General features: G+C 35.0%; 2 protein-coding genes across 6 annotated transcripts in view; one reads left to right on the top strand and one right to left on the bottom strand.

Annotated features, from left to right (window-relative positions):
- The window catches only part of LOC144448251 (uncharacterized), a 19001-nt gene extending 7311 nt beyond the window's left edge, over positions 1–11690 (bottom strand). The window contains exons 1-8 of one of the 3 annotated variants that reach the window (XM_078138425.1): positions 11580–11690; positions 8503–8862; positions 7227–7571; positions 3954–4037; positions 3440–3612; positions 2847–2915; positions 1913–1975; positions 926–1202 (exon numbers count right to left, since the gene is read on the bottom strand). In XM_078138425.1, the coding sequence (XP_077994551.1) occupies positions 926–1202; positions 1913–1975; positions 2847–2915; positions 3440–3612; positions 3954–4037; positions 7227–7571; positions 8503–8862; positions 11580–11640 (1432 nt within the window). In that variant the 5' untranslated portion in view covers positions 11641–11690. Of the gene's footprint in view, positions 1–925; positions 1203–1912; positions 1976–2846; positions 2916–3439; positions 3613–3953; positions 4038–7226; positions 7572–8502; positions 9022–11579 lie in introns of those variants that run through there. The other 2 variants (XM_078138424.1, XM_078138426.1) reach the window with 2 other exon arrangements.
- Positions 11691–14445: 2755 nt separating this feature from the next.
- On the top strand, positions 14446–80955 carry LOC144448277 (uncharacterized). Of its 3 annotated transcripts, none has more exons than XM_078138461.1 (11): positions 14446–14803; positions 70664–70787; positions 71577–71708; positions 72254–72442; positions 73243–73581; positions 74002–74129; positions 74569–74713; positions 77934–78002; positions 78625–78666; positions 78800–78957; positions 79356–80955. In XM_078138461.1, exons 2-11 carry the CDS (start codon positions 70673–70675, stop codon positions 79491–79493), a joined length of 1455 nt encoding a protein of 484 aa, XP_077994587.1. In that variant the 5' UTR covers positions 14446–14803; positions 70664–70672; the 3' UTR covers positions 79494–80955. The 3 variants fall into 3 exon arrangements, with proteins under 3 accessions (XP_077994587.1, XP_077994585.1, XP_077994586.1); XM_078138459.1 differs by having other exon boundaries at positions 70661–70787; XM_078138460.1 differs by lacking the exon at positions 14446–14803 and adding an exon at positions 46822–46934 and having other exon boundaries at positions 70661–70787.
- Positions 80956–105000: the final 24045 nt, after the last annotated feature.

Genomic DNA, 105000 nt, shown 5'->3' with positions numbered 1-105000 from the left:
TTTCCATTGGTGACAGCCTCTGTTTGAAAACAAATATTTCAACAGATGAGGGTCATTTTTAAGAGAGAGGAGCTTAAGGTGGGGCCACTTTTTAGTACGATGGGATCGGGGGAGTGACACATTCCATGCAACAGCACAGGCCTGATTTTCAACGGTCCTCCCCATGTAATTATTGAATGCTTCCTTACAACGTAACTCATGCTATGTTAAAGGCCTACTCCAGATAAGGGTTTCAATCTAGGTCACTGTGGAACACAAATGTCTCGTACAACTATTAAAATAGTGGGACCAAACATAACCCTATCTGTTAATCATGATTTCAATGAAAATATAGCACTAATGTGAGGCACTAGGGTTTAAATATTTAGTTTCACCTCTGTTAACAAATTAAGGCTACATCATAGAAAATAAGTCTTCAGTCTTCGCAGAAGTCAGCCCACCCCCCCCCCCCACCCCCAGTATAAGTGACCCCGGAGGGTAAAGTTTGAGTCAAAGGTCAAAGTCAAAAAACAAATTACCTAACAACTAATTTACAGACATATAATTTCGCCAATTCGGAGAAAAATTTCCGCTCAATATTTAAATCGATGCGTGCTCAAGGCCCGTAGTAGATGGGTCGAAACGTCGCATTCGTTTTAAATTTACCGTTCTAAAATAACCCTATTGCACCGTCCTAAAAAGAACGTTTACAGCTGTTGAGAAAATATATTGGTAGACACGTGAATGGAGTCTCTATGCACTCTATGCAGTAAACCACGATTGTTCACTGCAAATATGAAAGTGACTATTGTTACTGATATGCCAATTGGGATTAGTTTAGGAGATATATCCAACAAGTAGAATAGTATCAAACGATGCTATGACAAATCCAGAAGCACATTGCCAAGTTCACCTCTGTTTTTATCTTATTAGTTGATTACCTCACCTTTGAGAAATTTGACAGCCACTTCTTTATTACCACTGCAGTCAACAGAGTCAATTAACTCAGCCAATTTGACTTCACCGAATTCTCCACTACCAAGAACATTTGTCTTAAAGATTAATCTTGTTGGGCTAATTTCCCATTGGTCTCTTTCTAACAGTAACTGTCTTGCTTTGTCGATTGAGTCAACGCTATTCACTTTCGTGATACCAGTATTTAGTGAATTGTTGTTTTCAATATCATGTTCTTGATTTTCATTCAAGGCCTTTGTTTCAGAGCTCTGGATATTATTAAAGGAAAACTCAAGTCAGACTTTTACATTTATACTGATTACTGCTAACATTAACAACTCGCATTTGATTCTGAGTCATAAGATAACGCCTTGTTAACTCTGAATTTCAACTGTAATGTTCTGCTGCACTTATAATGTCGTACGTTTTATTTGGGATTTCCTACTAGGGTGTACAGGAAAGCCCCTTGTGGTGACATTACCTTCAAATATAAAGGTCCCAAGCTGAAGAGATAAGGGTAAGATGATGTCACTATTGGAGGTTTTCCTTTAAATCGTATTGTTTTCCCCAAACGGTCGAACGCATGTAAAATGCAGTAGGACAAAATTAGAAGATTTCAAGTAATTTAAGTTAATCATTATGGTGTTTTCTTGCCATCAAAAATCGTGTAATATGATAAAGCAATAATCAATACACCACTCATACTACATATTTCATCGCAATAAAATAGCTTAACATGTACGCTTTCTTCGTTTTCGCGTGAAAATATTACCTTGTTGGCAGTGTTTTATTGCTAATTTCAAATTCATAGCTTTGAATAACATTTTCTCGGCAGCTGACTAATGGCATTGACCAAATGCTTGTTCAATACATTGTGTCTACTTCAAATTAGCAACTATGCTTCTAAATATAAGGAGCCGAACTTATATTATCGTTTTGGTATTGATAATATTTTAGATTTTAATTTTTGTCACATTACATTGATATGTTCAACAAGCTGTTGCTGTTCGGGAGTTCTTTTTTCGTCGACCACGTTTTCTCTCTGAAACAAAAAGTATTACATTGCTTATGATGAGAATTATTAATTGAAATTGTTCCTAACGTTATTTGACTGTTTTATTTGTTTGCACCGTTGACCAATTGATTTAGAAATTAAACATATCCATCTGTCTACTACCACTGCTTTGATAAGAAATGGCAAATACCAACGATTACTCTATATATTTCGCTCCACTTTAGTACTTTAATACGTTGTGAAATATTCTTAAATAACGCCAAGCCTCATGTTAAAATTCAAACATACATGAAGTTGTTTTGTGTGTTATATAACCGTGCTTGATTCTTCACTCATGACCACGAGGAACACTCCCTTATACTCTTTAAGGTACAATAAAGTTTGTTTCTGATAACATGTCTTCAGGAAACATGGTACGAAGGTCGGGATATAATTTTGTTTTCTTCTATTTTTTTGTTGACCAGTTGTGAAATCGCTTCGACCCTAAGGCAAAATACTTGTTGGTTAAGAGGTTAATGTTAGACAACAAAATGTGAAGTAGAATAACACAGTATGCAAATTCAATGTATAGTTTAAAATGACCTGTCGTCCGTCTCTGGAGTAGAATTTTTAAAAGCAACAAATTTACTGAATAATAACGTGACATGAAACCTTAAACAAAAACATGGCCTAAATTCTTACAATTTAATTCTTTTGTGAATACATATGAATACATAATACACTTACATGAAAATGGAAGAAAGTTCCACCTTTTTGAATGGTTAGAAATTGTTTAGGGTCGGCAGCTTGAACTGGGTTTGTATCGGAAATACACATTCTTGTATTTGGCCCAAGTTTCGATATTGAGTTCCCTGAAGCATCGACACAAATATTGACAATTCAACTAAAAATACCTTACCGATTCAGTGACCCCTGTCTCTGGTCTATCCTGTGCCTTTTCAGGAATCTTTAATTGTTTTCGTTTGACCTAAGGGATGAATAATATTAACACGTTACACACAAATTAACATTTATGTCCTACAGGTGCAAAAACGAACAAAATTGTCTATTTAACACTGAATGAAAATTCTTCACGGTTTTGCTCCTAGATATCCTGGGGATTGCTAACGGAGCTAGAACAAGCCGTACCTTATGCTGGAACACAAGCAAGGCAAGTGGGGGGGGGATTTATTTACATCAACCACATGGTAATAGTTTGGTATGGTGATAGGTCATTCTCAATTTGTGATCAACGCTTGTGGAATGCTCAAGCTGTACCAACCTATCTTTACAACAATACTTTGTCTCTTTTTATTTTTTACAGGATTTATGAACTGTACGTTACATGTTAATGCTGTGTATGGCACATTACGATATTACACAGAATGCTGGATTGCGCTAGTATATACGAAACGTCAGATCAGATAAGATCTGATTGGTTAGACGGCATTTGCAAAAATATGTTTTGCAAAACGTCAACACTTTCTTTTCAACATAAACTTGTATACTCACTCGTTTTCTCCTTTTCCATGTAACCACGACGATTGCACATAGGACCACAATGCCAAGTATAATAACGATAATCAATGGCATCCAAATAGGCAGTGTTGTAGTTTGTTTATGTTCACCTTCTGTTGCGTACCAATCAACCGATTGTGATGTGGTGTGCTTTGATAACGTAGGATCTACAGTACAGAACAAGTAAAGGTTAGAACTTGTCTTAGCAAAAGTGATTGCTGCAGCAAGTGCCTGTTATATAGTATCTCATAACATTTATTTATTGAAATACGACACATTTTAAAACACATATTATTAGCGTTTGGAATTGTTAAACTGGAATTTTCAAGGACAATAACATCCATATTGTTTCCATGAGGTAAAGTGAGTGTAAAAATTCAGTGTCAATACTAGCAAATGTTGAAAAAATGTCTGTGTACACAAAACCTGATGTTCTCAAGCTATGATAGTGATCAATGCCAGATTAAGAATAATGAGGTAAAATGAAGCCTCCATAAACGTTGTTTACCTATAGTTGGTGTTTTCACTGGAAGTTCGTTTATGAATCCTGCAAACAACACTTGAACTGCATCGTCACTCTTCATTGTAGGATCTGGAAAACAAAACAAAAAACACATACATGTTACTTTATGTAATAAATACGCAAGTATTCCTTCATTATTACTTGATTAATGCACATTATTTTCTAAAACAGATAATGTGCTTTTTAAATCAATTATTTTCGGGCCTGACAAGCATTTTGAAATACGCGTCAAACATTGCGTCATTATCTGGTATATTATGCATTTTCTGCTTGTGTTGTGAACGTGCTTCGCATTCAGAACTGAAGCATTCCCACTGCAAAGTAAATGATTATTATAGGTTGATAATTGAATGGATGACCCATTTTATTTGTCACTTTAGATTGCATGCGGTCTGGAGGTCAGAATACATCAAGTACTCTTCTGTAAGTTGAGATACACACGGAATATGTTGTAATTAAATGCTCAAAACTCCTACTTTCATATAAACCGACTGTAGTTTCCGACGAAAATATACCAATTTGACGACACATATGGACTGCATTTGTAAATAAAGGCGTGAGGGCAGTGTACCAACCTGTACTCGTGACCAGAGTGTGGCGACCAACGGTATAAGGTGACTCGCAGATGATAAGGTGAAAGGTCGTACATTTGTTTACAAACCAACAAGTTTGTCCAGACCGAGGACTATATACCACATCGACGTATACTTGTTTGATTACCGTGTCACCTTTGCGGATAATTTGACTTTGTAAATCGTTATTGAAGTGAAATACCCAAGGAAATGATAACAATTAGAATGTTACCGGGTGTATTGAACCATACGCTGAAAAATGTGTGGGTGTGTAATTTGGAAATGCTGGACGTGCGAGTCGCCTGTCAGAGTATACACAGACAACACGGACTGAAAGGTAAGCCTGCGTACTAGTCTCAATGGTGTATTGCATGTAAACCGTAATTCCTTTCAACATGTAGCTTACATGAACGAAGGCCATGCAAATGGGTTGATAAGGCCAGGGTAAGAATTGACGGTGGAGGTGGGGTTGGGAGGAAATTCTTTGGTCAAACAATGTTTCGCAACTCCCTTTAACGCTCTCGTCGCCCCCCTCCCCGGAAAATGAATGAAATGAAATGAAATGAAAATGAACCCAAACATGTTCGTAGCCCTCCCCTACCCAACAAACATACATACATTGGTGTTGATGAGAGAGAGAGAGAGAGAGAGAGAGAGAGAGAGAGAGAGAGAGAGAGAGAGACAGACAGACAGACAGACAGACAGACAGACAGACAGACAGACAGACAGAGACAGAGATTGACAGACAGACAGACATACATACAGACAGACAGACAGGCAGGCAGGCAGACAGGCTTCATCCAATAAATCAGGTAATGGGTCGTAACTCGGAGTTTCGACAGACAGTAATGCAGACAGAGTTAAGGAGACGAGACAGACTGACAGACGGGCAGATAAACAGGCAGACAGACAGAAGGACGGTCGGACAGACAGACAGAAAGACATACAGACAGACAAGCAGGCAGGTAGGCAGGCAGACATACATACATACATACATACATACATACATACATACATACATACATACAGACATAGACATATTGATTGACTGAATGATAGGCAGATAGACATATGTACAGGCAGACAAACAGACAGACAGACGATCAGGCAGGCAGACATACAGAGGCACGGAAATTATAGAATGGAAATATTTTGAATTCCCATTTATTTCAATACGTGCTGGTTTATGGGAACATTTGAACAGTTATTTGCTGGACAACAGACTGTGACTATAAATAGGTTGTTCCATTTGGTGCCAGTGATGTATTGATATCTAACCGACAATACCCTGTGTCACTGACCGGGTGATATATCGCTTTAATAGTTGGAGTTGAAGGGTCGTGTCATAGAATTGTACTATTCAGTGAACACTTCACTTATTTCTTACACTGAGTTCTAATTAATATGCAGTCACCATGGCAACTTTATAATGTACGACTTCCGAGAAGCAACAATTCACTGAAAGCTTTCCACTTGAGCTAGCGTGTACGAGTAGGGGGCGACAAACAACATGTTGAATTATATAGTGTTCGGCGAAACACAGCTATTTACAGAACCACGGTGCAAAGCACAAAGCAATTCCTCCATTTTGTTAGTAAGCCTACACTAACACAAATGTGAGGTGTGATTTCTGTAGAACACTAATATTAAATTACATATGCATGTTCACCCATTTACTTACGAGAGAGACAGAGAGAAAGACACACATTTACGACCGAGTCACATATCGCTTTAAGCTGGAGTTGAAAGGGTCATGTCATATACAATCACAATACTATTGAGTGGAACGCTTGACATATTACTTATACTGGGCACTAATTCATATGCAGTCACCATGCCAATTTTCTTAGGTACGACTTCCGAGAAGCAACAAAATGAAAGCCCCAGTCGAGCTAGCGTGCACAAAGAGGACAAACAACATATTGGGTATTCGGCGAAACACCGCTATTTATAGAACCACGGTGCAAAAACAACAATACGATTCTGCCATTTTGTTAGCATGTCTACAGGAACAAAACTTGTGAAAAGTGATTTCTTCTGTAGAATTACTAAGTTGAACATGCATGTTCACCCATTTACTTATGTTATTTTAGACATATTATTTGCAACGAATTCTTAGCAACTTTATTTGTAACTGTTGATCGCTTTATCCTCTAATACATGTTACATACACCATCATGGTTTTTCCCACGACATAAAACTAGCCAAGTTTTCGTATAAATATCACACAGATTCCCTTGAACTACTTTAGTAATTAGCATGTATGTTTGACTTAACAAAGCGATGAATAGCTGAATTGTTTTCACCCATATCTAGATAAAACTGATGAACGTTTCAATCCATTTTCCAGACATGCCCTAACACACTTGTATGACGAAATCCTTTCAATTGTAGCTCTGAACCTGTCTCGAGCTGTGCTCAAGCTACCTACCAACAACCAGTTTCTTTATTGAGCACAGGTGTACTCTTTCACTTCCTGATGTTTAATTGTAAACAAATTATCGATAAGGACAAGGCTGGCTGGTCCACTACACATATGACATACAATAATTTTACATTTCAAAATTGAAATCGATATTTCAACAGTAAAAACAGACAAAAAAAATGAAGAAGATGCAGTAGCCTACAGTAGCTTTTTTTGCAGCTGAGGTCTGATGGAAAACAGGATTGTTCACAAGTAACGTACCGATATTTTTGGAGACGTCAACATCGATATAAAAATAGTTGTCTTCATAAATACCGTGGTAGATGTTGGACACCCTACACGAGTAGTTCCCTTTGTGGTTTGATTCTAAACTTTGTATCCTAAGCCAACTAGTAGTGTTGAATAATTTTCCTTCAGACGTATTATTAGTTTTGATCGAAATGCCTTCGTAGTCTTTAATATCTTCTCCGTTTTTGCACCAAGCTATGTCCGCCATCGGTCTGCTAAGTGAGGCGGTACAGCGGAGAGTCAGATGCGATCCAGATGGAAACACCGTACCGTTTTGAGAATCCTCAGTCAACAGTCTCAGCTTGGAGGTGAAAGGCACTTCAAGAAAAAAAAATAGAAGCAAATTTGTCATAAGAATTTTATAGCTGAACTGGGAAAAAAAACACCGGGATGCAGGTTCTTACCTAATATGATACGAGAAACTAGATAGTATAACTAAGTTTGCATGCATCAATACCATAGTGCTCTTGATCACATATCTACTTCTCATTGCAAATAGATTGAACGCCTAAATTCTTTAACTCAAATTCTACTTAACTGTCGCCTTGAAATAGTTCACTGTAAAAGCGTCATGTGATAGATCTCCCTATATTGTTAGTGACAAATTTAGACATGTGTGGAAGACTGTCGACACATTGCAGACGATTCAGACAGTCTGATATGTCACTAATCATGTATATGATAGGGAGGCTAGACTTAATTACTCCTGACCTTAACTTTACCCTAACAGTCATTAACTCCCTAACTTATTAAACAGTGAAATGTGAATTTATCTTTACATTGTTACTGTCTAAAATCTGTCAAGTTGTACTAGCTGTCACTGGAGTATCATTTGTTTGATTAGACGACCATCAATATGTTCAGTGAAAAATGTTAGTATGCGTGTCAATTAGTGGTCTTATTTATCTATAAGGTGTACAGTAACTTGGGTATTGCGTTGTGGCACTGATTTTAGGTGCGGACCCACATATCAAATTGATGGCTTCATTGTACATGTGCGAACGACTAGATATGTTTAACCACAGGTAATTCAATACTGTTCATCGTGTGAGGTAGTATGAGTCATATAAACAAATTAAAGAAAGTTGTTACAAAAGTTTTAGTTTCAGTTAGTACAGCTGTAACCATAAACCTGATACATTTACCAACGATTTTGCCACCATCAACTTCAATACCCAGGGTGAAACTGTATTTATAAGAATCAGAAACACAATATTTATTTGAAAGAGGAAGGAAAACTACTCCTTACCATGAATGTTCAGTTGGACGTTGTAACGTTCCTGTTGTTTTTCATCGGTTCTGTTGTCAGGCTGAAACAGAACCACGCAACTGTATATACCGTCATCTGGCAGCTGTGCATCCTGAATTGTCAGCACTGAAAGTAATGGGATCTTGTACTTGTTATCATCGATGACGTTGGGTATCTCTCCTGGTTTCACTTTAGCAATGAAGGCATCGGTCTCAGTTGTCCATCTTACTGAGTTCACAACGCTCTTTGTTTGCTGGAGTATGTGTTGTATTGGGCAACTCAGTTCGACGGCTTGTGTTAATTCTACTGTAACACTAACACTGTCTGGCGGCCGAATGCTTGCGCTGACGTAAGTAATGACTGGAAAAGAGAGACAAAGAGAAAATACGTACGGGTAAATAACGGAATGCAGTTCATGACTCATGACTCGTGACTGTGGACATGTGGTTCGATCTAAATAAAAGCCGAAGTGTGTACATGAGGCGCCTTCTATTTGGTTGTTACGTTTACTGTCGTTTTTCTTTGTGAGCGTCAGTTACAAACATCTGACACAATACTGTATGTTTTCTCACACACAATCGCATGCTTACGATTAACCAATCACAATCCGTCTTACAGTGATAAAATTCAGCGTTCGAAAGTGAAAGAGAACCACCAAATAATAATTATAACATCGTTTTATGTGCTCTAGATCTGTGCTCGAACTCCTTTCGAACAGAGCGCTATGAAATATTGTGTCTTTCTGTACTGTGTTCTGTTTTCCTGTTATGGGGATGGGTTTGTTACAATGGTTTAATAGGGGGCCCGTTCTGGTCACAATTATGTAGAAATAATAAAACTACTGCTGTAATTAATATTATGTATTCCCCAAATTATTTCAATGTGCTAGAATTAGTTTAATGTAGTCTAGAATTAATTTATAATGGCTGCGATTAATATTATGAACTCCTTGAATTAATTGAATGTGTTTTCAATTAATTTCATGTAGACTAGAATCAATTTTTATATTAACCGCAATTAATTTTATGTATTCGTTGAATTAGATTTTATGGTTGCTGCAATTAGTATTATGTATTCCTTGAATTAATTAAATATGTTTTCGATTAATTTTATGTACCAGTCTTAATTTTATGTAGTCTAAGACTACAATTGTATGGATGACTTACAATAGAAAAGGGGTTCGGAAAACAGCAGTAATGGAAAAGACAATACAAGCAAGCAGTACTAGTACACTGGGAACTCTGTTCTTTATATGCACGCGCACTCCAACTTGTAACTGAATCTTACATCACACAAGAATGCACGCGCACTCCAACTTGTAACTGAAATTTACATCACACAAGAAATTTGATTTGATCGTCTGCCTTATCGTCGGGCTGCGTGCTGATTGGTTGACTATGTATGACGTATGACTATATAATGAGTTCATCAGAAACGGCGACAATGTTAACAACAACAACGTATAGCACAAAATATGAATCAATAAATGTAATTCACGACAAATTGATTCTAGACTACATTAAACTAATTCTAGCACATTGAAATGATTTGGGAATACATAATATTAATTACAGCAGTAGTTTTATTATTTCTAGATAATTGTGACCATAACGGGCCCCCATAGTTTATTGTAGCAGGGCTTGATACCCGTTAATTAAAAACGAAATATTATAATAATATGTAAACTCTTCAGGACATGCATTTTTATTGGGTATATACTTTCGACTGCAAAACATCGTAGTTTATTACTTGTTCGTATTTTGAGGTGTGTTATACGCTTGTCAGTTTTCTGATATAGTTTCAAAAGTGACTAAACAAGTGGTGTTTTCTGGTGTTATTTGAATGTTTACGGTTGCATGTTCGTTGACGTTATACTTGTAATCTTAAAGCGTATGCTTGGGATATTTGTGAGTATCATAATAAGTGCCCCCCCCCCCCGAACAAAACAACAAGTATAAAAACGTCAACGATTACCTGGGAAATATATGTCTCAATAAATCTATAGCAAAGACTTACATCATGATAATGCTAATATCGAGACATGTTTTGACAAATTGCTATATAGTGAAGGGTGAGGTCGAGAATATTAATTTTGTGGTTTGTTGTCCCGTTACTAGCTACGGTTCGCATTCTACTATTCAACTGAATAACCCAAATGGCACTGTACATTTGTTGTTATGATGAGTGATTTAAAAAAAAAATTAGGAGAACCTAGAGAAACAAAAAAAATCAAATTAGTTGTGTAGTAAACAAAAAAAAAACAAATAAATAAACAAGTATTGTTATAAACACGAACTTTCACCTTGTACTTAAAAAGATATTTTTTGAAGCAGAAAAACAAAATAAAATTATGTATTAATTAAAATTCTAAATTAAAACCCCATTTCTCAAACATATAGACAAGTTAACAAACGGTGAGTTCAAATATAGAAAAAGGAACAAGGAAACGAATATTGTATTAACATGACGTCAGAAACTTCTAAAGGGGCAAAGTTTCTAATATTATGATTTGTGTGGTGATTGTTCATATATACTGAAATATATTATGCTATTGAATGTATGGAGACATGTTAAGTCACGCTCAGTTTCTTGTAGATATCTATCCATGTTAGTAAAATCACATTGTTTGATGACAAAACTTTTAGTCATCATATACAGTACCTTCGAAAGAGTCCATTGTTCTAAATTTTCAGTTATATTTCAACTTGTTAAACTACATATCTTGTGGTGTGTTGACTTGGATACGTATCAGCACAAGCCTAATACATATCATAATGTACACCGTCATATATAGTTGAACGATGACCCTTGTGTCAAACTGTGCTACCAGAAACAGGACGATCCCGAGTTTACGCACATGATGTCAAAGCCTATGAGTACCGCGTTATCCTGAGACCAAATCAAGTTCAGAGCAGCTCCTGGGGAGAAGTCCTATTTTGTATCAAAAAGTCTGGACATTTTCATAACTGTTTTCGCGCCATTCGGTTCCTGATGTTATAGTGCAACAATGACGCTTCAAAGACAAAATTGAAGTTCACAAATTGTTATACATATAATTGACAGAGTGAAATACTTACCATCTACCCTGAGGTTTGACAGGGCAAACCATACAATTATTGTGGTCCAGTACTGTTTCATTTTGTGTATTATCCCTGCAGCGCTTTTGCTGAATATAAGACACACAGACACATACATGCGCCGTATAACGTCATGTTTCTGGGAAATCGAACCAGCTATAATTAACTGGGAATTTCCAATAACTAAATAATTCCGATTGGGCCTAACGTAATATATATTTGCCATAGTCTAACGAATAATGTCGGGCGATGCCATTAACATTCATTTTGAATAATGAAGAAACCTTAAATGGGTTGTTTCAAAATTAGGCTTTCAGTGTACTACATAAACGTATACATGTCACGTGACGTGTTAGGGCGACATACACCGAAATCTAAACTGGCAGGTACTTAGTATTAACTAGAAACACATCGACTAATGCATAAGGTCGCATACAGGAGTTGAATCATATATAGACAGGACCTCATCACATTTGTTGAAAAAGTTACTCTGAATATATCTCTTTCATTCTTTCGTCCGAATTTAAATTAAAAAGTGGGTCGTTTGAACAGTCCTTACTTCCACCAATTAAACTGCTTCATGGAAATATAAAGAAATGAGACAGGCAACCGTCACGTTCATATACTCCGGTTTCAAGGTCGACCATCATCTAAATTGAAATGTCAAATAGAAAACCAACATGGTATGAACCCTTTCTCTTCATACTATTACAATTGATCGCATGTCATTTCGGCGAAAGTACGCATCACACCAACACCCACACCATTGTGTCCATTGCTTGGGAGGCATAATAACATCACACAGTGGTTTGTGGATTAATGAAAAGAAGGGTCATAGGTCAACCTGTCTGTGTCTGAAGAAAAACACAGAAATCACTTGGTGACCTTTTACCAGTGACGTATTCAGTTACTATTAAGGTAAAATGACATTCATACAGGAACTGTAACTTTACTATGTTTTAGTGTTGTTTTTCTTTCATGTTGAGATATTTACGGCTTGGGTGGGGGTGGGGGGTCTGTGAAGAAATGGGGGCATGACAAAAAATGAGGGTTCAAAGAGAGGCATGACAATTCTGATGGTCTGAAATGGGGAGGGGGCGAGATATGTTGCTAAATTAAACCTCAGTAATGGTCGTTTGACGAGTAAATTACAAAAATTATCGCGGCTTCGACGCGATACGTTCACAAGCCTAAATTAGTTGCGTGACAGCAATGCGAATACATTTGTGTATGCCTTTCTCTATCTGTTTGTTTGTCTGTCTGTATTTCTGTCTGTCTGTCTGTCTGTCTGTCTGTCTGTCTGTCTGTCTGTCTGTATCTCTCCCTAGTGTGTCTCTCTCCCCTCTGTCTATGTATGTGTCTGCCTCTCTATCTCTCGGGAGACTTTTTATGAACATTCAGACCTCAGAAGCAGTCGTTTACCTTGTAGTTTACAAAATTGTATACTTCATTTACCTACCATATATTTAGTCAGGCAAAGTAAAGTCCACATATATTTCTAAAGAAATCTATCACACTTTTTTCTTAATCTATTGTCAATGTGAAAATGTGGGAAAAAAAATATACTATGGATTATTGCAATTTCTGTTCGATAAGGTTTTTTTTTTTTTTTTTTTTTTTATCTTTGAGTATTTTTTATTGAAAGAAAACAATAGTTTTGCCAAGGAATGATAAGAGTGAATAATTTAGTATTGGCTACCGGGGCCAGCATACATTTCTGACTCGGTGACAAACAAATGATCAAAAGCTCAATATTGAAACTGAAGTATATGAAACGAAAATGCCAAGCAACAAAATCTCACACATGCATTTCGCTTTCCGTTCAATTTTGCTTAAAAGAAAAAATTAACAGGAAAACATGGTTTTTAACTGTTTGGGTCAATTTTGAAATTGTGACGATATATTGAAGTTCACTGGTCGGCAGAGATTTCTATGTTTTTTTCTTCAGAGATCACGCACTATCAGACGAATACATACGATGACACAATATTTAAATGAAGTCCTGCGGTCACAATAACGATATGCATGTCATGTAGTGACATATCATTAATCAGCGAAGTGATTGCGTTGTTTTTAATGTACATTTAGTTAGTTAGTTAGTTAGTTAGTTAGTTAGTTAGTTAATGGTTACTGAGTTACTTCGTTTTTGAATGGAGGGAGTTGTAGATATGAATTTGTTTTTATCATACCAGTACCATACCAGTGCAGTCAAAAATGTATTCAACACGTAACCCTGTAGGTGACCTTTTACCCACGACGTATTCAGTTACATTGTCATTGAGGGTTGAGGAGCTGATCATTTCACAGTCAAACAAGGACTATACATTTACGTTTTTTGAGGTTGTGTCCTTTTCATTTTGAGATCTCTCTTTAATACAATGTTCAAGTCAATAAACCACTATATTCACGTCGTTCCGATGATACTAGTGACCACATGAGTTTATGAATGGTCATCACAACAAATGAACTAAAATATAGGTAGCTCGGTCTGTTGAACAGCTCTATTTTTTTTCTGGCAAAACTCAGAAGTAAGCGTGACTAGATTTTCATTGTGATACCTTTAAGGCTTATCATCTTTCTCTGTGATTTATTCCCATGTGGATAAAAGGAATTCGACAATGACATCACAAATAAATAAACAACAATAGCAACAACAACAACAACAACAACAACAACAACAACAACAACAGAGACTTGGTTTATTAAACCTCACGACAAGACTATACACAATTACTACTAAGACACTTTTGCGAAATACTCTATGACGTATATCAATATTACTTAACAGTGACGTAGTTTACGCAAACTGTGACCTTGGTGAATATATCACATGACCTGATCATAACAATATCACTCTTCACTCAAAGACTATACTGTATCAAAACGTCTCGCTTGAGGGAAAGGTATTCTGGCGACATATTACATACAACGACGCATTTTAGATTTATTTCTTAAACCCCACAACCAGATGATACACAAAGACTATCCAACCATGTTACATTTAAATATCCAATGACGACTGAGTACCACAACAGAATGTATATGTGTGACATGTGAATGTCACGTGATATACTCGTAGCAAATCAACGTACGTCGATTCGCTATCGACGTACTATTTCTAGAACAACGTGCATATGTGTGCTGTGCACTCTCCATTCAAAGACGCTATCAAACATATCTCGTTTAGGGGAAACTATTTTGTCGACATACGAACCGTTCTTTTGGTAAGTACGCTGAATATATTCAAATCTTTTATCAAGTAATGTACTTTAAAGTCAGCAGAAGTGCCAGACTTTGAAGAAGGAGTGTATTTATCGAGATATGATAGCCCGGAAACTAAATGGGCTACCGACGGCGCGCCGTCTGCTTCATATCGGTATTTAAATTTTTTTTTAAATTACCGCATTGACTTTTGAGTTACACAAATCATCCTAGAGAATTACAGAATGTCAACTGAATCCTAAATCATCAAATTCTGCTAAAGCATTCATTGGTATGTCGACATAATATAATCAGATAAGTTAGCAGGTATTTGTGTATGAATGAAGGAGATGTCTCGGGTTCAGTCAACACGCCCTTTCTTGACACTCAACAGGTTGCCTTTAACGGACCTATAGCATACAGATAGGGCCACAGCGATAGCTATCTGAATTGCCACTTCACATACAAAGCTTTCGTGAGATATGTTGTAAGTCTATTATCCATACTTTTGACAATATGTCTACACGATGTTCTCATCACATGTTGACCCGGTCAATCTTTTGAGTTGTTCATACATTTATGTCACCAATGACATATTAACTTCCATCATTTGCTGACCCACGCGACATACTATACAGTTCCTCCATTCATAACCTGTATTATTACAGTAGGCAACCCCCATAAAAGTACTGAAATCGTTCCTAAGACGTCCGATCGCGGTATAACATTTTCTTTTTACATTACATCATGTTATTTTGAATTAAAACTGGAGTCTCCAAAGAGAACATACAGTGATTCATGCATCGGTACATATCATAACAAAATAATTTAGATTGAACGCAATTCATGGCTTAAGATCGCCCGATTACCCCTATACAACACCCTGGTCCAAATATTTAATAGTAATCTATACAAAAGTCTGGGTTCAGTTACCTATTTAATAGCGTACACCATGGCCAGTTGTATCTACCTGCAACGACCTGCCATGTCAGACCACAGTGATTAACAAAGGAAGTGAACGACTTGGTAGGTGTAATGGGGTTGAATGAAACGTGTTTCCTTATTAAGACATGAGAGTTTCCGGTTAAGAAATGTCACTGGTGTGCTGTAATTTATAAAGAAAAACGTACCAAATTTACAAATATTAGCGATATGCGTAATCATAATTATGATATGCCACATTTCCATGACTGTTGCGATTTTTTTAAATTTCACATGTCTCCCCCCCCCCACACACACACAGAGAGACTCGCACCCATACGTCAAGGAATATTACAATATTATTATTACCTGATATAATGATAGAAGTTGCAACGTGACAAAACAAACTATTATGCATTCATAGTGGCTGCAATGTATAATATGCTTCCCAGGGAGCTGAAGTACAAACTGTTGCCGTACCACTATAGATCCGGGTCAGGGCTAATAATTGTAGAAGCAATCAAATTTACCTAATAATTCATAAGTGATGTGCCATTTTGGAATATTTTGTTAAAACAGGCCTTACTCGAAATGCATATTTTGAATTTCAAATTAAATTGATTTAACACGGAAGTATGATCAACAAGAAATTAAAGTTACATTAGAATTTTAAGTTTCCTTTTTACAAATAAGATAAAATGAAATTTAAAAAAAAAAATTCAATAAAACAATTAAACCAAACGTTAAAGCGAAACAAAACAAAATGAAATAAATCTCAATAAAATAAAATAAAATAAAATAAAATAAAATAAAATAAAATAAAATAAAATCAATCAAATCTGAGATCTTTTACAATGGCAATGCTTTGCTGTAACACCTGTTTTCAGAATTTCAGCAAAATGTGCAATTTTTTAAATATCTGGAATGTAGTGTATGATGTTACTCAATTGGAAATAGTCTATAAAAGTCAATAGGTACCTCTATGGGATATATGTACACTCCACTCTGTTCACTACATGGTAATAGGTTGGCCTATATTTCCTATATTTATTTATTTATAAGTGATTGTTGTAATCACTATGGTGGCATGACATATTTCCATTGTATAGCCCGAGTATTGATTACAATCACTTCCCATCTTCTCCTTATCCGAAACAGATTTTGTCGGTTACTTTCATGCAAAATACACATTGTATTATAGACGGTGATATTACATGGAGTCAAAGAAACAACAAGACGAAGGTTATTTATTGGTAGGACTATTTCTATGCCATCTTAAGAGTACCTTTAAAGAAAAAAAAGAGAGAAATGTTCAAACAGTCTCAATTCTGTGGATTTGCACAAAACCCGTGCCATTTAGATTAACTAGGGGTCATACAGACTCCCCAGATTTCTTTTCTACTCTACCAGTCAACTGTTGGATACAAACAAGTCCATAGCTCTCTGGGACGGTTTATCTACTCCGTGTATTAGCGAACTACGGCATCTGAACAAGTCAGTCAGACATTGACATAAACATTCGTGTCTACAACTACCGTATCTGCTTTACGAACCTGTGTGTTGCATGCTGTGTGGTCAATGGTCGATAGAGGCAGTACGCGCGTTGTCGAGTTTGCAGACATGAGAGTTGCCAGTAACGCATGTGACTGGTAAACAACGCCTGTGTCTGGTTTAATACATATTCGGGTTTACGCCTGCGCATTTTGCACACGTTACAATTTGTTTGTGTATATAGTTATTCACATCATGCACATGTGTCACTTGTACTTCACGTGCAGTGCTAGTGCTCCTTCAAGTCACAGAATTGTCTGTGTTCCAGTCTAGATGTATACATCGCGAGAGCGTAGTGCAAGTGCGAACCAGAGGTGCGAACTTTCACGGTAAGTTGACCCCTGTTCTTTCATCGACAAAAATGTACATGTGTCACTATTATTAGAAAAACTATGCGTGTGTCTGGATCACAACAACTTGTAATTGTGTGCTAATAAGTATACACTATTCCATGATGGCAATATTCTACTCTATTTCGACCGTAATACAAAACAATCAATATTGGCAGCTGAATATTCCGGAGCAATCGCCGGCAACGATAACTTTGAATATTGTATATACCCAAATAACGTCATTATTTTGTATGATCATCATAGATAGCATTCTTGAATAGAATCTTAGCTCACGTCACAAGGGACTGATTCTCCATTGTCAGAAACGTTTCCCGTAATACCAAGCAGGACATGCAGTTTAGAAAGTAGTGTGTTTGTCGCTAGTATAGACCCATCCCTATGCATTGTCTCACTCTGAGTTGTAACACATAAACACAGATAAAGATAAGATAACGAGGTGTAACATTTATTATGCGTACATGATTATGAATGCATCTTTATGCTCAAAATACAATGTACAAAGCAATTGACACAAGTACAATTAACATTCTGTGGGTTTAAAATGGGCCATATAATGAGTTTTGAATAAACACAGCTGTTGGAATGAACGATGTTTTGAAGAGAACCATGCAAGATTGTGTATACATAGACAGTTTTCTGAGCTTTCCTAGTGACTAGCATGAAGTTTAACAACAGACATTGATACTGGTAGTAGTACTGTATTCTCAGCTGTGTCTACAGTCAGTCAATCTTTACATGCATGGTAAAGCATACAAAAATAACGTGCAGAAATAAAATGATTAAAATATATTCTTTTAACCAACTGATGGAGCACTGTTTACATCGACTAGAAAGTTTCCAAGAGGAAGTCTATCATCTGAGGTCAAAATATGCAGAAACTGAATGAAAATTTGAATTATCTAATGAAAAAGAAGAAGAATAAGTGCCTTTCTTTAATTTGTATAATGAGAATAAAGCATGAAATGATGAAATTCATCTTCTACCGCATAATTTGACAAAATTTAAAGATTCTTTCATCATGTACAGGAATCTTAGGAGTACACCATCTCCCCAACTCAATATAAATATTATAATCCAAAATTCTAAATTTAGTCACTAGTCTTCTACCAACTGGATTTTTAATTTGCAGAAGATGTTTCTCAAAACCAAAAGCTGTTTTAAATAATCTAAATGTTCTCATTTTGTTTTTATTAGTACTTTTTTCTTCTAATGTCATTATGTAATTCCCTGTACCATGATTACAAAATTCTAGACATAAGTCATAAAATTATGATGAACCTTCCTAGTATAATTAAACCTGCAAAGATTTGACCACACACTGTCTCATTATATTTAACAAGTAAGTTTCTAATAATAAAATATAAATACCCCATGTTGAATAACACATAGAACAAATGTAGGCTGCTCACAATAAATTGTCCATCGACAATTAATCTATACCAATACTTTAACAGAAGTTTAATTACAGTGAAATTAGTGGGGAAATGACCTAATTCTCCAACAATACCACATCTTGATATCTTATAAGAAACCCAAAGTAGAAATCTATAAAAAGAAAAAAAAAACATCAACAAGAATCTGAAAATTTCTCAATTTCATAACCCCAAACTTCACATCTGTAAGTCACAATAGCAACAATTAAACAATCAAAGAGATCTAAAGCCACATCAATAGAAATACTCTAGTTAGAAGAAATAGTTATACATGAACTTAAGAGAGCTCTCGTGGATTTAAACTTCAAGTTATTGAGGTTTTGTTTAAATTTACTGTTAGAAGAAATAATGATACCAAGAAAACAGTATTCTCTTAGGCTTACATTGTCGAGAGTAAAATTATAAAAAATAAAATTTGGATTTCCTGTATTTACATATGACCTTGATTTCTTAATGTTGATTATTATTTTCTACTTTGTACAAAATAATGTAATTTAAATAAACAACTTTGCAACTCAACTTTAATTTCTAGTGGTAGAGACTCATCAGCATATAAAAGACAATTCAGAGACACACTTGTAAGTTTCACAGGGCTATCATTCTTGACAAAACAAGCTCTTTCCAAACTGGTGGATTCTAAATCAACTCTTTCCTTGTTTTTGACCTTCCTTTACCAATCTTAGACTAAAGTACTAAAATTTATTACAAAAATGTTCGCAATTTTCGTTTTAAACATGTACAAATGTAACTACATTTTTGTATGAGGCCAGACACCAGAGTTATACCTAGCCTTACAAACTATGCTCTATTCCAAATTCATTCATGCTACAACAACACTGTCACTGTTTCTCACCTACTTCTATCCATCTTAGTCTAAACTATTAAAATTTATTAGAAAAATGTCCGCCATTTTGATTTTTAGCATGTAACTAGGAGACCAGACACCAGAGTTACCTAACCTTACAAACTATGCTCCTTTCCAAATTGAATCATGCTACAACAACAGTCACTGTTTCTCACCTACTTCTACCCATCTTAGACTAAACTACTAAAATTTATTAGAAAAATGTCAGCCATTTTAATTTTTAGCATGTAACTAGGAGACCAGACACCAGAGTTACCTAACCTTACAAACTATGCTCCTTTCCAAATTGAATCATGCTACAATAACACTGTCACTGTTTCTCACCTACTTCTATCCATCTTAGACTAAACTACTAAAATTTATTAGAAAAATGTCAGCCATTTTGATTTTTAGCATGTAACTAGGAGACCAGACACCAGAGTTACCTAGCCTTACAAACTATACTCCTTTCCAAATTGAATCATGCTACAATAACACTGTCACTGTTTTTCATGTATTTCTATCCATCTTAGACTAAACTACTAAAATTTATTAGAAAAATGTCCGCCATTTTGATTTTTAGCATGTAACTAGGAGACCAGACACCAGAGTTACCTAACCTTACAAACTATACTCCTTTCCAAATTGAATAATGCTACAATAACACTGTCACTGTTTTTCACCTATTTCTATCCATCTTAGACTAAACTACTAAAATTTGTTAGAAAAATGTCAGCCATTTTGATTTTTAGCATGTAACTAGGAGACCAGACACCAGAGTTACCTAACCTTACAAACTATACTCTTTTCCAAATTCATTCATGCTACAATAACACTGTCACTGTTTTTTACCTATTTCTATCCATCTTAGACTAAACTACTAAAATTTATTAGAAAAATGTCCGCCATTTTGATTTTTAGCATGTAACTAGGAGACCAGACACCAGAGTTACCTAACCTTACAAACTATGCTCCTTTCCAAATTGAATCATGCTACAACAACACTGTCACTGTTTCTCACCTACTTCTATCCATCTTAGACTAAACTACTAAAATTTATTAGAAAAATGTCCGCCATTTTGATTTTTAGCATGTAACTAGGAGACCAGACACCAGAGTTACCTAACCTTACAAACTATACTCCTTTCCAAATTGAATCATGCTACAACAACACTGTCACTGTTTCTCACCTACTTCTATCCATCTTAGACTAAACTACTAAAATTTATTAGAAAAATGTCCGCCATTTTGATTTTTAGCATGTAACTAGGAGACCAGACACCAGAGTTACCTAACCTTACAAACTATACTCCTTTCCAAATTGAATCATGCTACAACAACACTGTCACTGTTTCTCACCTACTTCTATCCATCTTAGACTAAACTACTAAAATTTATTAGAAAAATGTCAGCCATTTTGATTTTTAGCATGTAACTAGGAGACCAGACACCAGAGTTACCTAACCTTACAAACTATACTCCTTTCCAAATTCATTCATGCTACAATAACACTGTCACTGTTTTTCACCTATTTCTATCCATCTTAGACTAAACTACTAAAATTTGTTAGAAAAATGTCAGCCATTTTGATTTTTAGCATGTAACTAGGAGACCAGACACCAGAGTTACCTAACCTTACAAACTATACTCCTTTCCAAATTCATTCATGCTACAATAACACTGTCACTGTTTTTCACCTATTTCTATCCATCTTAGACTAAACTACTAAAATTTGTTAGAAAAATGTCAGCCATTTTGATTTTTAGCATGTAACTAGGAGACCAGACACCAGAGTTACCTAGCCTTACAAACTATACTCTTTTCCAAATTCATTCATGCTACAATAACACTGTCACTGTTTTTTACCTATTTCTATCCATCTTAGACTAAACTACTAAAATTTATTAGAAAAATGTCCGCCATTTTGATTTTTAGCATGTAACTAGGAGACCAGACACCAGAGTTACCTAACCTTACAAACTATACTCCTTTCCAAATTGAATCATGCTACAATAACACTGTCACTGTTTTTCACCTATTTCTATCCATCTTAGACTAAACTACTAAAATTTGTTAGAAAAATGTCAGCCATTTTGATTTTTAGCATGTAACTAGGAGACCAGACACCAGAGTTACCTAGCCTTACAAACTATACTCTTTTCCAAATTCATTCATGCTACAATAACACTGTCACTGTTTTTTACCTATTTCTATCCATCTTAGACTAAACTACTAAAATTTATTAGAAAAATGTCCGCCATTTTGATTTTTAGCATGTAACTAGGAGACCAGACACCAGAGTTACCTAACCTTACAAACTATACTCCTTTCCAAATTGAATCATGCTACAATAACACTGTCACTGTTTTTCACCTATTTCTATCCATCTTAGACTAAACTACTAAAATTTATTAGAAAAATGTCCGCCATTTTGATTTTTAGCATGTAACTAGGAGACCAGACACCAGAGTTACCTAACCTTACAAACTATACTCCTTTCCAAATTCATTCATGCTACAATAACACTGTCACTGTTTTTCACCTATTTCTATCCATCTTAGACTAAACTACTAAAATTTGTTAGAAAAATGTCAGCCATTTTGATTTTTAGCATGTAACTAGGAGACCAGACACCAGAGTTACCTAGCCTTACAAACTATACTCTTTTCCAAATTCATTCATGCTACAATAACACTGTCACTGTTTTTTACCTATTTCTATCCATCTTAGACTAAACTACTAAAATTTATTAGAAAAATGTCCGCCATTTTGATTTTTAGCATGTAACTAGGAGACCAGACACCAGAGTTACCTAACCTTACAAACTATACTCCTTTCCAAATTGAATCATGCTACAATAACACTGTCACTGTTTTTCACCTATTTCTATCCATCTTAGACTAAACTACTAAAATTTGTTAGAAAAATGTCAGCCATTTTGATTTTTAGCATGTAACTAGGAGACCAGACACCAGAGTTACCTAGCCTTACAAACTATACTCTTTTCCAAATTCATTCATGCTACAATAACACTGTCACTGTTTTTTACCTATTTCTATCCATCTTAGACTAAACTACTAAAATTTATTAGAAAAATGTCCGCCATTTTGATTTTTAGCATGTAACTAGGAGACCAGACACCAGAGTTACCTAACCTTACAAACTATACTCCTTTCCAAATTGAATCATGCTACAATAACACTGTCACTGTTTTTCACCTATTTCTATCCATCTTAGACTAAACTACTAAAATTTATTAGAAAAATGTCCGCCATTTTGATTTTTAGCATGTAACTAGGAGACCAGACACCAGAGTTACCTAACCTTACAAACTATACTCCTTTCCAAATTGAATCATGCTACAACAACACTGTCACTGTTTCTCACCTACTTCTATCCATCTTCGACTAAACTACTAAAATTTATTAGAAAAATGTCAGCCATTTTGATTTTTAGCATGTAACTAGGAGACCAGACACCAGAGTTACCTAACCTTACAAACTATGCTCCTTTCCAAATTGAATCATGCTACAACAACACTGTCACTGTTTTTCACCTACTTCTATCCATCTTAGACTAAACTACTAAAATTTATTAGAAAAATGTCAGCCATTTTGATTTTTAGCATGTAACTAGGAGACCAGACACCAGAGTTACCTAACCTTACAAACTATGCTCCTTTCCAAATTGAATCATGCTACAACAACACTGTCACTGTTTCTCACCTACTTCTATCCATCTTAGACTAAACTACTAAAATTTATTAGAAAAATGTCCGCCATTTTGATTTTTAGCATGTAACTAGGAGACCAGACACCAGAGTTACCTAACCTTACAAACTATACTCCTTTCCAAATTGAATCATGCTACAACAACACTGTCACTGTTTCTCACCTACTTCTATCCATCTTAGACTAAACTACTAAAATTTATTAGAAAAATGTCAGCCATTTTGATTTTTAGCATGTAACTAGGAGACCAGACACCAGAGTTACCTAACCTTACAAACTATACTCCTTTCCAAATTGAATCATGCTACAATAACACTGTCACTGTTTTTCACCTATTTCTATCCATCTTAGACTAAACTACTAAAATTTATTAGAAAAATGTCCGCCATTTTGATTTTTAGCATGTAACTAGGAGACCAGACACCAGAGTTACCTAACCTTACAAACTATACTCCTTTCCAAATTGAATCATGCTACAACAACACTGTCACTGTTTCTCACCTACTTCTATCCATCTTCGACTAAACTACTAAAATTTATTAGAAAAATGTCAGCCATTTTGATTTTTAGCATGTAACTAGGAGACCAGACACCAGAGTTACCTAACCTTACAAACTATGCTCCTTTCCAAATTGAATCATGCTACAACAACACTGTCACTGTTTTTCACCTACTTCTATCCATCTTAGACTAAACTACTAAAATTTATTAGAAAAATGTCAGCCATTTTGATTTTTAGCATGTAACTAGGAGACCAGACACCAGAGTTACCTAACCTTACAAACTATGCTCCTTTCCAAATTGAATCATGCTACAACAACACTGTCACTGTTTCTCACCTACTTCTATCCATCTTAGACTAAACTACTAAAATTTATTAGAAAAATGTCCGCCATTTTGATTTTTAGCATGTAACTAGGAGACCAGACACCAGAGTTACCTAACCTTACAAACTATACTCCTTTCCAAATTGAATCATGCTACAACAACACTGTCACTGTTTCTCACCTACTTCTATCCATCTTAGACTAAACTACTAAAATTTATTAGAAAAATGTCAGCCATTTTGATTTTTAGCATGTAACTAGGAGACCAGACACCAGAGTTACCTAACCTTACAAACTATACTCCTTTCCAAATTGAATCATGCTACAATAACACTGTCACTGTTTCTCACCTACTTCTATCCATCTTAGACTAAACTACTAAAATTTATTAGAAAAATGTCAGCCATTTTGATTTTTAGCATGTAACTAGGAGACCAGACACCAGAGTTACCTAACCTTACAAACTATACTCCTTTCCAAATTGAATCATGCTACAACAACACTGTCACTGTTTCTCACCTACTTCTATCCATCTTAGACTAAACTACTAAAATTTATTAGAAAAATGTCCGCCATTTTGATTTTTAGCATGTAACTAGGAGACCAGACACCAGAGTTACCTAACCTTACAAACTATACTCCTTTCCAAATTGAATCATGCTACAATAACACTGTCACTGTTTCTCACCTACTTCTATCCATCTTAGACTAAACTACTAAAATTTATTAGAAAAATGTCAGCCATTTTGATTTTTAGCATGTAACTAGGAGACCAGACACCAGAGTTACCTAACCTTACAAACTATGCTCCTTTCCAAATTGAATCATGCTACAACAACACTGTCACTGTTTCTCACCTACTTCTATCCATCTTAGACTAAACTACTAAAATTTATTAGAAAAATGTCCGCCATTTTGATTTTTAGCATGTAACTAGGAGACCAGACACCAGAGTTACCTAACCTTACAAACTATACTCCTTTCCAAATTGAATCATGCTACAACAACACTGTCACTGTTTCTCACCTACTTCTATCCATCTTAGACTAAACTACTAAAATTTATTAGAAAAATGTCAGCCATTTTGATTTTTAGCATGTAACTAGGAGACCAGACACCAGAGTTACCTAACCTTACAAACTATACTCCTTTCCAAATTCATTCATGCTACAATAACACTGTCACTGTTTTTCACCTATTTCTATCCATCTTAGACTAAACTACTAAAATTTGTTAGAAAAATGTCAGCCATTTTGATTTTTAGCATGTAACTAGGAGACCAGACACCAGAGTTACCTAGCCTTACAAACTATACTCTTTTCCAAATTCATTCATGCTACAATAACACTGTCACTGTTTTTTACCTATTTCTATCCATCTTAGACTAAACTACTAAAATTTATTAGAAAAATGTCCGCCATTTTGATTTTTAGCATGTAACTAGGAGACCAGACACCAGAGTTACCTAACCTTACAAACTATACTCCTTTCCAAATTGAATCATGCTACAATAACACTGTCACTGTTTTTCACCTATTTCTATCCATCTTAGACTAAACTACTAAAATTTATTAGAAAAATGTCCGCCATTTTGATTTTTAGCATGTAACTAGGAGACCAGACACCAGAGTTACATAACCTTACAAACTATACTCCTTTCCAAATTCATTCATGCTACAATAACACTGTCACTGTTTTTCACCTATTTCTATCCATCTTAGACTAAACTACGAAAATTTATTAGAAAAATGTCAGCCATTTTGATTTTTAGCATGTAACTAGGAGACCAGACACCAGAGTTACCTAGCCTTACAAACTATACTCTTTTCCAAATTCATTCATGCTACAATAACACTGTCACTGTTTTTTACCTATTTCTATCCATCTTAGACTAAACTACTAAAATTTATTAGAAAAATGTCCGCCATTTTGATTTTTAGCATGTAACTAGGAGACCAGACACCAGAGTTACCTAACCTTACAAACTATACTCCTTTCCAAATTGAATCATGCTACAATAACACTGTCACTGTTTTTCACCTATTTCTATCCATCTTAGACTAAACTACTAAAATTTGTTAGAAAATTGTCAGCCATTTTGATTTTTAGCATGTAACTAGGAGACCAGACACCAGAGTTACCTAGCCTTACAAACTATACTCTTTTCCAAATTGATTCATGCTACAACAACACTGTCACTGTTTTTCACCTACTTCTACCCATCTTAGATTAAACTACTAAAATTAATAAGAAAAATGTCAGCCATTTTGATTTTTAGCATGTACATGTAACTGAGACCGGACACCAGAGTTACATGTACCTAGCCTTGCAAACTTTGCTCTTTTCCAAATCTCATTTAACAGAAACATAACTAGCAAAAGAAATCATGATCAAATACTACACCAATACTTTGACCATAAATATTTGCAAGTTTTAGAGTTGAACAATAAATGTATTAATCCTTTGTTAACTTTCTTATCTCTTACAGGTTTGTTACACAGTACATAACAGATGTCCTATTCAAAGAAGCTGTTGTTTTGCTCGTCTCTAAGAGAAAAAAAATAACTTCAGACTCTATGTGTAGTAAAACAGAAATTTAGATCTTAAATCAATTAGTTGTGCACAAGGACATGAGCTCTATTTTGAACATTTTTAATACAATTGAAATGAAGAGTGTGTGTGTGTGTGTGTGTGTGTGTGTGTGTGTGTAAACAACTTAGTCGAAAACTGCAGTCCGATTTCTTTGATACTTGGTGGTCATGTTATATTGGATGTCTAGTAGTGAAATTGTTCAAATGAAAATGATCACATCAGATATATGGGTTTTGGGTCAAAAATGTGATTTTTGTCAAAGAATTTAAACTACAAAACTACTGGGCAGATTGGCCTGAAATTTGGTGGGAACATTCTCAGGGGTGTGTAAATTAAGATTTGTTCATGACATGATGTTTCCATGTGTAATATGCAAAGTAGGGCTTTTTGGTTAAAAACCTACAATTCCAAAACTACTCAGTAGATTGGGCTGAACTTTTAACAGGGATGTATCTGCCGGTGTATAGATGAAGAAATATTAAGCATATAATGATCTCATCAGTAACATCCAAATTAGGAGTAAACATGTAAATTGGTCAAAAGTTTATATCTCAAAAAGTACTTGGTCAGGGAAACTGAAATTTGGTGAGATGGTTCTAGAAGTGTTGTTCTGCAGATTTCCTTTAGAATAGTTTGACACAATTGGCCCTAGCAACCATGACCATGGCCTTAGCAACAACCAAATGGCAGTATATTTTGGTTAAATAAGAACACCATCTGGTAGGCAGTTAGTAAACATTCAAAAAATGTATGCAAATATCCCTAGCAACAGTGGCCCCGCCCATGGCAACAGCCCAATAATCACATATGTGACAAACATAACATGGTTGGATAGGCAACTGGATAGTCATTCAACAAATGAACACCTATTTTTAGAATGGACTAGCATATGGATAACTATTTTTAAAAACTACAGTTGTGCTACATCGCCATTGGCAGTATTTTGGAAAACAATAGTTGTGCTACAATGCCATTTTATATTTCTTTTTTTCTAAATATTTTTTTTCATATCTGAGGTAGTTATGTTTTTCATTGTTCTCCATATGCTCTCTGTTTTTGGTTTCTTCTCATCAGATGTACAGTCATTACATTTTGGAAGAAAAGTTTTATATTGTCTTTTTAAATTGATGTCAGTTTGTGCATCCACCAATTCTTGCGAGACTTCATAATTTTTGTGATGTTACAATTTTTTTCTTGAACTTGTTAATAAAAAGGTTAGGGTCGGCAGTGAAAAACTAGGCAGGGTCAGATAACCGGAATCAAACAATTATTTTTTTTATTGCTTTAAGAATTATTCAGAACATGATGATTCCATTATTGATATGCAAATTATGGCTAAAATGTGTCTTTTTGGTAAAATAATCTTTAATTCCAAAAGTAATGAGCTGGAAATTAATTTGAATGGCTCTTGGGGTATATAGATGAAGAAGTGTTAAGCATATGATGATCTCATCAGTGACATGAAAATTAGGTATAAAAATGTGAACTTTGTTTAATCTTGTCTCTTGGCTCTCTTCGTTGGTGTAAACACACATGTGTTTTTGTAATTTGTACTTCAAGCACTTGTTAAATGAGAATGTTAAAAGACACAATCTTTTGTCATTAGAAAAATTTTGGATATTGCAAAGAGATATAGTCATATAACTTAAATCATGGATAATATTAATAAGTAATAAAATGTAACACCAGTGTGGACTTCTATATATCTGACAATTTTACATGTTATACACAGAGTGAAGCTAGCATGTAAGTGGTGAATGATTTCATTTTATTTGATTCAGTTTTATTTTTTGTTGTTGAATGAGACTGATTTTAGGGAGCGATCAGATTTTACGCTGACTTTTTGTTCACCCCACCCCTGCTGACAAATAAAAAAACACTGCCCCCCCCCCACATCTGTTGACAAGAAATATTCTTGTTCTTTCTTGCAATATATAAAGCTCTTTAGGCAGGAACCCTATGAGAAGTATGATTGTCTGTTCATAGCTGTGCAAAATATTCATGGTTTTAGTAACCAAAAGTTCTAGGATATCTCTTACATTGAGTGAACTATTATCATTATAGATTAATTCAGCTAATTATAAAGTACATTATTAGAAATGAAATTAACATAATTGTAAACCTAGGGGTTTCAGTAAGTTTCAAAGTAGGGAGAGAACTTGAAAAAGTGTCGGGAGAAGTGCATGCTATGCCAATGCGTGCATGCTATACAAGTGGGAGGGGGTGTCCCCCTCCCATGGTAAGATCTTTTGAAAAATGAACACCTTTTGGAGGCCATTTAGAGCACCATTCATAAGTAAAACACAACTTAGTTATATCATAAAAGTATCACTAATTTTAGGGTTTCAAAAGTTTAAATCATTTCAAGTCATATTGACACAAATGATAATGAAAAAAAGATCAAGTACAAAGTATAGTATAGTTTGTTTTATTTATTTACTTGCCCTATGTGGGCTTACCAAGTGAACATTTTGTTCAATACAAATACATCCACTGGGCTTATAATAGTGTATGGTACTATACTATAAACTATACAAGACTATATACTATGCTATGCTATATACTATATACTATATTATACTATACTATATACTGTACTATACAATATACTGTACAATACTATACTATAATATTCTATACCTATACTATATTATATAGTATATAGTCTAGTATGGTAGTCTAGTATAGTATAGTAGAGTATAGTAATGTATACTATATGGTATATAGTCGTGTAGTATAGTAGAGTATAGTATATGGTATATAGTATAGTGTAGTATAGTAGAGTATAGTATATGGTGTATAGTAGAGTATAGTATATTATATGGTATATAGCATAGTATAGTATAGTATCGTATATAGTCAAGTATAGTATATAGTATAATATAGTATATTATATAATATAGTATAGTATATGGTGTATAGCATGATAGCATAGTATAATATAATATAGTATAGTGTGGTATAATATAGTAGAGTAGAGTATATGGAATATAGTATAGTGTAGTGTAGTGTAATATAGTATAGTATTAAATCAAGTATAGTATAGTATATCATATAGTATGGTATATAGTAAATTATAGTGTATAGTATAGTATAGTATATGATATATAGTATAGTATACTCTACTATATAGTATAGTATACTATATACCAGACTATACTATATACTGTACTATATAGTATACTATACTATATTATACTATACTATATAGTATACTATACTATACTGCATGTATATACTAAACTATACTATACTAAACTATACTATACTATACTGTACTATATACCAGACTATAATGCTATATTGCTATAATGCTATGTACTGTACTATATATTAAACTATACTATATACTATGTATTTTATTATGCTATATACTATATACTATACTTTACTATTCTGCACTATACTATACTGTACTATACTATATACTATACTATACTATAATATACTACACTGTACTGTACAATGTACTATACTATATTATACTATACTATACTATGCTATGCTATATACCATAAACTATACTATTTTATACTATACTATATACTAGACTATGCTATATACTGTACTATATACTATACTATATTATACTGTATACTATACTATACTATACTATACTATACTATTCTATACTACTAGTATACTATATACTATACTATATACCATACTACATAGTATAGTATACTATATACTGTACAATACTATACTATATTATTCGATACCTATACTATAATATATAGTACATATTATATATAGTCTAGTATAGTACATTATATAGTATAATATATAGTATAGTATACTGGTAGTATAGTATAGTACATAGTATAGTATAGTAGAGTATATGTTATTTTGTGTAGTATAGTATAGTACATAGTATACAAATAGTATAGAATAGTATAGTATAATATAGTAGAGTATATAGTATAGTATAGTGTAGTGTAGTATAGTATAGCATAGTATATCATATAGTATGGTATATAGTAAAGTATAGTATATGGTATATAGTATAGCATACTAGTATCATAGTATAGTATTGTATATTATAGTATATAATAGTATAGTATATTATGGTATAATATACTAGAGTATAGTAGAGTATGTGGAATATAGTATAGTGTAGTGTAGTATAGTATAGCATAGTATATCATATAGTATGGTATATAGTAAAGTATAGTATATGGTATATAGTATAGCATAGCATAGTATAGTATTGTATATTATAGTATATAATAGTATAGTATAGTATAGTATAGTATATTATGGTATAATATACTAGAGTATAGTAGAGTATGTGGAATATAGTATAGTTTAGTGTATAGTATAGCATACTATACCATACCGTACTATACTATATACTGTACAATACAATACTATAATATTATTCTATACCTATACTATCATATATAGTCTAGCATAGTATAGTATAGTAGAGTATAGTAGAGCATATGGTATATAGTATAGCATAGCAAAGTATAGTATAGTCTAGTATAGTATAGTATAATATACTAGAGTATAGTAGAGTATATGGAATATAGTGTATAGTGTATATTATAGTGTAGTGTATAGTATAGCATACTATACCATACAGTACTATATAATATACTCTACTATATACAGTACAATAATATACTATAATATTATTCTATACCTACACTATTGTATACAGTATAGAGTCTAGTATAGCATAGTATAGTATAGTATAGTATAGTGTAGTAGATTATAGTATAGTAGAATATATGGAATATAGTCTATAGTGTATATTATAGTGTAGTGTATAGTATAGCATACTATACCATACAGTACTGTATAATATACTCTACTATATACTGTACAATAATATACTATAATATTATTCTATTCCTACACTATCGTATATAGTATAGAGTCTAGTATAATCTAGTATAGTCTAGTGTAGTATAGTATAGTATAGTGTAGTAGATCATAGTATAGTAGAGTATGTGGTATATAGTATAGTATACAGTCCAGTATATTGATGGCGCAAATCGAGAGATCTGATTGATCTAGGCATCGAACTAGCGCGTCTAAACTGAGCGATAATGCACAGTTGGCACGTGTCCAAATTTTGATGTTCTCTCACTGTTCGTCTATGAACAGTATAGTCCACGCAGGGATGGGGGCACAAATGAAACCAGAAAATGTTGCGTCATATCTTGTTTCCGACAGTTTCAATATACTGGTATAATATAATAGCGATAAACCACCCCTGGGAATGGTATACCACTCGGTTTTGACCAGTGAACGAAATATATTGAGTTCACTGCTCAAAACCGAGTGGTATACCATCCCCAGGGTGTGGTTTATTGCTTAGGTATACTATAGTATAATAGAGTATAGTAGAGTATATGGTATATGGTATAGTGTCGTGTAGTATAGTATAGTATAGTATGGTATAATATACTAGTATATGGAATATAGTATAGTATAGTGTAGGTTATAGTATAGCATACTATAGCATACCTATACTATTGTATATAGTATATAGTCAAGCATAGTATCATATAAAATTAGTATAGTATAGTATAGTATAGTATAGTCAAGTATAGTATCGTATAAAATTAGTATAGTATAGTATAGTATAGTATAGTATAGTATAGGATAGTATAGGATAGTATAGTATAGTATGGTATAATATAGTAGTGTATAGTAGAGTATATTGAATATAGCATAGTGTAGTGTTGCATAGTATAGTATATAGGCAAGTGTAGTATATAGTATAATATAGTATATTATATAGTAGAGTATATAGTATAGTATAGTATAGTGTATCGTATATATTATAGCATAGGATAGTATTGTATAGTATATGGTATATTATACTATACACTGTACTATATAGTATACTACACTATATTATACTATATTATATACTATACTATACTATATACTATAGTATACTATACTATACTATATACTATAGTATACTATACTATACTATATATTATACTATGCTATATACTATATATTAAACTATACTGTACTGTACTATATACTACACTATGCTATTAACTATGTATTTAACTATGCTATATACTATATACTATAATATACTAAACTAGACTATGCTATACTATATACTATACTAGACTGTACTATATACTATACTAGACTATACTATACTAGACTATACTATGCTATGCTATACTATACTATATACTACACTACACTATACTATATACTCTACTCTAATATTCTATACTATACTATTCTATACTATACTATATACTAGACTATGCCATATACTGTACTATATACTACACTATACTATACTATTCTATACTATACTATACTATATACTACACTATACTATGCTATACTGTACTATATACTAGACTATGCTATATACTGTATACTGTACTATATATTTTAATATACTATATATGATAAACTATATTATGCTATACACTATACTATACAATATACACTGTACTATACTATACTATACTATGCTATATACTAGACTATACTATATACTATATTCTGTACTATATACTATACTATACTGTACTATGCTATACTATACTATACTATACTATATACTATACTATATTATACTATACACTATACTGTACAATATACACTGTACTATACTATACTATACTATACTATGATATATACTAGACTACGCTATATACTGTACTATATACTAGACTATACTATCTAATGTACTACATACTATGCTATACTATACTATATACTACACTGCACTATACTATATACTCTACTCTAATATACTATGCTATTCTATACTATACTATATACTAGACTATGCTATATACTGTACTATATACTACACTATACTTTACTATACTATACCATGCTATACTCTACTATATACTAAACTATGCTATATACTGTATACTGTACTATATATTATACTATACTATATACTATAAACTATATTATACTATACACTATACTATACAATGCTATATACTAGACTATGCTATATACTATATACTGTACTATATACTATACTATACTCTACTGTACTATACTCTATACTATACTATACTATATACTAGACTACACTATATACTATACTATGCTATATACTATATACTACACATTATATTATACTATACTATACTGTACTGTACTGTACTCTACTGTACTATACTATATTATACTATATTATACTGTACTATACTATACTATACTATATAGTATAGTATACAATACTGTACTATACTATATACTAGACTATACTATATTCTGTACTATATATTATACTACACTATATTATACTATACTATGCTATACTATATTATGCTATACTATACTAGACTATACTATACTATATACTATACTATACTATACTATACTATACTGTATTATGCTATACTATACTATATACTAGACTATGCTATATAATATATTCTTTACTATATACTATACTATACTATACTGTACTATACTATACTATACTATACACTAGACTGTGCTATATACTATATATTGTACTATATACTATACTATACTATACTATACTATACTATAATATACTATACTGCACTATATACTAGACTATGCTATATACTATACTATACACTACACTATACTATACTATTCTATACTATATTATACTATATACTAGACTATGCTATATACTGTACTATATACTGTACTATATACTTGTCTTTACTATATACTATACTATATACTATATACTAGACCATTCTATACTGTACTGTACTATATACTATACTATACTATACTATACTATACTATACTATACTATACTATACTAAATACTAGACTACACTATATACTATACTATGCTCTATACTATGTACCATACTATACTATACTATACTAAGCTATATACTGTACTATATAGTATACTATGCTATATCATACTATACTATACTATACTCTACTATACTATACTATTCTATACTATACTTTTCTATATACTATACTATACTATATACTATACTATACTAGACTATACTATATAATAGACTGTGCTATATACTATATATTGTACTATATACTATACTATACTATATTATACTGTACTATACTATACCATACTATATAGTATAGTATACAATACTATACTGTATTATACTATACTATACTAGACTATACTATATTCTGTACTATATATTATACTATACTATATTATACTATACTATGCTATATTATATTATGCTATGCTATACTATACTATATACTATATACTATACTATACTAGACTACACTATATACTATATTATGCTATATACTATATACTATACATTGTACTATACTATACTATACTGTACTGTACTGTACTCTACTGTACTGTACTATACTATACTATACTATATAGTATAGCATACAATACTGTACTATACTATATACTAGACTATACTATATTCTGTACTATATATTATACTATACTATATTATACTATACTATGCTATACTATATTATGCTATACTATACTAGACTATACTATACTATATACTATACTATACTATACTTTACTATATACTAGACTATGCTATATAATATATTATGTACTATATACTATACTATACTATACTGTACTATGCTATACTATACTATATACTAGACTATGTTATATAATATATTATGTACTATATACTATACTATTCTGTACTGTACTGTACTCTACTGTACTATACTATATTATACTGTACTATACTATACTATACTATACTATATAGTATAGTATACAATACTGTATTATACTATATACTAGACTAGACTATATTCTGTACTATATATTATACTATTCTATATTATACTATACTATGCTATACTATATTATGCTATGATATACTATACTAGACTATACTATACTATACTATACTGCACTATATACTAGACTATGATATATAATATATTCTGTACTATATACTATACTATACTATACTATAATATACTATACTATACTGCACTATATACTAGACTATGATATATACTGTACTATATACTACACTATACTATACTATTCTATACTATATTATACTATATACTAGACTATGTTGTATACTGTACTATATACTATACTATATACTGTACTATATACTTGTCTTTACTATATACTATATACTATATACTAGACTATTCTATAAGATACTGTACTATATACTATACTATACTATACTATACTATACTATACTATACTATACTATACTAGACTACACTATATACTATACTATGCTCTATACTATGTACCATACTATACTATACTATACTAAACTATATACTGTACTATATAGTATACTATGCTATATCATACTATACTATACTCTACTATACTATACTATACTATACTATACTTTACTATATACTATACTATACTATATACTATACTATACTATACTAGACTATACTATATACTAGACTGTGCTATATACTATATATTGTACTATATACTATACTATGCTGCGCTATATACTAGACTATGATATATAATATATTCTGTACTATATACTATACTATACTATACTATACTGCACTATATACTAGACTATGCTATATACTGGACTATATACTATACTATACTATTCTATACTATATTATACTATATACTAGACTATGCTGTATACTTTACTATATATACTATACTTTATACTGTACTATATACTTGTCTTTACTATATACTATATACTATACTATACTATATACTAGACTAGACTATACTATACTATACTATACTATACTATATACTAGACTCAGTATAAACTATACTATGCTCTATACTATGTACCATACTATACTATAGTATACTAAGCTATATACTAGACTATGCTATATACTGTACTATATACTACACTATACTATACTATACTATACTATACCATACTATACTCTACTATATACTAGACTATGCTATATACTGTATACTGTACTATATATTATACTATACTATATACTATAAACTATATTATACTATACACTATACTATACAATGCTATATACTAGACTATGTTATATACTATATTCTGTACTATATACTATACTATACTGTATTGTACTATACTATATACTATACTATACTATATACTAGACTACATTATATACTATACTATGCTATATACCATATACTATACATTGTACTATACTATATTATACTGTACTGTACTCTACTGTACTATACTATACTATATTATACTGTACTATACTAGACTAGACTAGACTATACTATATAGTATAGTATACAATACTATACTGTATTATACTATACTATGCTAGACTATACTATATTCTGTACTATATATTATACTATACTATATTATACTATACTATGCTATACTATATTATGCTATACTATACTATACTATATACTATATACTATACAATACTGTACTATACTATATACTAGACTATACTATATTCTGTACTATATATTATACTATACTATATTATACTATACTATGCTATAATATATTATGCTATACTATACTATACTATACTATACTATATACTATACAATACTATACTATACTGCACTATATACTAGACTATGCTATATAATATATTCTGTACTATATACTATACTATACTATACTATACTGTACTATGCTATACTATACTATATACTAGACTATGCTATATAATATATTCTTTACTATATACTATACTATACTATACTGTACTATACTATACTATACTATACTATACTATACTATACTATACTATACTATACTATACTATACTGCACTATATACTAGACTATGCTATATCCTGTACTATATACTATACTATACTATACTATTCTATACTATATTATACTATATACTAGACTATGCTACATACTGTACTATATACTGTACTATATACTTGTCTTTACTATATACTATACTATATACTATATTCTAGACTATTCTATACTATACTGTACTATATACTGTACTATATACTTGTCTTTACTATATACTATACTATATACTATATTCTAGACTATTCTATACTATACTGTACTATATACTATACTATACTATACTATACTATACTATATACTAGACTACACTATACACTATACTATGCTCTATACTATGTACCATACTATACTATACTATACTAAACTATATACTGTACTATATAGTATACTATACTATATCATACTATACTATACTATACTCTACTATACCATACTATACTATACTATACTTTACTATATACTATACTATACTATATACTATACTATACTATAATATACTATATACTAGACTGTGCTATATACTATATATTGTACTATATACTATACTATATTATATTATAATATTATCTCGTTTTATTTCCGCTAGATTTTTAAATTCGGAATGCTGCAATTGAGTGTTGACCTATTTGTCTTTTAAGTTTATGTTTCGCTTCTGTGCTATGATTGGTCTTTTTGGATATAATTGATTTCATATCTCATTGTCTGCTATTACGTCCCAGTGTTTAGTTATTGCATCTCGTAGATGAGATCCGTTAATATAGAGACTGTATGTTGTGTTGAAGACCAATGGGATCTCATTTGTGGGTGTCCAGCGAGATATGTCTCACACTTGCACAAAGTGTGTCATCACATGGCACCAGAAGCTACTGTATGTAGTTCCTGAAAATTGGATACTAGTCACTTTACACGTGGTATGTACACACATACTTTGCAGTCTGGCGCAATGCAGTCAGTTGTCGAAGCACTTGACTCGCCAGTTACACAAACAATCGACTATAGCATTCCAAAACCACCACCTGTGCATCTCCTAAAACTATTATGTGATTCTCACGAAAAACACATTTAAATTTAAAGGAGAATTCTACACACAAACATGCATGTGCATTGGCTCTTGGGCATCACCCGAAATAGCCGACATTCCATGAACTGGAAAGTCGCATTATTGAAATCTACACGGATAAAATATCACTCTGGACACATTTCAGGGGTGGCGTTTTCATGATATTTTGTGGCACCCAAGTTGAACTAAATAATCTGAGTGAAAAAATAAACCAAATACATCCAACTTTCAAATTTTCGTTGGAAAGCTCAGATACGGAAGTAACATATCACAATCCACAAATGTCAACGGCACCAATAACACAAAGTATTGGATATCAAAACTCATTCCAATATTTACACAGGTAATACTGCCGCCCGAACTCAGTCTTCAAAGGGTCCATTAAGGGTCAAACGATCAGATACATACGAACATGTAGTAACGAAAAAGAATTTCAAAAGAAAATTAAATTCTTCACCTGGAAACTGGCGAAAAGAGGCTATAATGAAACAGAAATAAATACTAGTAACCTGAGTCCACTATCATAATACTGGCATCTCTATTTGATGAACAATACAAGTAAACTCTGGGCAAACAAATACGGAAATACAACACTCTTCAATACTATACTACACTACACTACACTATAATGTAGTATAGTATATACTATAGTATAGTATAGTATAGTATAGTATAGTATAGTATAGTATAGTATAGTATAGTATAGTATAGTATAGTATAGTATAGTATAGTATAGTATAGTAAAGTATAGTATAGCAATGTATAGTATAGTATAGTATAGTATAGTATAGTATAGTATAGTATAGTATAGTATAGTATAGTATATAATAGTATAGTATAGTATAGTATAGTATAGTATAGTATAGTATAGTATAGTATACTAGTAGTATAGTATAGTATAGTATAGTATAGTAAAGTATAGTGTAGTATTGTATAGTATAGTATAGTATAGTATAGTATAGTATAGTATAGTATAGTATAGTATAGTATAGTATAGTATAGTATAGTATAGTATAGTATAGTAAAGTATAGTATAGTATAGTATAGTATAGTATAGTATAGTATAGTATAGTATAGTATAGTATAGTATAGTATAGGAGACCGATTTTTGAATTAGAAGACCGACACTTGAATTAGAAGACCAACACTTGAATTAGAAGACCGACACTTGAACTGGAAGACCAATTTTTGAATTAGAAAAATACGATCGGGTCGACAAAAACTCACTGACCTCCCCCCTTTGACCTCTGGCGCTGAGGGAGTCCTTGGGGGTTGTCGTCCTGACAGATCGGAAGGTTTTTTGTTTCTATTAAGGCAACTTTTAGGTTATTCATAACCTTTGAGGTAATATTTCCCAGCTTTGAAAAGCTAACGTAAATGTAAGTTTTAAATGAGTTTCCCATGTCACATAAAAATGGGCCCGTAAAATTGGTACAGGGACATTATTAATATTGCATGTATAGTATAGTCACCGGTATGTCAGAGAACTTTAGGTGGTCATACCTAGGGTATAACAGAAACTGGAATCTGATGAGATGTGGTGATTTGTAGTGTCAATAACATGACGAGTAGAACAATTTAGATTAATTTCATTTATAAACTATCTATGAAAATTGCCATTACGAAACCTTCAAGTTTGCCCCAAACTGCAATATAAGTAAAGCATTGATTGTGAAACAGCCAAGCATTTACATAACATGTTCTGTAACTAGTGTGGTAGCTAGGTAATACATGTATATGTATATGTATAGTTATGTTTGAAGTTATAAGTAATATTAAAGAATTCATGTAAGAAACAGGGACAAGACAAGGCTATATGCCATTGTAGAAAGGATTTTTTTCTTCAATCACAATTTAAAACACAATGACCACACAAAAACACAATAAAACACAATATCCACCTAAAGTTCTCTAACATACCGGTGACTTTATTATACATATATTAATGCCCCTATACTAATGTTACATGTCTATTTTATGTGATATAGGAAACTCATTTAAAACGTACATTTACGTTAGCTTTTCGAAGCTTGGAAATATTACCTCAAAGGTTATGAATAACCTAAACATTGCCTTAGTATCTCAAGCAAAAAACTCCATATCTGCCAGGGGGAAAACCCCAAGGACTTCCTCACCCCCAGAGGTCACTCATGCATTCAACCAACAATCAGATGCACCAACAACCTTTTTACTGTCATAATGGTATTAAACTTTTCTTAAATATTTTCACCCTATTCTAATTTGAGATGATATTGTCTTTTCAAGATGTGAAATGTTTGCCAAGATAGTCTAAAATTGCCTTAATCTCCAAATCTCCCCTACCAATGATACTACCATTAGATGTGCTGACCTTTATTACATGTATATAATGATGCCATTTAACTTTTTAAGAACATATTTCAACCCTTAGTGTAAGTTATAAAGAATAGTTTCTGATACTTGCTGTCTTGTAAAGCATGGATTAAGTTATTGCTTGAAGGGTCTAAATAGTGTAAATATTGGCTATAAGAGTAAAATTCCTCCAGGGCTTCTAGAGGGAGACCCCCTCAGACCCCCCCCCCGCATGAGGTGGACATATCCCAGTCTCAAGCTCTTCCGCTCTTACTGTCAAGATGCTATCAAAGTATATTTCAAAAGTATTTCAACCCTATGTAGTTGTTTTTTACATGTTGGTGTTGTCTTGTAAGGCTTGGAAATTATTGTCTGAAAGGGTCTGAATAGTCTCAAAATTGAGGGAAAAAACCTCCAGGGGTTCTAGGGGGAGACCCCCTTGGAACCTTCCTCCCCCCCCCCATGAGGTGTACACATCCCAGTCTCAAGATCTCCCCCTACCTCTTACTGTCAAGATCCTATCAAACTATATTTCAAAAATATTTCAACCTTATGTAGTTGCTTTTTACATGTTGGTGCTGTCTTGTAAAGCTTGGAAATGATTTTCTAAAAATGTCTGAATAGTCTCAATATTGACTTTTCAGAGTTAAAAACCTCCTGGGCTTCTAGGGGGAGACCCCCTAGGACCCCCCATGACAGCTGTACATATTCCCTTCTCAAAGCTTTCCCCCTACCTTTCACTGTCAAGATGCTATTAAACTCCTTTTCAAATATATTTACCCTGGGTAGTCAATAATTATAATTATGATAGTGCTATATAAAAACCCGGGATCTTATAAAGTAGATGCAAGACAGTCAAGCAGTCCACACTGAGTCACGATCAAAAAATACCTGTCACTCATGCGAATATCATATATGGGGGGGGGGGGGGTCATCATGTTTTAGAATTAAGTGATAGGGGGGTCAGCCTGTTTTGGGTTTTACAGATAGGGGGGGTCAGTGACTTTTTGTCGGCCCGATTTAAGAATCCACCGCCCCCCCCCCCCCAGGCTGGAGAAACTGACCGGTCCCTAAGAAAAGCTGAGAAGGGCTTGTTTCTAGGAATCCAATGAAAAGATGATTGAAAGAAGGAAAAGGAGAGGCAAAGAAACATGAATTCAAAGATGATTTTTTATTTATATACTTTTTTAAATCGACCGACCGACCAAAATTTTCCATGGAAAAAAACAAAAACATTTTTAAACATTAGGATCACCCCTACACACCAACCTTGGTGACACCAGGTCGAATAAATAATAGTGGGTGTCTTTGCGATTTCTTAGCTTTATAATGTTATTCATGTTTTTATCAGATAACATCTCTAGTTGATAAAGTTTTAAATCAAAACTATCGTCTTCTCTGTCTCTTTGTAGCTTACCAACTTTGAATTAATTAGTGCACAGCTAATATCCTTGATCAAACTGGTAGGCTATTTGGCAAATTACTAGTAACATATTTCCATAACCAGTGTAAATATCTACTAACTGACAAATGGTAATACACCAACCGTTAGTCGGATTGGTAGATGTCAGTTAATAGTGAACTATAAGACTTTTTAAGTTAACGTGAATGTTGGTGGCGCTATACTAATGAGAACGCATGAACGTACGTATAAAACATCTTGGTAATATAATTTTGTGTACAATGTATCTGGATGCGTAATTACCAAGTTGCGGCAAACATTAAACGCAAGACGCACATAAAGACCACCATGCAAATAAACAATAAACAGAGGATACATTGCATTTATTAATCAAACGTTAATACATGTCAACACAATATACTAGGAAATTCCCTTTCCCTGTCTATCTTTCTGTGTAAAGACTTTTTAAGTTTTACTGTTCGTCACCGTGGTCTCTGCATGGACGTACGAGTGGGGTGGGGTGCACGGGGGTGGGGTGGCACAAACAATAATTACGTAATCAAACGCTATATACATAATATATAACTGTCAGTCAGTCGACGTAGGAAGATTACGCAGTGGGGTTTGACCTTTACTTGCACACGACAGCGCATGACAGAACTGGTAACGCTCATGACTGTACCAGACACAGGAGTTGCTAATGATACTCGCAACGCATAGATCTGGTACTCGAGTAGTACATGTCTGCAATGGTCTCCTGCGGCAGGAAAACAAGAAAAAAACATTTGCGCATGCGTTTATCGGTCGGACGCTATCAATTCAAGTTTGAATTGTGTTGGAATACCCCCATTCGGAACTAAAATAATATACTAATATACCAATTGTTCTTTTCATTTGGCAGGAGAACAGTCAATTTCATATACTTTTCTCTAAACTATTCCGTCGTAATGGTTGAAAGCCTGCAACTCCACTCTAAACAAATAGTTTAAATAATAATGAAATAATAAATAAAAATAATTCTGCAAATAGTCAAATATTGATATGCAAATACAACACCTAGCCAATTAACTATTTACATGTACAATGACAAGCTCCTTGACCATTAACTAGTATGTATACAGTGTCAAGCCATTTATGTAATATGCAATTTCTCAAATTAAAGGATGGTCTAAATTACATGATTTGCATATCATTGACATTCAGATGTGTATAGTGATCACTACAAAGATAATGTTGTTAATACACATCTGAATACTGGTCAGTTGGTCCCCGTGCAAGCCGAATCAGCATTTCATCACAGTTTCTAATATGAAATCACGGCTCCTGACTAAAACGCGCATGCGCATATAGATTTTGTTCCTGCCACAGGAGACCACACAACACACTCACTCTCACAAAGCAGTTGTGACATGATGAGCCCCTATGCTCATGTCTACTGACTTATTCGTTTCCAGAAAAGACTTTACTATTGATTCTCTTCATAAAATTGCTAACACATGTACAAAACGTGTCATAGTGGGATTACCTGGCAGAGTTCAAAGTCAGTTAGGATTTAATTACGACATTATAATTCAGTTCATAGCACAAATATAGGGAAATTGTCCCAAAACTTTTCAACACATATGACATTGAGTATGGCATAAGTTGTATTTGATGTAAAGGACAAGTTCATGTCTGACTAAAACTTCTGCTTCATTTGCAACCCGACGTTTTGACTGTGCACAGACAGTCTTTTGCAAGGGCCAAATGCAAACAAAGTAAGCGAATCCAAAAAGATTTTGAAAAGTGTTTAAAAAAGGAGGAAAGAACAAAAACTGAAACGGTAAGAGACTAGCACAGTAAAAATGGCCTACCTATGAAAAACAGTCCAAACTTGACTCAACATAATGTGAACGTATCATGGCATGGTTGTACTAACTAGTAAACAATATCTTCCAACACGCCAATTGTTTTAATATTCTTTAAAATAACAGAAATTACAAGCTTATAAAATATTCAAAACTTGCCTAAAAATGTACAACATACCAAAGTCAAATGAGCCAACAGTTAAGTAGATAGTGCAATGTGAAACTGTACATTAAATTTTTGGATTAACATAGTCCTTAAGAACTAGTCAAGCTTATTATCGCTGCCAGGGGTAATACATTTTAGTGCTTAGAGCTCTCGAGGGAACAGACACATTTTAAATACATATTAATATAAGAACATATGACAATTCACACTGGATTTGAGTAAATGTGGTAACCAAAGAGGATAAAAATATTATTTTAAGGAATTACAAAACACTATCATTGCTTCGCTATTATAATTTCATAGTGACAAATAAGATGTATGGGCTGGGTGATGTATTGAATTTATGGATTTTTTGGTAAATTGTAAGTGTATGTTCACATTTCACTATAATACACAACTTACTTAATATTATTACTTGCTATACGAGAAATTACTCTCTCTTTTTTTGTTAAAACATGGCTTATGCACTACCTATCAAATTCACTTGGTAACACTAAATGGAAATTTTGAATCTGAAATTAAATTGATACACGGAAATTACAACACGTTAAGTACATCTATGGATAAAACAGATTTAAATAGTTATTAAGATTGTAAAGTACTTTAAAAACAACAAAATATTATCGAAACAAAACAGGGAAAAATAAAATCGAGATCATTTGGGATAGGACTGATTTGCTGTAACACCTGTTTTGCTGATTTAAGTTGAGACCAAAATACATTGACCATTTCAAATGGTCAATTTCATGGTCATTATATGCCCACAAAAAAGTGGAAACAGGCTATTTTTCTGCACCACTTTGTGCATAATATGGGTGATTTTTAAGGTCTGTGGCTGGAAATTCCATTCAACCACAGAGACCTATGAACCATCTCTGTTTGTTGCTGGAAATTCCAGCCAACCACAGAGACCTATGAATCATCTCTGGTTTGTTGCTGGAAATTGCAGCCAACCACAGAGACCTATGAACAAGCGATAGTTCGTGGCTGGAAATTCCAGCCAACATCAGACACTTTTAAAAAAGTATTAATCTAACACAATATGAAAATGCACACTATAATTGAGTAAACATGGTAATCAGGTAGATTAAAAAACATTATTGTAAGGAATTAAGAAACACTACCAGTGTATTGCTATTAACGTAGTTGTAAATTACTGATGGGTATGTGTCAAAAGTGATCGGTAAACCTAATAGTATAATTCAATCCAATATCACGACCTAAAAAATATTATCAAGCTGGTAAAATTGAATGTCCTTTACAAGTTGAATGCCAAGGTAAAATTAAAGCTGCAAGCAGCGATTGATGGGACCAAGCGGCTTGCCCAGCAGGCAATGATGTGCTGCATGGAGGTTGGGGTAATCTTCCTTCTACACACCAAATTGTGAGGTTGTCTATACACTGGTTTCAGAGAAGAACATTTTAAAAAGTGATTTGGAGGAGAAAAAAATGAATTATGCAATGCCTATCAATTTACCGGGTAATTTTTTAATTCGAAATTAAATTGATACAGCAAGGAAAGTACAACACATTAAGTACATACTATTTATTACAATTGTAAAGTCCTTTTAAACCAACAAGCAAAACAAATAAAAAACAAAATTTAGATCATTTGCAATGGGACTGATTTGCTGTAACACCTGCTTTGGTGATTTAAATAGGACCATGGGGGCAGTGTTATCAATATATGGAATGCAATGGATGAGATTACTAAATTTGAATGTCTCAAAAATCAACAGACACCCTTGTTCAATAAATGTACCCTCCAGTGAGGTCACAACAGGGTAATATGTTGGCCTATATTTCTAATTGATCGTTGGAATTAATTAGATGGTATAGTACATTTCAATTCTATAGCTCGGTTATTGTTTTAACTACTTCATATGGGTTCCTTATCCGGAACGTGATTTTGTCGGTCATGTTAAACAAAATACATACTTGGATACAAAACACTACCTATATATTGAACATTTGCATGTCAGTATATATATGTTTGCAAAATTTCTGTATCAAAGTAAACCATTCTGATAAACTTCACTATACTGACATTACACGGTTAGTTTAATCATTTATTTCAAGCTCTGTGGGACACTATTTCTTAAAGCTCATGACCAGACGATACACAAATACTATCCTGTTGCAACCAAGTTACATGTAAGACTTAGTATCTGATGAGATGACTCACAACAACAACAACAACAACAACAGGATGTATATTTGTGACGTAAGAATGCCACGTGATATACACATGATATTTCAAGATGACTCTGCACTATCGGCGTACTTGTCGAACAACGTGCATTGTCTATTGTACACTCTCCATTCAAAGACTCAAAACGTATCTCGCTTGAGGGAAACAATCGTGGTGACACATTGCATACAGCGAAGCGTTCTTTGGTAAGTACGCTGGATAGTTTCAAATTTTTCAAATAACGTAAGTTAAAACCAGCAGAAGTAATAAACAGCGAAGAAAGAATGTAAGTATCGAGATATGACTGAGAGCCGTGGAAACAAAATGGACGTTTCACGGACGTCGAGTTTATCATATCGGTACTCAAATTTAAAATTATCGCATTTAACCTTTAGTTTGAGTAACAAAAATAATCTTGACAAAATGTCAACCGAATCAGAAATCGTCGAATACTGTTAAAACATCCATTGGTATGGAGACATAATCAGATCAGATAATAAGTTAGCGTATATATGAATGGTGGAGAGGTCACAAGTCGAGTGCTAACTCACATCAAAACACCATTTGTTGAAAGTGTAAAGATAATGTAACAACATTCAACAGGTTGCCCTTAGATAACATTAACGTACCTACAACGGATTTGGTTAGTCTTGCTGCTAGACGTTCGGGCTTTAATTCGATACTATAAGCGAACAAAGTTCGCAGTGAAGGCTTGTCCGAACATCCTCGATAGCGACGTTCAGTCGTGTGTCGTATTGTATCGGAAGAACATCCGAGGTCTAGCAGATAGACTGGGATTTGGTCTCTTTTTTTGCAACTGACAACAAGCAGACACCGGATATTTAGTAAATACATACGGTAAATATTTATTTTGAGTATAGTTGCTTTCAATTCATGACAAAACATTGTTTTTTATTATTTCCAGTTACCAAAGCACATCATTTGGACTGCACCAAACTTACCAAATATGTCGATATGAGTGTGTGGTGTTAAATCATACAGAACTCTCATAAAATATTGAAATAATTAATGTTTTGACTAAAACTATTCTCGTGCGTTTTTTTCGTTGTCCAAAACTGTTAGTTCATATCAAACTACGTCAATCACGATATGCCTTTGCAAATTATTAAAAGTTTTATTTAGTATTATATGCGTACTATATATATAATGACGAAAGCACTCATTGAGACAATATGTACAGATAGGGCCACAGCAATAGATGTCTAATTAAAGTGCCACTTCACCGGGTAACAACAAAGCCTTCATGATATATGTTGTATGTCTATTATCCATTCTGACACTGATGTTTTCATGACATGTCGACCCGGTCAATCTTTTGAGCTGTTGATACGTACCTTTGTATCACACAAATGGCCCTTTTCACATTCCATAACATTAGAGTATTTCCGTACGGGATTTAACGGATGTGCATGGATACTAAGTTAACTTACAATCCAGACTTCGTTGATCTACAGTTAACATATTCGCTCTGTTCAGAGCCCGTAGTAAGATTGTATACTGCCAGACAGTGGGAATCCACGCGACTGTACATGTTAGGTTATTACACAAACGTATTGATATTGTATAGCATGTAAATTTACCATCCACAAAATATGTATATATTTGGTAAGTTTGCAGCCCATATTTTTAATTTTATCGATACAACATATATGTATGTAATTTTCATTCAACAAAATGTTCCATAAGCTAAATGTATCAGGAAAATGCAGAAACATAAAACTACAGTAACCGTTGGTAACACGTCGGATAGTGGTGTATATTTTCACAATTATTTTTACATTGCATCATAAGATTTAGAATTAAAACCCTAGTTTCCAAAGAGAACATACCGTGCTTCGTTATATATATCATAACAATTGTTTTAGATGGAATGGAATTTATGGGTCAAAATCGACTGCAAAACGTATGTACAACACTCATGTGTAACGTTATTACAAATTTTTCCACAAGTTAAAAAAAAAACAGCCCGAGTTCAATGACCTATGGTACAACAGTGGCTATGGTCCAACTGCACTAAACCTGTCATCTCGGACCACTGCAGCTGTGATTAACAATGGGGGTGAACGACTTGGTAGAAGGGATATATATGTATAGCTGTAATGGGTTGAATGACACGCGCCTCATTCATACATTAGAATTTACAATTGTACTGTTACACTTGCATTAACATAAATGTAGTAATTTGGAAAAATGATAAATCAAAGCTATAAATATCATTATATTGAGTATTTCCGTTAGCTGTGATTTTGATAGATTTCATATATCTCCCTACTCTCTCTCTCTCTCTCTCTCTCTCACACATACACACACACGCGCGCGCGCACGCACAAAACAAACAAACAAACAAACACATCGAAGATATATAGCGATGTTTATATTATTGTTACCCAGTTAATAATGTAATTATCTGTGCTTATAGAGACTGCAATTGATTACACACTCACATCATGAGATTATAATTAAAACCCTAGTTTCCAAAGAGAATAAACCGTGCTTCGTTATATATATCATAACAATTATTTTAGATGTAATGGAATTTGTTGGTCAAAATGGACTGCAATTAACATATGTACAACACTCATTTTGTAACATTATTACAAATTATTCCACAAGTTTTAAAAAAACAGCCCGAGTTCAATGACCCATTTAATGGTACAACAGTAGGTATAGTCCAACTGCACTAACCTGCCATCTCAGACCACTGCAGCTGTGATTATACACTCACGGGGAGTGGAGGAAATATAAAGTGCCGTTGTACGTACGTGCTATACATTCATGCCAGGTGTAATAATTGTTAGCGCCTAGATTTCTCGATGGGGGGGGGGAGACGCATTTTAAAAACATATTAATATAACACAATATGAAAATGCACACTGTAATTGAGTAAACATGGTAATCAGGTAGAATAAAAAACATATTATTGTAAGGAATTAAGAAACACTACCAGTGTATTGCTATTAACGTAGTTGTAAATTATTGATGTGTATGTCAAAAGTCATCGGTAAACCTAATAGCACAATTTACTCCAATATCACAACTCAAAAAGTATTATCATGCTGGCAAAATTGAGTGGCCTTTACAAGTTACAAATTTCAAGGTTACCTATACACTGGTTTCAGAGAAGAACATTTTAAAAGTGATTTGGAGAAGAAAAAAATGAATTATGCGCTGCCTATCAATTTACCGGGTAATTTTGAATTCGAAATTAAATTGACACAGCAAGGAAATTACAACACATTAAGTACATACTATTTATTACCATTTTAAAGTCCTTTTAAACCAACAAAACCAATCAAAACAAAACAAAATTTAGATCATTTGCAATGGGACTGATTTGCTGTAACACCTGCTTTGGTGATCTAAATTGGCCCATAGGGACAGTTTTATCAATATATGGAATGCAATGGATGAGATTACTAAATTTGAAATTCTCAAAAATCAACAGACACCCTTGTTTAATAAATGTACCCTCCAGTGAGGTCACAACATGGTAATATGTTGGCCTATATTTCCTATATTTCCAATTGATCGTTGGAATTAATTAGGCGGCATACTACATTTCCATTCTATAGCTCGATTATTGCTTTTTAACAACTTCCTATGGGTTTGTCGGTCGTGTTAAACAAAATACATACTTGGATCATGGATGTATTAGCGGTTATACTTCCATGCTTGGATTATACATAAGGTAAATTCACTTTCAAAGTAACAAGATCAACGTTATTGCTAGGACTATGTGTGTGCCATCTCAGAGATATTGTGGGATAAAATAGAGAAAATAGACAAATCGGTTTATTTCTCAGAACTGACACACATATTGTGTGTACTGGATTTGGATTAAACTAGGGGGTGACTACCCAGTTTCCCTTTACTTCTACCATTCAACTAGTCGCTAGAACGTTCTGGTACTTAGATCCATTTCATAGAATGTCACAGTGAAGATACTTTATATTGGAAAGTAAGTGAATCTGACTATAGACTACAGTCTATTGAAAATATGAAATAGGTTTGTATTTTTTATTGTATTTCATAATACTATTTCATGATACTAGTGACCACTTGCGGATATATGCCCATTACGAAAAATTAAAGAAGCAATGATATGGGTAGAACAGTCAGTTCAACAGCTTTATGTTTTCTGTCCTAACTCAGGAAAAACCTGTGATTGTATTTTCCTTGTAATACTGGTGTCATCGTTCTTTATTAACTTATCTCACGATCTTCCCCCAAAAAACCACATTCATAACAACAGTGCTCGTGGATGGGAGAAATTCAGCAATGACATCATAAACAACAACAACACCAACAACACCAATTCTTTATCTACAAAACACTACCTATATATTGAACATTTGCTTGTCAGTATATATATGTTTGCAGAATTTCTGTATCAAAGTAAAACATTCCGATAAATTTCACAGATAATGTAACAGCATTCAACAGGTTGTCCTTAGATAACGTTAACGTACCTATGACGGATTTTTTTTTTTTTTTTTTTTTTGCAACTGCCAACAAGCAAACACCGGATATTTAGTAGATATATACGGTAAATATATATTTTGAATATGGGTGCCTTCAATTCATGACAAAACATTGTTTTTTATTACTTCCAATTACCAACAGCACATCATTTGGAGTGCACCAAACTTACCAAATAAGCCGATATGAGTTCATGATGTTAAATCATACAGAACTCTCATAAGATATTGAAATAATTAATGTTTTTACTAAAAACATTCTCATGCGGTTTTTTTCGTTGTCCAAAACTGTTAGTTCATATCAAACTACGTCAATCACGATATGCCTATGCAAATTATTATGTTTTATTTAGTATTATATGCGTACTATATATATATAATAACGAAAGCACACATTGAGACCTATGTACAGATAGGGCCACAGCAATAGATGTCAAATTAAAGTGCCACTTCACCGGGTAACAAGAAAGCCTTCGTGGTGTATGTCTATTATCCATTCTTTGACACGATGTTTTCATGACATGTAGACCCGGTCAATAGTTTGAGTTGTTGATACGTACCTTTGTATCACACCAATGACCCTTTTCACATTCCATCACATTAGTGTATTTCCGAACGGAATTTAACGGACGTACATGGATACTAAGTTAACTTACAACCCAGACTTCGTTGACCTACAGTTAACATATTCGCTCTATTCAGAGCCTGTAGTAGGATTGTATACTGCCAGCCAGTGGGAATCCACGCGACTGTTAGGTTATTACACAAACGTATTGATATTGTATAGCATGTAAATTTACCATCAACAAAATATGTGTATATTTGGTAAGTTTGCAGGGCATATTTTTTATTCTATCAATACAAAATATATGTATATAATTTGCATTTTAAAAAAATGCTCGATAAGTGAAATGTGGTGGTACGAGATTGCAGCAACATAAAACTACAGTAACCGTTCGTAATACGTCGGATAGTGGTATAAATTTTCAACATTATTTTTACATTGCATCATGAGATTATAATTAAAACCCTAGTTTCCAAAGAGAATAAACCGTGCTTCGTTATATATATCATAACAATTATTTTAGATGTAATGGAATTTGTTGGTCAAAATGGACTGCAATTAACATATGTACAACACTCATTTTGTAACATTATTACAAATTATTCCACAAGTTTTAAAAAAACAGCCCGAGTTCAATGACCCATTTAATGGTACAACAGTAGGTATAGTCCAACTGCACTAACCTGCCATCTCAGACCACTGCAGCTGTGATTATACACTCACGGGGAGTGGAGGAAATATAAAGTGCCGTTGTACGTGCTATACATTCATGCAAGGTGTAACAATTGTTAGCGCCTAGATTTCTCGGGGGGGGGGGGGCAGACGTATTTTAAAAATGTATTAATCTAACACAATATGAAAATGCACACTACGGTAAACATGGTAATCAGGTAGATTGAAAGACATTATTGTAAGGAATTAAGAAACACTACCAGTGTATTGCTATTAACGTAGTTGTAAATTACTGAATTGTATGTCAAGGTGATCGGTAAACCTAATAGTGTAATTTAATCCAATATCACAACCTAAAAAGTATTATCAAGCTGGCAAATATTGAGTGTCCTTTACAAGTTGAATGCCAAAGTAAAATTAAAGCTGCAAGCAGCGATTGATGGGACCAAGAGGCTTTCCCAGCAGGCAATGATGTGCTGCATGGAGGTTGGGGTAATCTTCCTTCTACACACCAAATTGTGAGGTTGTCTATAAAATGGTTTCAGAGAAGAATATTTTAAAATGTGATTTTGAGGAGAAAAAAACGAATTATGCGCTGCCTATCAAATTACCGGGTAATTTTGAATTCGAAATTAAATTGATACAGCAAGGAAATTACAACACATTAAATATAAACTATTTATTACAATTGTAAAGTCCTTTTAAACCAACAAGACCAATCAAAACAAACCAAGCAAAACAATTAAAAAACAAAATTTAGATCATTTGCAATGGGACTGATTTGCTGTAACACCTGTTTCGCTTATCTAAATTGGACCATGGGGGCAGTGTTATCAATATATGGAATGCAATGGATGAGATTACTAAATTTGAAATAGTTCTCAAAAATCAGCAGACACCCTTGTTCAATAAATGTACCCTCCAGTGAGGTCATAACAGGGTAATATGTTGGCCTATATTCCCTATATTTCCATTTGATCGTTGAGATTAATTAGGTGACATAGTATTATTTTCATTCTATAGCTCGAATATTGTTTTTTAACTACTTCCTATGGGTTCCTTATCCGGAACGGGATTTTGTCGGTCATGTTAAACAAAATACATACTTGGATCATGGATGTATTAGAGGTTCTACTTCCATGCTTGGATTATACATAAGGTTAATTCACTTTAAAAGTAATAAGATCAACGTTATTGCTAGGACTATGTGTGTGCCATCTCAGGGATACTGTGTGAAAAAATAGAGAACATATTCAAATCGGTTCATTCCTTAGAACACACTCATATTGTGTGTATTGACTCCCCAACTTTTTCTTTGCTTGTCCATTCAACTAGTCGCTAGAACGTTTTGGTACTTCGATCCATTTTCTGGAATGTCACAGTGAAGATTCTTATTGGAAAGTAAGTGAACCTGACTATTTTACAGTCTATTGAAAGATCAATTGGGTTTATGTTTTATTGTTTTCCTTAAGGGACAAATCGCCATTCTACCTAAGTTCAACATTGAAGGCATAATCCTTGATTGAACACGCATGCGCATAAGGATTTTGCGGCTGCCACAGCAGACCACACATTTACAACAATTAGCAAGGTCTCACACAGTAGTTTATGACATGAACCTTTATGTTCGAATTCGACTCTTCTGACTTATTTATAGTTTCCAGAAAATTCTTGCTATTGATTCTTGATACAATTTAAAGTTCAAAGCGTTTTCATACTGGGATTACATGGCAAAGTTCATAGTTACGTTTATTTAGCATGCTGTAGGCTAACAGACCAGTCTTCCACTGGAGGGTAAGGGACAAGAAGGCAATTTAACTTCAGTCGCAAGTTAGGAAATCGTTCAAGACAAACGACGAATTCAGCAACATGGGAAGGGTAACATTTTACAATCTGTAGTTTTGTGACCAAATTGAAGATCCAACTATTGTAAATTTATATTTTAAGTATAATTGAAATGTACTTGACATTTCAAAGTATTGAAACGCTGTTGATCGGCTTACTGTGCAGTTTATCGATATTTAATGTTCAAACGGGGAAGTACTCACTCGCACTGCTGTTCCAATCGTCAGTCTGTTCCATTTAAGACTATAACGTTGAATTAGCCGACCAACTAGTTTCTTCTCAAACCATCTCTTCCACGAGGTACCGTACCGACTTGGATTGTGTTGAGTAGAACTCACAACGAAACATACGTATCTGGTTCAACGAACGCCAAGCTAACCACTTGGTTGATTTTATTACATGACCACTCTCCGTCTCCGCCTCTCCCCCCGAGCTGGGCTAAAAACCCAACTTAAATACATTTCCAAGTTTACACAAAATCTCTATTCTTAGAGTATGACGTATTCTTAAGTCTTATGATGAAAGACATCATCCGAGATCTAATATCCAATCACCTTCCCTAGATTAGTAATACAAGTTCATATCTCAAAGACCATAAAATAGTCATGTCATAATAAAACTTGTTGACAGTTCAATCGTACCTGGTACAAACAATTCAGAAACACCCCATGTAGAGATGTCAAAGACCTATGTTGTTACGCAACGGAATGTCACTGTTTGTACAAAGTTTAAATGCTTTTTGACTTCAATTTAGAGTTCATAATGAAAATTTACCAAAATATCCTGAATGGACATAATTTAGATCTGTGACTCGTAACAGTATATTTTAATTATAGAATATTATATATATATGCAATATTCAGTACGTCAGCACGACAACACACCCTTTCGATATGAGAATGAATTGCCATCGCTCAAATATCAAAACAAGCTGAAAAGATTGATCTGTATATGTTGTACCCCACTTCAGAACGACAGGACATATTCTAGTAGACAATGTTCTATCAGCCACGATCATTTGCCATTTACCTAACCCAGATACGGAAATAACACAATTAGAAAGTATACAGATGCGCGTATTCTGAACGATGTATCGTCATAGACTGAATGACTATGGACCTACAGGAATTCAATACTAGACATTTGCGGAGTTCCATTCCCTCCTATTTTGTCATGTGATTAGTTTATTTTGTACGTTCAGATTTTCTAATACTTTGGTTTGTTTTCGTAATTTCTCTGATTAGCCTGATGAAAGTGTGCTAGTCGCATCGAAACCTCTTTCTCTATGTTTTGGGATTAGATGTAAGCTGACTTCTAGTCAATATTAGATTGCTTGACATTATATGCATAGTTCATATCTCAAAGACCATAAAATAGTCATGTCATAATAAAACTTATTGACAATTCAATCGTACCTGGTACAAACAATTCAGAAACACTCCATGTAGAGATGTCAAAGACCTATGTTGTTACGCAACGGAATGTCACTGTATGTTCAAAGTTTAAATGCTTTTTGACTTCAATTTAGAGTTCATATAGAAAATTTACCAAAATGTCCTAAATGGATATATTTTAGATTTGTGATTCGTAACACAGCGCCCACCTTCACTGTGAAGCGCCCTCGCTTCAACATAAATGATTGACATCTCTCCTCGCGAAAACCTGACTATTTTACAGTCTATTGAAAGATCAATTGGGTTTATGTTTTATTGTTTTCCTTAAGGGACAAATCGCCATTCTACCTAAGTTCAACATTGAAGGCATAATCCTTGATTGAACACGCATGCGCATAAGGATTTTGCGGCTGCCACAGCAGACCACACATTTACAACAATTAGCAAGGTCTCACACAGTAGTTTATGACATGAACCTTTATGTTCGAATTCGACTCTTCTGACTTATTTATAGTTTCCAGAAAATTCTTGCTATTGATTCTTGATACAATTTAAAGTTCAAAGCGTTTTCATACTGGGATTACATGGCAAAGTTCATAGTTACGTTTATTTAGCATGCTGTAGGCTAACAGACCAGTCTTCCACTGGAGGGTAAGGGACAAGAAGGCAATTTAACTTCAGTCGCAAGTTAGGAAATCGTTCAAGACAAACGACGAATTCAGCAACATGGGAAGGGTAACATTTTACAATCTGTAGTTTTGTGACCAAATTGAAGATCCAACTATTGTAAATTTATATTTTAAGTATAATTGAAATGTACTTGACATTTCAAAGTATTGAAACGCTGTTGATCGGCTTACTGTGCAGTTTATCGATATTTAATGTTCAATTGGGGAAGTACTCACTCGCACTGCTGTTCCAATCGTCAGTCTGTTCCATTTAAGACTATAACGTTGAATTAGCCGACCAACTAGTTTCTTCTCAAACCATCTCTTCTACGAGGTACCGTACCGACTTGGCTTGTGTTGAGTAGAACTCACAACGTAACATACGTATCTGGTTCAACGAACGCCAAGCTAACCACTTGGTTGATTTTATTACATGACCAATCTCCGTCTCCGCCTCTCCTCTCGAGCTGGGCTAAAAACCCAACTTAAATACATTTCAAAGTTTACACAAAATCTCTATTCTTAGAGTATGACGTATTCTTAAGTCTTATGATGAAAGACATCATCCGAGATCTAATATCCAATCACCTTCCCTAGATTAGTAATACAAGTTCATATCTCAAAGACCATAAAATAGTCATGTCATAATAAAACTTATTGACAATTCAATCGTACCTGGTACAAACAATTCAGAAACACCCCATGTAGAGATGTCAAAGACCTATGTTGTTACGCAACGGAATGTCACTGTTTGTACAAAGTTTAAATGCTTTTTGACTTCAATTTAGAGTTCATAATGAAAATTTACCAAAATATCCTGAATGGACATAATTTAGATCTGTGACTCGTAACACAGCGCCCACCTTCACTGTGAAGCGCCCTCGCTTCAACATAAATGATTGACATCTCTCCTCGCGAAAAATATCGTACCATTTTGCCTAACTAAGAAATATAAAGTAAAGAAAGTGAAATGTTAGAAAAAAAATGATTCGAAAATTGATATGCAATACTTGAAATAAAATACTAGAGTAGTAATGCAACATTGTTGTAAATCAAAATTGAATCAGTTATCATGTGACTTAACTAAATATAGTCAAATAAATTGCTTGTAGTACCATGTAACAACAAAACAATCAAAAAGCAGTAAAGTGCCCAACTTCAAATCACCAGATAAGTAAAATGTATCACTTAAAAAATAACTCCAACTTTGACAGAATATTCTAATAATTACGTTGAACTGATAAAAACAGCTAAAATTAATGATTTGAATAAATCTCAGATCAAATTCGAAATGAGTAATTGTTGCTGTGTAATAATATATGTAAAAGGAGTTGACTAAAATAATAAAATGTAAACATATCATACCTAGTAAGCTATCATATAATAAAGAGTATCTAAATGATAATCGGAAGTCAGTATGCCAGTCTAAGACAATATATCTTACGCATTATCACTAATTTTTTATCGCATCAAAGCATAGTATAAATTTGTAATTTTCGCAAGCCATAAAGGTTACGTAATGTCGCAAGTAGCGGGGAGATGATGCCGTGTATTGCATATATGTTCCAGGACGACATCAAACGCACCCTATTATCGCCAAATACGTAAAATAAACCATAGACTTTAGAGGATTCTTATCATGAAAATAGTCAGTCAACGTCAATCGCTACGTCATGACTAATAAATACATATCTATATCACACAAAGTAATGTGCAAATGTCAATGGACTGTGTCAACCCATAAACACTCTGTAAATAACCTATGGAGTGTCAGAGGGCCCTATCGCAATATGTATTTCGTAATATTATATAACCCACTACACCGTGTGTCACATATACGTATCATACTTGAGAAGAGTAAACAAACGTAAACTAACCAATCTACAGAAAGAATGCATGCTTGTCCCTAGGTAAACAATATAACATTGTCCTGCGTCCAGGACTGAAGTGGTTTGCCAAGGAACCTTCTGACTGTACATGTAAGTCGGTAGTACTCTAAAACAGTCGAAAATGCCAACTTTAACTTATCTCAAAACTAGATATACCTGTCAGCACCTAATTGAAACACACCCGCTATCTAACAAAGAATAATAGTTATTTGAACTTGAAACTTATCGGCAGAGATAACCAAATAATCCAAAAGAAACTATCAAACAAAGGGAACCTTTTTTCATATCGAGGTGGTAAACATACTCAAGATATTGAGCTTAATCAATAAACAGTAAACAGTATTGCCACAAATGAAAAACAAAAAAAACAAATGGACAACTATGTCACTTGAAGTTCAGCAGATATATGAAAGCATGAAATGATCAAACACATAAAGGAAATGGAAGCTAGAAACATGAAAAGGAACACATGTACCTCTGATCATTAAGACTTTGGAACTAATGTATTGAAATATTATGAAATAATACACACGCAGATGAAAATAAACAAATTACCTTTAAAGAGTTTTATGTCTGATGAGTTGCCAATAAACGAATATTTCCCGATCATAACATCACAATTATACAGCGTCAGGCCTGACTATACAAACACTCACTCAATCATACTATGCACTCAAACATACTATAGTAAAGAACCCCAGCAAAAATATACTAAGTAAACTCTATCAAACAGAATATTCATCAAAGCAACTGCAAGGATGAAAAGAAAGATAAAAGTAAGTACACGATGCGATTGGATACAAGGTTGACAATTATGAGTTATGACAACAATTTTGTGTATAAGAATCGGTGAACACACATTAGTTTAATATATGAAGACAAATGTAATGTTATGTAAACAGTGCACACCTGAAGCATTGCCATAAAGTGCAGATACAACTTGGGCTGCAATCTTGAAACAATAAATATCGTAACAGAAACAATGCTAAGATAAAGAAGACATTATGAGCCATATCTGTAAACTCGGCGGTTCCTGGCAACAACCTTTGGTTTGCTATTAAGTTGGGCGTGACTTACCCGTAATGACAACTGGATTGTCGCGTAAAGATTGAAGGGCAACTTCATTCAAGTAATCCCTTGGAATCCATGAATTGTCTGAATTAGGGTATCCCTCCCATTTTATCAGATATTCTAAAATGCCATTTTTGTATCGTCCGCGTAAAATCTTTTCTATACGATAATATGTGTCATCACCAACATATTCATTTTCTCCAGCCAAACTGTCACTATCATAATCAATGGGATGTCGCGCAGGGGACCGATTTGAACGTACTGTATCGTTTGAATCGGAAGTATCAGCACTTTCATGGGTTGAGACTTCGTCGCGATTCCCTGAACTACTACGAGTTTCACGTATGCTATGTGCTATTTTACGAGCGATACGTCTTTCTGCTCTCTTTCTAACAGCTACTTTCTTATCTATTTTTCTTGGCTGTATAGAGTGATCAGTTGATTCAGATACACTTTCACTGGACGTGTCTGATAAATCATAAATTTCTGTATCCGAATACATATGATAGTCACGACCGTTATCATCATTCACTGGGTGTGATAAGTGATTATCGCTCTGTATCTGAGTTGCACTGTCTGATTCATCAATTGATTCCTGATCATCATTACTTAATAGACGTCGTGGTCTCAACTTTGCATGCTTGAGTCGGTTAGCATGAATAACTTTCCCATAAGGTCTTGTGCCTTCAACATGTTGCAGTTTGAAATTTACCGGTGAAATTTGCTCCTTAATGCGATATGGTCCGCGGAAGAATTTGTGAAACTTCTTGGCGTAACCGGGCTTCACAGCCGGATGATGAAGATATACTATGTCACCTACTTTAAATGTATTCTCAGCTTGTGCAGATTTATCATATCTCTTTTTCATCTTTGCTTGTGCCTTTTCGATATTCTCTTTCGCTAATGATACAGCCAAATTGCGGCACCGAGCCATTTCCTCTAAGAATAAATTCGCGTTGTGTGACGCACCAAGTTGTGGTATTAATTCAGTATCAACCGGTAGTCTTGGCTCGACCCCAAACAATGCCCTGAATGGTGACATTTTCGTCGTGTCATGTGGCGTAGACCTGTATGCGAATAAAACTGACGGTAGAAAAATGTCCCAATCATCACCTAGTCGATTCGTGTAAATAGAAATCATATCTATCAGAGTTCTGTTAAAACGTTCTGTCAGCCCATTTACCGATGGCATATACGGAGATGAACGCTTCTTTGTAATATCGAAATAGCGACAAACTTCTTTCATAACATGTGACATAAATGACGAACCTTGATCTGAGAGAATAGAATTTGGAAAACCGAAAGTGCAAAATATTTCTCGAAACAATACTCTAGCAACAGTTTCTGCTTTCGTATTAGGTACTGCGAATGCCCACGCAAACTTAGTCAAATATTCCGTCACAACTAAAATATGCACATTCCCACTTTTTGTCTTTTTCAGTGGCCCTAAAAAATCCATGCCAAGTCTATGCATAACTCCCGTGACTTTCAGTGGAATTAAGTGACCTTTGAACCGACGACCTCTCTTTCTAGTATGACAACGTGCACACGATGCTACATAATCTGTGATATCCTTATTCATCCCATCCCAATAATATCGTGACCGAATTGCATATAAACATCGCGACGTCCCGAGATGACCTCCTGTTACGTCATCGTGAATCCGCTTTATTACATACAATTGAAGTGACCGTGGAATAACTAATTGTCTAATACAATCCTTAGCTAGAGCAGACTTTCCCGACGGTGACCATAAATGATACAAAATTCCATTGAGCAACAAATAATTTGCCTGTGTGTTTGCGATACGTTTGGCCAACTTTTTATCATTTGGTAAATCCCCACTTGTTAAGAACTTAATCATTGGAACTAAATGACTGTCACTATGCTGTAAGCGCGAAATTCTATCAGTTGTCGTATTGGAATGTAAGTCATTATTGAGTACACAATCATCATTTACTGTGACTGACCCCTGGGATTGACTATCAGTACTAGTCTCAACACTATTTGTACTGGCAACCGTTTGTAAGGTGTTATATAATTCACTGATGTCAATATCAGAGTCATCTGATTTGTTTGACTTATCCAAATTCACCATATTAACATTGGCCATATGTGTACTTGACCCTCTAGTGTTATCGTCGTCGACCTTTATGTCATTGCTCATTGTAGGCTCAAATGCAGGTGTATCTGGGTTACTGAAGTCAGAATTTTGGCTCCCTGCCTGTTCATATTCTCTACGCGATAACCCGTCCGCGTGGGGAATCTTTTTGCCCGGTCTGTGTTGAATATCGAAATCATACTCTTGAACTCGCATAATCCATCGTGCTATTCTACCACTAGGTGATTTCATTTTGAACAAATATGGTAAATTAGCATGATCAGTAATCACCGTAAAACGATTACCTCTTAGATAAGGGTCGCACTGCGATAACCCATGTAGTAAAGCAATAGCTTCTCGTTCTGTCGTCGAATATTTCCGTTCGCGCGAACTTAGAGAACGACCACCATAAGCAATCGGTCGTTCTAGTTTATCCTGTTTTTGTGCTAAAACGTACCCTACACTAAATGCAGATGCGTCGGTATACAGGATGAACGGATCATTGTATTGAGGAAATCCTAACAATGGAGCTGTCACTAGTTTTCGTTTCAAGGTATCAAATGCCTGTTGACATTCATCCGTCCATTTGAACACTTTGTTCTTATGCAATAAATTATGAAGTGGATGGGCAATCTTAGAAAAATCTCTGATAAAACGGCGATAGAAACCTGCCAGACCTAGAAAGCTCTTGACCTTAGAAACATTTGTAGGGACTGGAAAACTCTCAACAGCTGAAATCTTAGCTGGATCCGCGGAGATACCATCCTTAGTCAGAATATGACCCAAGAACTTAATTTTCTTCCTACCAAAGTGGCACTTCTTTGGACCCAGTTTCAAACCTGCTTCTCGCAATCGTGTCAAAACATTATTTATATGAAGCAGATGATTATCAAAAGTATTACTGTACACAACAAGATCATCGAGATAGACGACGAGGTGGCTCCAAATTAATTCTCGAAATAAATGCTGCATTGTCTGTTGAAACGAAGCACTAGAATTACGTAAACCCTGAGGTAAAGTATTCCATTCATATTTCCCATCTAAACTAACAAATGCCGTTTTGTGGGAATCCCTCTCATCTATTGCCAACTGCCAAAACCCAGACGTCATATCAAGGGTAGTGAAATATTTAGGAGACTTATCTCCTATCATGTCTAGACAATCTTGCAAACCAGGCAAGGGAAATACGATTGGCACTGTCTGTTTATTTAATTCCCTATAATCAATAACTAGTCTATACGCACCTGACGGTTTCTTGACCAATAACAGTGGACTACTATACTGTGAAGTTGAAGGTGTAATAACACCCTGGTCAAGTAAATTATCTAACTGAGACCTTATTTCTTTGCGTTTGTCTGGGGAGACACGATATGGTGGCCGAGAGACAGGTTTTGCATTCTCATTTAATTCAATTCTATGCTTAATGACATCACAATAACCTAACGTCCCTGATTTATCAACGAAAGCATCCCTATTCTGCCATAGAACTGACTGTAATTGTTCAAGTTGTTGGTCAGATAAGTCATGGTCAGTCCAGTCAAAATCAGAAAAGAATTCTCTCTGTTCCCGTGTCAAAGGATTAGCAATAGGGGGATACGTCTGATTAGCGCCCAAGTCAATATTATACAATTGATCACCATCAGATAGTGGTTTAAAAACACCTAGCCTTGTATTCCTCCTCAAAGTAACATCATTGTCGCTTGCATTAGCAATTCTAATTGGAACTAAATCATTCTCAGTTTTAGCCAGTACACGCGCTGTTACTAAGCCAAGGTGACACAAAGATTTAATATTAGGCGTGGTGCCAAGTATTCCATCACCAACGTGAGATGGAAGCCGCGCAGATATAATACATTCTGATTTCGCAGGAATTAAATATTTGTCAGCAGATCGCATAAATAGCTTCGAACGAAGACGCAATTTATTCTTGGCCATATCTATAATCGCTCTATGCATTTTCATGAAATCGACACCTATGATTAGTGGCTTATTAAGATTGTCTACAAGGTGAGCTGGCATAAGGACACTACGATTATTTATAATAGCTGGAATATTAATTAAACCTCGAACTGGTAACCTACCACCTGAAGCTACTGTTATATAATCATGAGAAGACTTTACTACTTGTACACGTCTAAGTTCTGGTATTTCCTTCAATAATTTACTCGTAACTACTGTAACTGAAGAACCTGTATCGACCAAAGCATTAACATTCTTACCATAAATCCTAACATTAATCAAATTGCTATTATGCATCTTATCTGTACTAATACTGCTAAGCGTAGGTGAATTAATAGACAAGTTAGCATTATATGTATTACTATTTAACTGACGATCACTGTGCATTTCACATGAAGGGCTAGTGTGTCCTGGCTTGTTACATAATCGACATACTGGTTCACCTGATCTGATCTGTTGACCTCCATAAGTTGGTCCATGTCTATTAGTCTTAAGTTCTCGAGAGTATGGATCAGATGTGAAAGTGTTCTGTCTTACCGCATGACTTGTGAAATGTTGATCGTCCCTGTTTGGCTTGTCTTGTGATGTCATCTTCGAAATAAGCTGTTCATGTAGACGGGTATTCAAGTTGAGTGCGTCAGTAAGAGAGTCACATGTTTGCTGAAGGATGTCACGGTCGCTGGCCCCTGGATTCGATGTTGACTTTTCCACTCCCATTTTCCTTTGACCATCCAAATCCTGTACCATTTCTGCTAAACGTGCAAAATTTACTGCTTCTCTGAAGCTCGTTGGCTCTTTCAGAACAACAGGTCCAAATAACGAACGTTTCATCCCCTGCAAAAAAATACTCAAGATTTCCTCGCCATTAATATCTCTACCATAACGACACAATATGTCCCTTACACGAGACGCATATTCTTCAATATTCTCATCGTCATTTTGTTTGATTCTCTGCAAGTCTTGGTCCACCTTCCATCTTGGACCCCCATCTTGAAAACGCCCTATGAAAGCCTGTCGCACGTAAGCCCAGTTGACTGCAACTTCTTCTGGTAATGATACAAACCATCGTTCGGCCTCTCCAGTTAGCAATAGAGTGAAGGTATGCAAACTTTGGTCATCGTTGTATCCTTTCAAACTAATAAATGCATCGAATTTACAAAGCCATTTCTTCACTATTTCATCGCCTGTAAATTTGGGCGGCAATAGGTCAAGTCCCATTATGTGTTGTAAGTCGAAAAAGCGTTAATCATTAATACATCAGTGTTCATATAGTTACGGCAAACGAACATACTGGGTGCGGTCCATCAAGTTCAATCATACAACTGTTACAGTGTATTACTCAAGTGTCAATCGTTCATTTCGGAGTTCATTAGTTTCGGAGAATACAATGTCAGTTCAAGAACCAGATACATGGCCAAGCCCCGGATTTACTCCACCATTGAAACGCTGTTGATCGGCTTACTGTGCAGTTTATCGATATTTAATGTTCAATTGGGGAAGTACTCACTCGCACTGCTGTTCCAATCGTCAGTCTGTTCCATTTAAGACTATAACGTTGAATTAGCCGACCAACTAGTTTCTTCTCAAACCATCTCTTCTACGAGGTACCGTACCGACTTGGCTTGTGTTGAGTAGAACTCACAACGTAACATACGTATCTGGTTCAACGAACGCCAAGCTAACCACTTGGTTGATTTTATTACATGACCAATCTCCGTCTCCGCCTCTCCTCTCGAGCTGGGCTAAAAACCCAACTTAAATACATTTCAAAGTTTACACAAAATCTCTATTCTTAGAGTATGACGTATTCTTAAGTCTTATGATGAAAGACATCATCCGAGATCTAATATCCAATCACCTTCCCTAGATTAGTAATACAAGTTCATATCTCAAAGACCATAAAATAGTCATGTCATAATAAAACTTATTGACAATTCAATCGTACCTGGTACAAACAATTCAGAAACACCCCATGTAGAGATGTCAAAGACCTATGTTGTTACGCAACGGAATGTCACTGTTTGTACAAAGTTTAAATGCTTTTTGACTTCAATTTAGAGTTCATAATGAAAATTTACCAAAATATCCTGAATGGACATAATTTAGATCTGTGACTCGTAACAGTATATTTTAATTATAGAATATTATATATATATGCAATATTCAGTACGTCAGCACGACAACACACCCTTTCGATATGAGAATGAATTGCCATCGCTCAAATATCAAAACAAGCTGAAAAGATTGATCTGTATATGTTGTACCCCACTTCAGAACGACAGGACATATTCTAGTAGACAATGTTCTATCAGCCACGATCATTTGCCATTTACCTAACCCAGATACGGAAATAACACAATTAGAAAGTATACAGATGCGCGTATTCTGAACGATGTATCGTCATAGACTGAATGACTATGGACCTACAGGAATTCAATACTAGACATTTGCGGAGTTCCATTCCCTCCTATTTTGTCATGTGATTAGTTTATTTTGTACGTTCAGATTTTCTAATACTTTGGTTTGTTTTCGTAATTTCTCTGATTAGCCTGATGAAAGTGTGCTAGTCGCATCGAAACCTCTTTCTCTATGTTTTGGGATTAGATGTAAGCTGACTTCTAGTCAATATTAGATTGCTTGACATTATATGCATAGTTTGACATTGCCTCTAAATGGCTTCTTATATGTCCTTATGTTCGATTTCAGCATGGGAGGGGGTCACCCCTTCTCACATTGTCGAAAAGTTTGTGACATTACGGTTCGGCATATCACGTCACCATGGTGACATTTCTTGTTGTCTTCCATAGTGACACCCCCTGCCACACTTCAAGTAGTGTTTTCGAAAACGTTATTTAAAAGCCCCCATCCTAACAAATACCCCCCCCCCCAGCCAGTTAAAAATGACGAACGCCACCCCTGGCTATTAAGATATGTGAGGATATTGGAAAATTGATATTTGTTACAGTTATCATAGTTCACAAAACATGACTGTATAGGTTAGAGTTCGATATAAGGTATCTTTGTATATTGCGTTGACTATTGACAGCGTTAGAACTGGTTTTCAGGGAGGGGAAGGAGTAAGTAGTTCAATATTTGGTACGTTTCAAAGGTGCATTGTTAGCACTCAATTGATTTTGGGTGGGTTGATGCCGCAGCCATGGAGTTTGTTCCTGTCACAGGAGACCACACAACACACTCACTCTCACAAAGCAGTTGTGACGTGGTGAGCCCCCATGCTCATGTCTACTGACTTATTCGTTTCCAGAAAGGACTTTACTATTGATTCTCTTCATAAAATTGCTAACACATGTACAACACGTGTCATAGTGGGATTACCTGGCAGAGTTCAAAGTCAGTTAGGATTTAATTACGACATTATAATTCGAGTTCATAGCACAAATATAGGGAAATTGTCCCACAACTTTTCAACACATATTGACTTGAGTATGGCGTAAGTTGTATTTGATGTAAAGGACACGTTCATGTCTGACTAAAACTTCTGCTTCATTTGAAACCCGACGTTTTGACTGTGCACAGACAGTCTTTTGCAAGGGCCAAATGTAAACAAAGTAAGCGAATCCAATAAGATTTTGAAAAGTGTGTAAAAAAAGGACGACAGAACAAAAACTGAAACGGTAAGAGACTAGAACAGTAAAAAATGGCCCACCTATGAAAAACAGTCCAAGTAAACTCAACATAATGCGAACGTATCATGGCATGGGTGTACTAATCAGAAAACAGTATCTTCCAACACGCCAATTGTTTTAATATTCTTTAAAATAACAAAATTACAAGCTAAGCCTTATAAAATCCTCAAAACATGCCTAAAAATGTACAACATACCAAAGTCAAATGAGCCAACAGTTAAGTAGATAGTATGTATGAAATTATACTTTAAATTTTTGGATAGGGAATAAAATAGTCAAGCTTGTGGCACAAGGAAATAGCAAAGTGTTGACAGTCTGAATATTAACCAGTATTCTTTTGGCAAAATATACAGTAAAGGGAGAACAGAAAAATACACAAATCAATTAGAAAAAAATGTCCAGTGCAATCAGTCTCTGATATTTTTTTTCAGAAAGTAAGTCAGATATACATGTAGAATTCCAATGTTTTGTTGGTTTTGCTGCGGCATATTTAGGCTATGTTGATTTATCGACATGATTACTTTAGGTAATATAGTAGTTGTCGTTAATAGCAAGTCATGGTTGGTACCGTAGATGTTAGGCAGATGGTCATTTATTATACAAATTTATTATACTGTATGACACTATACGAACAACACTTTAAGTTTAACTTAATAGATTACATTTTAGTTTCGGGTCTATTTATAGTTCAGTTGCTGTGACAGTTTTCAATAGCTATGTCCTTAAATATCGACGTCAGCATGAGTCGATGTTTTTTGAAAAATATGCTTCTTTACTACGACTAACAGAATTATGTTTCTTTCTATAAATTTTTATTGTTCCTATGGCAACACAAAACCTGTCATTATCTGCTACAATTAAAGGAAAAATAGTGTGCAAAGGTCAAGAGACCTAGGGTATCAACGCCCACCATATTATCAACAATTTCTTGATAATTCGAAAGATCTGTTGAATCACTTGAGCTTAAACACTGTTATCATCTTCGAAAAAAACACACTCTGACTTTATAAAACGTATACTTACGTATAATACACAGAATAAGGACCCAACGATGTATGATACTTAATCCTGTGACGTAGTTGCCAGCTAGATCCTCCATGCTTGAAACAATTGATACACCTCTGACAATTCTTACTATTGTATTCTGACTATTGTTAAGAATTAAAAGCAGTCAAAAATTCGAAATTCAGAACCAACATAAGATGTTGGAAAGCCTCATTAAATGTTTTCGTTTTCTCAACATATGGACAAACAACATGGGCGCCACAGGCCATTCTGTTATCCAATCTAAATGCCAGTAATGTTTGTCTGACCTGACTCCCACGTGACCAGTTAACGAGCCTTACATATTATATTGGGACACGTGCACAAATTATACTTCAATGAGGATGAAGACTATTAATTAAGTGGCAGGCAATCAAATATATAGGCTGTAATGTCCCGTGTCCCGTCATGTCTCTTTCAGTATTAATGCGGTCAGCATATGAAAAGATTTCCCACGCTATAAAAGTTTGGGGGAGATGGACAAAAGTTCAAGGTCACGTTCATCATTTGATAAAATGATCGTTTCAAACAGTGAATACGTTTGCATCCCAACCATGCTTTTTCTTCCAAGTTTCTTACTCTGTACTATTCTGCTATTTTGTTTGCTTTTGTCAATGCCTAAAAGTGATGCTGGAAATAACAAATGTTCAGTACCACAGTCACCAGCATGGTAACAATTCTACGTCGAAAATCTAGCCCAGTATTTCAACATATTTATTTATATGCTGAATCTCTACGACAGATATAGCCGATATTCAGTCATTAATGTGAAGGACATGAAATAATTTGATGTACTACCAACTAATAATAATAAATAATATGATTATGCATACTTACACGTAATGACGTGTGGAAAGTTGCGTTTTGGTACGCGTTCAGAACACAAACTTGAAAGACTGAGAAAGAGTGAAATGTGCACGCATGCGTTAGAATCTTCTTTCCAAGTCACATGACCTTCTTTTTCAAACTTGTCTTTACTTCAGACATTTTTCATGCAATTACCCAAAGGAAAAATCTTACAATTAAGTTACAGTTATATTTCCGTACTTTAGCATAACAAATTACGATATATGATATATGAAAAATGGCTAAAACTTAACTGGACGATTTACAGTTACGTGAAAAACGCCCTTTTGACGTACGCATCGTCTGATTATGCAGAACGTTTGGGCTACATTCGGATCATATGACTATGATGCTACGCGTATGTAACACACACTTCTACACCCCTTTGATGTTTTACTTGTATGTTTCTGACCTACTTACATGTACAGAATTTAACACAGGAACGTTAATACTCATTCGTGTTATAATAATGTAATAATGATTGTACGAGTTCACTTGCTAATTAATCTAATTCCAAAATAAATGTATTCTCAAAGTTATATCACCAACGAAGGCTGATGTTTCATTTCAGTTGAAACTGCTCGGAGAATCTAAAGTATTTCAATGGAACACGCCAGTAATACATATGAAGGCGTGTGTAAATTCAATCTGGCCAATACTTCAACGCAATATGTCCCAATCAACGCAGCTATGTAATTGACATCATAATCGTACTCATGTATATTTCAGAGGATACAGAATTGGACGTATTGCCGTTAGTTTACACCATAGCAAATTTGCCAAGTTTGTCTGTAAACGACATGTGGGCCTATGGCATACCAAGTATCAACCGCTGATTGTCAAAGATCTAGATACATGCACATTGTGTGAATCACATGACTATTCTACATTAATAACTGCATTACGTTGAGTTAACAAATAGTATTAATCATACCTTCTATAAAGACGATCGCTGAGCAGCAAATTTGTTGGAAAGTGGTTCTCACTGTGTGTTGGACTTTGGTCTCTGGCATGGCTAGGAACGCAGGCACTGTACAGTTATGACAATGCATGTTGCTGGATGAATAGCGTTCACTAAATTCAAAACGAAAGTGAAAACTAATTAAGAACACTAAAATGTACTCGTAATCGTTGGAATGGTTCCTTATATCACTTAGTTAGAATTTGGTGAATTGCAAAGCCTCGTATTTCTTGGAAAACAAAAACAACTTGGCATATGGCCAAATTCAACATCATATATATTGTGTATAATCATTTACTGAAGTCTGAATATGTGTCTGTTGACACACACACAAACACACACACATACACACACACACACACACACACACATATATATATATATATATATATATATATATATATATATATATATATATTACATATATCATACTAGTGTATGCTTGCATACGTACGTACGTACGTATGTATGTATGTATGTATGTATGAATGTCTGTCTGTCTGTCTGTCTGAGTGTATCTGTGTCCGTGTCTGTCTGTGTCAGTGTCAGTGTCTATGTCTATGTGTGGGTCTGTTTCTGTTTCAAAGTGTGTGCGTGCATGCGTGCAAATGTGTGTTGCCAGAAATCATCACACTTGCATTACATGATAACCGGCAATTTCTTTATGTCAAACCATTTGATAATGTTATGTCCGACTAAACGATACATTATCATCAATTTACTTACATGGTAACATGACTCGATCGTTCCTTTTTTACGATTTATTTACAGAAGGCTTGAAATATGGACATTGGTACAAGAATAACAACGTTCTTATTTACAATGTTATTCCTGCGGTTGATGACACACCTTCCAATGGCATTTGGGTTTACCACAGTTGATCCAGAGCATGATAAAGGTAATTTATCCTAGTATGTCCCCTTTAAAACGTGATGCCAGCAATAGCAATATGCATGCTTTTGTTCAACTCAATTATTTCATCGAACAGACAAAATATCATATGCCTTACAATCAGTGTGTATAAATATCCAGCCTCTCAGACCCTCATCCCCACCACGAATCCAATCACTTAAAAACCCTCCCACCCCTGCCCCACTCGCTCTCTCACTCGCTCGCTCGCTCACTCACTCACTCACTCATTCGCCCGCAGCACCGAAAGCCCATTCGTTCATTCACTCACTCACTCACTCACTCACTCACTCACTCACTCACTCACTCACTCACTCACTCACTCACTCACTCACTCACTCACTCACTCACTCACTCACTCACTCACTCACTCACTCACTCACTCACTCACTCACTCACTCACTCACTCACTCACTCATTCATCCATCCATCCATCCATCCATCCATCCATCCATTCATTCATCCCTCAATTCGTTTATTCATTCATTCTTTCGTTTATCCACGCACCTATCCATCCATTCATTTTCCCATCAATCCATCCATCCACCCATCCAACCTCTACCCCACCCTTCTAGATGCCCACCCTTCCGTCCATCAATGCATTCATTGATCAGCTGCTCATCACAACAGATACAAAGAATAACATATGAAGGCTAAGTATCAATATTTTTAAGCAACGCGGTTGTTGTTGTTTGTTTTACTTTGTCAGTATAAAATTAAAAGGCTTTGTTGTATTGCTTTAGTTCTCACTTTACTCCTAATCTCTTCCCATAACCAGACGTCGTGAAGATACTGTTTGGTAAAGACGCTTTCATCCAAACTAATAGTACTGTCATTATCCAAAGTGGTATCAATCCCTTGGAAGACACAACTGGTGATGTTGCATTTTGTGTCAAAAGAGAAATAAACGGTAAGTCGATCGTGCCATATGCCATATGTCAGATTTTTGAAGGTCAAAATCAAAGGAACGTCAACTCAGAGCCAAAACATAGAGTTAAATGGACACATTTTAAATCTCAAGTTCACTGCACAGTTGTCTTTTGACGTTTTCTAGTGATTTTTACTGGTAGTGTCATAGTTTAGTCTAATTCCTATTGTCTTATTTTTGTGATAGCCATACACCCATGAGGGTACAGTAGTTAGTAGTACAATCTAAACTCAAGTTTTATCGTAGGTATAAATAGCTCATTATAATGATTCCTTGAAAAGATACAACCTACGTGTATTTACCAAGCGGGATAGACTTGGTTGGATGTTTAACAAAACTATTTCGGCTTGACCTAACCCAAACCCTACACGACTTGTTCTAGGTCTAGCATCTCAGAATGTCTATTTGAAAAACTTACAACTAATACATACATAATATGTATATAGTAGTTGTATATTGATCAAATATTATGTTGTTGTTTTTTACAAAATCAATGACATTTTACTTCATTCTGTCTGCGTTTTAAGGAATACAATCATATGTGGGCTGTACCAAAACTGGCCTGACAGACAATTCTATCAAGGGGCATGAGGTGAAGCTAGATGGTGGTAACTTGTCATTACTGGTAAATGGTTTCTCAACTGATAAAGCAACCTACCGCTTGCTTAATTTCACTAGCCAGGAAGAGACCGCATACTCCACTGTGACGTCTATTGGTAAGTGATGAATATAGAATGTCAATTAAAAAATTAGTCTTACAGATTCAGACGTGAAGTCAAGGACTTCCGTAGGGACAGGAAATTGAAGTTGATTGATTGTTTGTTTGTTTTTTGTTTGTTGCACCTACTTGCATTGCTAATTTGCTTGTACATGAAATTACCAATACGTCAAAGTGTGAAAGAATACATACAGTGCCATTTGTTGAGAAGCTGGCGGCAATATTCTCAACAGTTTATAGAGAAAGGGGACTAAGGATATTCATAAGTTTATAAATCAATATTATTGTAATCTGTTTCTCTTTAGGATACGAGTACCTGCAATTCCTTTATCTGCGTTTGTGTTTGTGTTTGTGTTTGTGTTTGTGTTTGTGTTTGTGTTTGTGTTTGTGTTTGTACAAAGGACTAGACACACACACACACACATAAGCTGTGTTCTACATATATATATATATATATATATATATATATATATATATATATATATAGACAGCTACAGCTACACAATCAGACAGATTTCGGTATATCCTGTAGTTCCTCTACCAGAAGTAAATAATGAAAATACAATTATTCGAGGTCATCTTGCACGACATCGTGCAATTATCTGCGTAATCAAAATTATTCTGTCTGTCTGCCTGTCTGTCTGTCTGTCTGTCCCTCCCTCCCCCCTCTCTCTCTCTCTCTCTCTCTCTCTCTCTCTCTCTCTCTCTCTCTCTCTCTCTCTCGTTTTGTTGTTTAGTTTTTATTTGAGAGTCGTGAACTAATGAAAATTATATGCTGTCGTTATCGATATATTCCAGACTGTCTTCAGCACCCAAATGTAAATCAGCTCAACGCAGACAGCAACAGGCGAACAATAGTTACATGTCCTATAAAGGACTTCGACTTTAGCATGGTCTACAACATAGCCCTTGTACGCGAAGATGACGTCATTGCCGATTACACACGAGACAGAAGAGGCCAGCTGGTAGCAGATGCCGATTACGAAGATACCATGAACGACGGATCGATGCTGCGAGTTTACAAAGACACCTGGGACGTTGTCGTCCAAAGCTGTGTTCTACATGATGAGCTGTCAGTACAAATCACCCTGGTGAACCAGTCGGTGATAAAATATAAATTCAAAGTGGATGTTTCTGGTGAGTGTAGATGTGTTAACCACAAACATGGTACTTTTTTTAGTTATAAGGTAAAGCAAACATCAAAACTATATATTTTCATGAATATCTGGTAAAACACAACCATACATCTATTACATATTCTAGCGGGATATTGGGAGTATTGGACTAGCCAATGCTGATGGGTGAGGGCGCTACATAATTCCCAATATTTCAGGACATGATTATAATAGAGGTGATCTTCTGAATATTTTCAGCGTCAATTTTTAAATACCCTTACCTGATTGGTCGACCACAACTTGACTTGTATGCCACTAATAAGTACTAATCAAGCATAACGATGTAACAAATTTTACAATTTGTGTTTGTTTGACCTTATATTTATATATTAATATGTACAGATTATTGAATAATTCAATTTTGTTTCTCATCATATTTCAGACACTCTACAAATAGCTATCAAGCCAACTAACAACTACCTAACCAGTGGAAAACAAATTGAGCTGCAGTGTGTAATAAATAAAATTCTAAAAAATATAGTATTCACGAAGGACGGTGATACACTCAATGTAAGGACTCTATATCTATCTATCTATCTATCTATCTATCTATCTATCTATCTATCTATCTATCTATCTATCTATCTATCTATCTATCTATCTATCTATCTATCTATCTATCTATCTGTCTGTCTATCTATCTATATCTATATATCTATCTATTTATCCGTCTGTCTGTCTGCATACCTATCTATCTATCCTCCTATCCATGCATCCATCTATCCATCAACACACAACCATCCATGCATCCATCCATCCATCCATCCATTCATCTACTCAAATATTAATTATAGCTTTCAGGCATTGTGTTGAAGTATAATTTCATTAGGTTAAAATAACAGCTATATTTGTAATGTATTCATAATGTATTAAACGAGAATATGATAATTCATATTTTGAATAACTATGACTTTCTTAAAGACGATTCTGTCAAATATATTTTTCTCAGGAAAATGATCGCGTCGACATAGATGAAGAAAATGGTACTCTCATCATACATAACCCAACCAAGGGTGATGAGGGAAATTATACATGTTTAGCAACCACAGAGTGTGACACCTATGAAAGTGAAGAATATTTGCTGAAATACAAAGGTAAAACTCACCTTCCAATTGCTATTCATTCCACTTGTAATCAAATACAGACAATCTTTTGACAGTCACATGCAGTGTTGTAGACATGGAATGCACAATATAGAGATGTTTGGTTTAATATGTAGTATATTATAAGTAATATGTACATTTCTTTAAAAGTAATTTAAAGAAAGAAGAATGCTTTAATTGAAAATAAACACCACCTTGTCATTCCACTGATGTCTATGTTAAGTTGAACTTTCCATGTTATAAGCAATGTTTCAGGAGTATTTTATTGCCGATCTTAACCACTAAAGTGTGTATCCATATGGTGTAAGGCTGTCTGTAACGAGCACAACCATGTCGCTAATATACACGGCGAGTTTGATTCGAACTTGGCACAAATGTGAAAAAAACATAATATATTTATCTCTTATCTCGGAACATATATTGATGTAACAGTCTATAAAATAATAATTATTCAACAAACTGTACATTAATCTGATCATGTCCTCAACTCAACTAAAATCCACCCCTGTCAATTTCATTATCTATGAAATCTGGACAGTCATTTTATGATTGTATATCATCTACAATTGCTAGCGATTTCAAGTAAATCTTGTACCATTATTGGGTATTTTTACTGTGGGACATTGCATTATGGGATTCAGCAGAACTAATATATTCAATGTGGAATGGTTTACGTTAAAGGCAATGGGCAGTCAGAACTCATATTATTTTGTAATTCGTTCCACACCAAAATATATAAGCCAATTTATGCCAAGTCATCATGAACTGACATAATCAACATACTCCTCAACTTTATTCATTTCAAATATATTTGTCACGTCTTTACAGACTGATAGGGAATATAACGAAATTGCTATCTTTAAAAGTCGTCTAGGTCCATACATTTTTAAATACTAACTTTTTCGATGATCTGTAATCTATATGAAGTTTTATTTCTTCCATGCTTTCCATGTATGGTAAGATAAAGCTGTTATATTGAAAACCTTTATTCAATCTCACAGATCTCACTTCACCACATTTTTACACCAAGGGTAAATGTTGTGGAGATCACATAAAAGTAAGCTTTCCGTTCAGTCAAACCGTAGACAGTTTGCGCATATGACTGGAAGTTGAAATCCCTCGCATGATCAAAGTTTTTGTTACCTCCCGTAAGGGTACGGGAGGTATTAAAAGGGGAATGTGTGTCTGTGTGTGTGTGTGTGTCTGTCTGTCTGTCTGTCTGTCTGTGTGTGTGTGTCATCATTTTCTAAAAATCGGCTGACTCAATTGTAATGAAATTTAGGATATATAATCTTTAGGGTAATAGCTAGACCTGGTTAGGTTTTGAGCCAGATCTGATAATGTTTAATTAGAGAAATTTGCATATTAATGAAATCAACTAATTACACAATATCTTAAGACTGCATACTTCAATTTCAATATAATTTAGTATATTCGTTAAAAATAACAACATACATTTGTCCTATAAAATTAGTTGATGTATCTTACAGCGTTAATGAATAATTTGCATAATTATTTATTTTTGGTAATTAGGCTATATCTTAAGAATACATACTTCAAATTCAACATAATTTAGTACATACGTTAACCATAAGAAAACACATATGTCCTATCAAGTTTGTTGATGCACCATACAGTGTTAATGAATAATTTGCATAATTAATGATTTTCGGTAATTAGGCTGTATATTAAGAATACATACTTCAATTCCAATATAATTCAGTACACACATTAACCATAACAATCACATATGTCCTGTAAAGCTTGTTGGTGTACCTTTCAGCGTTAATGAATAATTTGCATAATTAATGATTATTGTAATTAGGCTATATTTTACGACTGCATACTTCAATTTAAATACAATTCAGTACATACATTAACCGTAACAAATTGTGCATGTCCTATAAAGTTAGTTGATGTACCTTACAGTGTTCATGAATAATTTGCATAATTAATGATTTTCGGTAATTAGGCTATATCTTAAGACTGCATACTTCAATTTCATTACAATTTAATACATACGTTAACCATAACAAAGCGGATGTGTCCTATAAAATCTTTTATATAGCTTAGTTTTAATTAAAAATTTGCATAATTAATTATTTTAGGTAACTAGGTTGTATATTAAAAATGCAAGCTTCAAATTTCGTATAATATGATACGTACATCATCCATGATAATACGCACCTGTCCTATAAATTTTGTTGCTACAACTTTTTCCTTCAATGAGTATTTTGAATAATAAACGATATTCAGTAATTAAGCAGTATCATACACTCTTACATACATTAACCTAAGAAAGCACGCTTGTCCAAAAAAACAAAGCCTGTTACCATAGTTTTTTTTAGTTTAATGAGTTATTTGCATAATTAGTGATTCCCTTACGGGAGGCATTCAGTTTAAATATGTTTTTTAATTATTTAATTGTAGCATGATTAGTCGATACTTTCATTGAATGATAATCCTGTGTTAGATTCTGGTTGAATGGTGTAATCTTGTAGTGTAGTGTAGTGTAGTGTTGTGTTGTGTTGTGTTGTGTTGTGTTACATTGTGTTGTGTTGTGTTGTTATGTTATCATTATGCAAATCACTTTCCTTTTAATACACAAATCATTGGTAATTGGTGGCAATAAGATCCCGCGCATGATCAATTTTTTTGTTTTTAATTATTTTCATTGTAGCATGATTAGTCGATACTTTCATTGAATGATAATCCTATGTTAGATTCTGGTTGAATGGTGTAATCTTGTAGTGTAGTGTAGTGTTGTGTTGTGTTGTGTTGTGTTATGTTGTGTTGTGTTGTGTTGTGTTGTGTTGTGTTGTGTTGTGTGGTGTGGTGTGGTGTTGTGTTATGTTACATTGTGTTGTGTTGTGTTGCGTTGTGTTGTGTTGTGTTGTGTTGTGTTGCGTTGTTAGGTTATCATTATGCAAATCACTTTCCTTTTAATACACAAATCATTGGTAATTGGCGACAATTCTTGCTACGTGCCTATGGGGAATGCTCTTTCTGGGTAGGCCAGTATATGCATTTGTCTCAAATAACTAAAAATATAAATAAGCATGCAAATGCACACCATTTCTCTCAGGGTGAAATACGTTCATATATTCAACTAGAAAGCGATTTATTTGGTCTATAACGAAACAGGAGAAGGTATAATAGTTCATATCAAAGTTTACTAATTTGTAATATTAATCAAATAAATGCCTTGCAGATACCAGTTGTACGTCTTCACCCCAAGAAATGGAACCAACAATGAGTCCAAGTGGAACATATGGAACAGGTACTATACAACTTATATAATCATACATATACATGTATCTCCCCCTCACATCACACTTACACTTACATACACACACACACACACACACACACAACATAGATCCATTTGCAGCAATTCTGTGGAACCAACTACATTGTACTATACCTAACACTGTCCGCTCTGCACCGAGTATTGAGGCTTCCAAATTAAGACTAAAGACATACCTTTTTAAGATAAGAGAGCTTATCTGTAACATTTTCTACTGTAAAGCGCCAGTGAACATCATTGATGGATACTAAGTGGCATATAAATCTCTTTATTTATTATATATACATATCATTTTGCTCACTATCATTTATTTTTGGCAATCTTGCATTCATCGCCTATACTTCTGTTGTCTTTAAAACGTTGCTATGCAATCTACAAATTGAACTAGATAATTAGAAACTGATATCTCCTACGTCTTATCTGATGGCATCAATTACATTGATCATTATGCTTACGTTATGGATATACTTATAAAATCTAATTTTAATTCAACCAATGTTGCTTGCTCAATTGGTCACGTTATTATTCAGTCGCAAAATATAAAGATTCAGTAATGGTACTCAACATATTCACTAGTATTTCTCCTTTATTGAAGGTATGTCCACCATGAATGTGACACAGACCAATAAAACAGCAGGTAAGTTTGTTTGTGTGTTTGTGATGTAGTGAAACATTCTTGAAACCTTAAGGCGAGACCTCAAAACACTTGAATTTAAACATTAGCACCACCAGTAAGTTTTATTAGCAAAATACTTTTTGTTTTTTTACAGGAAAATCTTCTTCCGAAGAAAAGGATTCCCAAAACAGCTATCTTATTCCATTCATAGTGTTCCTTATTTTATTTGTGGTTCTCGCTGGATATAATATATATGAAAAGTTCCCTATATACTACCAGAAATTCAGTGAATGCAGAAGAAACAACAACCTGGTATGTAACCCGAGACACATTTGTTCTCTCTGTTCCTGTCTATTGAACTAATCATCAACCAAATATAGTCCATGTCATTTTTGTTTGTTTGGATGTATTCTTTGTTACACGTTCTATTCACAGTCATAAGTAACACATTTGCGAATGTCATTACTGTGAATGCCACCTTCCAAAGTAACGATGGTAATCTTATGACTTAAAATCCACTGGATTTTTAGAGTTTTTATTTTCTTTTATAAATCTGTAAAACGATTGTTATTCTTCAAAATTAGTACACCGTGCGTAGATGAAAGATAGTTTGATTATTAGATTCTATGCTAGTCGATCACCACATTATAGACCAACGAATGCCAGTTCTTTATCTGATGTTGAAGATTGTTTTTCTCTTACTTATGAAGGAAAACGAGAGCACCCCTGCTGAAAGACACGAGTTGAACGGAATTGACACGAATCAATCAAGGAGTGAAGCAAGAGAAGATGTAGAAAGTCAAACGGCATCATCATCATTCAAAGATTCCATCGTCAAAATTTATTGAACAAATATTTTGCAGACCTTGTCATTTGTACACACCTTTAATTTAAGGGGGGAAACTTCGACAATTGGGAAAATACAAGATGTAATAAGAAGAAAAAAGAAATATATGGATTGATACTAACTACAGTCAAAAATAAACAATCAAGTGAATACTATTTTTATTTCGATTTGAACAACAATCTGTATATTTTGCTTGGTCAGAGGAAAACGGGCTGCAACAGTTGCTATCTAAATTCATGGTTTTGGTAGTATTTCAGAATATTTCTTATTTTTTTAGTACTGTCAAGTTAAAGTCACCAACCACAAATATATAGCAGACTTGTGTGAAGTCGTGATTTAGACTTATTTATATATTTATGTAATTCAACGTTCTCTTTATCGTTTTTATAGTAAAAACGCTGAAACCTTTCATGACTTTAAAATCAGAGGCGTGTGTGTATTTATGTAAGAGATTTATCAACTTTTTTATCATGTAATTATTTGAAATATACTTGAGGACAAATCTAACGGAAAGACAGGAGAATGTCGCATTTTCATTTTGTGATTCTAACGCCTTGGGACAAGCCTTGGAAGCGAAAGAAACATGTCATGAATTTTTAATTAATGTATTTTGGTTCAAACATGACGCTATTGATACATGTCGCCAAACACCTAGTTAGAGAAATTGGTATATTGTATTGCAATAGCTCACACGGGTGTCAAGACAATAGGTACCCTAATATCGTATGTCTGGAGATGTTATTCATGTTAAAGTTTAGTGTCCTTTGTTTCATTTCCATGACGCTCATAATTAGGCATGACCTATTTTTATCTTGAGACGTCCATCTAGTATGTGCGTGGCGTATTGTAAAGCATTGGAGGTAGAACACTTGGGTCTGACCTTGGAGCTGTGAGCCACTGGCACCTGAACCTGGAATGAGGCCAAGCTCAGGGTTTTGATATATATCAAATCCACATAAGAAGTCAAGGGACAACACCATGAATAAGGGTCATATATATGACCACGTCATCGCCACTATGCCGCACAGCGGTAATGCCAGCAAGCAGGCATTTTGACAAAGCGTCACTGATCGTCCCTAGGTCTGTCATTGAAGCCTGCAAAGGTGTACTATATATATGCTACTGTTCAGGCATCACCGAATCTGTAGCCAAACATGCCTTCAGACAATAGGTGTTCAACCAGAAAATAACATACATATACTCTATATTTAGCCTGACTACCTAAATCGTTTAAGTAATTGATAGCCAATATAACTACTGTCCGTTCAAGCTCACTGATTCTAAAAACACGTGTATATGTTGCCCGAACAAGACGCTAAGTAAAAGCCCCATGCGCAGAGTACATGTTACGAAAGTGTATTGATGTATAACGGGGAAGTTGAGAATTGTAGGTGCTGTTTAGATAGATACAAATAAGCGACACAGTTAGACAACCTCACAGTTGACCTTACTATTTCGACAATAAATCACCAAAATAGAATACTTGAATTGACATTCAAATTTGTAATTATCCTGAGAAATTCGACCTTGAATATTAGGTTGGGGTCAGAGTTTATGGCAGGGGGCCTGCCCAGAAATTCTTTTTGTCAAACAATTTTTCACAGCCCCCGTCCCTTCGCGCTCTCAAAAGAATGTCATGGACACCCCGAATCTAACCCACGAATGTATGTAGCCCCCCCTCCCTGTTACACCCCCCCCACTTCTGATGAGATGTACAGTATGGTAAAAAACATTAAACTAACAATGGAATTCAACTTCAGCGTCTATACATAATAATGAGAGATATTGTTTACAAATATATGCTGACTTTGCGAAAATGGTCTCACATTGGGCTGTAGCCTAAACTTGGAGATACTTAGTTAACAGGGTTTTATCTTTCAATATTTATTCTGGGTAAAAACAGCATCCCCATGATAACTGTTGGGGAGATTGTGGGAGGGTGTCCCTTCCGGATCCTCCAGTAAGCACTTGTTTCAAATAAGGACATGCAGGAGGCCATTTAAATCAATTCAATTCAATTCAATAACTAATAAATAAGAGAGAGAGAGAGAGAGAGAGAGAGAGAGAGAGAGAGAGAGAGAGAGAGAGAGAGAGAGAGAGAGAGAGAGAGAGAGAGAGAGAGAGAGAGAGAGAGAGAGAGAGAGAGAGAGAGAGAGAGGAGGGAGGGAGGGAGGGAGGGAGGGAGGGAGGGAGAGACAGACAGACAGACAGACAGACAGACAGACAGACAGACAGACAGACAGGCAGGCAGGCAGAGGCAGACAGATGCAGACAGAGACAGACAGAGAGTCAGTCAGTCAGTCAGTCAGTCAGGCAAAGGAATGCATAGAGAAATACATTCGCATGGCCGTCACCCAACCAACCAGTGAATATAGGTCTTAGGATCGGAGGTATGCAGCTGAGCCGTAAGGCATTTTTAATATACTCGGTAAACGACCGCTCCTCAGGTTTAATTTGGTTGAAATCATGAGCAAAATATTTCGTCCGCCCTTCCCTTCAGACCATCAAACCTTTCAAGGACCATTTGACCCATTTGTTTTCGAGGCCTCCACTTTCTCGCCCCCCCCCCGCCGTAAATTCTGACCTAGCCTTGCTGCATCTGGTCTGTTGCAGTATGAATATTATCTCGCCATGTGCAACTTACGACGTGGACGGAATCGCATTGTGTCAAATCAATAATGTATGCTTGTAAGATGATGACACCCCTTGTTTGATATTACCAAGAGACAAAGAAACGAAAAACTGTACTATACGAAAAGTCCTATTTGACCATATGTCTTTCCACCGGGGTAAATCCTAAGCAGAGGATGTGTAAATGTGATGAGTATGACTGGATCTGCTGCACCGAGTGGCACATAAAACTGTAATCGAAAAAGTAGTTTGTGCACAGGGTGCGCCAACATCAGATAACATCGCGACAACTTTTAACTATGCCATACATGTTTTTTTAAAAAGCCTTATCGTTGTCACTGCACTAGGGTGAGATATATCGGACAGGTTGCTGAATTTTCCCTCAAGTTAATGTAAATGTAGAAAGGCGAATTTCGTTAGCCATATAACATCCCCCTCCCTCCCCCAAATTGGTTGTGCTTGATCAGCTGGCAAGAGAGCCCCCAGCGGTGAATGTGGATAAACCTGTAGTATCTAAAACTCTCTATGAGAAGTCGTAAGGTTGTTGGACATGAAAGATATAATCGACAACAATACCGGGATGTTGGCTTCTATCACTGTAAATCGTGAAGATGATAATATATGTTAAGAGTCGACAGGAAATGTTATTGCAGATCGACTGTGGGCAATTCTTAATTAGTCTTCGAACAGGGAGTCCTGTCGGAGATGCATGCATGTACGAGACAACGTTAACAACATTACACACTGTCTGGGAAGAATAGTGTCACACATGTGGAGTGAGCATTCGTTACTGCCCGGAATCAATGTTGTTCTCTACACCGTCGCATGTCAGCGAATCACTAATCCGTTGATGTCATCATAAGGTAAGACACGGTTAGTTCACCCCTGGAAAAAAATCAACATATGACAAAAATTGTCCCACTGTATTTTTGTGTCTTTCGAAGTCTGTTTGGTTTGTCACGTGACATTACAGTTATCTCAGACATGGCGTTTGTAGACAATAATGTATTGATCGTTCTCTCAAAACATGCCAAAATGCATCACTGAATTGAAACAACTTCGACAATATTTAAGCAATTTAGATGACCTATTTAAAACGACACTGCAAAATATAGAGTAGTGACAACGTAAGCTGAGTATGTATATACAGCGTGAACTAATGTATTTTGAGTGGCATCATGGAGGTCCGACGACCATGACCAGTGACGCAAACAAATGCAATGGCTTTACATTAGGTCCTGCGGATCCTGATTGTCTTAGTGTTGAAATTTGAAATGCTAATTTAATATATTAACATAGCAGAATACAAGTACATGTTGGTTTGCTAGTTCTCAATAACATTCTGAACGGGTCTAGGTATTTCTCACTGTGTGATGGTCTACTGACTAGTCATTGCTTTTAAATAATGATCGGGGAATAAGCTTTGTCACAGTGGTCCTCTATGTGTTCATATCATCCCTGATATGGTTTACAAATAAAGCGGTAACAGTGATTAACTTGAAGGTGAATAATATGCATCGTTTTTCTTTCGTATTGGGAATTATAAGAAGTCGGGTATATATGCAGGAAAACCAAACTTATTTTTAAACATATTGTGTGGTATTTTGGTATACACCAGTCGCTGTGTTTGCGTTGATAGGGAATCATGGATAGAGCAGAGGTGTAGAACTGACAGTAACAAATACGTACCATGTACCATGTTTCAATGGGCAAATGAATGAAAGAGATATGTAAAACATAAATCAGCTAAGGTCGTTAGGCCAGAAAGCATATGGACAAAAAAACATTCCCCGGGATACAGATTTTATGGTGATTTATATAAATAAAGCGGCCTAAAGTGTTAAATAATGGTACAAATTGTGACCCTGAAATGACTCATACTATCAACGTTACAAAAGTGTCCACCTTCTAAACACACCGGGTGACTTATATATCTAGATTTGTACACCTGCGAGAGTGGTTGCATTAAAGTGTCGCTTGAATGCATTTCAATTGGGACTGCCTGTGTTACAGAAACCCGAGAAGTAGGAACGAATACGACGCAAAAAGGATGTGTATATGACACTTTCAGACACAACACCCCGCATTGATATCCAGTAAACATGTCATATGTCTGTTTGACAGACAGACAGACTGACAGACAAACAGACAGACAGACAGACAGACAGACAGACAGACAGGCAGGCAGGCTGGCTGGCAAACAAACAGACAGACAGACAGACAGGCAGTCAGAGAGACAGACAGACAAACAGACAAGCAGACATATAGATAGATAGATATATAGATATATAGATAGATAGATAGCCTGCCAGACTGATTGACTGACTTACTGACTGACTGACTGACTGACTGACTGACTGACTGACGGACGGACGGACGAGTGGATTGATGGACATACATACATACATACATACATACATACATACATACATACATGCATGCATACATGCATACATGCATGCATTCATGCAGGCAGTCAGGCAGGCTAGCTGGCTGGCTGACTGACTGACTGACTGACTGACTGACTGATTGAATGATTGATTGATTGATTGATTGATTGATTGATTGATGCATGAAACAAACAACAGACAGCCGTCGACACGCATTGTAGAGTATAGATTGTAGACAAGTTATCAGTTGTAAGTTTAAAGGGAATCGATCAACTACACGGTCATGTTAGCATCGGATTGCGAAAGTATAGGTCAACGTACCATTGGTCGTGAACTATTTCCACTCAGGGACATATGTACATATCTGCAATACGACCAGAAGTTAGAAATGTCAGATTTAGGCAAAAACTCGATTTTTTAAATGAAAGTCGTCCCTCTCTATATCCGAAATCCGGGCAGCACTGTCTTGAACTGCACCGGAGACACTAAGCTGTTGAATGCCAGGTCAGGCTTGCTTTTTGCTATCAACTGCACCCTGTACATTTTTCTCGCCATTGGTAATTAAATTGGTGAGCAATGGGCAAGGGTATTTTCGTACTTTATAATCGGACCATTTTATTTTTGTATCATAATCTGTAAAACGTTGCAATAAAGTCCGTAATTCAATGGTCGGCGTACTGCGTAATCAACTGAGAGTACCACTACACACAACTATACCGTAATTGTGCGACGTTAAAATTAAATGGATTCAATACAATACAAAGCAACACTAAACGTGATCGACACACGTTTGTATACCTGGAAAGGTAAAAATGAATGTTCCTCTTGAACTTGGGGATTTAGTGGTATTAATATTAAAACTACATGAAAGCTCGTCCGCGGCCGTTTAATCGTCAGCTCATAATGCACGGTCTAATCTATCGTCAGCTCAATGCGGGGTGCAATGTTCTGTTATTCACTAAGTTTAATATCACAAATTTAAATGTTTAAATATAAATAATAAGATATTTATGCCTGAGCGCATAAGTTGGAATAAATTACGTGCTGGATGGAAATCGTCTTTTACAATTGACTGAACACTTTTCTTTACTTGAGCGTTGTACAACACATTAAGAGAAGGAAGTTGGCACCAATTTATGCTACTGGCAATGCTAACGATTCGATTGAGGCGTTTCCGGTCATCGACTGTAGCATTGCTCCACCAAACGATGATTGACAGTGTCAGGATAGTTTCAATCACTTCTCGGTAGAACTTGACCAACAGTAGCTAGCTGACATGGAAACTTCTCAATCGTCTTAAGAAAAACAATCGTTGCTGTGCTTTCTTCACAATATGATCAGTTTTGATTTCCTATTTCAGATCGGTTAAGACGTAAACACCGAGAAACTTAAAATACTGCACTATTTGTTGTTGATGACTAGAGGAACAATATAAGATGAATTCCTTCGAAAGTCTACAATAATCTTTGGACATTCAGTTCAAGATTGTTTTCAGAGCACCATGTTATGATGCAGTCCACTTCATTATGATGTCATGTTTCATCTCTTTTGATTAATCTGCCCACGGTGATGTCATCAGCAAATTTGATGATAAAATTATTATCAGACAGAAGTACCACAATCATGGGTAAATAATGAGTATAACATCGGAGATATATTATTACCTTAAGGCGTACCAGTATTAAGAACTAGAGATTTCGAATAATTATTACCAATTTTACCAACTTGTGATCGAGCTAATACAAAATCACTCACGTTACAGACACTAGTAGTAGGTCCCAGCGATATCATCTGGTCATATAATTTAAAGGGTGAAATTGTATTTTAAAGCTGAGCTGTTATCGATGAATACAAGTCTGGAATAGTTAGGTATTTTCTGGTCAAGGAAGCTTGTTACATTGAATAATGCTAATGAAACTGCATCCTCAACTGATCTGTCCTTTCTATAAGCAAATTGGTATGGATCAAGAAACGGTGGGAGTTTAGATTTAATGTACCGACTTACTAGAGTCTCTAAACATTTCATAACTATCAATGTTGGACGGTAGTCGTTCAAAACAAGTAACCAGTGAACGCTTTGGCACATGAATTATGATCGCTTTCTTAAGTGTATTTAGGACTTGACATCTTCCAAGACCAACTGAATATGGCGCAAATAAATTCACATAGTCCATCCCTGCATGATCGCACAAAACATTCTTCGACAGCTTAACTTTTCCCCTTAGCAACCAGTCGATTTATGACCAGTAAGGTTGTCACTCCTCCCAACTGACCCTGGCTGAAAACACTGTCACTATTACTCAGTATTTTCTCTCAGTGACCAAATACAGAGCAGACATTGTGTAAGCGATTGTTTAATTTTATCTTTAGTATGCATAACTAAACATGAAATTTTGTGACCAGTTTCACTGAATTTATACATCATTTAATAGCCATTGCACGCTAAGATGAGAACAGCTGTATCTAACTGCATATTTTTAAAGACGAAAATTATAGATCTGATGCAACAAAAATTGACGATGTCAGATGACCATGAAAGTAGCAATATCAGTCCTCGTGTATAAAAAGACTTACAGTGACTCATACAATACACAGCAACTAAAATAATTGATTGTCACGAGATGTCCATAATATAACTACACGTCGTTGTTCTTTTGTTGAACGGATGATGCTTTGTTCACATGGTTTTAAGTTTGTACACGTGTGTGTAGACTGCCGATTGACGATATTTGAACAAAAACATTTGCATACAGACCACTATTTATGACACGTCTCTATATTACATTGTGTGAAACTGACCCAAAATGCTTACTGGCCTGCGCACCAGGAACGCAGAAGAGTTTATTGGAGAAACGTACAGGACTGCAATTTCAACAATATATGCTACATTGTAGAAATTTTGGTCAAGTAAATATGTACATATCATTTTTAAAAACTCCATAATTCTACACTAAATTTAGAATTGAAAGTTGTTGAATTGTGTCCAATTGTATTTCATACTACATTCCGACCAGGAGATGAAATACAATTTTGCAAATACTATTTTTTTAAATTCAGCTGCAGTGTTTATCATTTCTTTGAAATATTATTTTTATACAATACTTACATATTATAACTGGCCCTCAATTTCCTTAACTATAACGTTTTGTTGTAATTGCCGTCCGGTAAGTTTTCCCACGGGTCAGTGATTCTTCAGAGTCATTGGTCCACAATCACGCTCACAATGTTTGGTTATATTCGTACACACAACATACTGAAGACCGCGTACCTAGCATGGACGGTTTGATACCTAGCGTTTTTCATTCGATTTAGTCATACATATGATTGTCGTTTCAAAGTCAATAGTTTTCAAATTTAAATAAAAAATCAACGGATACATTTACATGGTATTTCCAATGAAATATGGAAGTTATTAAAAAAATGTGAAAGTATGAAACGTATACGGAGCAATTGGACAACAAACTAACATAAAGTGTTTATCAAGTACGTCCAGACTGCCGATGTTGTACAGATTAATGGTGAACTGCAGTATTAGCGACAGAGATTGAGCATGAGTGTAGGAGAGTATCCATTACCATTTTATTAGCTTAAAACCAGCTATAGTTTAGTTATTATTAAATATTTTAATTCTGGTGATGTTGTAGTATTTAAACCAAAGCTGGAATTGCATAAACAACCCAGTTCTGGACCGCTGGAAATAAAAAGGAAAACATGCTGGTTAAAAACACCTTTAAAGTACACATTTTAACAAAAATGAGTTGTACCATCATTAATCATTCTTGCTAGAGTGTGTGTGCTTTGGAATGATCACTACAAAGAAAACGAGCGTGTTCTATTTACATCATCACACACCTTGGTTTGCTTTAAATTATCATACGCGTATCTCTGGCAAAAACGTCATGGCAGAAGCGAGTTCGACAGTCTCGACTGACTGATCTGGTTTGGTTGTAAAATTGAAATTTGTGGAATTGTAACCAGTTGTGTTTCATATCATATTCCGTACGAAAGAAGAAATGACAATTTTGACAACATTATTATTCAATTCAGTTAATTCTATTGCTTTGAAATATCATGCTTATACAGTACTTGCATATTAGTACTGGCCCGCAATTTCCATAATTATAACATGTATTGTGCAAATAGTGGTCCGGTAGCTTTCCTCATGGGGCTGTGACTCTTCAGAGACAATGGCCCATAGTGTAATGAATGCACCCCCAACACACACACACACACACACACACACACACACACACACACACATAAACAAACAAACAAACAAACAAACACGGTGAGGGTTGTGCTGATTGTTTTCTGTCGAGCACACACGTAATTATCTAAGATTCTTAAGAGGTATATGGCTAGTTGAGTTCGATGGCGTACTACTGGTATTACCAGTCACTACAGAGGCCCTGTTTTATAGGAGTTATTATGGTACATTTACCAAAATATAAATATATATCCCATGACAAATTTGTCAACAAACTGAAAACGGTATCAATACATTTCTTTCTGTCTCATACACAAATAATAATCAATCGAATAATCCCATGACATGGACACTCCTAATTGAGTGCTATGGCTAATTTAGGATTTTTTTTAGCAACCTATTTCATTACAAATTTATTCTGTAAAAGGGGAACTACCGAAACCATACATTTCCTTATTTTATCCATATTCCTTTTTCGAGTTATTTAATACTATGAGCTGTAATTCTCCGAAATTATTTTTTTTTTAAAGTTTGGGAGGAGTACTCCTGGGTAATATACGCTTCGGTAAATAGAGTCAAATACATGTTATAATTCACATACGTAACAAGCCTACTCTACTGTGGTGTTATCAAATCGAGCTATGTTTGTTCAGTCTCCAACGAAAACCCACTTATCAAATATGCTAATAATGTAGTAATAGCAAATGTGTCCCAATTCTGATATCTCTTATTGATATGAACTGTTTATTTTAATGAAAGCGGATACTCATAGACTTCAAATTAGCCCCTACATCATTTCCTGATTTGATACATATATTCAAGCACAAAATTGCATATAAAATTGAATTGAATTTTATTTCACCAGACAATGATAATATAACACAAATCAATTAAATATAGATAATAACTAAGTAAAGACAATAAATGTTTAAATATAAATAATAAGATATTTCTGGTGAAGACCATTGATATAGTCCACTTGGGACTAATCGAGTCAATGATCGACTAACAAATGAAATGATAAATACGATAATAGCGTATGAACATAAAAAAAAAAAGATGTGAACAATTATTGTGAAATGAAAAAAAAATCAGAAAAAAAACCCAGCGAACAGAATCAGAAAACATAAAACAAGGCACTCGTCTAAAATATGTGATCGTAGTTTTGTCACCGAATGTAAATATCTAGGTGTTGTCTAGATAATATTTTTTTAATGCAATAATGATTATGAGTCTCGACATATTTATCCCTCCTTGCAATTAGCTCGTTACCACTCCATGCTGACAGTATACAATATTTCCAAAGGTGGTGACTTTCCGTTCAATAATAGGTTTTGCCATCAATCATTCTTGCTAGAGTGTGTGATTTGGGATGAGCAGTGCAAACAATACGATCTGAGGGTATTTTGTTGATTTCATCACACACCTAGGTTTGTTGTAAGTTGAGCTCGTTGGCATGATGTGAAACGTATAGTAAACGTATATTTGAATTGGTAATTAGCAAGTGGGACGAGCATGTGATGTCACTCATTGGTCTACACCTGCGCAAATTTCAAATTCACAGGGGTCACTCAAACTGTACAGTTTATCACTCTGTTTACTGCCAGTATGAAGTGGTAATGAGATGATGAACAAATAATAGTGATTATACACTTGTATCCATGATTTTATATTTTCCCAAACATATCTACTACTTGCAAAAACTAATCAGATATTGTCAATCTTTTTTTTTTATTTTGTACTATGCTTAATATTAATTTATATGTGCAACAACAGTGGTTCTGGCAATGGTATTTCTGTACTTTAGCTGTGACCTTACTGTTTCCCTCGCCACAAGATTTGTTCTAAAAAGCATAATTTCCTATTAGCATATGGTTTTTTTTTCTCTGTGCAACAATGTTAAAGATAAAGTATATGTACGAACATAATATAGCTCTGAACAATGTTGATGTTGTTATTGTTGTCTTTCTTTTTTTTGTTTTTGGGGAGGGGGGAGAGCTTTTGTGCTGTCCTGTATGAAAACCACCACGATGTCATGAGGCCAAAAATTTGATATCTACAACCAATCAACATCAGTCAGTCAAGGAGTACTGTAATGTCATGTCTAGAATAATACAGCCGGTAAAATGTGGCTGAACATCATATTTTGTAGTAGTCTGGGAGATGGCGTGATGTTGCTTTTTTCTATCAACATCCATCTCTGCATGCAAACTACGACATGATATCCTGCAGTGCGTTTTAGACTAACTCTGATCGAATAGCACCCAGATCACGGGGAAATAATTTTGCAAACCAGTCTGAAACATCCTGTCCCATGTCACCTACACTGACATCTAATATCCTCTTTGGTCTTTATCTTCTTCGCTATCGTTGGATCGATTTCAAGAAATCATTAAAGAAAACGTTCATAGTGAAAAAAAATCCATGCCGACTACTTAGAATTGATCTAGAGGCAACCAGAAATTCCTTAGACAAAATATGATGTTATCAGGCAAGCTGCCAACAGCACATTTGAGCAGCATGCACCCTTGGTGACATAACCTCATATGTTCACATTTTAAAAAATGAATTCATAGCAATATAAAGTTAAATAATTATGTTCTATCAAAATTACATCTAGAAATAGGACAAAATGACGTTGGACGATTGGTAACAAAATAGGCTACGATATTTTGTGAGCTCACATTCCTGGAGCCCATTCGTACTGTAACAAATTGGGGGTAACCTCTACTGTTAACGTAACCCCCTTCAATATTACAGACAGGACAAGCAATTAAAGAAATTAAACTTGGAATATTATGGATGTGTGCTCATTTTTTGAACAGCAGTCTGATTTCGAGACATGCAGTTTATTTTCAAAGATTGGAATTGCAGGAATTGCAGTGATTATCTTTTCAAAATTGACGATAAATGGAGAGGTTATTCAAGAAGTACCTTTAGAGTCCTCTGTCATACAGCTCCTCTATCATACAGCGTCTGGCAAGACTGTACAATCACTCACACAGCCGAGCCTATATTTTACACAGATAAAAATTAAACCCTTTTGAATTTTGACTTGTAAAATCTACCATACAGGTACTCTTCAATGACAACTCAAAAATCGTGAAAAGGCTAATAATTTCATTAAACAAGTGATATCATTAGTCTTTTATAAAAATCAACTTTACGATTGAAAAAAAAGTTGGACTAGCAGTTATATCATACAGGTTTTTAGTATTTGAGGTATTTCAGAAATTAATGTGGAATTTGAAAGGAATTTTTGCATAGACAATAATACAGCTCATTTCGGTCGGATCTCTGTTTTACACTCAAATTTGAATTCAAATATTTATCTTGTACTGCAGGTTCAATAAAATACTATACCACTATGGTTCCTTCCTTTACTGTGTAGGAACTTTACATCACAAAATCAGACTCAACTTGTGAGCAACGCATTTCTGTAGCGTTTCGGCTCACTACAATTCAGAGTCAACAAAACTTTGAGGAGTTTCCAATACTCCATACTTCAAGAGATATTCTTATTAAAACTAAAATATTCTCCATAGATAAATCGTCATTAGTATTTTTTCTGCTTGTACGCGACCGATGAGATGTAAAACAGCATCACTGAAATGGTTGTGATAAGAAAATAGATTTTTAAATGTGTTTGTCTTCAAACTAAATCGAGCATACAATTACTATTTCTTACACATTTATATGTACACACAGTAAAAAATTGTTGATCATATTAAATAGAAATGAATTCGAGGAATAAAATAATGTCAATCTTTATCAAATCTCTACTACCGTATAATTAATGAGTTGTTTGTCCTTCAAAAGTCTTAAACATGTATTTCACATGCGAACTGCTTCGGTCTGCATCAGCGTCCGATACGCGATATCTCCAATCACCTGTCAGCTGTTCGATCCCTGATGAAGGTTTCACTGCTGCAACGTTTTTCAAATTCTCTATCGCTGTCTGTTTATTCACAATTCCATGCTTTGAAACAGAATCCCTCTTTCTGAGATGTCTTAGTCCGTCAGTGCAATATTTTACAAGTTCTAGCTCGAGTTGAATTCCCAACATTGTAACATAATCATTAAAAGTTTCCTTTCGAGTCATCGATTTCTCGCTCACCCAGCGGCGTTGTTTTTTTCTTGTTCTCAAGGGTTGTCAATTATTTTTCATACGTTTAAATTTGTCTCATTGCGCACACATTGGTCCTTCTAGTTCATGGCCGGTTTTTCCGCCAATGTAACAAATTGGGGGTAACCTCTACTGTTAACGTAACCCCTTCAGTCTCTCTCTCTCTCTCTCTCTCTCTCTCTCTCTCTCTCTCTCTCTCTCTCTCTCTCTCTCTCTCTCTCTCTCTCTCTCTCTCTCTCTCTCTCTCATAAGTTTATAGTTAAGGAAATTGAGGGCCAGTTATAATATGTAAGTATTGTATAAAAATAATATTTCAAAGAAATGATAAGCACTGCAGCTGAATTAAAAAAATAGTATTTGCAAAATTGTATTTCATCTCCTGTTCGGAATGTAGTATGAAATACAATGGGACACAATTCAACAACTTTCAATTCTAAAATCAAACCAGACAACTAAGTCGAGGGCAGTAATGCACGTCAACACATAAATCATTGGCTACGGTGATATCATCGGATTTTAGATTTGCGTTGCGTTGCAAGAACTCGCTTCTGCCATAATGTTTATCCAGGGGATAGATGTATAATAATTTGTTTATATAAAATTTACCTGGAATTGACCACCAGAAGCCAAAAAGCTAATGACGCAAAATTGTAGAACATTTTGGGTCAGTCACAGAAAAATCCCCTGTTTCCGAGTGGGGTTCGAACTCATGACTGCCCGGCTGCTTAACCTGTGCACTAACCAATATGCTACAGGGAGCCTGTCTAACTTGAATAATGTGGAAAATGTTTGAAACTTAATGTTTTAGACTGAGTTCGATATTTGTCAGATAACGGCATGAGTGGTAATCAAACTATAATAATTCAGCAACAAACGTGTGGAGTCGTTCTAGACACATGGGAATCCACAAGATTGTACGAATGGGCTCCAGGAACAGTGAGTTCACAAAACATCATACCCTAATTTGGTGCCAATCGTCCAACGTCATTTTGTCCTATTTCTAGATTAACATTAATGAAACATGATTATTTGACTTGGTATTTTTATGAATTCATTTTTTTAAAAGTTTGAACATATGGGTTTATGTCAAAAAGGGTGCATGCTGCTCAAATGTTCTGTTGCATCTTGCCTGATAACATCATATTTTGTCTAAGGAATTTCTGGCTGCCTCCAGATCAATTCCAAGTAGTCGGCATGGATTTTTGATTCACTCTCTATGCAGGTTTTCTTAAATGCTTTCTTGGAATCGACCCACCGATTGCGAAGAACATCAAGACCAAAGAGGACATTAGGTGTCAGTGTAGGTGATGGGGATAAATGGGACCGGGGGTTTCAGACTATTTGGCAAAATTATTTCTCCTTGATCAGAGTACTATTCGATCACAGTTAGTCTAAAACGCACTGCAGGATATAATGTCATTGTTTGTATGCAGAGCTATTTGTTGATAGAAAAAAGCAACATCACGCCATCTCCCAGACTACTACAAAAGTATGATGTTCAGCAATATTTTACCGGCTGTATTATTCTAGAGATGACATTAAAGTACTCCTTGACTGACTGATGTTGATTGGTTGTAGATATCAAATTATTGTTTTCTTTTTTTGATAATTTTACCAAACAAAACATTTGAGTGTTATCACAGTAGTAGCCTGCATTGGTAAACTGTCTATTCTGTCAGTGGTTTGCAAACGTTTGCTGTGGCCGATAAATAGACGTCTAAAAATGACACATTCTCACAGCATCCGTTGAGGTCAAGTGATCATGGTTTTCCTTATGGGCTGACAATTACGTCAATGCCCGGCCGGAGACAATAATGTCCGCAGAAACTGGTAACTGGCAACTGTGGTCGCATACAGCGAAGACTGACCTCGCGGGAAAGGGGAAATTAATTGAAATGTGCGTGGAACTTAATCTGTACGTAGCAACGCTTGGACGCAACGCCTTTGTAGGCAGAAACATTTAGCAACTCAATGTCAGAATGAAACGTCCTCGTACGAACAATTATCAAATAAAATCGAATAATATACGTAGGCACCTGATTGCAATGATTTATTTAGAAACGAGATGGTTAAAGTGTGTTCAATGTTACAATCTTATTTCAAAACCGTGTTTTTGGTGGGAAAATAATTTTTAACAAATTATATTCCGACTATAAGACAACATCAAATACAAAACTAAATTGTATACCACATTGCAAGGCCTTAACCTACCAGGCAATTGTTGTTATGTCAATTGACACAGGCTCTCCCTCTCTCTCTCTCTCTCTCTCTCTCTCTCTCTCTCTCTCTCTCTCTCTCTCTCTCTCTCTCTCTCTCTCTCTCTCTCTCTCTCTCTCTCTCTCTCTCTCTCTCTCTCTCTCTCTCTCTCTCTCTTCTTGTTCTCAAGGGTTGTCAATTATTTTTCATACGTTTAAATTTGTCTCATTGCGCACACATTGGTCCTTCTAGTTCATGGCCGGTTTTTCCGCCAATGTAACAAATTGGGGGTAACCTCTACTGTTAACGTAACCCCCTTCAGTCTCTCTCTCTCTCTCTCTCTCTCTCTCTCTCTCTCTCTCTCTCTCTCTCTCTCTCTCTCTCTCTCTCTCTCTCTCTCTCTCTCTCTCTCTCTCTATACACTGGATCGACTTGGACTTTTAGGGAATTAGCTCAAACTACACACAATGTTCATGGTTATTAAACCTGAATCATTTAGAAGGGGACCAGTCAGGGAGCAGATCGAATCGAAGCTCCTAGGCCTACTCTAGGCCTAGCTGTTGCCTACAGCGCCAACTTTCAAAGAATAATCCATAATTTTATTTCTTTAATTTCTTATAAACATAAAATATACAATACTGGAATGATTGGGTGATAAAATAATCAGCACCATAAATGACGAAAACGCAAGTATTGCCGTCGCCTTAATTCAATGCAAATGATATTGACAAATATGAAAACTAGCTAAACAATGTGATCACGTCATTGTTCTTCCAACTGTCTGTAATTAGTCATTATTTGACATCAACGATATTTTAATAACTTTATGTTGTCATCACAGAAGAATACTATTCGCGAAATGCAAACATTTGTTCTAAGTATTAATTCATTACAGCAGAGAGTTCACGGTGACCTCGCAAAACATACGAACTTAGCGAATATTAAAAAGTTGTATTCTGTTATCCGTAACAGTACATTCTAGTGGATTCCCATGTGTTCAGAACGACTCAAAACGTTTGTTGCTAAATTATTATAGTTTGAAGACATTGGGCCAAATTAAATTCTGTTACATTTTACTCAAAGGTGGGATGAAACTGTTGATGTTGTGCGCTGGTTACTCATTATGTGAAATAATAACTAAGCTGCATAGTACAAGTAATATTTCGATTAAAAAAAACTTTTAAAGACCACTGACCAGGCTGATAACTCTGACATATTTCCACCCCATCCCATTGTGCCCCGTCTTAGAAATGTGAAAATCCCAAGAATAACAAAATATTTTCCAACACGGCTCCTACTAACATACATAGATATGTCCTTTAGATAGGCTCCCTGTACCGTAATGGCTAGTGCACAGGGTTAGCAGTAGGGAGGCTGTGGGTTCGAATTCCACTGGATTTTTGTGTGACGTACCCAAACCCCGGGTGAGTGTTCTACAGACTCGATGGGTAGGCTGAATCACTCGGCCGTGTATCACTCACAAGACGAGTGCGAATTCGCGGGGACTCCTTGAGTAATGACTCCAAAAGTCGAGGACGATTACTCACACGGAGCCTGTAGCTATGTTTGCCGCGCCTGTGAGACTTTGGGATAGCCTGTGGACTGACTGGGAAAGCCTTGACAGTTCCACAGCAACGCGGTATTGAGCGTCCAATAATAGCCTTGACACATAGTCCAAAACCTTAATAGATCTCAATAGCATTATGTGTGATTATTTTGTGTACATGTCTGCATAACAGAAAATCGCTGGGAGCAATTCCCAGCACAAAAAATGTACTTTAATGTGCATAAGCTAAGTTGATAAGTTTTTCACTTATGTGAAAATACTTACAAAAGCCTTGATAAAACTATTCTAGTATAATGTTTTGTGTCAATGTGTACCTTAGAATACAATTTGTGGTCTGCCATTGCTAGAACTGATCCACAGCAACTTAGACAACGTTGAATAGTTGGGAGTTCTTTTATGCGTATAATAAATTACGTCATTGGATCGTTTATAAGTCATATCCTAACACCAGGTTTGAGTTCAATCTATTGTATGTGATAGTTAAGTATACAATACTTTGAGTGCTTTTAATATGACGAAAAAAAAAATATCCCCAAAACATATAAACGGTTTGGCTCTAGCTGCTAATGGGCGCATTGAGTAGCTTAATATTATTGAATATGCTCAAAAGATTCCTTTATTATGAATTGTTCGTGTTGCGACTGGAGTGATATTTTTTATAACACATCCATGGTCCAGTCGACAGCATAGGTCAATGTTTGTTCAAACTGTTATTCAGATATCTTTGTGTTTTTTACACGCAAATGGTAGGAAAGAAATTGTTCTCCCTGTGGAGCAACTAACGAGCATTTACAAGTTTACATCAAGCCTGTGTCAATTGACATAACAACAATTGCCTGGTAGGTTAAGGCCTTGCAATGTGGTATACAATTTTGTTTTGTATTTGATGTTGTCTTATAGTCGGAATATTTTGTTAAAAATTATTTTCCCACCAAAAACACGGTTTTGAAATAAGATTGTAACATTGAACACACTTTAACCATCTCGTTTCTAAATAAATCATTGCAATCAGGTGCCTACGTATATTATTCGATTTTATTTGATAATTCTTCGTACGAGGACGTTTCATTCTGAAATTGAGTTGCTAAATGTTTCTGCCTACAAAGGCGTTGCGTCCAAGCGTTGCTACGTACAGATTAAGTTCCACGCACATTTCAATTAATTTCCCCTTTCCCGCGAGGTCAGTCTTCGCTGTATGCGACCACAGTTGCCAGTTACCAGTTTCTGCGGACATTATTGTCTCCGGCCGGGCATTGACGTAATTGTCAGCCCATAATGAAAACCATGATCACTTGACCTCAACGGATGTTGTGAGAATGTGTCATTTTTAGATGTCTATTTATCGGCCACAGCAAACGTTTGCAAACCACTGACAGAATAGACAGTTTACCAATGCAGGCTACTACTGTGATAACACTCAAATGTTTTGTTTGGTAAAATTATCAAAAAAAGAAAACAATAATTTCATACGTTAACGTTTTATCTAAAATGTTTGCAGTATTTTGACAGAAATACAAATCGTTAAGGCTCCCAGTGTCATCAACAGAAATTTCACATACAACACATTATGAAAAGAAAACAGTTTACTGATGAAGGCTACTCCCATGATCCCACTTAATGTTTCCCTTTTATTCAATTCTCGTTTTCATTTGTTAAATGAACATCTCATCCCCGCCACACATACACATACGCATACACATACATACATACATACATACATACATACATACATACATACATACATACATACATGCACATACTTACTGTCTCTTGTCATTGCGTTATCAGATGTTAAAAGTCTAGTATAGCCCAAGTTGCTCTGTTTTGTATTTGAGTTTCAAGTTGTTTTTGTAGTCGAAAGGTTTTAATAGTTAAAAACTATTTTCCCAACAGAAAACCACGAAATAAAATGTTAATATTGAAAACACTTTAACCACCTCGTTTCCCAATAAATTTGATGTATACCTATAATCCCTTTATTTGATACTTGCTCGTGCAAGGACGTTTTCATTTGTTTGATTTTCCTGATTGTAAGGACATTGTGTCTAAGCGCTGCTATGGTGCAAGTCCTGCATTCAAATCCCCCTTTTCTGGTAAACGCAAATGTTCCCTGGAGATAAGTCGTTTTCGTGTACGACCACAGTTACCTGTTTCTGTGGACATTATATCTCTTTTTTTTTCGCTTCTACTGGCCAAGGTCGACCATCACGTCAGTTGCCGAGACAGTCACCAATTGTGGCTGTGCCATTTTACACTAAGCGAAATTTAAGGTGTGATTTCCGATGTTTTAGAATTTACCAAAGACACTTTGTTAACCAAATGCGATTGGAACTTAAACTATTTCTGAAATGATAAAACTGAAATCATCAATTTAAATGATTAAAATTGTCACCATGGATGCCAATAAAATAGTTACTTGAGCATGACATTGATTATATTTTCATAAAATAGCTAAAATTTATTGCTCTAAAAAAATGATACAAACCTATACTGTGAATATGAGTGACATCACTGTTATTTTGCTCTCCTAGCTACCAAGCGTTGTTTTACCTAAGGCTTGTTGACCACATAGAGGCGACCGTTGTCAGCCTCCCAGATTATTATGTCCGGGTAATTAATGTGCTGACAGCAGGTCTGCTTGCCGCTGTATTACTATTGATGTTGATGTTCTCAAAAGTGCACATCATTCTTTGACATCCTTTGCCAGGCTATATGCCATGGGTAATTTACTTGGGTTATCTGAGTAAATATTCATGAAATGTGTATTTCGAACGCCATTTGAAATGAAGGCGCAATTACAATCTAGCAGATGTTGGTATCACGGAGTTTGGAAAACAGTCACAGGATAAGTTCACGGATGAAAGTGAGTAACGCCACATTCAGTTTGATATCAGTTGAAAGCAAACATTCACAACTCTAAAAATTCGGAGTACAAAACAAGACATCAGCAGTAAGTTATTATTATCACAAGATTATTTTGTCTATTAAAATGGTTGGATTTATATAAATAGATTATAAAGATGAAATCGGGTGTGGCTATTACTGGGATTCAAGATATGGTGGATCAATCACTTTTTCATGATAGCTCGGTTTCAAACGTGAAAATATCGTATCGATTATGCTGATAACATATACCAACTAGAATAGATATAATCTTTATACTTTTAGTAAAGTTGACTTGCGGCACGAACATGTCTACAAGGACTAAGCAAAATTAGATAGACTACCTGACAATGGTGGAATTTTTAGCAGGTTTATGGCCACCAGTGCCACAGATTTGGAAAGGAACGTGGACATACATATCACATACTATGATAATGAATTTTCTCTACTTCGTCTATCAATCTCACATAAAATAATGGCTTGGGATTTCGCTCTGCTCTGATCCAACATTCACTATACGAAAAGTGAAATTTTCCAACCTTTACCTAACCTCAACCCTACCCGTGACCCACCAAACCACTATCTCTTCCCAGAGGTAGTACGGGACGCAGTACCATTTTAGACTTTGTCTACAACCCCGGGTGAGGGATCACCGGGGTAAATTAAGTCAAATGTGTCACTTTGTCTCATACTCAGCACATTTACACATCCTCTGCTATAGAGATTTATAAGTTTTCGGACCTGGCTAAACAAAAAATTTAAACCGGGAACTGTTACACATTTCCCCATCTCATTTGCTAATGCTCGTCATTAACAACTTAAGACAATTAAAAAGTGTTAACATGTTAATACTGTTAATAATAAAAAACACTCTGATCGTTTCTAAAAAAATCCTTGATAAATATATACTAGAGAAGATGTAATTGTGCTTGATATCACTAAATTCAACTATGCCTTCGATTCTTTATTATTTTATTTCTTGCCTGATGTTCGCTCTCGCTGCTCAATGGGCGACTACTCATTGCATGACTGACTCAACATTGCACATTCTCACAGCCTCCACTAATTCGTCGTCCATTTTGCTACTGGAGTGATTTTTGTAGTAAGTAATGTACTTGGTCCAGTTGACAGCACATATTAAGTTAATGTTTGTCCACTCTCTCATTCATATATCTCCAAACATATTGCAAGTTGCTCCCCGTGGAAGAACTAACAAACATTTAGAGGTTTGTTTCTAGACTGTTTCTAGATCGTGCAATATGGTATACATTTTGTTTGCTTTTGTTCTCCTAGTCGAACTCATTTTAGTTAAAAATCACTTTTCAAATATACAATCATGAAATAACGTTTTAATATAATAATTGAACATACTTTAACCATATCGTCCCCTATCAATCGTTAAAAGCAGGTGCATACCAATACTCCCTTTATACTTTATTTTTAATTTCTCGTACAATGAGATTTCATTTGCTCCATGTCCTTGAATTCAAGGACTCAATCGTTGGTATTGTGTAATACCTGCTTTGAAATTTTCCCACTTCTGGTAAACGCAAACGTTTCCTGGCATGCGGTCAGTCGTTTTCGTGTGCGACCACGCACGGTTGCCGGTTGCCGGGTACATTTTCTCCAGGCAGTACTAGTGCCAAGGATGCTGTCCCATTCAAAACGTCAGACATTCATCCGTCTATCTCGTCTGACCATAAATATGTCACTGTACTGTTGAAAGTAGCTTGAAATGGTTTCACGTGAACAATTTTTTTGGCACTATAAGCCGACTTGTGTCAACGGCTTTTCACGTAACACTGGCCCCATTCAATGAACTGTACCAGTCGTGTAGTCACCAACTGCTTTATAGAAATGGAGTGCCATATTTTGAAACACTAGGGCAATTTTCCTTCGCTTCGCCCAACTCACCAAAACATGTTCCCCAGCCAATGACATATTGTTCCTATTTTGATCTGAAAGCGTGTGATCAGTTTTGATTAACTTGATACAAAGATTAATAGCAATTGTAAGCTAATAAGGAGAGAACTGTCGTGTCCACGTACGTATGTTTTCCTTAAACATCTCAGATCAAAAATACAAATCAGACACTGTGACAGTCTTTCATCGATGTCAAGTAACAATAACATGTACACTTTAACAACAAAGTACCAATAACTAGGCCACGAACATGCAATATGTGGCCCAGGAGGATCATTTACACAGGTGAGGTGGGGGGGGGGGGGTACGGTTGTCAGTATTATATGGGCCGAGCTCACCCTTTGTTTGACAAGGAAAGATAATGTAACGACTTGTGTGTTACTTCAACGGAGACAGTGTCTGCAGAGACTGGTAACTGGCAACAACCGTGGTCACCCACAATGAAGATAGGCCATGGTGGCCGAAATATAGAAGGGAGTAACACTGAGGCTCTCTGTAAATTTTGCATTCCAGAGATGAGAAAAATAAAATACAGGTCTTGCAATGTAGAAACGCTCCGACACTGTGTTCTTGACGTCCGGAAACTTTCATCTGTACATGATCTATCGAGACATATTAAAAGGGAACATGGTAGTTAACTTCTCACGAACAGTTTATCAACATAATTTGAGAAACCTTACTGATTGAGCAATACTGAATTAAAAACAAGGATTCGTATGTATCTGGTTTTAGTGATTTGTTGGGAAAGGAAATCATATGAAGCGTGTTTAATGTCAAAAATTCATTGGATATATTTTTTTGAGGGAGGGTTGGGTTGGGTTGGGTTGGGTTGGAAATGGCGTTTTACTAAATGCTACTACGAAATATGAATTTGCAATTTAGATTGAGATGCGGCTAGCTGTATCATACACGGAACTATTCGTAAGCAAGAGAAAATAACTTTTGTTTGTGGATTGTATTGATCCATGCATTTGTTGTACTATAATAAGGAATGAATTGTAATGCTTTAAAGGGGAGAACAGGCAATGGAGGGACAGAAAATGGACGTAGCCAAGAAGACGCTTCTTAATCTCTATAAGATGACAGTCTGTAGTCGACTGCCTTTGTATATAAAAGAAACGTTTGGCATTTAAAGGGGCGAAATCAATAGTCCAATGTAGATTATGAAACTTATTCTTTTAGTTAGATCTCGAACCCTTCCACCCCCTTCTAACTAAAGTAGCCAAAATTTATAATTGTATCAGCCAGCGCAATCAATATCAAATGAGTATGTATACATGCAGTAGTATATAGTACTATGAATGCAAGGCCTGTGTTTATTGAGAAAATTGCTCTTTATTGTCTTTGTGTAATGCTAACAACAATACCAACGACGACAACAACGACGACGACGACGCCGACAACAACAACAACAGCAACAACAACAACAAAAGCAGCAGCAACAACCACAGTAGTAGTAGTAGTAGTAGTAGTAGTAGTAGTAGTAGTAGTAGAAACCAGTATTAGAAAAAACTGTGAACATTCTGCTATACGATCTCTTGAACGGCCCCAAAATAATTTTATGGACGACCTCAAAAAGTACTTTTATGGACGGCATTATCCTGATGTTTTTTTTTTTAAATATTGATCTCACAGAGCATGTTTGTCAGTATCTCAAAATAAATAGTTTGATGGATTTTTGTACATCGTGTGAGAAGAACATACACCGGGACTGGTCTAGTGTCTTACCAAAGTTACCCTCTGTCCCTAACTGGCAAAAGAAATTTAAAAGAGTGAGATGTAGCTTGTACACACAGCGAACGTCATGGATTTTGACCTCGTCCCCAACATGTGTTCAATGCCATGCATTTATAATTACTAGGAGCGAAAATTCTTACAATTCGCGATTGGAGTTTTGGGATACAAAACAGATTCAATTAAAATTGAAACTGATTTTGTCGGATGAAAATTAAAATCGGTCAAAACCCCCACCCGAAACTAAAAGATTTTAGTTTTTATCCGACACCGAAGTACCGATCTCACCCCTTATGAGGATAACCTCACTCGTCTGGCCATATATTTGACATGAAAGAATTTTGCATACCGTACCTACATGTTGATCTCTGTACAATTACTTAAATAACTTTCTTTCTTTCTTCTGCACTTGTCTCTATGCACGTGAAGACTTCCAGTGAAAAAAAACCTGTCCTATCTAGCAGATTCCTTAAGATGGTATTGTGCAAGTGCAAGTTGGATCATAAATGTGTATCTCTGTTCGTTCGAAAGATTTTAATTCACACTGAACCCCTTTTTGATATATACACATACATCACTATAGTATCACTATAGTCAAATCAACCTAGTCTTGTCTTTGGTGAAATTGGTGAAATATTTGGAGAAACCAGGTTTGGCCCCAAAATGTACTACATTAGCTCTATACAATGAAGCTGATATATATCTCATTGTTTACCACCTTAGGCTGTTCTATCAGAACATTTATTTTAACTGTTACTATAGTAACAGTAGTTTTTGGCTTTGTGCCAGCAGGAAACAGCGTGTTACTACGCACCCCTTTATGTATAAATGATTTACTGTTTGTCTTTACAAATAAATGCAAATAAAACATGACAGCCATATATGGTAATAAAAAATCAATTTATGAGCATTTCTTGCCAGTAGATGTTTTCTCCTAGACAGGAGTAGTCAATTCATGTTGGCAAGAATTTCACGCCAAGTTAAATTTGAATAACAAAGATGTGGCAATATTTCATCATGCTCATTGAACAAAAACGGCCAACTTTCTCTTGCATTTTCTTGCGTGGGGAAACAAGTTTTATTTTCTATGGTTGCTAAGGTCCATACCATTTAGTAAAAACGTCAGTTTTCAAACAAGAAAGGAACAGGTAAAAAAGTTGATCAGGTCTCTATCCCGTCTGTTTTTGAGGCACTCAGCCCCTCTATGACACTATTTGTCTGTCTGTAAGTCTGTAAGTCTGTCTGTCTGTCTGTCTGCCCCCCTCTCTCTCCCTCTCTCTCTCTCTCTCCTCTCTCTCTCTCTCTCTCTCTCTCTCTCTCTCTCTCTCTCTCTCTCTCTCTCTCTCTCTCTCTCTCTCTCTCTCTCCCTCTCTCTCTCTCTCTCTCTCTCTCTCTCTCTCTCTCTCTCTCTCCATATTTTACTTCTAGAATTAGTATGCTGCTGCATAATCATTAAAGATATATTATACACTCATAACTAAGTTATAATTAGAATAAAGTAAATAATAGACATAATATACAGACGTTAGTTTTGCACACTGCACATTAATGATGTCATAGTTTTGCACACTGCACGTCAATGATGTCACCGTAAAAGCAAACACACTGTGCGCATGCTTGTACAGACGTTAGCCAATAGGAAATTGCCACGGCATACCAAAAGGGTGTTGAGTAAAATTAAAGTTAGTGTATAAAAAGTCTAGCTACCACCAGATGCAGATAGTTTAGTCGAGTGCGCGCTAGGCTGGTGTAACAACCTGTTATCAAGAATCGGACTGAGTTTTCCAGGATCAACATGAGGTGAGTGTTGAATCTTATGGTTCTCAAACACTTTGGTTGTCAGTAGCTGTA

Source organism: Glandiceps talaboti, chromosome 17 (genome assembly GCF_964340395.1).
Source record: "Glandiceps talaboti chromosome 17, keGlaTala1.1, whole genome shotgun sequence".
Classification (NCBI taxonomy): domain Eukaryota; kingdom Metazoa; phylum Hemichordata; class Enteropneusta; family Spengelidae; genus Glandiceps; species Glandiceps talaboti.
The sequence above is the reverse complement of the archived record's forward strand: the minus strand, read 5'-3'. Positions and strand labels throughout refer to the sequence as shown.

What these genes read in the sequence shown, in the direction of transcription:
- LOC144448277 (XM_078138461.1), top strand. Translation starts at nt 70,673, where the DNA reads ATGGACATTGGTACAAGAATAACAACGTTCTTATTTACAATGTTATTC. An exon ending in CTCCACTGTGACGTCTATTG is followed by an intron (nt 72,443 to 73,242) that starts GTAAGTGATGAA and finishes GATATATTCCAG; the next exon opens with ACTGTCTTCAGCACCCAAAT. An exon ending in ATTCAAAGTGGATGTTTCTG is followed by an intron (nt 73,582 to 74,001) that starts GTGAGTGTAGAT and finishes ATCATATTTCAG; the next exon opens with ACACTCTACAAATAGCTATC.